The sequence below is a fragment of the Chenopodium album genome, chromosome 1 (genome assembly GCF_948465745.1).
Source record: "Chenopodium album chromosome 1, dcCheAlbu1.1, whole genome shotgun sequence".
Classification (NCBI taxonomy): domain Eukaryota; kingdom Viridiplantae; phylum Streptophyta; class Magnoliopsida; order Caryophyllales; family Amaranthaceae; genus Chenopodium; species Chenopodium album.
Window position 1 is genome coordinate 41,583,418 of NC_137834.1, and position 144,179 is coordinate 41,727,596.

At 37.4% G+C, this 144,179-nt stretch overlaps 2 protein-coding genes and 1 non-coding gene across 7 annotated transcripts; 2 read left to right on the forward strand and 1 right to left on the reverse strand.

The window, feature by feature from the left end:
• The first annotated feature begins 40,683 nt into the window (after positions 1-40,683).
• On the forward strand, positions 40,684-40,789 carry LOC145566118 (small nucleolar RNA R71). The gene has a single exon (XR_014095362.1). It is a non-coding gene; the product is annotated as a small nucleolar RNA R71 (small nucleolar RNA).
• Positions 40,790-44,829: 4,040 nt separating this feature from the next.
• Positions 44,830-100,891, reverse strand: LOC145555594 (DExH-box ATP-dependent RNA helicase DExH7, chloroplastic-like). Of its 5 annotated transcripts, XR_014091519.1 has the most exons (36): positions 100,534-100,891; positions 99,318-99,417; positions 98,591-98,781; positions 96,108-96,161; positions 95,356-95,500; positions 94,926-95,272; positions 94,213-94,431; positions 85,181-85,292; positions 84,928-85,104; positions 84,073-84,152; positions 83,834-83,956; positions 83,602-83,688; positions 82,674-82,774; positions 77,978-78,035; positions 74,182-74,247; positions 72,426-72,508; positions 72,153-72,333; positions 68,020-68,172; positions 67,828-67,929; positions 67,565-67,711; positions 66,632-66,736; positions 66,378-66,518; positions 66,187-66,276; positions 65,952-66,008; positions 64,776-64,859; positions 63,604-63,702; positions 63,369-63,509; positions 62,863-62,933; positions 60,472-60,541; positions 59,772-59,858; positions 54,380-54,592; positions 53,755-53,847; positions 52,493-52,615; positions 50,880-50,973; positions 50,508-50,585; positions 49,255-50,102 (listed from the first exon to the last, which is right to left on the reverse strand). XR_014091519.1 is itself a non-coding variant. In XM_081617364.1 (35 exons), exons 1-34 carry the CDS (start codon positions 100,816-100,818, stop codon positions 50,899-50,901), a joined length of 4,260 nt encoding a protein of 1,419 aa, XP_081473490.1. In that variant the 5' UTR covers positions 100,819-100,891; the 3' UTR covers positions 44,830-44,988; positions 50,880-50,898. The 5 variants fall into 5 exon arrangements, 4 of the variants coding, with proteins under 4 accessions (XP_081473490.1, XP_081473475.1, XP_081473483.1 ...); XM_081617364.1 differs by lacking the exons at positions 49,255-50,102; positions 50,508-50,585 and adding an exon at positions 44,830-44,988; XM_081617349.1 differs by lacking the exon at positions 50,508-50,585 and having other exon boundaries at positions 49,256-50,102.
• Positions 100,892-103,287: 2,396 nt separating this feature from the next.
• Positions 103,288-104,021, forward strand: LOC145631707 (protein FAR1-RELATED SEQUENCE 5-like). The gene is made up of 2 exons (XM_081683867.1): positions 103,288-103,436; positions 103,664-104,021. The coding sequence occupies exons 1-2, from the start codon at positions 103,288-103,290 to the stop codon at positions 104,019-104,021; spliced, it is 507 nt and encodes a 168-aa protein (XP_081539993.1).
• The last annotated feature ends 40,158 nt before the right edge of the window (positions 104,022-144,179 follow it).

The window sequence follows — 144,179 nt, forward strand, 5'->3', positions numbered from 1 at the left end:
TAGTTGAATATTATAACTGCCTGTCCGCCTGGGTAAGGCTCAGACGGACTCTCCGTTTGAATAGCTAAGTTTGATACTTAGTGAATCTAATAATTGCTTGTCCGCCTGGGTAAAGCTCAGACGGACCCCTTTTAATTACGTTCGATACTTGTGTAAATTATCAAATGCTTGTCCGTCTGGGTAATATCCAGACGGATTATTTGTTCAACCAACTAAGTTCGCGTAAAAACTAGGCTCAAAAACGCTTAGTGGCTATACAACCGGTCTCAAACAAGACCAAAGGCCAATATTGCCGGATGGTTGCTTACTTTACAAAACCGCCTGTCCCGACATGGATAAAGGCGTCCGGCGACACCCCTTCGGGTGCAATCGTCGCAGAGAACAGACTATTCGTCGGTTCTATGTACCAACGCAAATGGTGAAAATTGAAAGACCAAATTGGTCAGCTCATAGCCGTCTGACCAGAATAATCTAAAGAACGATTAAGTTACCGAAAACCGGATGCCCCGAGGCATCAGTCGGTCATAGGCTGAAGTTCTTACTTAGGTTATTTATTCCAAAGTTGCACTTACTCCTCCTATTGGGGTTAAAGATTGTGTAATGGCTACGCGTCAACCCCAGACGGAATACAATCGCCTGGGCAAGAAGCTCAAAGCACCCGTTCTAATGGTCGGCTATGCACTTGGTTTGGGGCAATCACCATTGTGATTCATTGGCCTAAAAACACTCCATACTCCTCCTAGTATCAAGTGTTTTCAAGCCAATCAATCAATTTGAAATAAAACCAACCACACAGCCGCCCAGGAGCAAGAGCACCCGGATTGCAAACTGCCGCATGCTTTTTTAAGATAGGCAAAATATTAAAGAATTGCAAACATACGCAAAATTCAAATTGAAAAAAACTCAAACACAAACAAGTATAAAACAACCGACTGAGTCGGAATACTTCATTAATATTAAAAATGGCTCAAAGGCCATAAGTTGTGTTAACCGGAGTTACATCCGGTGAGGAAACAAAAAAAATAAATTTTTAACCCAACCCCATGGTTGGTAAAAATACAACAAAACACGGCATACAAGCCCGTAAGGAAACAACAATGGCATACTGCCGCAGAAAGTGTGGAGGCCCGCCTAAGGCTAAGGTGGTTGATACTGCCCCGACTGAGTTTGGCTTGTCTGGCCCTCGTTATGCTCATCCACCGGCTCCTCAGTATCAGAGACTTCATATCCCTGCTCAGCAGCCCAATCCTTGAAGCCAGGCGGGGGAGCATCACCCAGTAGCTGGGCATCATACACCTCAGTGGCGTAATCATACCTCAGCTTATAGACCTCAAAGTCTATTTCTAGGTAAAGGAGGCTCCAGGTGATCTTCAGCCGGGCCAAGTTGTCCCGCTCATTCTCCTTAGTCAGCCGTTTTTTCTCTTGGGTAAGCTCATCCGACTGCTTGTTTCGCAGATTGACAAGTTCAATCCCCAGGCGGGTAACGTTTGCTCAGAGCTGGGCGTTCTCCTTGTCAGCATCTTCTAATGCCTTGAGATCTGATTTGGCATCCTGCAGCTTTTTATCAAGGTCATTAGCCTGGCTGTTAGCTTCGTCATTTGCAGCCGTCAAATACCAGATCAGCTCCTCCTGTTTCAACTCTACTGCTTAAATCTTTAAATTACACATATAATCAGAATATTCAGCAGATTTGAGGTTTTCAAGGGCCCTCCGTTTGGCGTCATTTAACTCTTCTTGCTTCCGCCTGAAGAGGCCCCGGAGACTGTCCACTCTCAGCATCACCTGAGACAATAACAGCCGGTTTATGAGTTACTTAGGCAAATTAAAGATAAAAGATATCAAGGTGGAGGGGTTTATTACCTCAGCCAGTGGACCCATTATCCGGTCGAAGTCCACGACCTGCAGATCAGGTATGGAGTTCTTCTCAGACCGGGTGAGGGTCCTCACCATCCGTTTTGCAAAACCCGCAAGATCCGGCTCGTCAGAAGTCAGATCTGCATCAAAAGTAATACTCTGTGAGATAGAGGCAGCGTAGTCGGCACTCATCCGTTGCCGGCTGCTGACCGACCCTTTAGAGGGATCAACCATGGTCTTGACTCTCATAAAATCAAGTGGCCAAGGTATTTCAATCCGTTCCTTACCTTGGGCTTCCGGATTGGTCTCCGGCTTCTGCTCCTCCCCAGGCGTTGTCGCACCGCCTGCAACATTAGGTGGCTCGCCACCCTTCGATGCCGTAGAGACATCCGGCGCTTTCTCCTGCGAGCGTTCTGAGCTTTCGCTCAGTTTTCTCAGCACAGCAGGGGATTTTCCCCCGGTCGTTGGACGATCGGATCGGGCAGATGATTGTGTCTGGGGAGGAGGAGGGCCCTTCCTGGCGGCTTTAGCAGCCGGAGTCTTCTCCAGATCGTCTCCTTGCCTTTTGAGCAACTTGGAGAAAGATCGTGGGACCTTCTTGACGGACTCCTGAGAAATAAACAAAGGGTAAGAATACCCAACCGACAAATTGTAAAAGAAAAGGAAATATGCAAACACATAAATTCAGACGGTCTCACCCCGCCTTTCTTGGAATCTTTAGCCTCGACGGCTGCCTTCTTGGCAAGTGCCACCTCTTTACTGCGGACTTAGCCGGTGTCTTCGCCTGGTCTACCATTCTCAAGGCTTCGTCTGCAACAACAAGAATTTATGGTTAGAAGAAATTATGGCAAGTTTGCAATTAAAGTAAAATAACAATCATTCCGAATGAAAAGTATTCTACCCCTGGGAAACATGGTACTTAGCCCGCAGGCGGACAAGAAGCACTCGTCCTTGAAGAAGTCCAAATGGGGAATCCAGTTTTTGGGTACAATGATGTGAGTCCCATCCCCAATGGGCTCAGTTGTTGTTTTAAAGAATCTCGGCTCCATTATTTGCTCCCAGGCCTTAGTAGATAGCGTCGGGAGAGGGCATTTACGTCCAAGAAGATCCGGCTCAGTATTGTACCTGCGTAGTGTCCGGTTGTGTCTTAGGGTGGGGGAGGAGACAAAATAAAACTTGTCCTTCCACCCGGACCATTTGGACACTTTGTCCAAAGTCATCAAGTATTGGGGCAGGGTAGTCAGAGTATACCATGCCCCATGGCCGCCTGGAGCCTTGCTCAAATAGTGCATATGAGCGAAGGCGGAGAAGCTGGGGTTCAAGTTTTGAAACTCGCAGGCGGCGATGTAACTTAGAATATTCACCCACGAATTGGGGGTGAGCTACCAAACCCCTAGGTCGTACCCCTTAAGGATTTTCCTAATCCCGGGGTGGAGGGGGAACCGGAGGCCGTCTTCGATAACCGCCTCGTAGCAGATGAAGTAGTCATTTGCGTGCTCAATATCATCGCTCCAAGCCATTACAGCGTCAGCCGGAGGGACGATAATCTCCCAACCCCTTCCAAAGGGGTGCTTTTCCTTGAAGGCCCTGAATCCGCTATTAAGGAGGGCGATGTTACCCGGCAGCATCCGGGTCCTTTTAGGGTTAGGGTTGTCAGCGACCTTGGGCGGCTGCTGATAGTCAGCCGCAAAATTGTCCTGGTCAGAGCCGGAAGATTCGGCCCTTGACCCTTGGCCGGCCTCAGCATTGCCGGCTTCATCAGAGGAGGCGGCTCCCTCGCCGTCTACCTCTTGTACCCTGGAGCTCCCGGAAGTAGAGGGAGCCTCTTCTTCGGAACCACTCTCCTCCCAATCCCTCTGTTCCCTGCCTGGGAACACCTCATCGGCTAGCACTTCCATAGTGCGCCGGCTCCTAGACCGTCTGGCCGTTTATTTCGTTTTTTCCATTGTGTCCTGCACAGACACAGAGAGGGAGGAATTCGGAGATGACCATTTCGGTTCCGACAGTCCAGCAAAGGAACCCCCTTTTCTAGGCTCAGCCGTTCCTGGGGATCCGCTGAGTGTCCTAGGCAGTGCCGAGTGGGTGGATTGAGAACTCATTTATATTCTCTAATAAACTAGGTATACAGGCGGAGAAAAATTGGTATACAAATTGGAAGGGAGGAAAGCTAAAATGGTACAGGCGGTTACCTCGCTTTTACTCTGAAAAATTTGAAAACCGCTACATCCGGTAAACCGGGTGTTGAACTGCTCGCACTCGGAAACGTGAACTTGCTGTGACGCAGACGGGAGCAGAGAATCTCTCTCTAGAATCTCTCTCTATCTCTCACTAAAAAGTCAAATGTGAACGTAAAGTGTGAAAGGGGGGGGGTTAACTTTCTATTTATAGAAAGTGAAAGTGGGGGGAAATTTTTGATTTGAAATTCAAAAATTTTACCCGTTACTGTTCACCCATGAAAGGGGGACACGTGTCACAGGCCCCACGTGATATGCACGTGCAACCTGTGAGGGGCACATGTTTAGGGTAAAAATACCCTAGACACGTCGACCAATGAGAGGAAGCCACGTGTCGAGCTCAGGATGGCCCACGTGGCCTATCATCCTCTTGACACTTGGCGCCCTCAGATACACCTCTGAAATTGCGGCCTTCAAGGGCCCAAATCCCTAGAAGCGCCGTTTTACGGCGCAGCCCACCAAAAGTAGGTCAAGTGACCTAGATAGGGGCACGCTTTCTAAGGACCCTATAAATAGGGAGATATTTCCCACTTTGGGGGACACATTCAATCATTTATTACACCTGCATTCTCTCACATCAGAGAAAGACCTGAGCTTGGAATCCGAGCAGATACCCACTTAAATTTCCGTTCTCTTTATTCTCGTTCAGGTTACTAACTTGATCGTTGGAGGCGGAGCGCCACCCACCCGGAGTCTCCGTTATATTGCAGGTACAGCTCAGCCGGATCAAACATCGTGACGTAACTCTCCCAAGGGACAAAAACCCCCAAAACAAAAGTGAATCGCGTTTCATTAGGTCTCTATGCTTATCATATCCTATGTTTTAATCAACCTTAGATATCTTAGAACGTGCTCTCCCTTACTTGTTTAGTAAAACTTGCATTCATTTGTGCTTGTACATTTGCAAAAAAAAATCCACTCATGAACATTTGTTTTCTTTCCTTTTCTATTTGTTTCTTTTTCATGCTTTTCCTTGTTTGTTTGGTTAGTGAGAGTTATAGGTCAATCTCTTAGGAAACCCTAACAAGAGCATTACTCGTCCTCTAGGGCGATCTAGGGGTTTAAATGGTTTATCAATTGTTGCTAAAATTGACCATGATTCCTACAAAAGTGAGCTAGTGTATATTCTTGTCTCTTCTATTTTTCTTTTCTTTGTTTGAATAATCTCATGATTTCTCCCTTGGTTTTGTTTTGCTAGAGGACGAGTAAAAGATAAGCTTGGGGGTATTTGATGGGTGTCATAAATGGCACCCATTTGATGAGAATTAAGGTTGTTTTTACCTTCTTTCGCTTTCCTTCTTAATAAAAGTTCAATGCCAATGACATTCCTAATTTCAAGCCAATTGACAATCCTTACTTTAACCTAAGGGCTTTTTAAACAATCATGGACATTAAGGGAACTGATAGGAGATTCTTTTGATGAATAAAATTTATACCGCAAGTGCACGATGTCTGTTGTTAGCATAAACTTAGAAAATACAGGTCGAATCCCACAGGGAGACAGGTTCTATTAGTTTTGCCCAATTATTATAAAATATTTCAATCAACGAAGAATGGTTTGATGATTAATTAACTAAAGTATGACAATAATAAAAATTAGGTTGCTCTTAGATAAATTAAAGTCTAGGGCATACGTTCAGTCCACCATGCTTATACCAATCCAAGAAATGCAAATAATCCATTAATAAACAAACTAGGTAAAATAATTAAAGCACTTGTTAATCCTACGGTCGGGAATTAACACTTATGAATTAACATATGTAGTTCGATCGCTAACATAATCAAATTCGCCAACTGTAATTAAACCTCTAAAAATATGATCTTTCAATTCTAATTTTTATTAGCTAAATAATCAACTCATGATATTGGCCAATTACATGAATCAAACAATAAAGCACATATCAATTGGAATTATTCAAGCCCTAATCCCTAAATTTATAAATAATTAAGCACAATTAATCAAGGTATAAACATGGCTTCCCTCATTTAGCCCTAGAAAACGACTACTTACTCATAATTGAAATAAACAATAAAAAGGAGATAAATAAACTAAAATTCATAATTAAAAAAATAAAGAACAAAAGATTGAATAAAATACCTCAATGATTGAATTAATTGAGAATAATAAACTAGGGTTCAACAATGGAGTGAAAACTAGGAAACGTTTAATCTAGAAAATAAAGCATAAGAGGCAAAATAAAATCCTCTCCAGTATTTATATTTTTGCCTCAACCTAAATAAAATAAATAAATAAATACATAAGCTATAATTCTATTGGATGATAATTGATGACGTGGCACGATACTCGACTTGATTACGTCAAACGACCAAGAAATGCTGGAGCAGCAACGAGCTATAGCTCGTTCATCGAGTGAGCTCTCGCTCACTGATGTCGTGAAAGATAGCAAGGTCGAGCTATAGCTCTCTAATGAGCGAGCTATCACTCCCTCGTCGAATGTAGCTACTGCCTTGGCGAGCTACAGCTCGCATAGGACTTTGCATATGGCAGTGATGAGCTAATATGCGAGCTAGCTAGCGAGCGATAGCTCTCATCTTCCTTGGTTTGCGGCCTTACTGAGCTAGTACTCGAGCAATAGCTCGAGCTTAGCTCGATACAAGAATGCTTGGCAACTCGAATTGTCAATGCACCAAAGGCCTAAAACGATCTCGAACTTGCAATAGGGACTGCGAAACAACTCCGATTTGCTTCAAGGAATCTACATACATATATAACCACAAAGTTAATGATGAGTGTCATTTATGGCACTCATTTAGCTACTTTTAGGATGAATTTCTTACTATTTTATAGCTATTTTCTTTAGTTTTCCTTAGTTTTGTTCTTTATTTCTTTATTTTATGCTTTCCTTAGTTAGTTTTCTTTCTTTGTGCAATTCTTTGTTTATTTGGTCTTTTTCCCTTTTATTTGCTTGTTTTCATTTATTTTCAAGTTATGATCGTGTTCCAAGGATTCCCGAGCTTTCCTCTCATATTTCTCATCATTTTGGATCCCTCTTGCTTGTCATTTGGAGCTCAAGTTTGAAGGAATGCAAAGAGCAAATTCATGAGATCAGTGCATGCATGCGGTGGGGGCATCATCTTTGGCATGAACCCACCACAAGAGCCATTTCAAGACGGGTGCACCACCCTATGGTGCGGGCGCACCACCCCTTGGTGCGGGCGCACCACCCCTTGGTGCGGGCGCACCACCCCTTGGTGCGGGCGCACCACCTTGTGCCCCTATTTTTGTACCCATTTTCTCGCGGCCGCGCCCTTCCCTTGTGCCACCTTTTGGATGATTAGAATAGAATTAGAATTAGTTTTAGATCAAATTAGAGAGATTTTTAGAGAGAGAAACTCTAGGTTTTAGTGAGAGAATTTCATGGTGGATTGTTGATGATTGAAGATTTCTCCATTTCCTTTGAGCTTTGATCAAGTTTGTAAGGATTCCTTTTCTTTAATTCAATCTTTAGTTTGATCTTTAGTTTGATTTCAATTGTTTTGTTGAATGTTCAAGTTTGATTGAAGTTTGATTGATTTTTGATTTGATTTTAGTTTGTTTAATTTGATCATGATGAATTTGTTGTTTAGCTTTGTTTTGATCTTGATTTCTATGGAATGTGAGTAGTTTGATTGCTAGGGTAATGGTGAAGGATATATGAGTAATGGATTGATGTTAATTTGGGGAAATTGATGGAGTTGATGATGAGATTAAATTGGTTAATTGATTATGTGCATGTGTGTGTTTGATTTAGGCTTGATCACCCTAGTTATTCACACTAGATTGCATTGTAGGTTCACATTGATACGGACCATTGATTTGTGGCTTGCATTTAACAATTGAGGTGTCTTGTGACGTTCCTAGCTAGAGTTTATCGTAGTTGACGCTAGTTAGACCTCTAGAAAAATAGCTTGATATGCACTTTTAGTTGCATGATTGGTTTTCCCTCGCATCACTCGACTTAGTCAACTCTTTCCCAATTAGCGGAATCCGTTAAAAGTATATGTGGATCCCAAGCCCTGGTGTTTATTACATTTGTCCCAACCTAGCTTGTTTAGTTGTTTAGCATTCACACCCTTACCTCACCTTTCCGGAATAGCTTGACTTGACAATATAAGATCGCCCTCCATTCCTAAGTGGTTCGACCCTCGACTTACCATTATACTTGTATAAGGGTGTGTCGAGAGATTACAAATTTTGTTTGGCCTAGGGTAGGGTTAGTTTCAACGACCTAGTCCGACCCATGTCAGTTAATGAATCATCGGCCTCAAATCAACATCCCTCCATCTAACGACTATTCGACAAATGTTGAATTCTTTCTAGAGCGTCCAAATAGCTATGAGAACTACCTAAAACATTAAGAAAACACAAACGAAGCATAATATAGCACGATAGTGATAACCTATGCATAATTGACTCTAAACTAATGACTATGAGACTAAGAAGTAACTAAAAAAACAATGAAAAATGCCCAACTATCCTATACAAATATGATTTATCAAATTCCCCCAAGCTAAATCGTTGCTTGTCCCTAAGAAACACTAGACTCAAGATAGAGAAACAAGACAAAAAGACTTCCAGAGAACCAGAATAAGACCGACTCGACTCTCGAACAAACAGTCAAACCAAAGTTAGCGAAACTGAAATCTGGCTCGGATACATAGAGAACCAAGTAGCATTCATAGTCCTGCAATTAACTCTCCAATCTAGAGGCCACAAACAGTCTCTTTCCAAGTTAGTCTCCGCCAATTTCCTATAGATATGCTGAAGTTGAGCACAAGAGGTGCTCTACCAGCTTAGGTCATAACAAATACTCAATCTATACCATGTCGACTTGAAATGCAACAAATACTCTTTAACTTTAACACAAAACTCAGTTCACTCAATCATAACTTATGCACGAAGATCAAGATATCTTTATGAGGGTTGTAATGGGGCTAGGGTGAGAGGTAGGATAAACATTTTGGGAAATGTGAGAGTTGAGCTAGCTGGGAAAGTGGTAATAATAGTATATGATAACAACACAGCCAAATGCATGTCAAAGATAACCTTGCTTAGCATCTAACCTCTCCATACACCATAAAAACCAAAACAAAAATCACTATACACCAAAGTAATTTGATTTCCTCTTCTTCCCTTCTTTCTTTATAGATTTTTTTTTTCTTTTTCATTCCTTCATTCTCTATTTTTTTTTCTTTTTCTTTTATTTCTTTTTTTTTCATACCCCATTTATCCTACTTTTTCTCTTCTTTTTTTTTAATTTTCATATTTTTTAGCAACCTTGAGCTTCCATTCAAAATCTCCTTTATTTCACCACAAAGCATATATTTAGCCAAATAAAAACCACAAATCACAACATAGACCACTTCCCCAAGCTAAGATTGGGAATAGTAACCAATTGAGGCCAAAGGCTTGTAATATGGCTAATTCAATGAAGGGTAAAGCTCAACATGGGTAACAATTAAGGAGCAAATGTAAAAAAAATAACATCTGGAGGCTCAAATAAGAAAAAGAAGACCTTTATCATTTCAATCATGCACTCATCACAACCAAATTACTACGAGTCTCAAGGCAAAATCAAGATAAAAATTGCACCAGGAACTATCACACACACAAAAAATATAGACTGTTATAAATGTGGCAGTCAATCAATCAGGTTCAAAAAACTCACATTGGCTTGGGGTCTACAAAAATATCGACTAGCTAGACTCAAAAAGAGCAAAACATCTTTCCACAAACCAATAAGTCACAGGCTACATTGCTACGTTGTTATCAACATATAAAGCAGACCGACCGAATTTCAAAATCATAACTATGATGAGAAGAAGCTCAAGAGAATCAAATCTAATCCGCACACGATTCGAAGTCAAACAAATGGAAAATAGGCACAAGAATGTATTATTCAAAAACACAACTAAACTAAGAAAACAATACATTTTTTTTCGTTGCACGTAATCTCCCACTCCTAATGAATGGTACAAACCGTACAAAAATCCTAGTAAAGCAAATAAAACTACACTATGAAAGCAATTAAAGATAGACATCCCTCCCCCAAGCTAAATGAAACACAATGTCCTCTCTTTGAAAAATGCATACAGACAAAAGGAAAGGGAAGAAAAATTGCTCACTGATCAGGAGCTGGACCGGGAGCAGCATCACCGGTATTAGGAAGAGGTTCCTCTTGTGCGGTAGTGGTGGCAACTGTAGCGGGTTTGTCTCCTCTAACTGAGCGACGTAGGCTCTTGACCTCCTTACGAAGATTAACTACATGACCCTTGATGATGTTGAATTTCTTAGATGTCTCCTCTTGAAAGGAGGTGAAAGAATTCAAAATAGCTTGTAATGCCTCCTCTACAGTCAATGAAACATCAGTAGTGGCTTGAGAGGAAGATCATGTCTCTCTAGGCTCGACATAAGTAACATGTGGTGGTGCTTGGGTGCCGGTCATCTGTGGTAGAGGTTAGGAACCTGACTGACCAGCATCTGCATGGTTTTGAGCAAATAACCATGAATCATCACTATTTAAATGAGGCTCGACACGTGGGAGGTAAAAGTAGCGCGCTTTCCGTTGTCCTTTCAAATCCCCCTTTAAGCACCAAACATAACGAGTGTCACTCCCCCTTCTCTCCAACACAATCCATTCAAAACGTTTCATTGCATCAATATCCAATGACTTATGTTTTGAAACTGGAGTCTTACCCCTAGTAGATAGTCCCAAGAACTTGGAATTACAAGTAATAAACCCCCCACAGTGGATTTCACTAGACTCATCACGAACATTGAGAAAAGAGCGAATTAAGAAAATCCCATAATCTATATGACCGTGTTGTTCCAGATCATCACTCATTAAGAACCATAGGTGCCGGAGGTCACTAGTGCATACTTGACTCATGCCTTTCTTAGGATAGAAAGCACCCTTAATCAACCAGTGAAGCATTCTCATGGTTGGATTAATAATTGACGATGACTTGCTATGACTACCTCGCCAATCTCCCGTATCAGTAATTTCAGACCAAATTCATCGGCATAAAAAACATCCTCCTCCTTGATGAGACCATCAAGAAAAGTGTCGAAATTGTCCGGATGAATCACTCCTTTTTGTTTCCAACCAAAGACCTCGTTTAACCTATCAACTGACATTTGGTGTTTCTCTCCATCAAGCTGAAATGTTATATGCAATTTATGTTGGGGTTTGGTGAGTCCCACTCACCGCAGAAAAAAAAACCCGAGCCAAGGATCTCGCTCGCAATAAATAATATCACAAATGCACAAATAAACATAAAAGGGCAAAATAGGAAATTTACCTTTGGCGAGTGCTTCGCCCCACAAAATGGGCTCTTACTTGAGAAAATTAGTCCCGAAATTACGAGAGCCTCCAACAGAGATCCACCCGCAAAAACAACTACCAACTTTTAGGTCCGTTACCTCAAGGTTAGCGAGGTCCAACCAAAACCCGAGTATTATGTGAGTTTAAGAGTTTTTGCTAATGCAATTCTCTATTGAACTCCTACTCAAGCACTCTTCCCAAAAACCTAAGATGGGTATTTATAGGAAAGAGGGAGAGTGGGAATATTTATCCCATCAATGTGGGAGGATGAAATTCCACAATTTATTCTAAAGCTAAATTAAAATAAATAAGCAAACTCATAATAAATCTACAAGTGTCACTATTACATGAAAAGGGAAGTGATGACCACTTGGAGAGTAGGGGACCATACTTGCTCCCCACTCCATATTCTCCTTGTGCCACTTGTCCCTCACCCACTTGCTTCCATTTGCTTCCCATGATTTTAGGCCCTACTATCCGTGCCTTAGGCCCAGCTGTAGCCCTACCGAAGCCCAGCCCCGCACTTGGAGTTGCGGGCTGCTGCTATGGCTAGCAAGCCATGCACTCCAAGTGCGGGCTGCTGCAAGCACGCCGCGCACATAGTTGTTGGCTTGGTGTGCTTGCGGCTGCTAGCTGCTGCTAGCACGTACCAGCCAGCCGCCCTTGGCTCGACATGGTACGGTGCGCATGCTAGCCACCTGTGCTAGCATATTATGCCCCTAGCATTTGGATGCTCGGGGAATTCCGATGCTAGGGGTATTTTGGGAATATTATCGATTTATTATTATTTTGCGCGTCTCGTCATTTACTATTTTTTACTCAACTTTCGACGCTCGGTCTCGACGCTCTAAGCTTGAATTTTCGACGTATAAATATTTAATACTCAGGCGACTCATTAATTTCTTCCGAATTAATTCGTCGAGTTGGTTTGTTAATTGCTTGGGTATGACCCGAAGGGTTCAGTCTAGATTAAGCTGTAATATTAATTATACATTAATATTACTGATTGGAAGCGGCCTCCACCTAGGCATTCCGATCACTTGACCTTACTGAATATATTTGCTTCCTAATAATTCTAAACCCACTATCAGAATAATACATTTGTTCGAAGGACACCATTCCTTTCAATTTAGGATAAGTTTTCAAACACCCATGGACTTCAAGAGAAGCCAAAAATTCATATGTCCAGACTTTATAGGTGTACTCCTCAAAGTTTTGGAATTTCTCCCATGAACAAGAGGATAAGGCCCATAGAATGCTCCCATGTAAACCTAACTTTCCAGCACCTTTCTTTGAATAAAATAGTGTAGGGTTTACGAGACGGGTAAGGATATTGTTAAATCGGCACTTATGTGCGGGGTCAGGGAAAGAGGGTTGGCTTTCAGATTGAGGTCGGAGAATAGGAGAGGGAATTATAGTTAGGGAGGCTGATAGTTGAGGGGCTTTGGACAGGGGTTTGTTCTTGGAGATTGGCTTGCTTTGTGGTATTGGTTTAGTGGCGTTTCGTTTGGGATTAGTCCTACTAGCTGCAGTCATGACTAAATAATAATCACATGAACTACTGCACAACCTTCAACACTTCACCAATTAGAAACACAAACCAGAAAATCACAAGATTAATATTCAAATCAAGTTCAACAATGTGCAACAAGAATCGTCAAAAAATCAATCAATAATCAATAATTCAGAGTAACAACCCAAGCTAAGGTATGTGTCCAAACAAATCACAATTCACAAATAAGTTCAAAGATAGAGAAGAAAATTGATCACAAAACCATTATGAACTTGTCGATTAGGCCCAAATCTGATGTCATCCCCTATATAAATGCTAAATAACAAGTCCAAGACTCCAATTTGCTCCAATGTGAATGAAATCAAAAACCCCTATTTCAATTGAAAAAGTTAGGGTTTGCACAAGAGGTGTGATTTGGGGAAAATAGGTGAATTGGTGGTATTAGGGTGGTTATAGGGTGGCTAAAAGTGGTCATCGGCGGCCAGAGGTGACTCGCCGACGGTGGTTGTGAGGTTCGGAGGTGTGGGCTGCTAGGAGAATGATGGAGCGGTAGGAAAGAGTCGTGGGTTTTGAGAAGTAGGGGAGTGAAATTGTGATAGACTTAGAACATGTGGGCTGTTAATGGGTTGTAAAAGAGAAGCTATAGCTCACTCGTCAAGGAGCTCTCGCTCAGGCATCCCGTGGGGTGTAGTAGCAACGAGCTATAGCTCGTTTATTGAGCGAGCTATCGCTTAGAATGCTGATTGCTCTCGATCAATGCGAGCTAATTCGCGAGCTATCGCTGCTTCGCGCTGCAGGTACAACGTCAACTTCACAAGGTGGTAACTTCTGATTCGTAAGTCATATATAAGCGTGTGACCTACCGTTGGAAAGCTGTTCAAGTCTAGTTTCCAACCCAACTTGAATCATATTAATCCGACCTTTATAACTTAAGTTATGGCTGAAAGAGTGGATGAAGGTCTATTTTGACAATTTATTTATTTGCATTCTGGGTTGTTTTTGCACGAAAAATCAGCTTTTGACCTTTGTCACTAAACCTTTGTACTTAACATCCTTAAACCACCTGAAATCATTCAATAAAATTTTGAACACCACTCTAAAAATCATTAGCATCGTTAGTTCAAGAAATCAGTGGAATTATTAAAAATCGAATTCAAGTGAATTCAAAAATAGAAGAAAAAAAAAAAAAAAAAAAAAAAAAAAAAAAAAAAAAAACTACGAAAACAACTAAACTAAGCAAAATATCAGGTTGCCTCTCGATAAGCGCTCATTTAGAGTCGTGAGCTCGACTTCTTACCTCAAATTCAAGCATTATTATGTGGGTCGGAGAGATAAATCGTCTCCAATCCACCAATGAAAGCACGTTCGGTATAGAGTTTTAAATGTTGTCTTTTCACCTTAAATTTGGAACCATTTTCACTAGCAACTTCGAAAGCGCCATGATCTTTAACCTCAGTAATGGTGAAAGGTCCGGACCACCTAGACTTAAGCTTACCTGGGAAGAGTCGAAGTCCTGAATTGTAAAGCAGAACTTTATCACCAACATTCAACTCACGTTTTTGAATCATCTTGTCATGAAACTTTTTCGTTTGCTTCTTATACAACCTATGGTTCTCATAAGCTTCCAATCGAAGCTCATCTAACTCATTCAATTGAAGAAGTCTTGCTTCACCGGCCTTTTTAAGTCTAAATTAATCTCCTTGACAGCCCATTGTTAAAGGTATTCCATTTCGACCGGTAAATGACATATCTTGCCATACACCAACCGATACGGAGTTGTCCCTAACGAAGTCTTGTAGGCCGTTGCAATGCCCACAATGTATCGTCCAACTTCAATGACCAATCTTTGCGGGACTTTTTGACAACCTTTTCAAGGATTCTCTTGATTTGTCGATTGGATAGCTCAACTTGGCCACTCGTTTGAGGATGATAGGCCAAACCAACTTTGTGGGAAACCCCATGTTTCTTGAGAAGAGCCTTAAAAGTTTGTTGATGGAAATGAGAACCACCATCACTAATAACAACTCTTGGGACTCTGAAACGCGGGAAGATGATCTTCTTAAATAACTTCATAACGACCTTTGAATCGTTAGTTGGTGACGCAATAGCTTCGACCCACTTAGTGACATAGTCGACGGCAACCAAAATGTACCAATTCCCACCAGAGGAAGGGAATGGTCCCATAAAATCAATTTCCCATACATCAAAAGGCTCAACCTCAAAAATTCCATTTTGTGGCATCTTTTGCCTCTTCGATATATTCCCTGTTCTTTGACACTCATCACATGCATTGCAAAAGATACGAGCGTCCTTGCATAATGATGGCCAATAGAAACCACATTGAAGTACTCAGCTCGATAAGCAGTCGTAGTAGAACCAAGATGTCCACTGGAAGGTAGATTATGGCAATGATAAAGGATACCATGAGTATTTCAATCTGCTACACATCTTCGAAACATCCCATCAGCACACTAACGATACAAAAATGGATCATCCCAAAAATACCGCTTAGTATCATGGTAAAACTTCTTGTGTTGTTGGTAAGTCAAATATGTGGGATGTGAGCCACCTACACAAAAATTAGCATAGTTAGAATACCATGGAGATATAGAAGAAACAGAGAATAAATGATCATCAGGGAAAGAGTCATTTATAGAGATATTTGAAGTAGACTGCAATCTTAATCGAGAGAGGTGGTCTGCAACATCGTTCTCTACGCCCTTTTTATATTGAATCTCTGAATCGAACTCTTGGAGGAGCAAGATCCATCGAATTAGCCTCGGTTTAGCCTCTTTCTTTGCGAAGAGATACTTCAGAGCGGCATGGTCAGTTCGAAACTTGTCAAGAGCATACACAATAGCTAGGAACTCTTTCTTTGTGGTGGCATAATTCATCTGAGCCTCATCCAAGGTTTTACTATCATAGTAAATGGCATGCAAAACCTTATTATTTCGTTGTCCAAGCACAGCTCCCACATCATAGTCACTCACATCACACATGATCTCGAATGGCAAATCCCAATCTAGAGGTTGTATGATTGGAGAAGTTATCAATGCCTCCGTAATCTTGTTAAAAGACTCCATACAAGCATCAGTAAACTCAAATGTGGCATCCTTAAGCAATAATTGAGTGAGGGGTTTCGCCATTTTCGAAAAATCTTTTATAAATCGGCGATAAACCCTGCATGACCAAGAAAACTTCTCACTCCCTTGACATTTACGGGAGGCGGAAGTTTCTCAATCACCTTAATTTTTGCTTTGTCAACTTGGATGCCATGATCAGAAATAAGATGACCAAGTACCACTCCTTCATTGGCCATGAAGTGGCACTTTTCCCAATTCAAGACTAAATTGACGTTAGTACAACGTTTAAGCACCTTAGAACGATATGCAAGCACATATCAAAGTCAGAACCATAAACACTGAAATCATCCATAAATACCTCCATGATGTTCTCCATGAAATCAGAGAAAATGGCCATCATACACCTATGAAATGTCGCTGGGGCGTTACACAACCCAAATGGCATTCTGTGATAGGCAAAAATACCATAGGGGCATGTGAATGTTGTTTCCTCTTGATCTTCCGGATGAATGGGAATCTGAAAGAAACCTGAATATCCATCTAAATAACAGAAAAAACTATGTTTTATTAATCTTTCAAGCATTTGATCTATAAAAGGTAAGGGGAGTGATCTTTCAAGGTGGTCGTATTCAAACTGCGATAATTGATACACATACGCCAACCTGTGACAACATGAGTAGGAATTAGTTTATTCTTATCAATTTTAACAGCGGTTGTCCCCCCCTTTCTTAGGAACGACTTGTACCGAGCTCACCCACTTAGAATTTGAGATGGGCTAGATGATGCCCGCGTCAAGAAGTTTCATTACCTCTTTCTTCACCACCTCTTGCATATTCGGATTCAATCGACGTTGTGGTTGGATGCAAGGGCGATGATTCTCTCCCAAATTGATTCTATGCATATAAAAATTAGGACTTATCTCTGTAAGATCATCGTGAAAGGAATGGTGTCCTTTGAACAAGTGTATTATTCTGATAGCGGGTTCAGAATTATTAGAAAGCTAATATATTCAATACGGTCAAGTGATCAGAATGCCTGGGTGGAGGCCGCTTCCGATCAGTAATATTAATATAATTAATATTACAGCTTAATCTTGACTGAGCCCTTCGGGTCACACCCAAGCAAAATATACGAACCAACTCGACGAATTAATTCGGAAGAAATTAATTAGTCGCCCGAGTGTTAAATATTTAGACGTCGGTAATTCGAGCTTGGAGCGTCGAAATTGATCGTCGGAAGCCGAGTCAAAAATAATAAAAAGACGAGACGCGCAAAATAATAATAAATCGACCATATTCCCAAAATACCCGTAGCATCGGAATGCCCCGAGCATCCGAATGCTAGGGGCAAAAATGTCCAAGCATAGGTGGCTAGCAAGCGCACCAAGCCAAGCCTAGCATGGCTGGCTAGGTGCGTGCTAGCGCACCGTGCTAGCAGCCACGCACATCAGCAGCTAGCAGCCGCGTGCACGTGGTGCGTGCAGCAGCTAGCTGCCGCAAGCTAGGCGTGCTAGCAGGGCACGCACTAGCAGCCACACACAGCAGCAAGCCCGCACCAAGTGCGTAGCTTGCGTGCACAGCAGCAGCCCGCATCTTGGTGCGGGGCTGGGCTCGTGGCTGGGCCATAGGGCCGGTCACTATGGGGAAGCTTGAGGAATATGGGAGCAAGTGGGTAAGGACATGTGGCACAAGGAGAGTATTGAGTGGGGAGCAAGTATGGTCCCCTACTCTCCATGTGGTTCTCACCAACCCATTTCACATGGTAATGCCACTTGTAGATTTATTATTAGTTTGCAATTTTAATTTAATTTAGCTTTAAATTAATTTGTGGAATTACATGATCCCACATTGATGGGATAAAAATTCCCACTCATACTTTCCTCTATAAATACCAACCTTGGGATTTGGAGTAAAGTGCTTGAGTGGGAGTTAGAAAGAGCATTCCATATTTTGGAAAAACTCTTAAACTCCATTAACACTTGGGTTTTGGTCGGACCTTGCTAACTCCAAGGTAGCGGACCTAAAAAGTCGTGTTCGTCCTTTGTGGGTGGATACCGTTGGAGGCACGACATCTGCGGTGCTCAAGGCTTTCAAGTAAGAGCCCGTTTTGAGAGGGCGAAGCTCACTTCAAGGGTATGATTCGTTCTTCCTTTTCTTGTGTTTATTTATTTATGCTTTATAGTTTTATTTATTACGAGTGGTACCTTGGGTCGGGGTTGTTTCCGCGGTGAGTCGGACTCACCAAACCCCAAAAGCGGTATCGGAGCCCCGCTCGTTTATTTTTATAATCATGTTTTTCAAGGTTTATTTTGGCTTATTTTTCTTGTTTAAGTTGCTAATTAGATTAGTAGCTCGATTTTATTTATTTTAATCCCGTTTTTAATGTCGAATTTGGCCCAGAACCCAGATTTTCGCCCAAAAATGGTGAATTTTGGGTGGAAAAGGTGTTCTGGAAAGGTTTTTACCCCTTTGGGGCTGTGATTTTAGCCAAATTCTGACCTGAAATGCCTTTTTCGAGGGATATTTCGTTTTTGACGAAAAATTTTAAGTCTTTTCTAACCTTGAAATTAATGGCATAACTTGTTGATTATGTGGTTGATTATTTGCATTATTTTCTGCATTTTTAAGTCTTCTTAAAGCACACTTACTTGGTAGTACTTGATGCTTAAAGGTTGATTTATTTTCACATAATTGCAAACTAATTGCTTTTTAGTGTCAAAATTTTTGTTTTGAGGCTTCCTAAGTGTTAAAGATTCAATCTTTATTTGTGATAAGTGATTGAAACTTTAAAAACCACTAAATTCCATGTTATTTTGTGTTAAACTTTGTTGTTTTAATCATTTAGAGTTGATTGGAAACATAAAGTTTCAATTTTTGTGATAGAAATTTGGTTATCTTCATGTTGGAAGATATAATTTTCAAGGATTCACAAAATTTAGATGTTGGAATTTTCATTTGAACATTAAAGTTCATATTTTTCCAACTTCTTCTTACTTTGTCAAATTCTCAAGTTTAATTTAAATTGATTAAATTAAAAGTGAGAAATTGCCTCAACTTTGTTATTGCACCAAGCTAAACCAATTTAATTAAGAATGGTTCTTGGAATTATTTTGGTTATTTGAACTTTGAAATTTTATTAAGTTAGACTTGTTTAAAATTTTTATTTTTTGCTCATTAAGTTAGTTCTAAAATTAATTTAGAATTAATTAATTATGTCTCGCGAAATGGGATCAAATCCCGAGGCCATGACATGCAAAACGAGGCAAAGAACCACCCTTGGCTAGCCGGGCTGCATAGCAGCCCGCATGTGGCTGCCAAGGTGGCTGCCCCGCCTTGCGTGCAGCCACACGCGCGGCAGCAGCACACGGCCGCAGAAGCCACGCACCAGCAGCCATGGTTGTGCGTGCGCGTGCGTGCGGCAGTGGCAGCAGCCCATGGCTGCTTGCCGCGAGCCGTGTGTGCGGAGTTTTTTGTGTGTGCATATGCTTGGTGCGGTGAGGTGAATAGCCGTAGTATGCTTGGTTTGCATGAGCCGCGATTATTCGAGTTTCCTTGGCAAAACGCTTAAAGCGAAAGCCACTTAAAATGAGGTTGGCTTAATATTGCTTATTTTGCCGTTTTATTTATTTTAATTAATTTTGTTTATTTTAATTAAAATTTTGGGAGGCTAGGCCTCGGTTTTGAGCGGCATTGGCAAAATTTTATTTTGACAAGTTTGGGTGCTACCGACTTAATTAATTGGATTAATTAAGGGAAATGCGGAATTTAGTGGGAGCTTCAATTATTAATGACATCAATTACATAATCGATTAAACAACTTTGCCTAGTTTTAATTAGGCGCGTTAATCGGATTAACCACCTAGATTAGTTAATAGTGCGCGCGTTGTTTAAATGCATTTTACTTGTTTGATATTGTAAATTGCATGGGCCATTCACAAATAGTGAATGGATGAATGGAATATATATTCTCTCTCACAGGTTTTATGAAATGACAACTAGTGGGACCCGATTAGGATAGAAAATACGGACTACGTGCCGTTATGTATTTTTGTAAATCTAAATATAGTCTACGCACCGTTAAGTATTTTTGTACCTTAATATTTAGATTATTCCTAGTCGTAGACACTAGTATTTGCATAGTTTGGTTAAGTCTTGAAGACGGCGTATCTTGGAAGACAAAGCCTTGAATTTCAAATGAAAACCTTTTGAAGATTTGAAGAATTCAAGGGGTCATGTTAGTTGCCAATATGCATCTATAATTTCGCTTTATATTTTATGCTTATATACATGTGAATTATTCGTTAGATGCATGTTTAGGTTTTCTTTATGTTGCGATAATTAGTTAAGTTCACTTAAATCAACCAACATAGAAATCCTAGGTCCCTAATAATATTGAGTCAAACTTGCCTTTCCAAAACAACACTTACCAACCGAACGAGGGTGATGGTAGGCTACGCCAAAGCGAGGTGCCATCACTTCTCCAAGGCTCATAAGGCACACCGAGTGTGCACGTTGGTTTTGGTTTAACTTGTTCATCGGTATGAGTGAGGAGTCCTCACATACCGTGGCAAAAGAGATACATCATCAAAGATGCATTAGATGCGACGATTGTCTAACCAAGAGTGGCTTAGAGCCATTAGCAAGGCAATGCTTACCCTAGAAGATTGAGTGTTAAGACAAGCCAAAGCATGCTTAACCACTCTTTGTTTCTTCGGATCTTGGAATCGCCTTATTTTCACAAAATAGGGACAATTTTACGTGTAAATAAGATGTTAAATAAGTATTGAAAATTTGCGTGAATAAAATTCAATCTTATTTAAGTTATTTTGAATGGTTTTTCATTAAAATTCTTTCAATTGTAGAATCATGTCTTCAACCTCAAACAACCAGTTTTCATTACGCTCAATTCTCGACAAGGAGAAGTTGAGTGGTACAAATTTCCTTGATTGGCAAAGGAATTTGCGCATCGTTCTTATGCAAGAACAGAAAGAGCATGTCCTTGATGAGGAAATGCCCGAGGCTCCCAATGAGGAGGTAACTCAAGCAGCCCTTAACCGATGGCAAGTAGCCGATCGGGATGTCAAGTGCGTAATTCTAGCCACTATGTCTCCTGAAGTTCAGAAAACCTTCTTCGAGAAGGAATCGGCCTATGAGATTATTTCTGAGTTACAGAATGTGTTTCAAGAACAGGCTCGAACTGAAAGGTTTGAAACCCACTGGCAGATCCTTGAGACTAAGCTCAATAAAGGAGAGCCAGTCAGCCCACATGTGCTCAAAATGATCGGATTATTTGAGAACATGGGAAGTCTTGATGCGGGGTATTCAACTGAAATGGCTATTGACATCATTCTCCATTCCCTTCACAAAGGCTATGACCAGTTCATGATGAACTACAACATGCATAGCATGGAGAAAACCCTCACCGAGCTTCATGGGATGTTGAAGCAAGCTGAGCAGACGCTCAAGGATGAGGGAAGGCATGATATGCTCATGATTAAGAAGGGCAAGCCATTCAAAAGGGCGGGCAAAAAGAAGAAGGGCTTCAAGGGGAAAGGAAAGAAGAACTTTCCGCCTAAGCCGAAAGCTACCAAAGACAACAAGGAGAAAAAAGTAGCATCTTCTAAGTCTGATTCCGAATGCTTCTATTGTAAGAAGAAGGGACATTGGAAGAGAGACTGCCTCAAATTCAAGGAAGATAAGAAGAACGGAACCGTTGCTTCTACATCAGGTATTTACGTTATAGACTTTAACTTCACTAGCTCGGCTTCATGGGTATTAGATACCGGATGTGGCTCACACCTTTGTTCCGATTCACAAGCACTAAGGAACACTAGGAGGCTAGCGAAGGGAGAGATCGAGCTCCGGGTAGGAAATGGAGCAAGGATTGGTGCTATATCCGTAGGATCTCTTAGTTTGTCTTTGCCCACGGGGCTAGTTTTGGAACTTGACAATGTTTATTGTGTTCCCAACATTACCAAAAACATCATTTCAATTTCGGCGTTGGACGCCAAAGGTTTTGAATTTGGAGTTAAGGACCAATCATGTTCATTTTATCTCGATAATGTTTTATATGGTACGGCACATTCAGAAAATGGTCTTTATGTGTTATCTCTAGACAAAGAAATTTATAACGTTAATAATCCTGCAAAGAAAGCTAAGACTACACCGTCTAGTCAAACTTACTTGTGGCATTGTCGTCTTGGCCACATTAACATCAAACGCATCAAGAAGCTTCTTCAACAAGGTATTCTTGACTCATTTGATTTAGAATCCTTTGAGAATTGCGAAGGATGTTTATTAGGCAAGATAATAAAGCAACCATTCTCCAAGTTGGGAGAAAGGGCCGGTGACTTGTTGGGACTAATACACACCTATGTATGTGGGCCAATGAGTACACCCGCAAGGAGTGGTTATCGGTATTTCATAACCTTCACGGACGACTATAGTAGATATGGTTATGTCTATCTAATGTCGCACAAATCTGAATCGTTTGATAAATTCAAGGAATTTCATAACGAAGTTGAAAACCAACTCGGCAAGAAAATCAAAGCGCTTCAATCGGATCAAGGTGGCGAATATTTGAGCCAAGAATTCGATGACCATCTGAAAGAACATGGAATACTTTCAGAGTTGACACCTCCGGGAACTCCTCAATTGAATAGAGTATCTAAAAGGAGGAATCGAACCCTGTTAGACATGGTCCGATCGACTATGGGTCTTAGTGAACTTCCAATCTCTTTCTGGGGACATGCACTTTTAACTGCGGCACTGACACTGAATCGTGCTCCGTCAAAGGCAGTGGAAAAGACTCCATATGAATTATGAACAAATAAACCTCCAAGGTTGTCTTTTCTCAAGATTTGGGGATGCGAAGCATATGTCAAGAAACTCATTTCTGACAAACTTCATCCGAAATCTGACAAGGTTTACTTTGTGGATAATCCAAAAGAAACCAAAGGGTATTACTTCTACAACAAATCCGAGAACAAAGTGTTTGTTGCTCGTGATGGTGTCTTTTTGGAGAAGGAGCATCTCTCCAAAATGATAAGTGGGAGGAAAATCGAACTCGACGAAGTTCGAGAGGACAAGAAACAAGGACAAGTTGACAATCAAAGTGCTCACGAAGCATCTGTTGACATTGGTCAAATTCAAAATATGCAAAGTCAAACCGACAATGCAAATGCTCAGTCCATCACCCTACGTAGGTCAACTCGGCCAAGATCTCAACCTGACAGATATCTCGGTGTTGTATTAACCGAAGATCAGGACATCCTAGTAGTGGATGGAGATGATCCAGCAACCTACAAGCAAGCTATGACGAGCCCCGACTCTGCAAAATGGCAAAAGGCCATGAAATCCGAAATGGACTCCATGTTTGAAAATCAAGTATGGGACTTGGTTGATTTACCCGTAGGTTACACACCTATCGGATGTAAATGGATTTTCAAGATGAAAACTGACAAAGATGGAAATGTATTCATTTACAAAGCAAGGCTGGTAGCAAAAGGTTACAGGCAAATTCACGGCGTTGATTATGATGAAACCTTTTCTCCAGTAGCTATGCTTAAGTCCGTTCAAATTTTTCTAGCGATTGCTGCATATTACTATTATGAAATATGGTAGATGGACGTCAAAACCGCCTTCCTCAATGGAATTTTGGAAGAAACTGTGTACATGACACAGCCTGAAGGTTTTGTCGACCAGAACAATCCTAAGAAGGTATGCAAGCTTAAGAAGTCCATTTATGGATTAAAGCAAGCAAGCAGAAGTTGGAATCTGTGATTTGATGAAGCCATCAGTAAGTTTGGTTTTATCAAGAATCTAGATGAGTCTTGTGTTTACAAGAAGGTCAGTGGGAATGACATCGCCTTCCTAGTCTTATATGTCGATGACATTTTGCTCATTGGAAATAGCATTCCGTTGTTAGAGTCTATAAAGGCTTGGCTCGGGAAATGTTTTTCAATGAAAGACTTGGGAGAGGCTCAGTACATACTAGGCATCAAGACTTATAGGGATAGATTAAAGAGGATGATAGGAATGAGTCAAAGTACTTACATCGATAAGGTACTAGCTCGATTCCAAATGGAAGGAGCCAAGAGAGGGCACCTACCCATGTCACATGGCATAACCTTAAGCAAGAAGCAGTGTCCAAAGACACCTGATGAGCGAGAAAGGATGAGTCGTATTCCATATGCTTCGCTTATTGGATCGATCATGTATGCCATGATATGTACTAGGCCGGATGTATCGTATGCCTTGAGTGCTACGAGCCGATACCAATTAGACCCAGGAGAGGCGCATTGGACTGCGGCCAAGAATATTCTGAAGTACTTGAAAAGGAACAAGGATAAATTCCTGGTCTATGGCGGTAAAGATGAATTCATTGTTGAGGGATATACCGACGCAAGCTTCCAGACAGACAGAGACGACTCCAAGTCACAATCCGGATACATATTCTATCTCAATGGAGGAGCGTTTAGTTGGAAGAGTGCAAAGCAAAGCACAACCGCTGATTCTACAACTGAAGCCGAGTACTTGGCAGCGTCTGAGGCAGCCAAGGAGGCAGTTTGGATTCGCAAGTTCATTGATGAACTTGGTGTTGTACCCTCCATCAAGGGTCCAATAGACCTCCATTGTGACAACAATGGAGCTATTTCTCATGCTAGAGAGCCACGAGAACATTAGAAGGTCAAACATGTCAAGAGGCGATTTCACATGATTCGAGAATGGAAGACAGAGGGTGAAATCAGAATTTGCAAAGTGGGAACGGATGACAATGTAGCCGATCCACTTACTAAACCCTTGTCTCAAGTGAAGCACAACAAACACATTGAGGCAATGGGAATCAAGCATGTCGCGAACTGGCTTTGATTTCCATATTATAGTGTTTTAATTAAATTTTGGACAATGTTAATGTAAAGCACTATGATGAACCATTCAGTTTTTGGAGTAATTAAAATTTTTCATGCAATTTAATTCACTCTGTCTCTATTTAATTGTGGTTTAGAATTAAATAATGAGTCCATTCAATTTTAATAAATATTCAAAATAGGGTATCAAGTCAATGGCTTGGATAAAGAAACACCTATTAAGTGCACATTGAATATTTTAATCGAAAATTATCCCTAATCAAGGTCATATTTTTTGTGGACGATTAATGACCATTAGAGATTAGTGTGTAGTATGATTTATAGCACCGTTTCTTGTGCTATGAGGATATAAATCATTTTCACAGGTATTGGTTTAGAACCATACTGGATCGACCTATGAGAATACTTTAAGAGATTTAAAATCGTCATAAGTATTTTTCTCATTATTACTATCGGAACTCTTTTCCTTGACCATGAGTAGTGGGAGGTCTCTTGTTTGAGTACTAGTCCGCTTTGGTATCCGCCAAACGTCTGCCGTAACTGGGGATTATAACGACAGATATCGGGCGGCTAGGTCCTCTTAGTAAGAGAAGCTTCATTACAAGACTGGAAATGTCCCCCTACTAACAATAGGGAACATGTCTTGTTGTTTACAAGGCCTCTCGAAGAGCGAGACTGTGAAAATGCATGGCCGTGCTCAGATGGATTTCGGAAATCATCTGCTTATTGACAATCAAACTCGGATTTCGAGAAACACTTCTAGACGTAACAGAGATGACGAGTAATCTTACTCTGTAGTTCATGAAGAGACATGAAGAGACATAGGAAAGGGGTTATACACTAAATGCACACTTGTCCGGAAGGACAAGTGGGAGATTGAAAGGAATGGTGTCCTTTGAACAAGTGTATTATTCTGATAGCGGGTTTAGAATTATTAGAAAGCTAATATATTCAGTAAGGTCAAGTGATCGGAATGCCTGGGTGGGGCCGCTTCCGATTAGTAATATTAATATAATTAATATTACAGCTTAATCTTGACTGAACCCTTCGGGTCACACCCAAGCAAAATATACGAACCGACTCGACGAATTAATTCGGAAGAAATTAATTCGTCGCCCGAGTGTTAAATATTTAGACGTCGGTAATTCGAGCTTGGAGCGTCGAAACTAACCGTCGAAAGTCGAGTCAAAAATAATAAAAAGACGAGACGCGTTAAATAATAATAAATCGAGCATGTTCCCAAAATACCCCTAGCATCGGAATGCCCCGAGCATCCGAATGCTAGGGGAAAAAATGTCCAAGCATAGGTGGCTAGCAAGCGCACCAAGCCGAGCCTAGCATGGCTGGCTAGGTGCGTGCTAGCGCACCGTGCTAGCAGCCACGCATAGCAACAGCTAGCAGCCGCGTGCACGTTGTGCGTGCAGCAGCTAGCTGCCGCAAGCTAGGCGTGCTAGCAGCGCACGCACTAGCAGCCACGCACAGCAGCAAGCCCGCACCAAGTGCGTGGCTTGCGCACACAGCAGCAGCCCGCATCTTGGTGCGGGGCTGGGCTCGGGCTGGGCTCGTGGCTGGGCCATAGGGCCAGTCACTACGGGGAAGCTTGAGGAATATGGGAGCAAGTGGGTAAGGACATGTGGCACAAGGAGAGTATTGAGTGGGGAGCAAGTATGGTCCCCTACTCTCCATGTGGTCCTCACCAACCCATTTCACATGGTAATGCCACTTGTAGATTTATTATTAGTTTGCAATTTTAATTTAATTTAGCTTTAAATTAATTTGTGGAATTTCATGATCCCACATTGATGGGATAGAAATTCCCACTCATACTTTCCTCTATAAATACCAACCTTGGGATTTGGAGTAAAGTGCTTGAGTGGGAGTTAGAAAGAGCATTCCATATTTTGGAAAAACTCTTAAACTCCATTAACACTTGGGTTTTGGTCAGACCTTGCTAACTCCAAGGTAGCGGACCTAAAAAGTCGTGTTCGTCCTTTGTGGGTGGATACCGTTGGAGGGACGGCATTTGCGGTGCTCAAGGCTTTCAAGTAAGAGCCCGTTTTGAGAGGGCGAAACTCGCTTCAAGGGTATGATTCGTTCTTCCTTTTCTTGTGTTTATTTATTTATGCTTTATGGTTTTAATAATTACGAGTGGTTCCTTGGGTCGGGGTTGTTTCCGCGGTGAGTCGGACTCACCAAACCCCAACACATCGATGCTTTACCCGATTGCCTTTTAATGCATGCGAAGCACAGTCAAAAGCTTAGAAACTTGAATATCATCGAGTCTAGCACTAACAATTACGGGGAATTCCTCATTATCATCAAGAAATGCATATTTAAGATGAGAAGGCAAAGGTTTTATCTCTCTTCTTTACTTGTGACTCAGAAGTAGAACAAATAGTTTCCATTACCTTAAACCCCTCAGTGTTAGGGGCATCAAAGTCACGAATCAAGGAGTCAATCTCTGCATCTCCTTCTCCTTCAGAAACCTCCAGGGTACGAACAACTTCTAATATATCATTAGCTAACTCACGAGGTGTATCATCTCTCACAAGCTCATCAAGCATATCAATCCTGCAACAAGTATTCTCAAGCATAGGCGACTTCATCACATTGGTTGGATTAAAAGTCACTGTATCATCACCAACAGACAAAGTAAGAGACCTAGACTTGACATCAATAACAGTACCTGCAGTACACAAGAAAGGTCTGCCTAAAATGATCGGGATATTTCTATCCTCCTCCATATCCAGAACTACAAAGTTAACAGGAATGAAAAATTTTCCAACCCAAACGGGGACATCCTCCAAAACACCTAAAGGGTATTTTATAGAACGATCCGCCATTTGCAAGGTGATTTGTGTGCATTTTAAAGCTCCCATATTCAACCTGTTACAAACAGAGAGAGGCATAACAGACACACTAGCACCTAAGTCACATAAAGCTTTATCAATGAATTATGCACCTACATGAAATGGGATGGAAAAACTACCAGGGTCCTTAAGCTTAGGTGGGGATTTATTTTGCAATATAGCACTACACTCTGCAGTTAGAGTAACTGTTTCTACACCACCGAAGTCTTTCTTCTTAGCAATCATTTCCTTTAAAAACTTTGCATACATCGGTACTTAAGATACTAAATAAGTAAAAGGAATGATTACCTCAAGGTTCTTGACCAAATTCAAGAACTTACCAAATTGTTGATCTATCTTGGTCTTTTGCATTCGATGTGGTAATGGCAGCTTTGGTTCGATGGATGGAGGCCCGGAACCTTTCTTTTTCTCTTTCTCAGCATCACTTGTTTTAGCCTTCCCATCCTTCGAGGTGGGAACATCATCCAAGGCCTTCTCTACAACCTCACTCTTCTCCTCTCAAGATTTGCATCATTAATAGGTGTAGGGAATAATTTCAAGTCTTTAAATCCCACTAGCTTGAACCCCACTGTGATCATACACTAAAGTACGGTGGCGTCCAAAAGGGAAGAAGATAGAGCAAAAGAGTCGCCAACAAGTTTTTAAGGAAATTGTAAACCGTTCATAGTGAAGGTTACACCCCTTAACGATCCAAGAGATCATCAACTCCATAAGGTCATGAACCAAATAAGGGTTCGGGGATGATGGTACAAATCCAACCTAAAAGAGATTGAACCTGCCCTAATAATAGGCCTCTACTTTATTCTGATCGTATTCATGTGCGCTTTCTGACTAACATGCAATCAATAGGATTACCCTAAACCTGTTTAATCTATGTTGGTTGAATATTAATGCACAAATAAATCTATTATTGGCGATCACTTGAATTATAATCACAATTAACCCTAAACAAGATTATTAATTATCTTATTGTGCGTGATTACAAGTACCAATTCCCTTTAAGCATACATCAAAGGTGATCAAGCAATAAATAATATAATAAAGCAACATAAAAAAAAAAAATCAACATCATGAATTAAAGTACTTACTTTGATGCCTCGTACCTCTTTCTAATAACAAAATACACACGTTAGTAACTTCAAGGAAAATAATAATCAAAGCAATTAAATTAAATAATTAAAATAGTGATTTGGGACCAAACCCTCATAAATTAAACCTTTCACGTCTAGGGCGAAGGCAACTTCGAATATGGCTAGGTGTTTCTAGATCTTGCGAATGCGGAATTTTGTATGAAAAAGCAAGAAAGAAAAGAATGAAAAGAATGCTAAAGAACTAATGTTTGTTGAGAATTGATGAACGAGAGATGATGAATGATTGTAGATGAATGAAAGCTTGCGAATGAAGAGAATTCGTGAGAATTGGTGAATGAAAACGGAGTTTTTGATACGATATTTATAGAGAAAATCAGCCAAAAAAGATAATTTAACAAAACAGAGTCTGACGATCGCAAAACAGGATTGGCGCCAACCCTAGCTAGCTGGCGCCAGGCACCGGTGGCTAGCGCCAGGCGCCAATGGCTAGCGCCTGGCGCCAAGCCTGGTTCCAGGCGCCAAGGCCTGGGGTTGGATGCCAAACTGGATTTCAACGCGTTTTCGAAAATCTGATAAATTTCCCGTACTGGAAGATAAAATAATATAATTCCTTCGAAAATGCTATTTGATCTTAATTAAAACTCTGAAAAGTCAACAAAGTCAACTTATCAATGCTAATTGAATTAGGAATGAAAAGAACCTTCTAGAAGATTCTAGAAGACTAAAACCATTCCTAATTGCATTAGGAATGATAAATCATATTAGGCCCTCCCCTAGATCATTGGGCCGTACATAAAGCTCAAACCGGGCCCAGTTTAGTAAATTGGCCATAACTTCCTCAATATTCATCGGAATTGAGCTTATAATATATCGTTGGAAAGGTCTTTGCAAGCCCCATCCAACTACACCACTATTGGACCCATATCATGGACCAACCAAACTGGATTGGCTGTTTTCTTAAAATAAAGTTTTCCAAAACAGGGAGAAAAGAAAAGAAATAAAACTTTCCGCTACACTAGACCTTTCCACACTTCGTTTCATTCGATTATGATTCGACGTGAAAGGTACTCATCACCGGGTTTGGTTTTGGGGAGACACAAATGGGTGTCTACAGAAGCCCCCACTTTGACTGAGTTTGGAGAAACGCAAGTTTCGAAAACGAAAGTCAAAGTATCGATAGGGACGGAGAATGATTCAGAACGTTCTGCGATCCTAAATAAATCTTATAACGCCGATACCTGCAAAACTAGCGTTAGCTAAACAGATAAAAGAGTTAAGAAACGCGTATCTTGCACCGTCGAGCACACGTCTCTGAAAGTAACCGATTGTTTTGATGACCTCCTGCAAGCTAGAGAATGCCATCCCGCTTGAAAACCGCTATGCCTGTAACTGCTTCCAAATTAGAAAATTGCTTCGCCTGAAAAAATCCTCTCCGCAATGATAATATTCCACATCCTAGGGAACATTTATCGAAGATTATTTCTCTTGAAACAATCCTCATCCGCATTGATAATATTCCACATCCTAGGGAATACCATCGAAGATTGCTTCTCTTGAAACAATCCTCAGTTGTTTGTGACAACTCTCCGTAAGCTAGGGAATGCCACCTTGCTGCTTTGACGTTCTGAACAAAGAGCTTCTTTTTCCCGCTGTGATAGTCTTCGAAAAGATCACTGCTTTTTAATATTTGCTATGCCAGTACGTCGGTACTTTGCTGCTTGTGAACCAGTATGTCGGTGCTTTTGCTGTGATGACAATCCTCTTTTCTTTGGGAATAGTTGCCAACACAACTCTTGTATGATGTATGACAATCCGATTTAGGGAAAGTTGCCAATGCTTCGTAACAATCCATCCTTGGAAATGTTGCCACGATGAAGCGACAATCCGTATCTCGGAAAATTTGCCAAAATCCAATTTTTGGAAAAGTTGCCAATGCTTCGTAACAATCTTTCATAAGAACTTTGCTACGATCGAAAATCCACATCTTGGAATATAACTCTTGAAAGCAATCCACCTTGGAAATTTGCCAACGCTATGCGACAATCCTTTTGGGAAAATATTGCCACTATTGACAATCCGCGTCTTGGAACATTTGCAAAAAAGAGTCGACCGACAATCCACTTCGGGAAAATTTGCCACTTACTGAAATGAATGACAATCCACGTTGAGGAACTTTTGCCGATATTTATGATGAATAGAAACCTACAACAATCATTTGGGAAATTTTGCTATAGGGAACTGGGTGTATGACAATCCAATTTCGAAAAACTTGCCAGTGATGACAATGCGAACTTGGAAAAAATTGCCAAACAAAGAAGGAGCACGACAATCCACGCTTGGAAACTTTGCCAGAGATGACAATCCAATCTTGGAAAAATTGTCGTTGAAGAAGATGCACGACAATCCATTTTTGGAAATATTGTCAGTTGGGGATGACAATCCAATTTTTGGAAAACTTTGTCGTTTAATAAGAATGCGCGACAATCCATATTTGGAAATATTGTCGTTTAAGTGCTTGCTTTTGAACCGATTGTAATGAGCCAGTGTTTTAGGCGCTTAAGCTAAGTGAGACGAATTTTTTGTCAGGTCAATCTATCACTTACTATGATTGTAATCGAGCCGACTACTAATCATGTCAAATTGCTTATAGGGGCTAACTGGCGTACCAAGGAACCCGAAATTGCTGCATGAGGTCGAAATCACCTTTCTTAGAGGCTTCGTGCTCTGTCGTTGCTGAGATATTTCTGGAGCCAGGCGCTGGAGTAGGGTCTTCCCTGTTCTGCTGCACCTGTATCTATTTCGACTGTAGAACTTTGCCAATCTCTTTAATCATCTTAGGGTTGACCTAAGGTTTAGCATTGCTTGGCTCATCGACTTGACACGACTCAAGGCATAAACTTGACTCGCTGTGATTGACTCGAGGTTGACTCGACTCAAAGTGTTTGACACATGTATTAGACTCAAATCAAAGTGATATGACACGACATGACTTGTGTGTGCATTGTAATGTGATCGTGCGACTCGAAAATGCAAAAAGGCAAAAATTTTCCGTCATTTTGTGGAGGGTACCGACTTTCTCTCGAAAAAGAAAGACGTGAAAAAGAAAATCAAAAGTTTGAAGATGCATGTTGAATGAGCTTAGTCAAATGTTGTTTGATACTATCTCTCAAGGTTCAAGGATTAATTCATCCAAGGCTATTCAACTGTTGACTCCATGATGAAAGTATTTGGGTAACTTAGGCACGGAGGCTAAGCACTTCATACTTCGTGATGCAATGACAATTATGAGTGATTTTGACGAAGCATGCTTCAGCGTTAAGATTTCATGACAAAGGGTTCCTAAGGGAAATATATTTGGTCATGTATGCGTGATGTGTGTGATAGTGACACTAAAGTTAGGCCGCAAGAGCTAAGTGTGTGGAAAAATATATTATTGAAAAGAGTCAAATGGTGGTGACTCTTAGGCTAGGTAAGCTAATGATGTAGGGATCAGGCCCCCAAGTCTAGCTCTAAATGAATAGGGATGAGCACAGGGGATCCCTTGATATGATCATGGTGTAAGTGTGTGAATGTGAATATGAATGCATTTTTATTACGGCCGCACCTCGATGTGAGGTTGCCTACGTATCCGTTAGGAATCAGGCCGAACGTAGCTCTAGCCGAACCTCGCACAAGTGTGTATACCTCAAAAAAGGTCTTTTTAAGGGTTGTAACGTGGTTAGGCTAAAGGTTTAAAGAAGAAGGGGATAAAGGCTCAAGACCCTAGATAAACCCCCAAGGTGTGCAACCTCGCTTTTAAATCTTTATAATTTTATGCTTGAGTTTCTACTGCTCTTTTTTTTTTATCTTTTGCTTTAGCATCTATTTTATTTTTATAAGCGTGGGAAATTGACAGGGTAAAGTCGTATCCCCTAATCAAAAATAATTACCTAAATCACTAACTAAGGTAGATAGGGAAGTAGGGTCGATCTCCACAGGGAAACAAGTCTTTTTATTCCTAATTAATTATTATAATCTAAATTATCTAAGTAACCAATATTTATAATTAAGTATGAAACTAAACTACAAAGAATAAGAGTAGAGAGAAAACGATATATAAAGGGATCTAGGGTATAGGTTCACCAATAAATAATACTCCAGGGTAAAACATAGTAATCAATCATTGACATTGCATAAATAACATGATTAACAGGCTCTCGCAATTTACTAGATCTAAGCTCTTATTGAAAATAGCCTTTAATATCAAATTAACATCTGCTCGATTCATCAATTTAATGTTGCTATACTTTTACAAGCCGCAATTGTAAAACATTAAAACAATCCAATAAGAAATTATCATGCAATACCAATAATCAATAATAGTCAATCATCAATGCATCAATTAACCAGATTGTAAAGGGCTCTCGCTACTTATTAGAATCACACAATTAATTTATCGGTATTAAATCTCATCTCTCGAATCTTGACTTAACCATTTATAAATTAACTTGCCTATTGAAACTAGACCTAAACATTAATTCTCATCTCTCGATTCTTGAATCAATATTGTCAAACTCATGCATAAGAGATAGGCCTAATCTAATCACAGAGCATTAAATCAATCAATAGGAAATTAATCTAGCATTGATAATCAACAACAATAATTTACCCCTTCATATTATTTATTAGATTCCCATAAACCCTAGAAATTAAACTACTCACACATATTAAAAACAAAACTAATCAAAGTAATAAAATAAATCATGATGAAAGGAATAAAATAAATAACTAAGATTAAGGGAAGAGAAATCGTTACCAAAATAAATCTGGAATTAATGAAAGAATTAAGAACAAAAGTTTAGAGAGAGATTAAGAGAGAGAAAACTAAGTAGAGAGAGAAAGTCTAAGAGAGAAGACAAGTCCCCTTAATAGACCTCAAAAACGTACTTAAAACCTAACTAAAACAACTCCTAATTAGAAACTAATTGCTCGTCAAAAGAGCCTTTTTAGAAACACGCGCCCGATCGGGCTAGAGGCCGCCCGATCGGGCACGCCTTTTTGCTAGCACACTCTTCTCAGCAGCACCGCCCGATCGTGCTAAGCCTCGCACGATCGGGCGCGCCTTGGGCCACACATCCTTGGCTTGCTGCGCATCTTGCCCGATCGAGCTAAGCTTGCCCGATCGGGCCCTTGTGGCTCCTCGAGGCTTTGGACTTCCGATTGGGCTCGACTCCTCGGCCCAATCCGGATCTCCTCTTCGGGTCTTGAATACTCGGTCCAAACCTCGGTATTCCAAATACCGAGCCCTTAATCACCGGCTCGATGGCTCTAGCCGGCCTTGGGCTTCAACGACGGTCGTGCTCCTCCAATGCTCGTAGTCGCTTCATAAAAATCCCGGGAAAATGCTCCAAAGGTGCAATTCCCTGCAAAACTCAACCAAAACTACGAAAACACTAGAAAACACATATTAGTAATAAAAGTGGCTCTAAAGAGCCAAAAACACTACTAATTATGACCAAGGAACGGGGGTAAAATACTATCTAAAATGGACACATCAGCAATCTCGATCATGCGGTCTATCACTCACTTGGCATTCATGTTTCTCAGGCACGGTACCGAGCACTCGATAAGAGACGCAATCTGAGACGTGTTCTTATCAAAGATATTTTCACATCAAAAACATTGGAACACTTACCCTTTTGTACACTTTTATTTATTTTTTACTTATTTTTTTGCTATTTTAATCTTTTGAATTCGCTCAAGCCTTTGAGATTGCATAAGTTCACACCATCCCATCCCAAGGTTAGGTAGATGTAGGTTGAAAAAGAGAGGTCTATCGTTAGACGAGGCTCAAAGTGGCTTATGAGAAAAGGATGTATATTTGAAAGGTGAAAGGAGATATGATGTGGCTACAAGGGGTGCCTCAAATCATTAGTATACCTTGTGTTTAGCTCGACATGGATTTTTTTTTTTTAAAATTTTTTTTTATTATATTTGATGCAATATAATGAAATGATCATATATAAGGAAATAAATGCTCATTTTATTAAAAAGGGAAAAGAAAAGAAAAACTACAAAAATAATCTAAAGGAAAAGAAAAGGTGCCTATGCTAGACTTATTGGGGAAAGGAAAAAATGAAAAAGAAATAGAAAAAGAGGTCATGAAATCTTGTCATTGAAGCTCGCCTCTTGTCTTGTGTTGCTTACTCCGACATCATCCAGTCTTCTCGCTAGCTAGAGGCGATGGGATCTTATTTGCCTCTATGAGATCTTGAATGAGGTTTTGAAACCTGTAGCATTCATCAGTAGTATGACCGCGCCCTCGATGGTACTTGCAATAGGAGTTTGGATTCCATCTCGAAGATCGATTTTCTGATGTTGGATCCTCGGTAGGGCCAATAGGTTTGATTAATCCTCGATCATAGAGACGATCGAAAGCAGCATCGTAGGTCATTCCAATGGATGTGAACTCTCGCCTGGGTTTCTTTCTAGATCCTTGATTGTCCATGGCTAAGACATCATTATGGTCAAAGGTACTAACATTATTACTAGAGTGGGCGTTTTCGGAAAAAGAAGGATTGTCGCTCTTCTTTCCTTTCCAGCCACCGTAGTTGCTATTGTTAGTAGCTTTTTGCTTTGCGAGGTCATCTTCGATTTCAATACCTATGTCACAGACGGCTTTGAAGGTATTCAAGTTGTGTTGATATTTTAAGTGCTTTAAATACTTTTCTTGGAGATTCTTGACAAACATCCTCACGGATTCTTTTTCAGTGGGGACCTCAATCATCTTGGCGGAAGTTTCCCTCCACTTATTAAAGAAAGAAGTAAAGCCTTCATTTTCTTTATGTCTTAGCATCTCAAGTTGTCTATGGTCGGTTTCAACTTGGATATTGCACTTGTACCTATCAACGAAAGCGTTCACTATTGATTCCCAGGTAGAGGTTTTTTCCTTGTCAAGGGAGAAAAACCATTGTTGGCAAACGGTTTCAAGAGATAGTGGGAACAGAGAGGGGAAAACCTTCTTATCGATACCCTTAATGCTCATTATAGTTTCAAAAGCTCTTAGATGGAAGTAAGGGTTATCTGTTGCCTTGAATTTAGGGATGTCAGTGGCGTTGTACTTATGCGGAAGAAGTTCCTTGTCCAGCGAGACCCCTTGTGAACTCATGCCCTGAAATTTATAATCACTAGATAGCTTGCTTAGACTTTCTTGCATGAGACTCATTTGTTGTTGCTTCACGGGATCATCGACCCTAAGTGCGAGAAGCTTCAGTGTCTCAGTCACAGTAGCCAATTGGTTCTTAAGATCATTGACTTCTTCTTGAGTTGCCATTATCTTCTTAGCCTTCCTCTTTTGACGAATTGGTTTATCAAAAAGTGAGACTTGAATAAAGAGGTTGTCCTTGATTAATCGCCCTTCTCTCCTCGACCAAGTACTGTGGAAAAGGAATTTGGGGATACTTATTATTAATTATTTGACTCAAACTTTATTCAACATGCAATGGATGGAGGAAGTGAAGAAATATGGAAGAATGTGAAGAAGATTTAGGTGGAGGGATATGAAGAATTAGGAATAGAATGTACTCCCCCAACTCAAATGACGGAAAGACCAACTCATGCATGGACCTAAGACATGGCCATGGTGATGTACTCAACGTGTGTGCTAAGACTAGTGAGTGTAGGTGACATGTTAAGACTCGTGTCATGACCATGTGGCTAGACTATGTAACTAGACTCAAGCAAAGACTAAGTTAAGACTTCACGTATATGCATTAAACTGGACAGACTGTGGTATTTTAGTCATAACTTTTGATCTGCGACTCTGATTGGGATGAAACCAACTCCAAATTAAAGAAAGAACTCCAGCTATGACCAAAACAAGTTGACGTTTGTGCAGTATACGGGAATAAAAATCCGGGTTGACTTAAAGGAACTATGACTCTATGTTTATTTATTAGCTCAAATTAATTAATTAATTAATTAAACAAAGTCCTTTAGTCATTAATCAGTTTATTTAGTCTTAACACAAGTCAAACAAACGGTTAGGAAAAATCACATAGAGTATGCACAACACATAATGCACAATTAGTCAAGTAGGCACAATATATATGATGCAATGAGTTTGCAACCTAACCATGGCTCTAGTTCTCTAAAGTTCGGGATATGGTTTAGTCAATAGAGGGTCCATGGTTAATTGTCCGGATGCACCGCGCGGAAGCCTAACCGTGAAGGGTTGGCGCGAGTGTATGGGACACCGCGAGTTTTAGAAAAAAACTCGCTTCCATGGTTTGGTGAATTCAACATTCTCGGATGTACCCTTTGTTGCACAGAGCGTTCAATCGGGTAGATGGAGCATGAATTCCCAGAGGGTTATGTCCATATGTAGAACACATATGGGTTTCAGAAAAGTGAGAAAAAATTCAATCAGGAAGTAGGATCGAGCAAACAATACGAAAAACCGGTTGAAATTAGAACGCATATTTCTGGCTCGGTATTGGGGGAAATTGGCGCCAGCAAACAGAGACTGGCGCCAACTTATAACTGTAGCGCCTGGCGCCAATACTGGCGTCTGGCACTACGGCTAAAAGTTTGGCGCCAAGCTCTAGCCCCTGACGCTACTTCCCACATGCCTCAGCAGCTTTCTGTGCTCGATAAAATCTTCCAGTTTCGCGCGGTGTTAATTCACTCAAATCTCCTACGTGTAAAATCCTATATTTTTGACTCATTACGGATGGTCTTTCCAATGAGATCTTTTTTATGCATATGACAATAATGTTAATCAAAATTACGCACATGAAATACTTAGAACTTTTCGAGTCTCATCCACTCATTCTAAATCATTGCCGAAACAAATTCAGGAATTAAAATAGAAATCCTCCCCAGCGGAGTCGCCAAAAACTGTAGGGAATAATTTCAAGCCTTTAAATCCCACTAGCTTGAACCCCACTGTGATCATACACTAAAGTACGGTGGCGTCCAAAAGGGAAGAAGATAGAGCAAAAGAGTCGCCAACAAGTTTTTAAGGAACTTGTAAACCGTTCATAGGATGAAGGTTACACCCTTTAACGATCCAAGAGATCGTCAACTCCATAAGGTCATGAACCAGATAAGGGTTCGGGGATGATGGTACAAATCCAACCTAAAAGAGATTGAACCTGCCCTAATAATAGGCCTCTACTTTATTCTGATCGTATTCATGTGCGCTTTCTGACTAACATGCAATCAATAGGATTACCCTAAACCTGTTTAATCTATGTTGGTTGAATATTAATGCACAAATAAATCTATTATTGGCGATCACTTGAATTATAATCACAATTAACCCTAAACAAGATTATTAATTATCTTATTATGCGTGATTACAATTACCAATTCCCTTTAAGCATACATCAAAGGTGATCAAGCAATAAATAATATAATCAAGCAACATAAAAAAAAATAATCAACATCATGAAGAAAAATAATATCATCAAAATAATAATAACAATAATATTCGCAATCATCATAAATTATAACAATCATAGTCATAATCATGTTCATGTTAATATTAAAGAATAATAAAAATATCAAGATCCTAGGCATGATACTAACAAGATTAATAACAAACCCTAGCATGTCACTAAGCAATAAAAATCAAATCTTTAACCCTAACATGATACTAACAATCATAAATATTAGGAATAACATAGGAAGCATCGTAACAATCATATTCAATATTAAAAATACCCTAGACATGATACTAGGAATATCATAATAACAATGTAAACATGATATCTACATCATAAATCAATTAATTAATTAAAGTACTTACTTTGATGCCTCGTACCTCTTTCTAATAACAAAATACACACGTTAGTAACTTCAAGGAAAATAATAATCAAAGCAATTAAATTAAATAATTAAAATAGAGATTTGGGACCAAACCCTCAGAAATTAAACCTTTCACGTCTAGGGCGAAGGCAACTTCGAATATGGCTAGGTGTTTCTAGATCTTGCGAATGCGGAATTTTGTATGAAAAAGCAAGAAAGAAAAGAATGAAAAGAATGCTAAAGAACTAATGTTTGTTGAGAATTGATGAACGAGAGATGATGAATGATTGTAGATGAATGAAAGCTTGCGAATGAAGAGAATTCGTGAGAATTGGTGAATGAAAACGGAGTTTTTGATACGATATTTATAGAGAAAATCAGCCAAAAAAGATAATTTAACAAAACAGAGTCTGACGATCGCAAAACAGGATTGGCGCCAACCCTGGCTAGCTGGCGCCAGGCACCGGTGGCTAGCGCCAGGCGCCAATGGCTAGCGCCTGGCGCCAAGCCTGGTTCCAGGCGCCAAGGCCTGGGGTTGGACGCCAAACTGGATTTCAACGCGTTTTCGAAAATCTGATAAATTTCCCGTACTGGAAGATAAAATAATATAATTCCTTCAAAAATGCTATTTGATCTTAATTAAAACTCTGAAAAGTCAACAAAGTCAACTTATCAATGCTAATTGAATTAGGAATGAAAAGAACCTTCTAGAAGATTCTAGAAGACTAAAACCATTCCTAATTGCATTAGGAATGATAAATCATATTAGGCCCTCCCCTAGATCATTGGGCCGTACATAAAGCTCAAACCGGGCCCAGTTTAGTAAATTGGCCATAACTTCCTCAATATTCATCGGAATTGGGCTTATAATATATCGTTGGAAAGGTCTTTGCAAGCCCCATCCAACTACACCACTATTGGACCCATATCATGGACCAACCAAACTGGATTGGCTGTTTTCTTAAAATAAAGTTTTCCAAAACAGGGAGAAAAGAAAAGAAATAAAACTTTCCGCTACACTAGACCTTTCCACACTTCGTTTCATTCGATTATGATTCGACGTGAAAGGTACTCATCACCGGGTTTGGTTTTGGGGAGACACAAATGGGTGTCTACAATAGGCATTTGGGGCCCTTCATAGCTAACACCACTACGAGTAGTGACAGCATTGGCAGTCTCCTTGGGGACAGGTTGTCCCTGTAAGTGGCCAATTTGCCTTTGGATATTGGTACCTGCGACTTGTGCGAGTTGGTTCTCCAAATTCTTTGTTGTATTTTTCAACTCCTTGATGCTATCTTCAGTATTTTGTTTCATGGATGTCATCAATCTCATAAGGTCAGACATAGTCAGCTCTTGAGTGCTAGCATTTCCATGAGTAGGTTGTTGAGGTTGTCTATCTCTTGAGTGCTAGCATTTCCATGAGTAGGTTGTTGAGGTGGTCTATTGAAACCCGGAGCAGCATGATGACAGGCTCCTCGTTGATGGAGTGGAGGCCTTGCAACATATTATTAAGGCTGAGGACACTATTGCTGAGGTTGAGGATTTTGAACATTATTACTTTTATATGAAAAGTAGGGATGATTCCTCCAACCTAGATTAAATGTGTAAGAATATGGGTCATTTGGTTGCCTTTGTTGAAAGGCATTCACCTGCTCCATCAGATTGGTATCTTGAGAATTCTGAGCACATTGATATCCAAAGTGACCCTGTATACCGCACAATTCACAAAAAAAAAAAAAGTTAGTTTGTAGAGGTTGAGAAGACATAGCATTAACAGATACAAGAGAGGAGTACTAAGTGGCCTGTAATGCATCAATCTTTGCAGTTAATTGAGCCATCAGAGAAGTCAAGATTGAATAGGCTTCAACTTCCATCTTCCCTTTCTTTGCTCGCGTTCTTGGAGAAGAGAAATGATTGGCTGCAAGATTTGCAAGAAAATCATACCCTTCTTGTATCATCTTGTCAAGGAACACACCACATGTGGCAGAGTCAACAATACATTTAGTCTCGGGTTCTAGTCCGTTATAGAAAATATGTATAAGATTCCACTTCTCAAAATTGTGATGCGGGCATGATCGTTGAAGATCTAAGAATCTATCCCATGCTTCCCTAAGAGATTCCCCCGACTCTTAAGAAAATGTTGATATTTGATGTCGAATCTTTTCAGTTTTTTCAGGAGGGAAATACTCTTTGAGGAATGCTTGAGAAATTTTTCTCCACTCCGTCTCCTTGACGGTATTCAACCATTTTAGAGCTCTATCTCGAAGGAAAAATATGAACAATATCACTCTAAATTAATTTTGAGTGACCCCTTTGTGATGAACAGTGGAGCACAATTGTTGAAATCGCTGCAAGTGATTAATTGGCTCGTCATTAAGATGGCCGCTAAACTGATTTTGTTGGACCATACTGAGCAATGCGGGTTTAAATTCAAAGTTCTCTGCAGTGATTGCTGGCATTTTAATGGAATGCCATCTTGGGATGGTTCCCCGTAAGAATTAAGAGACCTATTATCAGTCATCTCTTTTTGTGTGTCAGATTGTGTTGTAGAGCTCTACTACGAAGTCAACTCTTTGTTTTTTTATTTGCCTAAAAGTCTTGTCCAAGTCCAAATTTGTATGGATCAAATCACCTGTTCGTTTTTGACCTGGCAATAAACAAAAAGAAAAGAAAGCAACGAGAATGTCCCAATTGAAACTAGAAGTTCCAATGCGACATTGGAAACATTTCAAACAATCAAACTAAAACTAATAGAATCTAGCCGTCTCCCCGGCAACGGTGCCAAAAACTTGATGAATAAAAGTTATACCGCAAGGGCACGGTGTCTGTTGTTAGCATAGACTTAGCAAATACGGGTCGAATCCCACAGGGAGACAGGTTCTATTAGTTTTTGCTCAATTATTATAAACTATTTCAATAAACGAAGAGTGGTTTGATAATTAATTAACTATTTTATGACAATAATAAAAATAAGGTTGCTCTCTGATAAATTATAGTCTAGGGCATACGTTCAGTCTACCATGCTTATACCAAATCCAAGAAATGCAAATAATCCATTAATAAACAAACTAGGTCAAATAATTAAAGCACTTGTTAATCCTATGGTCAGGAATTAACGCTTACAAATTAACATATGTAGTTCGGTCGCTAACATAATCAAATTCGCCAATTGTAATTAAACCTCTAAAAAAATGATCTTTCAATTCTAATTTTTATTAGCTAAATAATCAACTCATGATATTAGCCAATTACATGAATCAAACAATAAAGCACAAATCAATTAGAATTATTCAAGCTCTAATCCATAAATTTATAAATAATTAAGCACAATTAATCAAGGTAAAAATTTATAAATATTCAAGCCCTAGAAAACGACTACTCACTCATAATTGAAATAAACAATAAAAAGGAGATAAATAAACTAGAATGCATAATTTACAAAATAAAGAACGAAAGATTGAATAAAATACCTCAATGATTAAATTAATGGAGAATAATAAAATAGGGTTCAACAATGGAGAGAAAACTATAAACGTTTAATCTAGAAAATAAAGCATAAGAGGCAAAATAAAATCCTCTCCAGTATTTATATTTTTGCCTCAACCTAAATAAAATAAATAAATAAATACATCAACTATAATTTTATTGGATGATAATTGATGACGTGGCACGATACTCGACTTGATGACGTCAAACAACCAAGAAACGCTGGAGCAGCAACGAGCTATAGCTCGTTCATCGAGTGAGCTCTCGCTCACTAATGTCGTGAAAGATAGCAGGGCCGAGCTATAGCTCTCTAACGAGCTAGCTATTGTTTCCTCGTCGAATGTAGCTACTGCCTTGGCGAGCTAGCTCGCGAGCTATAGCTCGCATAGGACTTTGCATGTGGCAGTGATGAGCTAATATTCGAGCTAGCTGGCGAGCGATAGCTCGCAGCTTCCTTGGCTTGCGGCCATACTGAGCTAGTACTCGAGCTATAGCTCGAGCTTAGCTCGATACAAGAATGCTTAGCAACTCGAATTGTCAATGCACCAAAGGCCTAAAACGATCTCGAACATGCAATGGGGACTACAAAACAACTCCGATTTCCTTCAAGGAATCTACATACATATATAAGCACAAGGTTAATGAATCATCGACCTCAAATCAACATCCCTCCATCCAACGACTATTCGACAAATGTTGAAGTCTTCCGATAGTGTCCAAATAGCTATGAGAACTACCTGAAACATTAAGAAAACACAAACAGAGCATAATACAGCACGATAGTGATAACCTATGCATAATTGACACTTAACTAACGACTAGGAGACTAAGAAGTAACTAAAAACAACAATGAAAAATGTCCAACAATCCTATACAAATATGATTTATCATCTTCCCTATACTCTTCTCGCTTTCGCTTGATACAGTATGTCAACAATGGTTTTTCTCTTTAGATAAAGAAAAAATCGCTAGTTGGGATGCTATAACACATGCTTTCATTAATAGATACAAATGCAATATTCATGTAAAAACTTATCATAGGGAACTTGAAATTCTCAATAGAAAGAAAACGAAGGATTTACTGCCTTCTTCAATAAATGGAAGGAAACTTCCGCTAGGATGGTTGAGGTTCCAAATGAGAAAGAGTCTATAAGGATGTTCATCAAAAACCTTTAAGAAAAGTATACAAAGCACTTAAAATACCAAAACAACTCGAATACTTTCAAGGTCGTCTATAACATCGCTATTGACATTAAAGATGACCTTGCAAAACATAAAGCTACTAATCATAGTAACAATAGTGGCCAGAAAGGAAAGAAGAATGATAGTCCTTCTTCTTCCGAAAACACCTACTCTAGTAACAATGTTAGTACCTTTAATCTTAATGATGTCTTAGCCATAGATAATCAAAGACCTAAAAAGCAACTAAGGAAAGAGTTAACCCCTATTGGGATGAACTATGATACTTCTTTCGATTAACTCCATGCCAAGGGACTTATCTCTCCTTAGAAAATGTAAAACTTAGCAAAAACTACAAGATTATAGCGGCACAAGGCGGGCTTCGACGAAAAGTTTTTTCTTTGAAGTAGAGAATGTAAAACTTAGCAAAAGCTACAAGATTATAGCCAGGTAACAAAGAAACACTTAGGGCATGCTTGGATTGAGAGTACGTATTACATTGCTAAGGTAATATAAATTAAATCAACAAAATGAAAATATATGTAAGGGATGAAGAGATAATGATGGTTTGTAATTATAATGAGTTTTATATTATGTAGTGATGGCACGGTGATTAGGGGTGAAAGTTCGGTTTGTGGTGTGATTTATAGCCCAAATCAAAATCAAACCATATTATTTCGATTTGGGATTCTTCAAACTACACCGCACCACATTACTACTAGGTCCAAACCAAACCGCATCGTTTTTAACCTGGTTTTAAAAAAATAAAAATAAATAAAAAATAAAAATAAAAATAAAAAAAAACCGTTGTTTTTTAGCCTAGCGTTTTAGGCTTTGATTTGTAACTTTTTTGGGGCTTGATTCTCAAGCATGAAGTATTAGGCATGAAATTAATACACATATTTTGAAATTTAAGGATATTAGACCTGCACAACTAAGGGGTAAAGAAAGTGCCAAAATATATAAGTGAACTAATCCACTTTCATGTTAAGGGGCTTTGAGTACAAATTTTTACCTACACCCCCTGGTCTGCACCCCCCTCGCCTTCACGCATGCCCCGCCCTTGCCTCTTTTCATCCTGTAAATTTTTATAACATGTTCATTTCCGTATTGGTAACTGTTCATTTTTGTATAATTAAATGTTCATTTTAATAACAAGGTATTTTTGTTCAAATTAATATATTTTCTGAATTGAATTTTAAGAATTTTCTATAAATTAAATATGAGAAAAAATTTATTTATAAGTAGTAATCGTTTTTATTGTAAAAAGTATTGCATCATCCAATGTTCAGTTTTTATTTATTCGTGTTTCAATATATGTTCATTTTTATATTAACAAATGTTCATTTAAAGAGCTACGTGTAAGTTTCATAATAAGACGTAGGTAAATATATATGTCTTAGATTTCTGCTTATTTAAATAAAACGATGCTTAAAAATAATTTCCAATACAAAATAAATTTAGTTTAATAACAATAATAACAAATTTAATTATTTCATAAACATGAAAGTGAACCAAATATACATATGTGTCTTGTTAAATGAACATTATTTATTACATTTGGTATAATAAAATGTGTTTATATGTATCCTCCTTGTTCGTGTTCACCTCTAATAATATATTTGTGTGTTTTCCATGAAAAATATAATATGAGCACAATATATATGTCGCCTTCAACTTCCTTACTTGTTCATTCTGTACAATAAGATATCGATCAAGTTTTTTCAAAAAAATAATAATAATAATAAAAACAACACATTCCAAACAAAAGTACGTGAAATCTAAGGATTCAAAATTGAACATTTATGCATGAATACCAAAAATAATAATAACAACAATACATTTCAAACAAAAGTACGTGAAATCTAAGGATTCAAAATTGAACATTTACGCATAAATACTAATTACAGATTCAAAAATGGACACACTATAAACATATATAAATCTTTTGATTTGAGAATGAAAATGTATAAAACCTAAATGAACATGTATTAAATTTTAAATGATCATTTATTGATATGAAAAAGAACATATAAATCCAAGTGTTTGGGGTAAAAATACCCTCAATATATGGACCAATGCCACAACGACACGTGTCCGCCAGCTCAGCGCTCAATGAGCCAATTAGAGCATGACACGTGTCATTCTATGATAGAAGAGTAAAAATGGGCTCCAAGCCCATAACTCTAGAAACCGTAAAACGGTGGGAAGCCAATCTATTTAGGTTAAATAACCTAAAAGGCACATGTCCCAATGCTCTATAAATACTGATCATTATTAGGGCTGAGCAAAACTACCCGAAAAACCGAAACCCCGAAAAACCGATCCGTAACCGTTCTGAAAATTAAGGTACCCGATCCGATACCCATAACGGTTCGGGTACCCGTTCCAATAATTTGTTATCGATTATGGTGATGGGTATCATTTTAAAATTAACGGTTACCCGATCTGATCCAATAAGCATTTTTTTGCTTTTTTTTCCCTACTTTAATCTATTAATATAAATCTAAAGTTTTACTTTACTTCATAATCACTTTATAATATCAATGATTAGTAATATTATTAATAATTTGGTCAAGATCATATGGTATTGTTTTTAATTAGTTGTAAATTATATCAGAATAACTACATAATTAAGTTTAATCATCATTATTGGATATCATATTGGGTACCCGATAACCGATCCAAAAATCCGGGTACTCGAACTTATTGGTTCCGGTTATGAATATCACTTTTAGTGATTTTGGTTATCGAGTACCCGAACCGTTAGTACTAACGATACGGGTACCCGTCCCATGCTCACCCCTAATCATTACATCAATTTCAGGGGATCCAATTCTCTCTCCAAGGGCAATGCCCCCCCCCCCCAATTACTCTATCTTCTTTCTACTTTCTCTCTCTAAAATACATTATTTCGGTCACTAACTTCATCGTCAGAGGCGGACCACCGCCCCCCGGAGGTCCATTGTTTTGCAGGTGACCAAGTCGTTCAAGTGTTGCATTATGGATCTGTCTCCCGCGGGACGTACACGCCCTCCACTCGGGTACGTACAAAAAACCCCAAAACACCAAGTAAATATTTATTATGAATATGTAAATGACCATTGATAATAATTCAATATGTCAAAATACAACTTAGCATGCATTGAGATAACACATGGATGAAATACCATAAGATTATATTATATTTTAAAATAGAATTATCAAAGGTCTGTCATGAATGAACAACAATATGTGAATTTTTTTTTAACATTTTTTCAACATGTGAATGAACAAGAATTAATATATGTATGAATATACTTATATCCAAATTAACATCTATGTATCAAATTGGAATAAACATCTATCAATATTAGGGTTAAAATATATGTAATATAATACTTAAATGACGCTTATGAGCATATAGAAGTATATATCAAGTTAATATGAAATTAAACCTGTATTATTTTTATTTATGTGGATATCTTCAATATAAGAATGAACATGTATGTATTTAAATTCAAATGATGAACATTTGTTTAAATCTTAGTAAACACTCATTAATACGTGAATTATATAAACAAAACTAGGGTAATTTTCTCTCAATTAAGACTGAACATTAATAGACGTAAGGTAAGAATGTAAATGATCATATACTAATATCATAATGAACATTTACTGAAAAGTCAGTTTTAATATAAACTAATTTAAATCTCAGTAAATTAACGAAAAATCACTAATTCAGAAAATTAGCGCAATTATACTCTATACTTAATTTTCAAAGTTAGATAATTTTATAGTTCTTACATATGTAACAGGTTCAACTTCTAGGGTCTACCTTTCAACACTGTAGTATTTACAAAGCAGACAGGAAGTGTGTTCACAGGGCACACCAAATTGTAGGAGAGGCTACCACCCATTTCATTTGCTTTAATAGTAATATGTATTAGTTTTCTTTCCTTTATCCTTTGTCAAAAAAATAAAAAAAATAATAAAAAAAAAAACACAAAATTTGCAAATTTCTTGATAAAGTTAACTACAAATTAAAAAATAGACAAAATATAGTAGATTTTAATCATTTTTGCATAAAAGTAAGTGTAATCATAGCATATTATTTGTCATAACTTATAATCTCAAATTTAATTTGAAAAACTAGGGTTTGTACACAAAAATGAACAAATTACTTACTCTTTCTTGAAATAATGTTGTGATTGAAGAATTTCTTTAGACATTTATTGTATTTTAAAGTAATTTGGAGTAATTTTGGAGTGATATTGTTTGGATTTTTTTTGTTTTGATGAGAGAGAAAGTCTAGAGATATTGATGAAGAAGAACACTATAGAGAGTGAAAATGATTTGAAATGATTTTTTTTTGGTAATGTATTTATATGTGGGGTATGAGTGGTCCATTAAAGATACCATGGTTAGTGAACAACTAATGTGTGGTTAGTTAGAAAGGGTTTTAGTTTGACTTTTAGTAAGGAAATAAGGGATGTATGGTAATTTAGTGGAGGGGTATAAGTAATTTTTCCTAAAAGAGGGTGTAGGCTACTAGGCATTAAGAATTAGGCTTTGAGGATTTGGGTTGTATTAGATATTGGGCCTAAATTTCGGTTTACAATTTAGTTTTCAGTTTTTCTAAATCCAAATCTAAAACCAAACCACAAAACGTACTTTTATATTTATCCAAATCAAACCGCATCGTATTGAAAAAACACCGAACCATATTGCTTTTTTCGATTTGGTTTGGTTTTAAACCGAATTACTTTCACCCCCTACTGGTGATAAGTGAAGAAAGGTGAACTATTACCCTACTTTTGAGGGTAATATTTACACTAAGGGAAGGGGTGGCCGGGTGGGTAACTTTTACCTTCATTATAAGGGTAATAATTCCTTCACCAGTTCACCGTCTCCTTTCCTCATGTCACTATTACATTATTTTATTTATACACTTTATATCCCTCCAACACCACCTCTAATCACTTATATTTTTTCTTGTTTGGCTTTCATTACCACCTTAATTTATTAGTAAATTTTTTTCAAAAAAAACCTTTTAAAGCGAACATTATGTTCGAAAAAACCTTTTAATTTTTTTTTTTTTTTTGCTAGGAGAAACTATTTTTAATTTTTATTTTGTTCAAGACAACCAAGTGAGACATTCCGACATTGACTCTTATTTTTTGGCGTTGACCATCGTTTTTCCCACATGTGCGTGTCACGTGATTACTAATTTTCTAATCACACCCTCTTTTTCCTAACTCCACTCTCTTTTCCCTCCAATTAAACCTCCGATTAAACTCTCTCTCTCTCTCTCTCCTATTTCTCTGCTTTGTGTTCACACGCCATTGTTGGACTTTAGTTAATTTGAAGCAATTGAATGCTTTCCCAACAAGTTTCGACTAGAGGTAAGTGTTTAATTTGTCCATCTCTTAGTTTTTTGAAACTATGATTAGAAATTAGGGTCCTCCCTCCCTTTAAGCTTTCTCAATTATGCAGCAATTATGGTTCAAGGAGGTGTTTTGAGGTGTGAGTGTGGCTTTCCGCTCCCTTGATGATGACGCAGTGCGCTTCGCTTTGTCCTTAGCTATGATATAGTAGAAGAGTAAAGTATCAATGATATGTTTCCCGTTACAAAAGAAAAAATCGATTTTAAAATAAAATTTACTATTTTTTGTTGTTGTAAATTGAATGCAGCTTCAGTTCTTCATTGATGATGTTGCAACCATGGCAGAGAGGGGATTAATTGCCTCGATGCATGTTCAAAGAGAGGAGAGAGAGAGGGGAGGAGAGAGAGTGTGTAATTGGAGGGAAAAGGGGAATTAGGAAAGGGGGGTGTGATTAGTGATTTAAGTGCCACGTGAGTCGCACCGGGGGAAAAGGGTGATCAACACCGAAAAAGTGGGAGTCAACACCAGCAAGTCTCACTTGTCTGTCTTTAACCACACAAAAAAAATATATAAAAAAAAAAATTAAAAACGGGTTTCTCTTGGCCAAAAAAAATTTAAAGGTTTTTTTGAACAAAATGTTCACTTTAAAAGGTTTTTCTAAACAAAATTTCCACTTTATTATCCCTGGTCCAAGAATGACCTCATAAGAAGTGAAAGGTGGAGGAAAGAAAGAGAAAATTTTAGTATTAGAGTATTAGATGATATAAAAAGCTACCCACAATTATTTCAAATGGGATTCATCGTAGTCCATGACAAATCATCATGAAGAACAATAAGGTGGAGTTGAGAATACAGAGCAATACAATTACAGAATGCATTGTATATATTAGGAAAATTTACAAATTACAGTCATTTAAAGTTTGTATTTTGTAAATTGCAGTCATTTAAAAAAAAAATTGCAATCCAAAAGTTCTTAGGCCATTTTAGCTCTTGAGGGTCAGAATTTAGCTTGAAATTGACAAAAAAAAATAACATAAGTGTCTTGTTTTTACAACAAAAAAATAGTTGCCCACAAACTCATACATTTTTGTTACACAAAACAAGGTTTTTTGTTTTTTTTTTCGAGCTCAATTCGGACCCTTAAGTGCTAAAATGGCCCATAAAAACCTTAATCAAATATTTTTCGACACATGAACCAATAAAAAAAGTTGAATCGAATTGCAATAAATTTATAAGAATGTTTTGGGGTGCAATTTGTAATTTATTTTTTAAATGGCTGCAATTTACAAAATACAAACTTTAAATGAATGCAATTGACAAATTTTTCTATATGTTAGAAGGCGTTCCTAAAGAAGTTTAGGTGTCACGCGACGCTCTTCTCATTTAATCCAATTTTCAATCCATGATTAAAAATATGGCTCTTACAAGATTTGATCCTGCAAACTGAAGTTTAAATGCCAATGTGTTAACCACTAAGCTAATACCATATTACATGTCATTCAATAAAATTTAAATACTACCTCCGTTTCATACTATTTGCAAATAATATGAAACGGATGTAGTATTAATAAAGATTAGTATCATGGAAATAATGTGGTAACACAAGGCGTCGTCTGGGCCTAAAACTAGTTAATATATGATATATTGTCTTCCCATAAAGCAATTTTAGTTTGAATTCGTATGTTAACACCTTGACAAATATAGTAAATAACACCACCATCTATCCTACAATCATGTGTCAAGGATAACACCAAATGTAAGGAATCCTATGTCACATGGGATCAGTCCCCACCTAGGGATTTCCCATACCCCACCCCCTAAAATTCCCAAAAGGCCTTGCATGCTTACTCGGGCTGGGTTGACTTGTGAGAGGCTCCACTCCGATAAGGTGCCTTCTCTATAATAAAATGCATCCAGGTGATTGCTCTAGAAAATAAGAGAAAAACAACAAAAAGGATTCCTATCACATAGTGAATTAGTGACCATATGGTGGCTTTCTATCCTTAGGAATTATAAACTTTTTGCCAATGTAAGATCCCATTTATTTTATTTATCTTTATGCATGTTTACATAAAGGTCACTATTTTCAGGGGTAGTTCACTCACAAATTAAAAAAACCTAACACTTTATAAAAAATATTGCTTATCACAAGAGGGGGGGTGGGGGTGGGGGGTTGTTTTCCATATATACGCCAAAGACACAGTATCATAATGTGCTAACCTGTATTGCTGATTATATGTTAAGCCTGAGGCTTGGTTTCCGCCACCAAGAAGTGAACAATAGATTGCACAACTTCATTCTCAACTGTTGCTCTCTGCAAATTTATAAAACAAAAACAAATAAAAGAAAAAGAAGTTCGAGAAATTAAATTCTAGTTTATTGAGGAAAATAAAATAAACAATAAATCAGGACTATTGCCTGAATTACGATGAGAGAATGTTTAATCCTTTAATATAGTCACAAAAGTGGATAACCAATTAATTTACTCCACATCAAACATTACACTATGTTCCTCTTTATCCGCATCTAATTTTAAGTTTTTTCAAGATCTTTCAACATCTGATATAAGTTTGGAATGGAAGAAATGCAATTATCACCCTTTCCCCCCCCCCCCCCCCCACCAGAAAGAAAGAAAAAAAAAAAAAAAAAAAAAAACAGTGGTGAGCTTATCTATGAGCTGACTTTTTCAATTTACATTTTGGGTGCATGAATTAACATTTATCAATGTACATCTGTACTTGATGTCTAATACAATAAGTAATTTAATTAAGAAATTACAAAACCAAAAGAGAAAAGCCCTTTGAGCATTTGTCTTTGCCAGATGACTGAACAACACAAGCATGAATGAGGACGAGACTAGCTTTTACATAAATTTCATATCCTCCACAACAAATCAAATAGCAATAAGCCAACAAATTATGTAAAAATCATCCACAAATACTCCATCCAAATTAGAAAAAGGAAGGCTTTATAGAAGATGATGTAAGATTAACCTAAAACCCAAACCACAAGGCAAGGAAAAATAACTTTGGAAAAGTTATGTAAGTTCTGAGTCTTCTGACAAATTAATAATTTCTTACAAATCAAAGGTTTTTTTTTTTTTTTTTCTTTTTTCAGACAAAATTAATTCTAAATTTTTCTAAAAAGTTTCATGCACATATAAGGCAATTGAAACAACATAAGTTAAGATATATTCAGATTCAGATAAGTTTCTTTAAAAAAAATAAAATAATATTCAGATAACACAATATAAGATAAATGTAGATACTACCTCCGTTTCTTATTTTGTGCAAAAAAGGGCAACAAAGGGGTATTATTTGTGAGACATAAAATATTCCTTTGTTGCACATAATAAGAAACAGAGGTAGTATATTAAGTTGAGCCTAAAACTGAGAGTGATATTTCCATACAAAGTAACATGACTATTATTGTGGACATATATTAAAACTGTACAAGTTTATTTGTGGACGAAGGCAGTATTAATCTTTTTCATGCTTCCATTGGTCACTGATAACAGAAACTTCTAATACATCCTCCGGACCAATTTGCCAAAAGATATTAGCTTATCTTGCTTTGAACCTCTTCAAACATTATATGTCTCACATGACTAGTAACAGCCAAATGCTTCAATTTATATTCTTCTATTTGGCTTCTTTTTTTTTTTTTCCAGAGATATGGCTGTCCATACCACTATGAGTTTATGTCCTCTGTTCTCAACCATGCTTAAGTAATCACAACAACCAAAAAAAAAATGTCTGTTCAAGAACATCTATTTCATTTGCTATTTTTTTTGTAATAAAGTGACAACCTGGTGACATGATCAAGGGGATAACCTGTGGATTACGGATCAATCCGTCGAGAACAGACTGTAGAGTTGATCGAAGTTCCTTGAATAGCACAGCGGTTTGTGCTGGTGCAGTTACCTTTAACCAACCATCTACCGTTACAAGTCCCAACTGCAATTAAAAACCAATATTTTACAATTGTACTTCTCAAAGAGAATTTTCTAGTTAATCTTAGTAGGGATTATGGGAGAAAAAGGGGCAACATAAACATGAATCAATTAACTATTTTGTCATAGATCATTCCACTTCATGAGAATAAGAAGACCACCGGCCATGGTGGTCAACACTCCCTACCAAGAGAGATGCATGAAAGTGAGCCGAAGAACATGCCATTATTGGAAAATATACTTCTTCCGTTCTTTTTTAATTGCAACGTTGTAAAATGTTACACTATCCATAAATACTGCTTTGACCTTTTGTGACACACGTTATAAAAAATATAGTCATGTGGGGTCTTCTTAAATTTGCCTCAATATATACTTTCAACATTTTAACTTTTACGAGTGTATAATTAGGGATATTGATAGCAAAAAATGTGCATGGGCAAGTGTGAAAAACCTAACCTAGCAACTAAAATAAGAAAGCAGAACTTTTCTAAGAATTGGTGAATGTCTTAAACTTTATTTTCTAGAAGGTTGAAACATCAAATCACCAGTTGAAAAGAGCGCAGGGGAGAGGGGGGGGGGGGGTGAGGATGCCAAACCCATGCAGCTTTGCCCAATATCAGACCATGTCCTGCCCTATACTCAACTCTATAGGCAACTTAGCTCTCTCCCTGATGATGGAAAAGGTTCTACATGTATGAAGCAAGCAACAAATATCTTTTTTTTTCTTTTCTTTTTTTTTTTTTTTTTCTTTTTGACACAGCAACAAATATCTTTAACATAGTCAAGGTGCACAAAGGGTATGAGAATAATATATATACTTCAAGAGATTAAGTGAATACGGAGTACAAAATAGTATAGCAAGAACTTCAAACATGGAAATTACATTGGTATTCAAATCAAATCACCCAAACTTAATGCACAGTTTGGGAAGATTGCACCATGCTGCAATTAGAATATCACCTAGAGGAATAAGGTTAATTCCAAATAAAACAATTTCATACTAGACCCTATCGATAACACAAGTTTTAAAGCAAATTAAACACATATATGTCCAAAAACGGCCAAATAATTACAAGTAAAAAAGGATCGTCATTTATCAAAGTTGATATTTATTTATAATCGGTATCTGGCAAAGTAACTCACCTGATGATGAACTTGCATGGAACCACCAAAAAGTAGAAGAGAATATGGAGAGATGATTGTAGTGTCTCGTAGAAAAACCTTGTGGGTTTCAACCTAGACAGGAGGAGTATAGAACTAGTCATCACTCTCATAGATTGAATTTTAAACAATCTAGAATTAAATCTCATATGGGATTCATATTGAAAGGAACAAAAGCTTAGGGCACCATGTCAAGGTGCTTGTACTGGTCGAAGGTCATTACACCTTTCATTTCCATGATATGCATCAATGAATATTGACAGACCAGCAGTGAGTACTGCCCATGCTGCATTATATAACCTCTTTCAGACATATCTGGGATATATGACTAGTAATCATATCACCAGATTTAATGAGCTTGATATGATGAAATGATTCAGATATATGCTCACACAGACAAGAATGCAATATGATCAAATAGAGTGTACATAATTTGAAGTTTACTGGATTAACCGAAAAAAAAAAAAAAAAAAAAAAAATTCAAATTCAACAGATCCAACCACTTTGTCACATGTATACAGAAATATTTCCCACCAATTATTGCAAAATGACAATGACAAAACAAGAATTGACTATATGGAGGAAACAAAATCTCAATCATACTGACCTTTTCAAGGAACACAAGGAAGGGATGTTGGAAGATCTTTGAATCACCATTGACAGAAGAAGGGTGTATATGAACTTCTCTTTTTCCATCATACCAGGCAGGTCTGCCCTTAGATATAGATTTAAGTGATTGCCTTAGATTTCCAAGAGCTGGAGCATGAATACCCTCCACTGTTGCAGCCACATTGGGATAGAGACCTGCACATAATATTGCCTGCAAACAAATATTTGCCTTAGTTGCCAATAACTATAAGATCTTGATAAAGCATTTAATTTAATTAGGAGGATAAGATACTTTTGAATCAATTTAATGACACATCTTGGTGAAAATGAAATCATTAATTGAATTACAAGACCCATTTACTAGAATGATTTACATGTTTACTGGAATATATACGGGAAACACCCAAACCCCAATGAGAACCCCTCATTTATGTGATAACTCTTTCCTTGTGAGAACATTCTCTATATTCTAAATTTTTACTTATATGTTCTAAATATTAAATAAGGCGTTCTAAATTTTTACTCACATGTTCTAAATCTTAATTGAGTTAAATAAGATTATCTAAATTATTAGTCACATGTTGAAAATCTTAAATTAATTGTTCTAAATTTTAGCTTATATGTTCTACATTTTAAATTGTGTATTCAAAGATTTTTAACCATATGTTTTAGATTGTAAATCATATGTTCTAAGTTATTACTTGTATGTTCCAAACGTTTACTACGTGTTCTAAATTATAAATTAGGATATCTTCTTTCCTCAAAAAATAAAAAATAAATTAAAATAGGATTTCTTAATTTTACTCGCATGTTCTAAATCTCAAATTAAATGCTCGAAATTTTAGTCACATGTTCTATATTTCAAATAGGGTTTTAAAAATTCACTCACGCATTCTAAATTTAAAATTAGATGTTCTAAATTTAGAACATGCCAGTAAAAATTAAGGAGACCTAACTTAAAATTGGAAAATTTGTAAAAAGAAACCTTTTAAAAGATTTATTGTAAAAGAAAACCCGAAGTTAGCCCCCGACAACTCAGTTCCACTGCCGACCGAGACCTCCATTTCCAAAAAATCAGAGACCTTAAATACAATCAACAATGGCGTCACTTCCATCAATATTTTATCTCTCCTCTTTTGCCTCTCTTTCTCTCTCCTCATTCCTCAACTCACCTCCACCGACGAAAACATTAACAATGCCGGCAAAATCCTCTCAAACTCAGCTTCAATTCCATGTTTCTCACCCTCCCTTTCGTCTCTGAACCCCTCATCTCCTCCAATTCCATTTTTTCCCTCGCTTCTACATAACTGTTTCATCTCCTTCAACCAAACATAAACTGAGGTCAGGCAGCAGGAACAAAACCGCTGTTTTAATATAAGGTCTGTGATAAGAACATTAGTTTCATATATAGCTTAATTCATCATCTTCAGCTTGCCATTTAACAATAGCCAAACTATGTCGACCACCACAAGCTATAAGGTTAGCTCACCAACAGGTTTCAGCTTTCTCTACTCTCCTCGCTAACAATTCTCTCTTCATTAATTCCTTCAATTTGGATGACAACGTCACCATTAATGGCGTCAAGCTCAACAACTCCCCTGTTTTTAATAATTTGAAAGGGAGGTGGGTCGCCGGGGGTACGTGGTTTAAAACTACTGCTCGGTTGGGGATAGCGCCGACTGCCATGGGAGAAAGAAAGGGAGGGGGTGGCTGCCTGGTTTGTGTTTTTTGTTTTTATTTATAAATTGATTTAATTATTAAATGGTTAAATTAGAGTTAGAAGTTAATTAAAAGAAATTAGAGATAATCAAGATAGTTAGAGGTATTAGGTTGTCTTGAACAAAAAAAATTTACTAACGGGTTTTCTTTTGCCAAAATACTAAAAATCGGGTTTTCTTTTGCCAAAAAGCTTTTAAAAGGGTTTTTTTCGCAAAATGGTGCATTTAAAAGATTTTCTTTGACAAATTGTCCTTTAAAATATAGAATGTATGAGTAAAAATTAGAACATATGAGTAAGAGTTTGGAACATATGAGAAATAATCTTTAAAAAAAATATGATTTAAAGTTGAAAACATATGATTAAAAATCTTAAAGCATACGATTTAAAATTTAGAACATGTGAGTAAAAGTTTGGATCATACAAGTAAAAAATTTGAAAATATGATGTAAAACATATGATTAAAAATCTTAGAACATACGATTTAAAATTTAGAACTTATAAGTAAATGTAGAACAAATAATTTAAAATTTAGAACATGTGAGTAATAATTTAAAACATCTTATTTAACTCATTCAATATTTAGACCATGTGAGCAAAAATTTAGAACGCCTGATCCAATATTTAAAACATAGTAGTAAAAATTTAGAACACAAAGAGTGTTTTCACATATGAAAGAGTTCTCACATATATATAAGTTATAATAGGTGCAATCTAAAAATGATATTTTAACACCAAGAATGGGCATGGTAACTATTAGCTTGTTATCTGATATACATGAGAGGGTATAGTGCCGTGCATTTGAAAAAAAAATGGAGCATACTCTGTAATGTCATATATTTTCAAATTTTTCATCAAATGATTTATGTTTGGATTCTAATATCAAAATTGCATTTCCTTATTAATATCTTTCACAACTACTAAGGGGCCGTTTGGTTTGAACGGGGTAAACGGAATGGAATGAACAAAGGGAAAGAAAGAGAATGGAATGAAAAACCATTCCATAAACAATGTTGTTTGTTTTACAAAAAACAGAAAGAAACAAACCACCAATCGAACCACCATACCACCACCATAGAACCAACCATTTCATTCACTTTGAAACCTTTCCCGGCCAACCCACCACCCAACCACCTCCCAACCTCACTCGCCACCCTTCGCCGAACATCCCCCACCCTTCGCCGCCCATCTTCTCTGCCCGAAAAGCCTTCCCTCTCACCTGAAAAAATTCACCACCCGCGAAAAACCTAGAAACCCCTTCCCTGACGGTTTTACGAGGGCTTTTCGAGGGGAAGGGGCAGCGATTCCCCTGGCGGTTTCACAAGGGGGGCTTTTCGAGGAGAGAGGAAGGCAGCGATTCATGGTGGTCGGCGGAAACGTGCGCATGTAGGGAGTGGTAGTGGTGGTCGGAAAAGTGAAATTGACGGAGGGTTTGGTCTGAAGGAGGCTAATCGGAGTTCCTGCCAGAGCCGGTGGCCTTTAATGGTCACTGCCGGTGGCCTTTAGTGGTTGCTGCCGGTGGTTCTGGTTTTCTAGGGTTGAGGAGAGAGAGTGAAGGTGATGGCCATGGAAAGGGAATGGAAAAGGCTAGGAGGGGGTGGGGAATCAAATTGGGTAAACTCAAAAATAAAAATGGGTAATGGGAATGAAAAAAAGTGACAAACAAACAACTACAAAGGGAATGAATCATATTCATTCCCTTTCCCTTTGATTATTACCCCCAACCAAACGGCCCCTAAGTATTTTCATTTATATGCGTTCAGAAGTTTTTCATTATAGTAATTATTAAATTCAGCAGATTTCACTTTTGGGAGGCCAGGATTGTTCTTTTCAGGCAACTTTACCGCAGTGCTAAAATTTCCTTTTTTTTCTTGTTAGGCGGTTCACTTAAACATGTAGAATAAGCTCCAACTCGCCATGGAGTTTCTGTAGAGTTTGTTATTTTCCTTTGGTCATGTGACTTTGGATTGAGTGTGATTGAAAAGAGTCAGTAATAAGGTCTTATTCACTTCACTTGCATTTTCCTGGATTGAAATTATATACTGATTGAAGTGAAACTCATTTTTACTTATTGAAACTGATTTTAACTAATTCACTACTGTTTTTGTCGCATAAGTGCTACAAGTTTCACTAATCAAAACTTCTTTTTACAGAATAAAACTTAAATTTACTGAATCAAACCAATTTTTACACTTTAAAACTATTTTTACTGTTTCAGACCCACTTTATATTTACCTTTTTAAGTTGGAAAAAAAGGTCCTAGTGGTAGTTGAAATGAGAGGAAAGAAATCAGTAAAGGAAAAGAAATTAATCAGAACACTCCCATTGCCAATTCTGTTTGGTTGGGTCATTAATACAGGTCTTGATTTTCCTAAAAAATACCTTAATTAACTTTCAATAATTTTCTCTCCATCCTCCCAGAAACCTTAATATATTTCAAACACCACGCCCCGCCACCAACACTCTTTCCTTTGCAGTTGCCACCACCAACGTTCTTTGTTTCCTAATTTAGTTGAACAGTTTTCATCATTTACATGTCTCAAATTAGTCCTTTGGTAGTTAAATCAGTCCATAAAATAAGGATCTCAGCCACAAAGCTGAAGATCTAGGCTGGCCATTGTGGGAAACAAAGTGCGGCTTTTAACAAATGAGCTTCAGGTGAACAAATGGCCATTTTCTCCCCTTTCTGATGGCAAGCGTTGATGCAGATAAGATAATGGTGGAGATATAAGTGATCACAGATGAAGAGGGAGGAGAGGAGAGAATGATGTAGTTGTGTGGCAAACAAAGGCTATGGATTTTAGACTTGAGCAGTTGTGAAATTGTGCTGAGGGTAGACGCGGAATATTTGTTGTTGAAGGAGTGTTGGGTGACAAAGGGGGTAAGTTGAGGTAGTACCGGTAGATGGAAGAGGTGATGAATGGTATTAAATGATGCATGAGACTAGGTAGTGCAAATGGCAATGGGGGATTTACAAAATCAAAATCTGAGGAGGTGAAAACAACACTAACCCCTTACATGATGATTTTACACAAAAGAAATGGGTAGAGAGAATTTTAAATAAAAAAAATAAAAAATTGAACCAAACGCAACAAAGGGAAAAAGCAAGAAAATGGATACCTTTCCTTTTCTATAAATCCCACACAACACACCCTATTAATAATAGTTAGGACTTAGAAGATGAGGCAACATCATCAATTCATTTTCTGATGTGTGATTTTTTCATATTGTAAGCTAGCTAGAGTAGACCATTTCTGATTGGCAATTGAATAATTTTCTTGTCTACTAGGTCTGCTGGATCAACAAGTTAATATGTAAGAGTTGTGAGAGAGAGCGTAGAATTGCTTTTTTGAAAAGAAATAAAATAAAATAAAATCCTCATATTTGATTGTTATTTGAGTTTTTGGTGATGGAGGGATGAGCCGGATGACAGGATCTTCCAGAACAGAAATCTTGATCATGAGCCTTGACATTAAATAATAAATATTTACCACCACTTTTTTCTTTAAGAGGCTCCTTGCAAATTTTCTGCTTGTCATTCTTAACCAATAAAATTTTTCTTCAAAAAGTTCTTTTAAAACGATTTCAAAGAGAAGATGCAGGAATCAACAGCATTAATACTAATGAATTTCACTTCAAAAAATAATTCAGCACAAAAATGACGTATAATTACCTTCACCACTGCACAATGATTAGCATGCTTGTTAAAAGGTTGTGATGCATTAGAAAACCAGCCATCCAGATTTCCTTTTCTCTTACCCTGAATCCAATCCAACACACAAGAAGCAAGAAAACAAATAATCACGAGGAAAGAGAAGTCAATTATTGATAAAGATGGAAATATACACCAATCTAGCAAGCTTAGCTAAAGAGAGATACAAACTAGATTAGGTTAGACCAAAATTGTGATTGCCAAAAAGGTTTACTTTGCAAAAAAAGAAATTTCTATTGTTCCTAAACTGCTTTATTGGATCAGAGAGCTCAGCATGGTATACATAAGTTATCAATCAGAAAGTTTTCAATTTGTGGCAAGAAAACTCCTAAGAATTACATTACCCACATTGTTATCAAACAGCTAACTGAATTTCAATTTTATATGAAATAAAACATACTCATTTTTCTTATGTCAATCAAATGACATCTATACAAATCCTAATTTAATTCATTCATGACTGTAATCAAGCTTCAACTTCCATTGTCTCACGCCTAAACACCTCATTTGGTATATTGGTCTTCAAATGAACAAAGTATCGCCTTTATTCATGATGATATGATAGAAATTGTAAAGTTAATCTTTTTTTTTTTTTTTTTTTGCGATTGTAAATAATGCACAAGCACTGACAAAAATGCAAATTATTTGTGGAAAAGGCAACCTGATAATCGTCAGGGAGATGGATGAGACCAATATCTGCCAATAGTGTTCCAAGTTGCACTCGCATATCTCTACACACACACAAAAAAAAAAAAAAAAAAATAAATAAATAAAAATAAAACAACCTTGCAATGTCAGCACAGTGAAAGCTATTTTGGTGGGGTTGGCTTCGGTGGGTGGGGGAAAGGGAAGAGGGGTTGGCTTCATGGATGGGGGAAAGGGAGGGGGGTTGGCTTTGTGGGTGGGGAAAAGGGAGGGGGTGGGGTCGACGTCGCCGATCGAAGCTTTGGGCGTTGTCCGCCAGCAGGGGGGAGGGGGAGGGGTGGCTGGATTTTTTTTTTTTAATAAACTTAACGTCCCGTTAAGTGGTAGTAATTTCTAACAAACTCTGATTTAGGTAGTAGCAAAGTCAAAAAAAAATTAATTAATTAATTAATTAAAACGGAAGCAAATGTGAATCGAGGTATTTTTTCTTGTAACAAATATCAAAATTTCCATTTTTTTAATAGTTAAGTCCGATCACAATAGAGATAATTTTATATTCATGCTTCTAGTTTGATTTCAAACTTTAAAGTCTATATTACATTTTTTATGAAATGCTCATTCAATATAAACTAAAAAGGCATTCAACAACAAGAATCTTCCACAAAAGACCTCACCAGTTTTTTATACATATAATCCCTCCATCCCTTTTTGATGAGCCTATTTCTTAAAAAAAAACACGGTAATCAAGGAGAATGGATGGAATAAAGGAATAATGTATAGGAAAGATAAAAAATATGTAATGATTTTTTGGGCATGTGTGCATTTTGTATGAGAAAGATAAAAAAAAAAAGTAATTACGTGCTTTCCTTTTCTATATTCTATTTTAATTGAGACTAGATGTAATTTTTAAATATTTCATTTTGTATATTTTTTTTGTAATTTCTTAATATTTTTTCTTTTTTTTTTCTATTCTATAATTTAACATTAATTTAAGGTAAAATATTTTGTTAAGTTTTAAATTATTTTTATTCAAATTTTACGTATATAGAACTTGAATTTATAAATTGAAATAAATATTACTCATTCATCGGATAGTTAGATAAAATCATTAAATCAAAATATATTTTTTTAATTTCTAATTATTTGTTAAAATAATATAAATTCTAATGTAAAAGATAATATAAAAGATATTTTTTTTATTCATAATTTAAATCTTAAATTACTATTTTTTCTTAAAAGATATTAAAAGATATTTCAATTCTCAAATTTCATTTGTTAATTTTTTCTTAAATAGCGACTGAAAATTAAAATTCTAAATTAATATATAAATCTAATTTTTCATTGGTCGAAATATTACTTTTGCTTATACGGTGTGCGATGCACGAATTTTTATATACATTTTGTATATAAATATTTTTTTTGGTGATCTCTTAATTTTTTTCTTGCATTATAAGTTTTAAAATTTTGTATGAAAGTATCATATCATCAGATATTTACATAAAACCATTAACATCAAATGATAATTTATATTTTTTAAATATCAAAATATAATTTTTAGTTTTTTAAATAACATAAATCCTAATATCTAAAGATAATTTTTAGTTTTGTAACAAATAAAAATGACAAAATTTAGTGTTTTTAAATAATTAAAATCCTAATAAATTACTATTCATCGTTTTTACCTACGTGGTAAAAATTTAAAATTTCATTCGTCACTTTTGTTTAGGTGGCGAGTGATTTTTTTAATTCTAAAATAAAATAGAAATCTAATTTTTAATTGGTCGAAAATATGCCTTTTCTTATGTGGCGCTCCCAATGCTCTCCAAAAATGCCTACTTTATTTATATATATTAGATTCATGTATAACTGATTTAGTTCTCCAAAGGCTCTCTACCATTCACTGGAAACACACTACACTCCAAAAATGGTTCACTCACATTAGTTCTAATCTATTCACTCTGTTCCTAAATAAATCACTTGCCTTATTTAGCTGTTACAAATTTAATGCATCACATCTATCTGTAATAATTTTCCACCTATATTATTTCTCTCGCTTCCCATAATTCCCATTCAAAATATTTTATTTTATTATTTCTCTCTTACACAGTTCCCACTTAAATAATTAAAAAAAAACATACTCCCTCTCTCATTCTCTCTCTTTCATGATCCCCATATTTTTTTTTTATAATCACTCACTTACCCTGCTTGCAATACAAATAAACTCTCATAAAACTCATGGCAATCCCAAGTGATGGATTCATATAGGAACAGAGGGAGCATTTAATACCATCTATTCTCACCAAAATAACTAATTTACATGCCACAACATACTCAACAGTTTGACAAAAAAATGCACGAATTGAACAATAAATATCAAGCAGGAGAAAAGCTGAAGATGAATAAGTACCGTATTGTGTGCATAACTGAGCTGCTGAGAGAGTGTTTTTTACAATAATTTTGAGCAGCCTTAACCCCTTTCTGGGAATTAAAAAAGTGAAATAAAAAAAGATATAATTCAGATCCCAAGATAACATGCTAAACTCATGAATGTGACATGCATTCTAAGATTTAATTAAAATCTAAGAGCATTATTGATGTGGAAGACTGCAATTGCTTATAATTTCACATTATAAACACAAACTGTTTCAAGAATACAAGTTTAGGAGAAAAAGTAGGGGGGGCATATGAAGAGTATTGTAAGGAAATTACATGAATTTAGGCAAGTTGAAAAAGGTTCCTTTGTGAAAATTAAGGGTATATAGGCCAGTCTAGATAAAAAAACAAAATTGTACCTAATAAGAAAATGTTGCAACTATTATGAAATTTTCATTTTAGGGAGATGGTGCAACGAAGAAGAAACAGAAGAAGTATTAGATTGAAAGACATGTATTGTTGTAAAAATGCCAGTCTTACGTCACTGAGAATCGTCTCCCATTTCTCATAGGCAATCATCATTATGATGTGATCAGATTGACTAGCATTATAGTATGAATTGCTAGATCCATCAGTCTTATCTGACAAAATTGCCAGTTTTGATCGTTCAACAATTTCTCTCTGAAAGACAAACAGAAAGAAACTCATCACTGAACTAGGTTTTTTAAATCATAAAGGTTATGCTTGAGTATCAAGTATTACAAATACAAGAAACCTCATCTTTCAGGTGAACAAATGGTGATTTGTAACTCAAAAATGCAGCAATTGACAGGATAGGCGATAAACATCCGAATATTGCACCATATAGCATCATCTGCAAAAGGAAAAAAAATACAATGGTATTCAAAAGCAACTTCATGCGGCTACTGGCACTATTTCAGCCCTCATGATCATTGGATTAGCATAGAACTAACGATCAAGATTTGCTGAACCTAAATTATTTAAATGGAAATGAAATTATTTTACTTACCGAGTTAAACTTGTACAGATTTATTATATTTGTTCAATACAGTTACTAAAATAAATAAAACTTATTTTTCCTGAAATTAATTTACTTTTACTAACTTAGCTTATTCTTCCTATACTTTACAATATTATTGATTTTAGGTGATGACAACGGAGCCTTAGAAGGAATTTTTATAAGGAGAGAGCACAAATATCCTTAAGGTAAGAATATTGGACTTCTAAAACACACACACACACAAATGAATCACTAAATATATGATTTGAGTTGTTGAAATTTAATATAAATTAATTAACTTAGAGCTTGAATGCTTCAACGGAGTCTAAATGAGAAGAGAAAATGAGTATTTTTATCAATAGACCCATTGAATTCTCACCTATTGGACTCACTCTTAACAGTTTGAGAATCAATTAGCTTTAAGGATATAATTAGGGAAAAGGAGCAAAAAACTAAGAATGGAGGATTGTAAGAGTTAAATGCCATAACTCACCAAATTGCTCTAAGCGGTTTAATGAATCAAGATCTGCGTACCACATGTGTTCTCACTCCACACACACACACACACACACACACACACACCAAATATTACCCCAAAAGAGATGTACGCATCAAAATGCACATTATTAACCTTATGTCTAAGAGAAAGTACATGAAAGGATCATATTAACAAAGTCCTTACATGACTATATTCACGATACATAAAAAATCAAAATATGTGGTTAAAGAGAAGTGTGTGAATAGCGTCAAAATTGCAAATGGTGATATATACGATGTGTGTGTATGTGTGTGTGTGTGTGTGTGTTTGTGTGTGCGTGTGTTAATGCGCACGCACTAGCAAGGTACTTTTCATAACACAGTTGACATTCAATTATGATTTCTAGAGGGGGAAATGGCAACAAAAAAAAAAGGTATGGTGTTTATACCTTGCCAAGCAGCAAATCAACTGGCAGTTTGGCCAAATGATGCCCAAGGGGAGTTAGCTCTTCATTTTCATCGACAGCACCAACCTGAAGAATAGAAAACATTTTACCAACAGAATATGAACCACTGAAATTAAAAGGGAGAGAAAGAGAGAGCAGGAACAGTTGCATTTAAAGCAGGATTTTAGGATGCTGAAAATAAGGTTATTAACAATAATGGGTGTCAGCATTTACAAGTCTATCATCTTTAAGAGAAATAGACAATTAGATGGTTGTTTGTAAATTCAGCTGGCTTGGAGATTCTTAGGATGGTTATAAAGAAATGACATGGGACATCGAAGTATTACCACTGACAGTATCTGAAATAGAGTTTCAGTCTAGCTTCCTTTACCGGAAACTGCCTCTTAGGTGATGAGATAGATAATGCTGAGAAACTTAAATTGATTATTTCAGTGCCTTTATGACAGAACTATGGGAACTTGGGAAGCATGACTGGCAAGCTATGCCCTTACTATCGCTTCCTAGAAGACTTGTCCTCAATTGTGTTGTAACTAATTCCTTTTTTATGATGCATTCTTTTTACTCAAAGTTAAAAATGTATGCTCTGGGCCTATCTTAAATAGTGAGCCTCAGCAATGGCCACTGTGTCTAAGAGTAAAAAAAATAACACCTCCTAAATTATTGTGGATACAGAGCTTATTCATACTAACAAGACATATCATACATAAATTATTGACTGTATGACACATCTAACAATTTCATGGCAGAAGAATGAATAGAGATAATTTTTCTAAAAAAGTACTGAAATTTTTGCTCAATTGCAAGGTAAGTAGGACAAAATTCAGTAGAATTTAAAAGCTCAAAGCACAAGAAGCATAGGCTTGCAGCTTGCGGCCTTGGCAGTTATTTCAGGTATTCTGTTACAGGCGAATGGCAAGAATTTCACGTTCAAGCTACAATCTTGTAATCTTAGAAGCATGATAATTTTTTCTGCTGCCGCCTTGGTCTTCAGAACGAGGATGCTAAGAGGGAAACTCTTAAGATAATCTAGTAGAAATGGAGGATGCCATAAATTTGATTCTCATACACAGATTTATGTTCTACAATATCGAAGGGCTCTTTCAAAATCACAGCAGGAAACACTACAAAACCAGAATATTGGAAGCCAAGCAACACTACCTCTTTTAATGATGAGACTGCTGAATCTATAGCTTCATTCTTCGGCATTTCAATAGCCTGATAACAAAATCAAAATCTTAAAATCATATAACCATACCCAAAATAAACGCTACCCTACATCTCAATGGTCAAATGTCCCAGAGTGCAGTCTATTGGTCACATATATAGTAAAAAACAACTACAGTACATAAGTATCATGCCTAGAATTTTATTCTGATAATCTTCGAGGTCATACCTTGGACAAAAAGAGTTTTATGTCACCAAGGGAAAGCAGCTTAATCTGCAGACACAATTCTACCAGTGGCATTCTAAGCATCTCAGGAACCTTCAGAATCAAGCAAGTTAGGGACATATTAGATGAATTATCAGAGTAGGGCATACAAATGGACATGGACTACAAATATTAGTTCTGGCACTATGGTATACCTGGAAGGATCGCATCATTTTTTCAAATCTATGGCGCGTATACAAGCAAAAGCAAGTACCAGGTTTTACTCGTCCAGCTCTTCCTCGTCGTTGTTTTGCATTTGCTTGGGACATCCAATCTTCAACCATCATTGAGAGTTTCTAGAAGTAACCATGAGCAACTTAGACAATAATACCATTGACAAGTAACAATAACTTAATCAATACATCAAACAGCCTTCACATTTCATAAAGCTAAGAAGATTGATAGAAACCTTTCGTGGGTCATAGCGGTACTCCTTGTGTTTACCAGAATCAACCACATACACCACGTCATCTATTGTCAAGCTTGTCTCTGCAATATTGGTTGCCATTATAATCTGCAAGAATCACAACATAGTGCAGATGATATCAATTTAATCCATATCCAAGAATAATCAAATAGTTCATCTTCTAAAAGGCTGGGGTGAAGGACTGAGGAGGGGGGGGGGGGGGGGGGGGGGGGGGGGGGGGTTGCTGTTTCTCAACTTGGATGTTATCAAGCAGTAACTGAAGTCAACACTAATGAGTCAGTTTCATTATATTCTTGCAATGTATATAAAAGATCTTGGCTTCCTAAAGCGAGAGGGATTCTGCTGCGCCTAGGTGCACCACTTTCAACTTTGGCACACTGTATAAACATTTAAAAAATTTTGAGTCTTCAAAAGCGTCTTTTAGAATGTGCCTTGCCTAGAGCAAAAGGCACTCTATACTAACTTCCTAGTGCCTCAATGCCTTAGGTGAAATTTTTAAAGCACATTAACGAAGCATAACAAGTCTTGCAAAGAAGGAAAAGGAAAGCAGCTATACTTAATTCATATGATATGACCTCTGCACATCACTTTTAAAATACAATGGCTCAAGAGATAAAATTACATCCGATTTCTCAATGAGATCTTCTCATAATTTTCATGTTAACCATAAAGACCATGCCATAATTTTCATATTAATTAGGGATGTCACATCCATATCTATTAAGAAGTTACCCTTCCTTACATACACATCTCAAAACATAATTATTCATCTGCAGTGGTAGAATTCTATAAACAAACGCTTAAATTCTTTGTTGTTCCTGTTATACAGCCATGGACCTTATACACCAAAAGGAAAAACGTACAAAGCTGACATCTGATCCTAAAAAGAAATCATCGTTTAAAATACTAGCATACCTTACGCATGTTATTGGGTGGCTTCCGAAACACCTTTTTTTGGTCTGCTGCAGCAACAGATGAATGCAAAGGCAAAAGCCATTCCCCTCCACCAAAGCGGTAAGAAGCAGCCAGCTTATCACGTAACCTGTAAATTTCTGAAATTCCCTACAATAACTCCAACCAAACTTTCTATCAGTAACAACTAACTAACATAATACACAATAATCTTTGGATGCCTGAAAAGAAGGAAAAAAAAAAGAGAGAGAAAGAAAAAACCTTACAGGCAAGAAAACAAGAATTGCTCCATCACCACAGTTTTCATCAATATGACACACCAAATCTTCAAGAAGATCATAATCAATTACACCTTCATTCAATTTTTTCTGCACAGAAACATAGTTGATTGAAATAAGAACAAAGAAGCATGACAAGCATGTAATTGACACCCCTGACAACAGGATCAAATATTATACCAGATTCATTCTTGTTTGCTCACTGTATGACTGATATGCACTGGGGTCATAGTGTGGGTTCATGCATTCTTCTAATAGAAGAGTTTCGTCGCCCATCGATGATAAGACAAGACTTTTCATCCCTCTACGGTTGTCAATAGAACCTCCAACAATCTAAAGAAGCAAACAAAAATTATGTTATGACTTACACTTCTAAAAGATTCAGTATTTGGAATTGTTAACATTTTTTTTTTTTCAGTTCAGCACCTTATCACATAAAACGGAAAAAAACATCCAGACTAACTCAGGTAAATTTTCAAATGTATAAAGTTGACAATTAAATTTTAAGTCAAAAAAAAGTCATTAAAACAAATTCCTGTTCTAACAAAAAGAATAAATATTCATATATCACAAATAGACATTGAATCTAGTATACAATAAAAGAATGTGGGAGACCTCCATGAAAATTATTAGATAGAATAATTGGGCATCATGCTATGCATAACTAAGAAGCAACTTCGAAAATATCCCCATAGGGTGCATTAAAGGGACACAAGTTACACAGCTCTATCCACATATCCACCTGACACACTAACTGTATTCTGGAAATAAAAAAGTTGTCATTCTTTTTAGCTGCAACACTTAAAATGACTAAAACCAATCCCCAATAGTACAACATCTCTTTAACTCACCCAAAACTCACATTACATGACTCAAGATGTTAAAAAATAGACCTAATTATGTTTTTTTTTCTTATACATCAATGGGAATTCATGGTCAAAGTTGATAAGCTCTAACTTCAAAAATGGTTGAGTGGACAACTAGGGATGAAGGGATGACCAATGTCCTAATCCTAAAACGGCACTATCTACAATATAATAATACAACTCGGACTATGGTGCTTTTCTCAATACAATAAACAGCCATTATGAATAGGAGTTTGTAACTTATTAGCAAACATAAGATTATTTGACCACATCCCACTCCACCAGCCAAATAATTTTTCTATCTATCAAGCTACAAACAAATCTTTGCTTCTTTAAGTTGAACCAAAATCCATAGATGCAATGGCCCCACAGAATTTTGAAGGTTTAACCTAGAACAAAACAAAACACATTTAAAGACCTTTATTTAGTTTCCCTAATTGCTCAAAACCTTATAAGAGTCCGGGATATGACATCGATTTTCTTTCCATTTGTTGGTATCTTATTATATTTCATTGTGATTTTGTTTCACTAACAGAGATCTGCTACAATTTAGACCAATTGTACAGCTCTATAAGCTCCAGCGGTCCACCACCACTAAGGCACTAATTTCCAGCAAATTGACAGAAAGGCCTAAACTCAAACTACTGTTGTCAAATTCGACCTGATGTTTCAGTTCTGAAACTTCAAAGACAAAAATTCAACCACTAAGCTAGATCTAAATTCAACCACCTACTTCAAAGCGGTTGAATTATTCTTAGTTAATTCTGTCTCCTCTTATTGGTGTTAATAGTGGACTCTTGATTTTTATTTAATTTTTTTTCTCCTCTCATTTTTGGATTTATGCTCCTGTCTAGCTAGATCAGTGCAACGGTTGTAAAGGAGGAAAGGATTTTTTTTTTAAGTTAATTTGAAGCTGATGGTGGAGGCAATGGTGGATGTGGCCATGGCTTTGGATTCTATATTAGTGGAGGATATGGTTTTGGAAGTTGATGGGGTGGATTTATTAATTAACAGGGATGAGTTTATGGGGAGTTTATGGGTGATTAGAAAAATTAATCAATGAGTTAGTCATGTGGGGACTAGTTAACAGTGTTTTTCATAATTTTGTGATAAAGTTTGTGTTGCACCTAAATAATAACAGGGTATACATTATGTAGATGAAAAAAAAAAAAAAAAAAAAAAAAAAAAAAAAAACTGGCATATACGAGTTAGATTCAACATTCAAGTGCACAAGACTATAGACTAAATGAATTTCTAATTGTATTGGCTACAATCAATTAGAAAGAAAAACAAGACAAAGATTCCAATAAAGCAAGCCAGCTAAATCCATCAAACATAAACATAAAGGAAGCTTTCCTTTCATGTAACCAGCACATAAACTCATCAATTTCAGGTTCACCCCAAATCAATGAATCTCCGTCCTGCTGAATAGGTAGTCCACAAAAAAAGTGATAATAAATGTATAATGTATCACATGCACTTATTTTTCTCAATAATATATATATTGGAAATTTTAGAAAATAACACCATAAATTTCTCAAATTTTTATTATAACACCACAAAAAACCCAAAAATTTAGATTATACCAACACTTAACGGATTTTTTGATGGAATCCGTTAGTGAAACTTACTCTGGACACGGATCAATAAGCAATTTGTTTAAAAAAAATGACAAATAAAAATAAAAACAAAAAATAAATAAAAAAGGAAAAAAAAAAACCTCCCTAACCCAACCACCAGCCAACATCGGTGGTCGTGACCCCCACCGCCGAGAAACCAACCACGGCCATCGGATCCCCCGCATCGTCGAAACCAGCCGAACCACCGCCCTTACAAACGGCGACTCCACCCTTCCCAGTTCCACTCCCCGAAAACCAGCCAACCCCTTCACACAACCGCAAAAACCACTTATGCGCTTATCCTCCTCTCCGAAAACACCCTGGCCTTACCCTTCACCCTCAAAATGGCTGAAATCAACCTTTGAAGCCCCCAGAATGTTCGATTTCACGGTGAGGTGAAGGGCAAGGGTGGTTTTCGCCTTCGCCGGCTACTCGGCTTAGGGTTCGTGGTGGGGGTTTCCACCGATTAGTGGGATTTGCGTGGGTGTTGTGGTTGGTAGGGGTGATAGCCGGTGCTTTCGATATTAAGGAGGGGGTTTCGGTGGCTGGAGTTGGGTTGTCGGCGGTGGGGTCACAGCAGTAGGTGGTGGGGGCGGGGGCTGGTTGTTGGATTAGTGTTTAGGGTTTTTTTCTTTTTTTTTTCTGATTTTTGTTTTTATTTTTATTTATCTTATTTTTAAACCAATATTTTATTGACATGCGTTCAGAGTGGGGCCCACAAACGGATTTCATCCAAAAATCCATTAAATGGTGGCAAAATCAAACTTTTGGATTTTTTTGTGGTATTATGATAAAAATTTGAGATTTTGTGGTGTTATAATCCAATTTTTGAGAAATTTGTGGTGTTATTTTCTAAAATTTCCAATATATTTGATATTTGAGCTTTGCACTTTCTCAAAGATGATTCTTTACTTAGCATATTAGTCTAAGAAAATAAAAAATAAAATAGCAAAGTTTTTGCGGAAACGGTCGCGTTGTCGTGGAAACGGCTTGTAATGGTTAAATAAAACGGATCGCAGGTTTCGCGGCGTGAATTTTTTTAAAAAAATTCACAAAAGCAGAATTTTTAGTTTGTAGACCCATATTCTTTGTTTTTATACCATATTATAACCAAAACTATACTCCATAATAAATACTAAAGACATTATAATGTCGACCATGTTCTAATCTAAAGATGTACTGCTTAATTAAAAACTTAAAATACTTGTACGTGTACTTTTAAAATTATTAAATCATTTTATTATAAAAAAGGGATAATGGAGGGTGGGTCCAAAAATATTAAAAATAGAAAGAAAAGGAAGTTAATTGAAATTGGGGTCCAACTGTCTAATCTTTTAGCCACTCATTTTTAATTTCTCTCTCCTCTCTCCTCTCTCCTCTCTCCTCTATAATATTGTCTGTTGTTGTCTGTTGAATAGTCTGAATGTTTGACCTTGACCCATCTTCAACCTCCTTCTTCGCCATTTATGAAACTCCAGAAGCTTGAAGCCGTGAAATCGCAAAAGCATAAAAAGGATAGTAGGAATTTCTGAAATTTAGCGGCCATTAAATGCCTATAACGGTTCCAGAACGCCGTTCCACCGTTATGGAACAGGAGATGCGCTGCGTTAGGTGCAATTTTTGACTCGCCGTTATATAACGGGGTTTTCGGTTCGGTCTCTCTGAAAACCGTTACAAAGCGCCCGTTCCATAACGGAACGGCCGAGTTTTGTTTCCATGGTTACAAGAACAACAAAAGGAAAAACGAATAATAGAATTTAAGTAAAAGATCAACCAGCTTAAATATTGGCAGGAACCCGAAACAGATAAATTTATAAATAAAAATTACCTCATGGCCAGATGTCTTAAAACCTAAACAGGCTGGGGAATCCGACAGAAGATGGTAGTCGGTTTTTTCATATACGTCTTCGAGAAAAAAAGTTGACACAGGATAAGTTCGACCTTCAGCAGTAATCACTGGGCAGTCCCCAAAATATCTTGAAAACAAACTTGAATCAACTGTTGCAGACCTGAATGTTGTGCACTTGTAAATTAGACAAAAAAAAGTAATAGAAAAGGAAGAGTCCATGAGTCCAAAACATGTTCAGAATGATCCCCTTACATGAGTATAACTTTAAATGTTTGGGTGCCACATGCAGCTTGCTTTTCCAGTAAGTTTTTCAAGACAATAATTAGGAAATCACCCTGTTTATGTCACAAGTCACAATGATAAATGATCAGCATGACCAAATATCACTTCAATTATTGCAGAGTGCAGACAGCCAAAAGCTAAAAAGTATGTAGAGATACAAATCAAAAAAATTCATCAACCTTTGAAAATGCAGTATTATTTAAATGACTTGAGGGACCTAAGGGAGACAGAGAGCTACTTGTGACGATTCATGTTAGCTGAACCCAAATCATTTTGGGACTAAGACTTTGTTGTTGTTGAGGGACCTAAGGAAGACATGGTGGTTTCAAAAAGTTCGTTTCACAGGTGCTACCTATTGAGGTTTAAGGTAGGAGATGGCCCAAGAATTCTTTTTCTGCGAGGATGTTTGAAAAGTGGAGCAGTCTTTCTGTGCCAATTCTCTTGATCAGGTGATCAATGTCCATGATCACTTGTTCTAAATGTGCTAACGTTTGGGATTTACAGTTTTAAAAATCACCACTGCCACCATGTGACAGGCAATTGTAAAGGAGCTCACTTCTTTACTAGAGGTACTGAAGTTTTAGTTGCTTCAGGATCGGTTTCTTGTAAATCTATGTAAGTTGCTTGATTTAACCCCCTCAGTTTCTAGTAGCAAATATCATTTGGATAGGGTTCCTCTCAAGGTGAGGACATTTGTGTGGACTTTGGCATTGGGGATGATCAATACTAATGAAATGCTCCAAATGCATGGGCTAGGTTTAATTTCTCAATGGATAACTACTTGCTTTGCTATGCTAATAGGAAGCATTGTTTACAAGTTTTTCACTCTGAAGTGGCAAGAAGCCTATGGAGGAGGTTGTTGAACAAGCACGAGGAATCTTGGGTTTTTCGTTTAAAGGTTATTGATTGGTTGCAAATTTATAATAGGGGGTTTGGTAAAGTAAGGAGAAAAGGTGATGGAGCAGTGCTTTCATGGTGATTTTATGTGGTGTGTGATTGGAGGCTTGGAGCAAAACTCCCGGGTCTTCTTTCATGTTTTATATTCTTCTGATTTGTTCCAGGACAATGTCACTTATTTTGTGACTGCATTCTGAAATTATCACGATGATGCTCCGAATTCATGATATAACTGCTTGTGTTCTAGTTTTTAGAAAATTGGAGAATTTGCCTATACGAAGGGGTCATTTCGTTAAACAAACAGGTAGAAAATAGATTGGGAGCCCATACCGGTGGTATGGATTGGGAAACCCATAACTTGCTAAATTAGTTTGGTCTGAAACTGGAATGGATTAGCACTTTGTCAGGGTTTGAATATAAGTTTGAATGGATTAAGAATCTTGAGGGGGAGATTTGTATGATATTGTAGAGAGTTGGAAATCGGAATGGATTTAGATACCGCTGGTCTGAGGTTCCAAAGAAAAAAAAATACCAGCTAAACGTTGCAATGCATTCTACTCCCTTGCAATACCTTCCAAAAGGTCCAACCAAAACTCTCAAGTTGATTGTGACAATCTTTAAAATATTTCTAATGATGTGTGAAAGGAATAGGTTTTGCAACATACAGCAGAAATACATAGAACTCTTGTATTAGGAAGCTAATAAAACGCAGGTAGGGTAAATAAAAATATTCCGTATAAATAATAGAAAATAAACAATATCATGGAAACTGCTATGTTAACTGAACCAAACTCTCCATGAATCATAATTATCAAAATTGATGACTCACCAATAATGAGCGCTCATGCACCTCATCAACTATAACATGAGTAACACCATGAAAGCTCTTGTTCCCCTATAAAAGAAATAAACATGTATATATTATATAAATAATAAAACAATTAAGCAATCATATCCACAAGCTTGTACAGATAAATGTCTAAAACATTCAAGAAGCAATGCCAAGTATCAGCTACACAGTACAGAAACTTCCAATTTTGAACTGAGTATCAGTTTGACACTTCATAGAAGTTGAAGAGATGAAAAAGGAAAGATAAAAACAAATATACAACAAATAATACATGGATTTACATGAATATGATATGACACTCAAGATATCAAAATATATTAAAGAGAGAGCAAGCTTTGTCATTGAATGATAATGCAGTTCCATTTAAGACAAGAAACCAAACCCCAAGGCAATTAATATGTAGTGTGGAATAACTGCAAGAACACATTCACTCAAAACAACCTTCTTGATTTTCAAGCAAAGATTTTTAACCAAGGATCATGGTTATCAACTCTTTTTTGGCTGAATAACTGCAAGAACGCATTTACTCATAACAGCCTAATTGGCTTTGAAGCAAAGACTTTCAACCAAGGATCATGGTAAGCTTTGGCATAACTATTGCTTGTAATGGCGATTTATTTTAAACAGCTTCAGAGGTTCAGTTGCAAAACTTTTTGGCTGCTTCAACTCTAAGGTGCTGCTGCGAAATGTGCAAAGTTTGTAGGTAGCTTACCCTGATATTAGGCAAGTAGAAAAGACCACATGACAATGATAAATAATAGACAGTTTGCCTATACTACTGCTTACTCCTACATAAATCACTTGTGGAGGAAGAAGACTGTTTGCATTTCCAGCACACATGAAGACTTGCTCAGCAGATTGAGCCATTATATTAGACATTTAGACCATAATGCTAAATGAGGCATACAAAAAGGTGTTTATCTCACTTGTTTGCCATGCCATAGGCAGTTTGACTCACCCTGGATATGTGAGGAAGTGTTGGAAATAATTTTGCCTTGGTGCTATGTGATGGATCACCCTATGAGGGTCAACAGTCAAGAAGCGGCACCCAATACGAAAGGGACAACAGAAGCAAAGAAAAGGAAAACAAACAACAAAGCATTAACAATGTCTAATTATGGTTTTGCCATTTTAGCTAAGGAGTCACATGTATCCATCTTTAGTCTTAGATGTCTTGAGTATATAGGGTAGTAAACTTATTAGTTAGATAGGCAGAAATTGAGTGAACCTCTTGAGAGACTTGTAGCCTCAAGCTACTAGAGAGATTTGTAGCCTCAAGCTACTGAGAGATTCATAACCTCAAGTTATGACTATCCTTATGTAATCCAACCTTTAATCAATCAAATGTTCAAGCTTTTAGCCTTAAATTATTATTAATCGCGCTTAATTAAATCAGTAGAATTCAGTCTATAACAAATTGGTATCAGAGCAGTTCGATCATGGAGGCCAATACGGAACAGCGACTGAGCACCATAGAAGAGATGCTCACTGGTCTGAAAACTCAACTAAAAACCATTGAAGAGAAGCTGCAGCTGCGAAACGACAACCTGATAAAGGTTGCGACAGCAGCAGTGAAAGCCGCCATGGAGGAGGAACGGGAAAAGAGGGAGGCAGAGAGGAAGAAGCGTGAAGAGGAGTCCCTTAGGGCGGTGGTGAAGGCCGCGGTCGTCAAAGCTATGGCGGCGGACAGAAAGAGGGCTGAGGAAATTCAAGAAACCGAGAAGAAGAGTGAGGAAGACGCCGAGGACGACCCCACTCAACTTATCGGCCGAGAAGGGAGCAACGCCGTGATGGCCAGAAAACAAGTTGGCTCCAAAAACTTTGGCGCCGACCTAGGTTGTGGAGTTGTAGGTGTCGCCAGAAATTTTAAATTCGGTGGAAGACATGGGGATTTTGCTAGTGGTTATACCGGCGGAGGTGGTTATGATGGTGGATCTGAAGGTTTTGCAGGGGGTGCTATCAACAAATTTGAGGATTTATTCGAGCGTGTTGATGCTTATGGCTACGGCTCCGATGGCGATTTTGGCGGTGGACCTGGTGAAATTGGGGGTGTTCTCAATACTATACGAGGGAGCAAGGATGGTATCTTTTGTGGTGGTCGGTCAGGAGTATATTTTGAGAAAGGTGGTGCCGATGGTAGTGGGTCCGGGGGTGGTCCAGGACTCTTTGCCGGAAAAGCTGAGCATGATAGTAAGACCACCACTAGTAATGGCCGGCGCAGAGGAGGTGTCTTCGTGAGGGGCAGATCTGGTGCATGTGGGTCAGGTGGTGGCCTGGGCTGTGGGGTGCATGGACAAAGGACCGCAGGTGGTCTAGGTTGTTGGGTCGCCGGAGAGAAGGGTAGAGTGAATGGCGAATTTGGGGGCGGAGCTCATGAAGTTGGGATGGATTTATGTACTGTGCAAGGAGCTGAAATTGATGTGTTTGTTGAAGGTGGGATAGGAGGAATTTTTGAGAAGGGTGGTGCGGATTGCAGCAGATCCGGTGGTGGTTCTAGATCTATGGGCGGAGAAGATAAAAATAGTAGTAAGACCGCCATTAAAGTTGGCCGGAGCAGGGAAGGAGGGGGCTTTGCAAAGGGTGGTTCGGGTGCATGCGGGTCAGGTGGCGGACCCGGTGGTGGCTGCTGTTACTTTGCCGGCAGCCAACCTTATGGTGAGGTAGGGTGGAAGTCACGGTGTGACCTACAAAAGGTAACTCCAGAAGTTGAAGTTGAGTATGAGGAAAGGAGCATGACTGAGAATGGGAATGGCTTGCAGAAGAAGCTAAAGATGAAAGATTCTAGTAAGGGCACTATGGTAATAAGCCTTGAAGCAATTACAAATGAATTTAATCATCTAAAGCTAAGGACACGTGCTACAGAATGGAGGCAATGTCAGCCAGCCAACCCAAGTACTAATGGGCCAATGAGACTGATTGGGCTTGCTTACTCAAAGGCCTTTTTTAATTACAAATATGGGCATAGTAATTACAAACCCAATTTTCTTTCTTCAATCCACATTCCCTCATCTGTCAACTATTCCTATCATTTTGTAACCTCTCAGCCCACCACTCCAATCTCCATGCAGCGCTCTCTTTGCTATCTTGAAAATCAATCCTTCCTTTCTCAATTGTTCGAGATCATTGCCGTCACCGAGAATCGGGTGCCGACTAACACCCACCTTGAGGACAAGGTGAATCTTGAGCCGGTGGGTAATGTGATGGATCACCCTATGAGGGTCAACAGTCAAGAAGCGGCACCCAATACGAAAGGGACAACAGAAGCAAAGAAAAGGAAAACAAACAACAAAGCATTAACAATGTCTAATTATGGTTTTGCCATTTTAGCTAAGGAGTCACATGTATCCATCTTTAGTCTTAGATGTCTTGAGTATATAAAGGGTAGTAAACTTATTAGTTAGATAGGCAGAAATTGAGTGAACCTCTTGAGAGACTTGTAGCCTTAAGCTACAAGAGAGATTTGTAGCCTCAAGCTACTGAGAGATTCATAACCTCAAGTTATGACTATCCTTATGTAATCCAACCTTTAACCAATCAAATGTTCAAGCTTTTAGCCTTAAATTATTATTAATCGCGCTTAATTAAATCAGTAGAATTCAGTCTATAACATGCTAATGGTACATTCTCAAAAGCACTTAATACCCAGTCATAATATGAAATAGAGGAATCAACTAAAAATGTGAGACAAACAAAAATATTTTTAAATTCACCATAAGTTCATGCTATAAAATTATAAGTTTTATGCAGATAACATGTCTATTAGTAACCCCCATACCGCAATTTGCCGTAAAAGAATACCAGTTGTACAGAAAAGGAGTTTGGTATGATCATTCCTGCAGGAAATGAACAATAAAATAAAATTAAAAAAATAGGATTGACAATATATGGAATTAAAAATAAATAAATAAATAAAAATAAAAATTTAAACAATTATAACCAATAAATTACTCTAGAACACAAATTACTGCAAATGTGTTGTCCAGTAAAAGCAGGGGATGATAGATACATCCATTCTAAAATATTGTAGTGTTGACCTTTATAAGAATTTTCAAATATATTGCAACATACCATTTTTAAGAAATTTCATGCAGTAATTACCTAATATACACTTACTAATATTCCCAAGTTTTAATCTCGCTTGGGTTTTCTATGTAATTCATGTGATTAATGTGGTCCTCTCTTTCACCCTCATCTCACTTTGTTAATTATTGTGCATCCCTCCACACCTCTCCTTTCTCTCAATGTTGCAATATTTTGAACATGGGAAATTTATATATATAAACATGAAAATGAAAGTTGGAGGACTCAAGAAGATAGAATAGACCTATGCAAATTTTTTATATCTACTGGGAACAGAAGAGCAGCTGCACAAACTAGTATATTGTTACATCTTTACATGACGAACATACTAACTCTTAAGTGAATGACATTACTAAAATTTGTTCCCTAAAAAGAAACTTTTGAACAGCATTCAGATCAATAGAACTGCCGCCTTATGACAATTATTTTCTTTTAAATCTGTACTTAGCAAATAAGAAAGGAAAGGAAGGGGAGGGAAAGAGGAGGAAGGGAAGGGAAAAGAAAGGGAGGGGGAGGTGAACTCCATCGTCCCTCCCTCTCTCCAATTATGGAGGGATTATGCTTATTAAAGAAAGAGGGAAAATGGATCCCTCCTCTTCTTCCCCTTACTTCCCCCAAACAAGAGAGTTTGTCCCCCTCAGCCCCTCCCTTTATTTTACCTTCTTTTCCTTCCATCTTCTTTTATCCAAACAAAGTATTCTAAGATCAACTCTATTTTACAACACAAAAGATCATTTCTGTGAAAGAAAACCCTCATCAAACTTTCATACATCCTCTACATGTGACCTTAAGAACCAGTGTAAGATCCTCAGCACTTTAATGTAAGTAGGAATAATTGACCGATAATTTTAGACTATAAACCCAGAATTTTTGAAACACTTTCAGACTTTTAAAAGAGTTGAGGTGCAAAAGAAATCAATGATTTCTGAATTTCTAACATACTCCTATTGGAAAAAAAGGGTGCACATCATATGGACAAAGTTGTCTGAATACAAAAAAAAAATTAAAAAAAAAGGGTTAAGAACAGGTTAAAAAAAGTTTTTAAAAAAAAAAAGTTTTCTAATGACTGCAAAGTCAAGTGACTCCTACAAATCCACCTACCCTAGTCATAAGAGGATTAAACATACTCTGAAGTGGACTGCAAAGAGCTTACTAATCTGGTTCTAATTAAATCCGCCACATAATTTCTATAAAAGCCTTGTGCCACAAACTAATACTAGGCCCCATCACAGCAGCTTCAAAACAATGAAGGGCCAATTGGCCAATCAAAAGTTCTATTACATAAGCAATGAACTTTGTCCAATAGTTATTACCCAACGCAAGATCATACAAAGTACATATCACAGAAAAAAATCTTGCCTGACATGGTCCACAATAATATTATTGTGAACCCGAGGTTTATACGCACGCAACTAACATTATATGGAACATAGTGACTCTAATTTTAACATAGTAACCTTATTTTTAACATAGTAACCTTTATTAAAACTTGTGTGACATTTTATTCCTGGTAAGCATATAGGAGACAATATTCTCTTAGCTACTGAGCTTATTAAGGGATATGGTCAAAAGTTTATCACTCCTAGGTGCATGTTGAAAATTGATTTGAAAAAGGCATATGATTCTATGGAACTTCCTTCGGAAGGTGATGGCTGAACTTGGTTTCCCTTCTCAGTTTATTGCCTGGTTCCCGCAAAGAAAGGGCTTAGACAGGGAGATCCTATGTCTCCCTTCCTCTTTGCAATTGGAATGGAGTATCTATCAAGGTGTCTTTATGAGTTGAAGCTGAATCCTGATTTCAATTACCATCCAAGATGTGAAAAGCTTCTCTTGACTCACCTTATGTTTGCCGATGATCTTTTGATGTTTTCTAGAGCTGATGCTATTTCTGCTTTTTCAAGCTTTCACTAAGTTCTCTGTCTGCTAATTTGGACAAGAGTGAAGTTTTCTTTGGTGGCATTGATTAGGTGTTGCTCAAGGCTCTATTCCTTTTAGATACCTTGGTGTGCCTTTATCCTCTAAGAAGCTAACTATTGCTCAATGTAGGCCCCTTACTGAAAGGATCACAGACACAATCAATGGATGGGCGGCTAAACTGTTGTCTTATGCTTCCAGTTAATTAAAAGTGTTAAAAGTGTTCTGTTTGGAATTCAAACTTATTGGGCTCAAATCTTTGTTTTGCCCAAGAAGATTCTAAAAGAAATAGAGGCTAAATTCAGAGCTTTCTTATGGACATGGAAAGCTAATCCTTCAAAGAAGTCTCTTGTTGCTTGGTCCCAGGTTTGTCTTGCTAAAGTCAGTGGTGGTTGGGATCTTATCTCTTTGCCTTAGTGGAATAAGGCTGCTGTCACGGCTCCTGGGTTTTAAAGAAAATTCTGGATTGCAGGGAGATCATTGACTCTATTGGAAGCTGGGATGCTTTTCCGCATAATGGGAATTTTAAAATCAAGAAAGCTTACCATCAGCTTATGGTTTCCGTGCCTAAGGTTGATAGGAGAAGAGTTATTTGTAATAACTTGGCTTCTCCTAAGAGCCTTTTTATTTTGTTGCTTACAATAAGAAACAAGAAACAGGCTGATCACTAAAGATAGATTGCAAACTTGGGGTATAACTTGTGACCCCACCTGTCTCTTTGTTCTCAGAATATGAAAACTACTCAGCATCTATTGACTGTTAGTTCTCTAAGGATGTTTGGAGCAGAATTTTGTCTCTTTTGGGCTGTAACAGGACTATTCTTCCATTTGTTGATGAGATGAAATGGGTTAATAGCATTGGCAAGGCCTAAAAATAGACTCCTTGGCATGTGTTTTGCACTATCACATTTGGCTCCAAAGGAACTCTTTGATCTTTACCGGGATTTTTAGAGATGTAACCTTTTGTGTAGCTTGTAGATGTAATCTTTTGGGCTATAGCTCATTTTGTAATCTGCTGTATCTTGGCTGCTTTTGGATTGTTGTGTTTTGGTTCTTCTTCTGAACCCTGTCTGGGTATGTCTGCTGGTTTTTAGCAGGTTCCACTTCTGGCTGTTCTGTTGTAGGTTGATGCAGGTTGCAGGTTTGTCTGCCGTGCTGCTTTGTGCTTTTGGTGTCTGTCTGGTCCTGTTTCCAGAACCCTTCCTAGAAGATGGCTGAGTCCGTCTTTGTTCCTGGTTCTTTCTAGAAACCTTCCTAGAAGGTGGCTAGGTTAGAATCTGGAACTGTTTGTGGTTGTGTGGCTTGTTTTCAGGTCTTGTGGTGTTTTGTGTTGGTTATAGCTTATCTTTTGTAAGTTGTAACTCCTCTTTGGTAATAAAATTCCTTATTTACCAAAAAAAAAAAAAAAAAAAAAAAACTTGTGTGACATTTAATATTATTGTGAACCTGAAGTAGGACTTTATGTTAAACATACTTATCCTAATTTTAACATAGTAACCATTATTATTAATATTGACTAATATATAAAAAAAAATTCAAAAAAAAATAAAATAAAATAAAATAAAATAAAAAATAAAATAAATAAATAAATAAAAATAAATAAATAAATAAACACCTTCTTATAGCCTTTATAATATCACAATACTTTTATTTTAACATAATAACCTTTATTTTAATATAGTGGCCTTTTTTTTAAAATAAATAAAATAACCATAGTGTCTCTAATATTAGTTGTCCACAATACATTAGTGCAGACCAAGTGCATTTTAGAGTTTGTACATATAGCAGGATAATGGGAAAAGATTACTCTGCTGTCCATACAACCTCCAAGCATTATCCTTAGATGGCAACTAATAACATGAATTCAACCTTCATTGTATATAATTAGATACTTCAATTTGAACATAGTCATTATTCATAAGCTTAGTTCACGGCCATATAGTTCACCTCATAAGTTATAAGATGGCTCTACGTTATTTGTACACTTCATAGCACTTCTACCAGGTCAAACAGTCAAACATCGGTTTAGGATCTCAACAATTTATTTTGTACCAAATATACTCAATTAATCAGAAATTAGTAGAACACTTGGACTAGTATCTTCATTTTCCTATGTTAAAACATGCAAGGTAGAAGAATAATTATAATTACTCCCTCATGATGTTTCTGTTTGGAATATTTGACTTTTAAAAATAAGAGGAAATCTTCTAAATTTCTCTCAATCTATAAGAACAAATATAGTCATGTGGGATCTAGTTTGATTCGTCTCAATGAGTAAATTATTAATATCTAACTTTTATAACGTTTGTTAATGTGAGATTAAACATATTTGCGGTCATAGATGGGTAAAAACTTGCATCGATTCACGTAAACAGGAACATCATTCTGAAACTTGCACCGATTACTTTGAAAAATCGAAAGAAACATTTATAGGTATTAGCCCTGAGAAACCTATGCGAAAGAAAGGGAAACGGGAACCTTGCACTATCTAGCCGAACTTGGTAACCAACTAATGATCCATTTACACCAGGTGCAGGTTCACATCTCTCATCGGCCACCCTTTCAGCAACAGAAATAGCCTGAAAGAAAACACAAACAACAAATTTCATAAACAGCAATGATGCATCATACGTTACCCCACACTAGTTACAAAAGGTTATAATAAAGTAATAAATCTAATCCTAAACAAACTTTAGTATCCCAATCAAAATCAAGATTTTTGAGTTAAACAAGGCTAGAGAAAATCTGTGCTCTCGATAGGGCTGTTTGGTTGGAAGTAATTCAGAAAGGTAAATTAACCATTAATTCTGTAAGTGTGTGTTTGGTCAGTGTTTTTCCATTTTCCATTACACTCATTTTAATCTTTGGAGTTCCCACAACTATAAAACTCTTCATTCCCACCTCCCCTCCGGAATTTGAACACCAACCACCACTCCTAACAGCCGAGTGCCACTAGTCATCATGAAACACCACCTTATCCATCAAAATTCCCATAAACACCTACAAGAGAAGTCTCCCAACAATTAACACCACTATATATCAACCCAACCACAAATTTAGGCCCTACTTACATTCCATAACATTATAAGTTTCGTTTATACGTTAAAAGTTACCAGTTATCCGCAACGGATTATACATTATAAGAAGGGTGACCAAAATTAAAATTTTATTCAAAAGTCTAATGTTGTTTGGTCAGATTGTCTGACCCAAGAATTTTTTTTCTTAGGGAACACAGATTTTATTAAAGGAGGCACTTGGGGGTGCTATAAAAACACACACAATTGTTTCCCATCATGGTAAAGAACTTCCCAAGAAAAGGGTACCAACCAAAAATGCAAGAAAATATGGCTTAGATTCTCCTCAGCACCACAATACAAGACACTCATCATAGGAGACAGGCACTTACGGCTATTCTCCGTGGCTGTGTACATACAATGTTGCAATGCCCACCACGACCAGCCACAATCATGTCATCCAGTATATATTGTGGAACCTACAATTATACCAGATAGGTTAAAATTATCATGCTGATAAGACATAAAATAACCAGCAGATTCATACATCAAGATGTGACAGCTTATGAGAGAAGGATATGAGGATTCACTGAAATTCTTAAACAATACGCCAGCTTCAGTTACCTGAGTTGTCTTCCCAGATCCTGTTTCCCCACAAACAACGACGACATTGTTTTGCTTCAACGATCGCAATATCTCACCTTTTGTTTTAGCTATAGGAAGTGCTGTTCTGGCTTCCAACATGCTCTGCAAGAAAAGAACAAAGAGCTTATCATGCTAAATATCCTGAGGACGCAATATAATTACAAGCTCATATAGCACATAATTAAATTAGTCATAAGTATATATATATACACACAAACCTTGTATCTTGGTGACTTCTGTTTGTTTTCTAGTTCTTGTCTTAAGAAGAAACTTTCCTTTTCTTTCAAAGGGTTATTGCCTGCAAAATGCATTAACCAACCCAATAACTGTAAATAGAAATCATTGCAGACTGCTTAAGATACAAAATGAGGTAATATTGACCTTCACAAATAAATGAAATATAAAAGAATTTTCTGAGGAAGGGGAATACATATTCAATCCATTATTTGGGGTTAGAGTGTTAGACTGTTTATAGTCCTTAGAGATGTACACATGTTAAATCTCAAAAAGTACTTTTGGATATAGTTATGATGGAATTCAATTTTTTAGTTTACTACACAACAGTCTGACATCCCAGCTAGTTCAAATATGAATTTGACATAAACAGAAGTTGGATCTTCCCTGCTGGTTGAAAATCACATTATAATGTAATGTTTCAGTTTCACAATGTTACCTTAAGACTGCTATCAACCACACAAGCATATAAGTGGAATTCAGTCCAAGAACCTTTACCCAATATGAGTTAAATTTGGATTTAGTTGTTTATGCTTTCTCAAAGCACCTTTTAAACATAAATTCTTGTATTTCATTAACTCAAGATGATTTGTAAAATTGACTTTTACCATGGGATATACAAGACGCTGCTTCTAGTAGACTCCCTACAGCTTCTATAGACCTACACTATACATTTTCTTTCTCATGGCTTGCGTTTGTAGAGTTTTGAGAATGGCTTGGGTTCTGCTGCTTAAATTTTTAAATACATCATCTGAAGCTATTTTTAATCTTGTAATGAGCATCAACAATAATGCAAATTAATCAGAGTGGCTACCAATTAAACATAAAAGTTCACATACTCTGAAGACTTGCAGCAGCAAATTGTTCATCAAACATATCAGAAACCTTGTTCTGATTGGAATTATCACAAACATCGGCTGAACTAATTCCTACTGAAGAATCCGCATTTAACAATGATTCCACAAAACCAGCCCTTCGATCTTCCATAGAGTCTTCAATCACGTCTGACAAATCCCCTGATAGCACAAGCTTTTGAGAAATATAATGACGCATAGAACTATCATCAGTGCATTCCAAATTCACAACACTTACCTTCCTCCCATTTTACAACCAGCGAAGCATATGGCTCTGTAATCAGAAACCGAACAGGTATATCAGGAAACAAGCGGCAAAGGGAAAAAGCAGCTACTCTATTCTGCGCTTCCTGGAACAATAAAACAATAAAAGAGACACTGCTCAAGTCATACACTAGTTGAGTTCTCTGATGATTGAATCCGAATTTTGTTTACTACTTTACTACAAAGATTAGGCATAAAACACAATAAATCTAATGTCAAGAATGCAAGTACATATAGGAGACTTTTTCAAAAAGCTCAAGGTGTGCCATGTAAAGTATCTAGTCCAAAACTATAAACCCTTTATGATGAAATATTGCTTTACAGGTAATAACGATTAATATACATACTATGTACTTTTAATAAGATTATTGTCATCCAAATCTTTAGCAAATTACTTGTAGATGAACATATCTTCACTCTTCACAAAACACTTATGATAAATGTAAAACCCCCACGGCCCCACACCCCCCCCCCCCCCTGGCACGATAAATTTGAACCCCTCCTGGCCTTATTGTTTGGTTGCTTATTACTTATATAGGTTTGTGATAACTCACTATACTTATAGATCCATTGAAGACTGATTCATATTTAAACAGACCAAGCAGTAGTAACACAAAGTCATGTCGTTAAGAAAATTCAAGGGCGAGTTGTATCTTATCGTCAGCTTGACATTTCCAACATTTGTCCTTTCAGTAAATCCCATGTTTAAGCACAATAGCACTTGTTTCTCAGTTTCCCTTCTACTCTGATCTCTGGAACTCTACTTATGCTACTGATTGGGTAGGTTTCAATAACCTCCACCACTCTTTAACTGAGTTTTTTGGCACTTTGAAAATTAGTTCAGTTTGCAATATTTCTAATATAGTACTCTTTTTATGGAGTACATGGAAAACTAGAATTAATATCATATTTAAAAATAGTAACATCAATTTAATTAATAGACGCATCAGAAGTTTTTCTGCATGTAAGAAATGGCAACCTATGTCGGTATGTCCCTTCTCAATTCTATGGATTCTAGATCTACTTTGACTCCTATTTTCCCCACACAAACTCTTAAAAAATTGGGTGTAAATATTGTACACCAAAGGTACAATTACCCTAATATGCTCAACAGTAACCATGATATAAGATAAAAGTTAGCTATGTCTTACATATAATATTACTCTCTTTGCAAGAAATTTGCACAGTAAAAATTATTTCTAATGCATCAAAATAACCATATTACCTATTATAAATTTTATCCTTAAGAAAAAACCTTCCAAGTTATAATACGGAGTAAAAGATTATAACATATTATAGTTACCCTAAACCAGGTTTAAAGTTATCCCAAACTGGTTAAAAGTTACCCTCAACTGACTGATGTAAAGTACAATTAATGTAACCTGGTGTACCCTACAGTTCTCCCCCCCCCCCCCCCCCTCCTCTCCCCCCCAAGGCTATACATTCAAGTTTTGTCAGCTAGTCTCCCCCTCCTACTGGTTATTGTAAACTTAATTTTGACAAATTTTTTGTTCATAATGCTGCAAGAATAGTTATTAGGGATCATTTGGGGAACCATATAGCCAATGGAGCTTATATCTTTTTACTGAAAAGATCATCACACTTCGTCATGGTCTTCTGTTAGCCCATTCTCGTACTATTCCAATTTTTTTTAGAAAAAATTGAAAAGACTAAAACTAATCCCACCTTTAGCAATTTTGCTCAAAACAATCCCACCTTTAGCAATTTTGCTCAAAACAATCCCACTTTTACCCCTATCTACTTTGCAATGTGTCACATTCTAATTGGTCTTTTTTACAATTGAAAAACAATAAAAATAAATAATTAACATTCCCCTTCCCCGATCTTGGGGTGGTGATGTGATGGTCATCAAGGTTGTTATTAAGGAGAGGTGTGTTGCCATGGAAGAGGGTGCTGAGGTGGGACGAGAGAAATTAAAGGAAAAAAAAAAAAAAAATGAGAAATGGGTGTGTAGACACCCAAATGTGTCTCCCCAAAACCAAACCCAGTGATGCATACCTTTCATGTCATTTGATTATCGAACGAGGTGAAAGTGTGAAAAGTCTAGTGTTGCGGTTGGTTTTTACTAAAAATCTCTCTTTCTGTTTTCGAAAATCTACTCTATTTTATGAAAATAGTCAATCCAGTTGAATTTGGTCCATAACAAGGGTCCAATAATAGTGTAGTTGGATTGGACTCGAAAAGAGCTTTCCAACGATATATTATAAGCCCAATTCCGATGAATAATGTGGAAGTTATGGCCAAGTTACTAAACTGGGCCCGGTTTGACCTTTATATGCGGCCCAATGATCTAGAGGAGGGCCTATTATGAATTATCATTCCTAATGCAATTAGGATTGATTATAGTCTTCTAGAATCTTCTACAAGGTTCTTTTGAATCCTAATGGGATTAGGATTGATAATTAAGTTTTTTTAGTTTTATTTGGAATAAAAGAAGTGTTTTATGTAAAATTACGATTTTATCCCTCGTACGGACTTTTACGACTTAATTTTATCAAAAAATAGAAAACGTGTGGAAAAATATAGCTGTTGTTGGCGACAGAGGCGTGTTTTATTCCTTTTCGAACTCTGATTCTTTTTGTCAAATCCGGACTATTTCATTATAAATAGCGTCCTTAGACTTCCGTTTTTATTCACCAACTCTCATCCAGAATTTCTTGATTCTCTCTCTCTCTTTCTAAATTAGCTTTTTACAAACAACATTCCGCATTCACAAGATCTAGACACACACCTAGCCAAATTCGAAGTTGCCTTCGCCCTAGACGTGAAAGGTTTGATATTTCTGAGGTTTGGTCCTAAATCTCTATTTCAATTATTTAAGGGGTTCGTTTGGCATTGTTACGGTTTTCAGTTTTTTGGTTTTTTGTATTTTAAAAGTGTATGATATATGTCATATAATGAATAAAAAATTAGTCAAACTTATTAAAATCATGCTAATTTTGAAAACTGACAACAGAAAAGTGAAAATACATTTTTCTTGTTTCTTGTTTTTGGTTTTTTGTTTTCAAAAAAACTGAAAACTGAAAACAAAAAACAATGTCAAACAAGCCCTAATTTAATTGTTTGATTTTATATTTTCCTTGAAGTTACTAACGGGTGTATTTTGTAATTAGAAAGAGATACGAGGCATCCGAGTAAGTGATTTAATTGTTTTATTGACATTATGATATAGAAATCATGTTTATGTTGTTATTTAGATTCCTAGTACCATGTTAGGATGTTTTTCCTCGTATCATGTTAGGATGCTTTTCTTAGTATGATGTTTAGGGTAAAGAATAAGTTCCTTATATCAATTGTGATTTCTGTGATGCTTCCTATTTTTTTTTCCTAATAGCATGTTAGTGTCATGTTAAGGCTAAAGCTTTGATTTTTATTGTTTAGTGACATGCTAGGTTTTGTTATTAATCTTGTTAGTATCATGCCTAGGATCTTGCTATTATTACGCTTTGTTTTTAACATGATTGTTATTATCATTTTGATGATTATTATTATGATTATTATTTTTATGATTATTATGTTGCATGAGTTTATTTACTATTATTGCTTGATCACACCTTTTATGCATGTTTAAAGGGAATTTGTATTTGTAATAACGCTTAATAAGATAATTAATAATCTTGTTTATGGCTAATATGATTATAATTCAAGTGATCGCCAATAATAGATTTGTTTGTGCGCTAATATTTAACCAACATAGATAAAAGGGTAAACCTAATGATTGCATGTTAGTCAGAAAGCGCACATGAATACGAGAATATTAAAGTAGAGGTCTATTATTATGGCGGGTTCTTTCTCTTTTAGATTGGATTTGTATATTCATCTCTGAACTTCCACTCTTGGTTCCAAACCTATTTGAGTTAACGATCTGGGGTGTAACTTTCACTCTGTGAACAGTTTACAAGTTCCTAAAACTTGTTGGCACTCTTTTGCTCTAGCTTCCTTCCCATAAAAAGCAACCATGCTTAAGTGTATGATCAGAATGGGGTTTAAGTTTGGGGTAATGCTTGAAATATTCCGGTGTAAAGGATGTGATTATTTTGAGCTGAACTATCAAAAGTGAGACATATTGGTATAAAAGTTGGTGAGTGGCGACATTTAACCCTTTACACTATCTATCCGGAATAAGCGCATATTGTACACATCATTATTCTTAAATGTTTTTCTTTACTCTTCTTTAAATATTTATTGAATATTTCTTGGACTCTATTGAAAAAACAAAAGGCCAAAGAATTAAAAAAAAGGAAGGAAAAAAAAAACAAAGAATAATAGAGGAAAATTCAAGATCATGCATACGAATTATAAGTTTGGAATTACATCGAGCTAATAGTGTATAAATAAAATTGCTTCCATTTTCTTAAAAAATTAGAAAATACACGTCATTTTCAACATGATTTGAGACATTAAATCCAAGGAATTTCTCTTTCCTACCAATTTTGAGATTTTAAAACGTTTACTCGTATAATTTTTTTTTGTTATTATATTTCGATAATCTTAGGTGTATGGACATGGACAAATGAAGTATTTCACACAATATTGAAAAAGTTAAACTAAAATAAAATTAAAGTGATGCGTTAAGAAAAAAATGGTTTAAAAGTTAACTTTTAAGAAAAATTGTCACCATTAATCCCAACTTTGCCTCATCCGCCAATATAAATCCCAACTTCAGTTTAATCCCTATCACTCTCAACTTTATACCCTATTAAATTTTATCACCTCTAACCGGTCATCCAACCTAATATTACAGTTTACAAGACACATGTCAGCGTATGATTGGCTTAAAAAATAAAAATTAAAATTAAAATAAATAAATAAAGTTAAAAAAATAAATTAAATTAAATTAATAAAATAAAAAAAAACCTTTTCTCTCCTCCCTCCTCCCCCTTCCCTCTCTGCCCTCTATGGTTCCCACCACGGCCACCTGCAACCAACCAGTCATCCATGACGCCGGCAGCACTACCTCCCCTTCTCCCACCTCCGTATTGTCGCGTCCCTGCCACCTCCTCTTCCCTACGCACTTCGCGTACTCAATAAACCGGCTACAATTCTATCAACAATACCCGTTACCACCACGACCAGCCCAACCCTGTAATCCCCCATATTTTTAAATATTTTATAAATGAAAATTTATTTTATTTATAATATTTATTTGTTATTTTTCATAATTTAATTTCAAAAGTTTCAAATTATTAATCTGGGTCGAAATTTATTTGAACAAATTATTTTATGCACCTTTATTCTACAATTTATGTCCAATCACACAAGCCTAACCCATTTGTTTACTTAATCGACCCATTATTTTTATGAGGCTCAATCTTCTTATTTACCCTACAATTCTCTCCTATAAATACCCCATGAATCCCCAAAAAAAAATTCCCCACACAAAAGGTTAGTCTTATTTTCTTTCTCCTTTGTTTTATTAATTTATGTAATTATAATTATTGATTTATGGGTTTTGATTTTATTGTTTGAAATTAATTTAATTAGTATCAAATTGTATTTTGATGATTAAACTTTATAATTTCAGATTTTATAAGTGTCATAATTTTCAGATTTTGTAAATTTTATAACCTATGGTTTTTAATTATTGAAAATCATGATTTTAGGGTTTTTATGAACAATTGATTTAGGGCTTTTATAGTAATGATGTTTTGAAATTTTGGTGATTATAAGTACTAATTAGTTTAACTTAATTCCAGATTGTTTTGAACACTTAAATTCGTGTTTTAATTTTAAGATTTCCGTTCATTAATATTAATCCCGTTTTAATCCCGATCAGGTTCTGAACTCATCCGATTCTGAAAAAAGTAGTGTTTTCCATGTGGAAACAATCTGTTAAGAAAGACTCACTACCTTTGGTAGTGAACACCACCCTCTCGTGGCCAAATTCAGCCTCTAAATATGATTTTCGGGCAGTTTTTGATTTTAACGAAGTTTTTTTATACTTAAAATATTATCTTTGAGTTTGATTAATAAAATTAATTATGTTTAAATTTAATTAAGCATAAATATATTTTTTTATTGAAGTTTTAAGTGCGGGAAAAAGTTCCTAAGTACTACTTTTGATGTTTTATAAAGAGGGTTTAATCACCCATTAAAAATGGAGATTATTAGAGGTTTTTAAATAATTTTAAGATTTTTATTAAACTTTAAACTTGTTGTAATTTCATTTATAAGAGTGTATTTTAAGGTTTTTATGAAGAAAATTTAAAGAACTATATATAAGCCTTTAATTTTAACTAAAGGGAGGGTTTTAAAGTGTTGTTTGATTTGTTTTAAAGTAAGTTAGTGTTGCTGTAAATTTGATTGATTGGGTATTGATTGAGATGTTATTGTTTGGTTTAGGAGAGGAGTTTATTGAAGGTGATTTCTAGTTTTTAAGTGGCCAACCGAATTGTTTACACGAGGTACGTACATGTCTACTTCGTTGTAAGTAGTATCATGTTTAGGTACCAAAGAAAAGAACTTAGTTTCATGATTAGAGAACACTTGGATGAAAATTGTTTGGTTATACATTTAATTAATTCATTTGCTTATGTTTATGAAACATGTTTTGGTGAATTGATTATGTTTGTATGGAATTATGGATGCAAACATGTTGAATTATATTGGATTAATTATTTGTATGGAATGTTGATACAAGCATATTTTTATTGGATCGGTTTGTTAACCACATTTGGATTATTAAAGGATTGAAACTGAATGGTTTAAGTGGAATGAATTTATTAATTATTCCACAAGGTTGTTATTTATTTTATTACTCAATCATGAATTGTTAGTATGTTGAGTAAAGGTGGATTAAGCCGAAATGGCTAGGTGGGTTGACTATGTTCAACAATTTTGAATAATTTGGAAGTTTAATGGAATTAAAGGTCAACTTGTGATGTGATCACCATTGTCCTAAAAAAGATTAAAAGTAAATTGATGTATGATTTTTATGTATGGTCTATTTGATTGAGTCGACTATTAATTAAAATTGTAATCACGTAAAGTGAAACATGGATGAGCAATAAAACTCTGGAAAGCGTGCACTTCTAGAGTATTGACAATTATGGGTTGGGGTACACGGTGGTAGCCCGTGGCTTTCCGAGGCTTGTTTGATCAACATGTCCTCTTCTCTTTTGGTATTTACATTTTTATTTTACAATGAAAGTTAGATGGGATCCTAGACTAACTTTGTGAGAATGGAGTCGCGCCCATTCTTGCATCGCACTAAACTTTTATTTTAAATGGTCATTTGGGACCAAAATGATTTGGTGGATTGGACAACCTCGTCTATTGCTTACTCCAAATTAAATTAATTAAATTAAATATAAAGAGTCAAGTGTTTGGAATTGATTAGCAAGTATGTTGAGTCGATTGAATTGTTTAAGTGTGGAGTCTTGATTAATGAATTCGTGTTGTATGTTTATTTACTTTAATAAGTTGAGCATGCTAGGTTTGGTACGTTGTAGCTTGTATGTACTCAGCTTTGCTGATTGCGTGCTTTTGTGTGTTTCTTTTGGTCATGGCCTTCGCCTTTCAATGACCCTGTGATGATCCAATTATTACACTTGTATTATTGGGGAGCAGTATTGCACCTTGATGATGTGAAGTTCGGGGATTTGACATACGCATTGTCAAGGGATTGGTGTGATTGAGAGTATTCGTTCTTTGTGTTAAACTTATTTATGTTTTACTATTCTAATTATGTTTTGGGATTTTGATTATTGGTTTTTAAATAAGGGTCTTTATGGTTCCAATTTGTAAGCTTTGACTTATTGGTTTTCTAAATTATATTATTTTAAGATTTAAGTTGGATTTCCGCTGCAATACTTTGATAAAGCCTTAACGTTTTAACACGTGGCGGTAACATGCCAATGGTTCTCCTCTATTTTTATTTAAAGTAAGTGGTTTAAAAAGGGAGAATTATTGGGGTGTTACAAACCCCTTTCCCCCCGAGCGCCGGTGCCGGTGCTTCCGACCACTTCCCCTTTCCTCTTCGATTACTACGTAAACCAGCCAAAATCCCCCAAATCCTAACCCCTAAATTCCAAACCATAACCCTAACATTCGAAACCATTGGCAAACCGCAACGAAATCGGCCGGTTTAGGGTTGAAATCAACCATTCAGCCCGCGATTTAAGCCGTTTGTGGCCAATTTAGTGGCCGTTTTTGAGGGAAGCGGTTGTTTTGGGTGGGAAAACTACCGTTTAAGGCTGGGTAAGTTTTGCAAATAGTCATACGTGCATGGGCGGTGGCCGGGGCAGCAACGACACATGGCCAAGCAGTGCGGTGGCCGGCGCTCCGAGAGGATGTTGGCTAGGTGTGATTTTTTTTTTTTTTTTTACTTTTTAACCAATCAGGTTGCGACATGTGTGCAAGTAATCCTAAGTCAGCGAGGATTAAGTCTTCAACTGGTTTCAAGTCAATTGGGGTGATAAAATTAATAGGGTATAAAGTTGGGAGTGATAGGGAATAAATTGAAGTTGGGATTAATATTGGCAAATGAGGTAAATTTGGGATTAATGGTGACAATTTTTCCTAACTTTTATACCAACAACTTGATAACTTTTTTACCAATTTATGGTCGGTAATAATTTTTATATCAATGTGTCGCTAACTTGCTAACTTTTATACCAATGTGGTCAATTTACCCAAAAGAGTCAACAAGCCACTTTTAAGAGTCTTCCTCCCCTTTATTTCCTATGGCCAACATAAGTCAATCTAGAGGTACACCAATATGGAAGAAAACACCCAAAACTACTTAAGGATAAGAAAAATGCAAAGTCCAAAACATCCTGCTTTATCAAATTCTCAATGCCAAAGTAGGTAGCAAGTATATGATCCTAACAAGAAGGTCCACACTCAAAAGTGCATTGAAGAAAACTGAATAAAGATGATGGTCTATAAAACACATATCATACAATAATAAGGAGCTTGCTCTTCATTGTGATCGTCAAATATATTATGCAGTCACAGACTTGAAAAAGGGACTAAAGTCAGTACCTCAGCAGATTCAAAAGTTTCATTTTGTCCAGGGAGCTGCAGTGTGATCAAACCACCAGCTTTTCGGCTCTTACCCCTCCCAGTAGATTTACGCAAAACACTAACACTATAATTAAAACCACTTCCTTTTTTACCCAATTTGTCAAATTTTGGAGGGTCCCAACCTGATCTTTGGCACAATTGATGAAGAACAGCTTTAGGAATCCTAGGTGGATCACCCTGTAATATGTAGATTATATAGTCATATAACAATCATACAGGTGATACAGCTGTAATGAAAAACACAAGATTTAGAGGACGCACTGAAATATAACGAAGATAAATATTTTATTATGCATTGAAATTTATAAGTGAATCAAAGATTAACACTACAAGTAAATGTTTCCTACTCTTTCTTTCTCCTATATCTTGCTGTACAATGTACTTAGCAGAAAAATCAGCACTGTATTAATCTGTACTTTACTTGATTTTCCTTTTCACTTTCTTAAGTCAGGAAGTAGATTAAATTAATACTGTGATAACCTCTGTTACATTATTAATGTTAGACAAAAGAACATTTACTATCAGAAGAAAGGCAGATACAAATGGAATTGCAGTCCAGCAAAGTCATACTTGAAGAAGAAAAAAAGCATTACATCAAAAGTAACAAACCAGGAAATAACCATGAGCATGATGAGCTGAAGCCTAAAGAACAATATCTGTTGTCAAAGTACCTTTTTCCAGATGCCCTCCAATTTTTCCAAGTCTTTACTAGTTGGTAATCCTCTTGTTCTTGCTTTGTTTTGTTTCATCACGACTTCAGGAGTTAAGGCCGCATTACTTGAGTCACCTTCCATGAAAATGTTGCAAAGCTCAATATCTTCTGATTCCTCTTGTAGAGGTACCACCTCGTCAAAAGGAACGTTTTGTACCGTTGCCTCATCCTTGGAGCAATGCTCCATCCCCACTTTATCAATTAATGAATCAGCCATTGCTTCTATATTAGAATTGCCCTCCATGTTGTATACAGAACAAGGTGCCTCCATTTTAGCAATATCAGACATAAACATATTCAATTCCCCTGGTTCAAAAATACAAGTCTTCTTAGATTGAATCATACTTGTCTAAAAACCCTGACAGGAATTTCATATAATCAAGATCAACCTAAATCAGAAATCTCCTGCTTCAGCAGGCGGATTTTATTGCTAGCTGCTTCTTGGCTTTTTTTGTCCTTTTTCTCCTTAGCAACAAAAGCTTCCAAATGTGCGGATTGGTACTCCTCAATAATTGTATCATATGACCTAGGTTCCTGTAACAGACATTGTTGTCATCATTTTTGAAAGCATTAGTAAGTACAACGTTATTGCCATCATTTTACAAAGCATTAGTAAGTTAGTAACTACTGCTAATGCTAGTCAGAAATAAATTTTAATCATATTCAAATGCATCACACTTCACAACTAGATATCTAAACAAAAAGAGTTATAATTCTCTTCCATTGCATGGGATGTTTAATTTCTGTATTTAAAATAAAAATAAAAAAAAAAATAACAACAATGACATAACAACAATCCTAGACATTTCCTCGGTTCTTATAATATTGCAACATTTACCCCTATAGGAAGTTTCACAAAATTGCAACATACATTTAGGAGAACGAGTATCTATTTTTGCACTGCAAACACCCAGGTCACCCTTGCTAGTTGTTACTTTAATTAATGCTTGCAATCACATAAACAAGTTTGTAATTTGCCTTTATCTTTCTTCCTTTTTTCCCACTACCTAAAATCTTATGCACTTCCACTATGTTACGATACTAGAGGAACAAAGGCCGTATAAAAGATAATGAAGCTCTCCTTATCAGCCTTAACTACTAAAGTATAGAACTTTAGATGATGGCAAAACAATGTTAATACCTTTTTGCAAGAATCTTCATCTGACAGCATATCTTCCCAATTCTCGGTTTCTATCTGCAAAAGCAATTAAAAACATTCAGATGCAAGAAAAAAAAATGGATAACTATTGATCCTTAACTCATTACTAATATATTAAAAGTTTTTTGCCCAGCTAAACCTGCAACGTGAGGCCATTTACGTTTTACTGGCCCATCTTCTACATAGATTACCACATGATATTCATAAAATTACCTTACATTCATCGACAAATAACAAGGGGTGCCTACCAAAGCTTGAATCCTCCAAATATTTAGGCATCTACCAATAGCCCAACTACAAAAGGGAATTAAAAAGGAAGTGTTTTCCTGATTTTTATTAGGAAATGGTAAAACCAAAATAGTTTGTGCTCCCAACACCACCAACATCTTCCCAGCTAAACCTGCAACGTGAGGCCATTTACGTTTTACTGGCCCATCTTCTACATAGATTACCACATGATATTCATAAAATTACCTTACATTCATCGACAAATAACAAGGGGTGCCTACCAAAGCTTGAATCCTCCAAATATTTAGGCATCTACCAATAGCCCAACTACAAAAGGGAATTAAAAAGGAAGTGTTTTCCTGATTTTTATTAGGAAATGGTAAAACCAAAATAGTTTGTGCTCCCAACACCACCAACATCTTCCCATCTTCCTTGAAATCCACTCTCTTAGTACTCTTTAAGCACTCCCTAATCTGTCATCTTTATCACCATTTCTCATCTTGTCAACAATTATTCCCTCCAACTTTGAACCCCAATCAATATAATGCTCATAAACGTCCACATACAATATATATATATATATATATATATATATATATATATATATATATATATATATATATACATAACAAGAATAACAGAAAGTTTTACCTTAGGCAAGAAAAAGTACCAATCACAAGAAAGATGAAGCAAGCAATAGACCAGAAGTTGACCAAAATTAAAGAAAATAAAGGGACGGAACTAAATATGTCAAAGATTGACCCAACCCAAAAAGCCGAACCATTTTTTGGATTTTGAACACATCTTATCAACCTGAAACCCATTTTAACCTGAACACATTTAACCTGCACAAAAGCAAATCAAAACGAGTTGGGGCTAGGTTACCCGTTGGGTTACAAGGCTTTTTTTTGTATAAATATAAAGTAAGCAGTAACTTAAACAGGAAAATGCAAATCTTATTTTATACTATTGAAGTTAATCGCCTCCCATTTCTTTCAGTCTTACTCATCTCTAACTGGACTTCCTCGGTTGCCAGAAATGACTCCAAAATGAAGAGTTGCACAACCGGCGTTAATCCAAGAAAAGTTGCTTAAAAGTTGGAAATTGACAGCCTTTGTTGCTTAACAATTGAAATAATAAGGCGCAAACAATGTTTGAAATGTCTAAATTTTATAATATCAGGCGAAAAAATTAAATAATATGAACCCAATGGATTAACTCGAACCAAAACTTTGGGTTAGGGTCTTTTATGTTTCAACGCATAACCCGGCCCAAAATAACCCGTAACCCGAGATAACTTTACCCTAACTCAACTGACCAACCAATTGACAGGCCAGACACAACACTTAATACTCCATTAGCATGAAAGAAAGCTAAATACACCACTCGCTTTGACAAAGTAGCTGAAGAAAATTCTCAACCATGAACATTCTTACCATTTGTCTTCAACGGAAACCTTTCACCTTTCTAACCGATATATATTGTAAATGACCTCAAATATAGGAGGGTTCATGAAATGTATACCAACCAAACCAAATAAACTATATCAAAACAAACAAATATTTTGATACGAAAAATGTTATACTTTAACTACAAATAAACTAACCACAAAGTACAAGAGGACAAAGAGTCCCCACCAAGAGACAAATAAATAGAATTACAAAGTAATTTGGGAATAGTGTTATTTGGAAAGCCCTTGGTGCCTGTTCCCCAAACTAGTAACTAAGACAAAAGCTTTTACCCACTTCAGAACCTTAGCCTAGCAAATAAATGTTTTAAGAGAGCAAAAACGGGAAGGGAATTAAAAAAATACAGAAAAATCAAACTAAAATTGCTCTTTTAGTAAAGAAACTTCAATTTGTGGAGAAGAAAAAGTAAGGCATTGCAAAATCAGGTTGCATACACTTGACTTCCTCAATCAAGGGAAATTAGGAGATCATTACAGTTGTGATTATGTGAAAAATATACAGGTACAATTGGTTCAGAGAGAGAGAATGTTAACAATTGTATAAACTCCAAAGAATTCACAAGCACAATAATAATTTTTAAAACAAAAACATATAAAAATTTCCGGTTTTTTATGCTATTTTAGAAAACCTATTATGTTTCAAGCCAAGTGGAGCTTATCATATTAAAATAAAGAGTTGAATTAGGGGCAGCGTGGTCTTTTCACTACATTTCTTTATACTCCCAGATTTTAAAATGACAAATATACAAAAAGGATGGCAACAATATACCTCTTCCTCTTTTTCCATGTATTGACGAATCCAATCAGCTTGAGATGGCTCATATAAAGCTAAGGAGTCATCATCGTGACGGCCTCTAGTTATGACAGAAAATCTATGCACTTCATCATCAGACCTTGTTGTTGTATCAGCTGGGGGATTCCAATTTTCTTGTGCAGTAGACACCACACCTATCGACCCTCCTAAAACAAGGTAGACAAAGATATTATATATATTTCAAATTCGAGAAAATTTTATCAAGAACTACCAATTAAAGCGCGTGTTTTGAAAACAACTACCTATTAAAAATTTCTTTTAAAAGAACTACTACAAAATTGTAAAAAGTTAAAGTAGCACTACCACTCTAATAATTTCATTTAGAATATTTGGCATGTAGGTTCCACTTTTTACCTTTACCCCGTAAAATCACCATCTAAATTGACTAAATTACCCTTCATAAAGATAAAACGTGATAAAAAGTGAGACTCAAATGCGGAAAATTTTAGCCAAAATTGTTAGAGTAGTAGTGCAACGTAAACTTTTTACAACTTTGTGGTAATTCTTTTAAAAAAATTTAATAGGTAGTTGTTTTCAAAACACATGCTTTAATTGGTAGTTGTTGACAAAATTTCCCAAATTCGAACACTAATTCAGGGTTTCCACACTATAAACATGTTATACGGTATTTAGAACAGTATTTTGTAAACATCATGATGTGAATGTTGTTTAAGTTAGCCACCTGCATGCATGGATAATCCATCACGGAATTTTACAGGTAGTTCAGTCCGGGATAAATTTAAGCATAACCAGTCCAACGCAACTTCAAAAGTTGCACCATCCTACAAAGGTCAAAATCAAAGCAGAACAAACTTAATTGGCAACTTTAAAAGGAACACTTTTTAATACAGCATTTGAAAGGGAAGTATAAGCAAAGTTAGCACTAGCAAGTGCATGCATTAAACAACTACATCAAACATACTATAATGCCTCCTATACATTCTTCATATTGTCCACACGTAGTTCACAATCATTTGAAATGGATAAGGTCATATTCATCATATTCCACGCTTATGACGTACATGTAGCAAAGGGTAATATTAACAGAGAAAGCAAGGCAACATAAAACTCATTGGTAACATTGTGGTCTAAAGACTTCAAATTTATTAACAGCAAGGTCACAGATTTGGTCTTGCCTCACAGAGGAAAAAAAAATGATTGCAGTAATTTTGTGATTCTCCAAGCTATAAAAAAAATTATAATCATGTTAAATACTGAAAAAAACGGCTTTTAGCCAAATGAAGTTCACTAGGCTTCGTTTGCTTGAAGGGAAAAAAATTTCAGAAAAATGATACATATCCTTCATATTTAGCTCAGTTTCTCCACCTCACAATGAATTTTTTTCAAACAATATCATACAAATATTAATCATTAAAACACGAATCCAAAAAATAATAATAATAAGTAATCTTCCATGAAGTTATATTATTAAATAATAATAATAATAATAATAATAATAATAATAATAATAATAATAATAATAATAATAATAATTTAATTAATTGCCTCAAAAAAAATAAAATTAAAATAAAAAAAAAATAAAATTAAAAAAATAAAAAATAAAAAATAAATAAATAACCCTTTAATTCGAGTATGCTGACTAATTTTTTACTTCAAAGTAGTTCTTAAATAAAGCATTGTAAGTTGTTTCCTTCATCACTATGATAAATTAACAATCAATAACAATGTAATATGTACTCCATCTCAGCCTCTCAAGATCAAACAATCAAATACAATTTACATCAAAATCCAATTCATCATAGATACAAAACTAATTAAAAACCAAACAATTACACTAATTCGACTTCTAAACAAAAATTGGCATGCTAAATCAAATTGAACAACTAAAATAATAGTGATAAAAAAATAAATAATAAAAAAAAAATTAAATAAACTACCTTAAGCGAAGAGAGAACAAGTTCAATCTGATCATCAAAGAATCCTTCGCAAGAGAGATTCTCGTAAATTGATTTGAGCTTCTTGGTTTTCTGTGCTTTGGAGAGAGAAGACGACTGTGATTCTTCGAACGTCGGGCGGACGGTGGCAGCGTCGCTGCTATTGTTGAGCAACAAGCGGCGCAACCTCTGCTCATTCTCCGCCGATAACTGCAGCTTTGGGCCTCCTGCTGATGTTGAAGAATCATTCTTTTGCTGCTGCTGCTGTTGTTTCTTCTTTGGAGCCATTTTCCCCTTCGCAAGGGAGGGGGCTGGCTGCGTATTTTGTTCAAAACAACTAAAGCTCACATTCCGTCTTTCACTTGATTTTTTCCTGTGTTGACCCTACATCACATGTCATTCTCTTAATAAAAAATTTTCCGCCTAAATGCAATGATGATGTTATTTTTTTTTTTTTTTTTTTTTGGTAGTGTTATCCTATTTACTACGTATCATTTTTGAAATTTAAATATTAGAAGCTTCTATCTTACAACTAAAACCTATGAGTATCAATTTATCGTAGGAAGTTGAAACAATTTTTAATAACACACTAATAAATAATCTCCTACATTTAAATATGAATTAGATGACGTCGAACAGATACTATATCATAGTTTTGATGAAAATAAAAGATTTTAAGTAACAAAATGTACGTAATTCTTATTTATGTTCATATATAATAGCGATTATTATTAAAATGTACAAATTAAAAATAGGTTTTATTTAAATCATACATCACACGGGTTCTAACCTAGTGATATTTATAAATAAATTAATTAATGACATCATATTTTTATATTTATATTATTTTTTACCTTAAATTATTACAATAGTTTTTTTTTTAGGGAGCCCCGGTTACTCAAAGTGATAAACAATTTTCATAAATCAAATGGCAGCATCGTAAACAGTTTACCTTGAAATGCGCAAACAATTGATTAAAAAAGCCCATGTGCAAATATGCCTTCTGGAGTTTTGGCTTGGACGCGGAGTTAACGACCTTTGAAACGGAAAAAAAAGGATCGTCAAAATGAGCGTTAACTTTTTACCATGACAAAGAAAGTAAATTGAGTAACTTTTGTCAGAAGAGAGAAGAGAGAGAATAATGGATAGAGCTCGAAATTGATCAATGAAGGAGAAAGCAAATGAAAATCAACATTAACAGGTAGATCGATCGAGTAGGCCATTAAAATTCCGGAATCAAATTGAGGTAATTTATCTCGTCGATTCGTGCAATGGGTGTTCTTCATTGTTGGTACTTGTTATGTTGCTGTTTAAAACTAGTTTATTATAGTAATGTTTTAGACCTTAAGGTTTGTGGGATTTGATTTTGACGATTTAGCTTTACTCGGACTAGTGAACTTCCGGGTGTGAGGGAAGTCAAGCTAAATTATTCTGTGTACTGGCTTAACTGTGCGAAAATGAGGTGGATAATGTTAATTTAAATGGTTTAATTCTGTGATTTGTTGTGGACATATTAGCTTCAATTGAGGGGAGTGATGTTCAATAGTGCGAAATCCATCGATTGTTTAAATGTTTAAAAATAGCTTTTGTAAGATCACGCCTTAGGCCGATTTCATTTAAGAATGGATCAATTTAAGTTAGCATATTGTAGTTAATGTGATTTCAATAATAGTTGGAAAATGGATTACTATTTATATTCTGTAAATGTAATGTAATTTTAAAATCGTTGGTTTACTAGGTATATTCAGCAGTATTAATTAATGTATAATATTAATGTTGTGCTACATGTAATGTTATAACTAGGTATTAACTGGTGACCATTTTTTATATTATGGATGGCGATTGTGATGCTATGGTTTCTGAATGTGATAACGTGGGTGGTGAGGGGTGTTGGTCTGACTATGCAGATGACATGGATGGTATTGATCTTTTGCCTCCAATGTCCCCAATCCGCGAAGAACAATATGCTAAAGTTGTTGAATACCGTTCTCCCATTCATACAATGCAGACTATAGAGACAGTAGTATCAACTAATAAGAGTAGTCTAGGCCCTGTAGTTGAATACCCTAAAGTTGGCATGGTCTTCAGAACATGGGAGGATATAGAGATTTATTACAAAAAGTATGGTGAGCAGGAGGGGTTTGGGGTTACGAGGGTGCAAGGGACGAAATCTAAAGTTACCAATGAGCGTAAGTGCATAACATGGAGGTGTGAGTGTTGGGGTGCCCCTAACATGAGGGCTCAAAGGGAGGCGAAAAAGAGGGCAAAGGCGATGGATGTTGAAGGGTGTGGAGGAAATGTTAATGGAGTCATAGGAGTGCAAGAGCATGCCCAAGGCAAGAGGAAGTCAAAGAAATGTTACTGCCCCGTTATGATATATGCCGGGGTGAATGAAGATGGGGAGTGGGAGTTAAGGAAGGTTTTTAATGAGCACAGTCATGACCAAAAGCCCAGTAATGCAGTGTTAGTTAAAGAATATAGGATGAAGAACTACACCTCAAATGTGAGAAAGACTTTGATAAATTTTTATGAAGAGGGTGTACCTGTTTCCAAAGTTCGTAATGGTCTGTCACATACGAGTACTTTGGGGATGTAGTCTGCTTTGACGCTACCTATTTAACAAATCGATACGAACTTCCATTTGCGAATTTCGTGGGTGTGAATCATCACGGGCAATCCATCCTGTTGGGTTGCGCACTAGTTTCACGAGAAGATGCGGAGACATACGCTTAGGTTTTCCGACAGTGGCTTGCTTCCATGGGCAACAGACCTCCACTCGCTATTCTGACTGATCAAGCAGCCTCCATGAGAAAGGCCTTGGTAGAAACAATTCCCAGCTCCAGGTATCGTTGGTGTATATGGCATATTGTCAGGAAGTTTGGTGACAAACTAGGAAAGTGCGACAAGTAAGTGCCCCGGTTAATACTTTAATGTCATTGTTTGTGGTTGTTTTGAGTTTTGATTTACTTTATTCTTATATATGTTTCCGATGATGCATGTAACTCTGTGTGTGGTTGTGAGTCTTGTATTCATTTTGTATTTGAAGTGCTTTACATATGTATATGTTGCAATTACCACACTATCAAATTTTTTTATTGAAAACTTCATGTTTGAGTGTATTATGTCACAATAGGTACAAAGAGTTCAAGAGCCCCTTGAAGGCCATAATATATGAGAGTTTTACTGTTGAGGAGTTTGAAAGAAGGTGGCACGAGTGCATTAAAAATTACAAGTTGGAGAAGAATGAGTGGTTGGATGGCTTGTTTAAGGAGAGACATATGTGGATTCCGGCCTTTATGCGAGAGTATTTCTGGGCGGGGATGAAAACCACGCAACGAGTGGAGAGCATAAACAATTTCTTTGATGGGTTTGTTAATCGGAAAACTAGGTTGTGTGAATTCCCTCTACGTTACACAAGGGCAATGAAGAAGAGGGTTACAGATGAGAATGAAGCAGATGCGAAGGCTACCAATTCATCAGACGCCTTGTGAGGGGTTTCAAACATGAAAAATTGTTTCAGAAGTTATACACCGATGCTAAGTTTTAGGAAATTCAAAGAGAACTTACCCGAATGATGTACTGTTATGATGGCGAGGTTAGTGTCATTGATGATAATACGATTCATTATGTAATTGATGATAGGGTTTGGATTGTACCAGAAGGTGAAAGCGAGGAAGTGATCATTTTTAAGGCCTGCATTGGAGGACTCTCCCATGGTGGTTTTTCCTTCAGATTCATCTTCATTGCAGCTGGAGGAGTTACTGTCGGAGGATTCATTATTCCCCTTGCCAAAAAAGTCCTCAGATGAGCCAGCACCTTTCTTTCCACACAAGGATTCATCTTATGTTTTCGATAGTAAGGATGCACCCCAGCAGACATGCTTAAAGAAGCATTCTTCGACTCCAACTTTCTTTTCTTTCGGGCTGACGTTCTCACCTTTTTGGCTGGCATTACCCCTTTTCCTTTCTTATGGTTGCAGATCCCTTCTTCAACCTTTCCCTTGCCCTTATCTCCTTTAAAGGCAAGCGACTTGCGTTTTCCCTTACCAACAACTGGGGGTAAGGCATCAAAAGGGGGGAGGGCAACCGCCTTTCCCTTGTCTACACTCTCAGTTAACCCTTTTTTCATTTTGCCCTTATCTTCCTGACTGGGAGAAAGACCATTTGTCTTCTCCTTTGGTTTGGTCGGAGATGCAGCGTCGTCACTCATGTTCTCACTATCACCTTGGGAAATGACATCAGCTTTCGAGGAGGAAGGCATTTTGTTACTAGTTTGTTTAGATGGCTGGTGGTGAGGGAGCCTGTACAACACTCCTTTATATAGGAGCATTGATTGAGGGATAAAAGTTACGCTTAATTATAGGCCCACTAGGTTTGTGAGAAAGCCATTTATATAACTAGGTTAAACATTTGGTGACATTGTTAACATTAAAATATATATATATATATATATATATATATATATATATATATGTTATGATATTTAATTATTATATATATATATATATATATATATATATAATAATAATTAAATATCATAACATCATTGTTAGAGAGATAATGGATAAAATTTGGAAATGAATACTAATGATGAAAAATTTGAGCATGCAACCAAATTTGTGCATTTCCCTAATTGCGTTGATCGATAAACTGACATTGTTTCATATAAACTTATAAGTATAAAACTAATACCCAATTTTAGTCGTCCTGAGTATTTTAAAACCAAATTTCTCATAACTGTGTGGAATAAAACCAGATAATATTATATGCGTTGTCACTAATTATGGAATTAAAAAACCTATTATTTAAGAACCAAAATTGGTATTCAAATTTATATAAATTTACTGGTTTTGAACTGCAAGTGATCTGATTTATCCCGCTTTGTAACCAAACTAACCTTAACTACTACAGAGTACTGAATCAATTTAACCAAAATGGTTTTAATCAAACTTATATTATCAAAATGTTGTTGACCCCGAACTTATTTTTTTTTAAGATTTGACCGTTTCCCCCATCATAAATTAACCCTATTGTAACTCTACTTTTACAATAACATTTCATGGTCTTAATTCAATTTAAAATTTTGCCAAACATGGATATGAAGTGTATTGGAATTGGCCAGTTAGTTAAGGTTAGTTAATGAAATAACGTATTGTTCGTCTCTAATTATGTTAGTTAATGTTAGTTAATGACTTAGCGTATACTTCGTGTTTACCTTGTTAATCCTTGACCGACTTGAAGTACATCTTACCCCCACATTTCAAAGTGCCAAATAAACAAAATAGTCATACTTTAATTACACTAATCACATTCGCTGGTGTTCAATTTTATTTCAACACAATTCTATGATTCTATCATTAAGTTATTTTTAATACAGAGTAGTAATAAACTAGACGCCTGGTAACTTGTAGGGTCATTGCAACTTCTGTTTCACTTTCGGGTCGAGTACGACTTCACATGGGCATGTTACAAATTAGCAGAGGTGGTTTCCTTTTTCATGCCATCCGTCGTTTTTTACTGTACTCCAGTTGTTCTTACAAAACTACTACGGAGTATTTTAAAAGATCTTCTACTTTAATTTGTTCCAAAATATTTATTGGTTTTCACGCAAATTATGGAGTACAACTTTTGCCTTTTTAGTTTTTATACTATATCCCTAGTATTTTATGACAATACAAATGCAATAACCCTATTAGCTTTGAGTTGTCTTGTCAACCATCACACTCCCCCATTTTACTCTCTCCGTTTGGTCTAATTTCATATTTTTACTATACTCTATCTTTTTTTGCTCTACTCCCACCCCCCATATATATATTTTTGGTATTTTTTGTATAATAAAGCCAAATGAGTACGGATATCCCTTCTAACCCCCTCTTAACCTTTCTTAACCCTAAACCGCAACGATTCCATACCCTTGTAAATATATCTCTATGCCAGATTTATCTCTAATCTTGTTCCACTTAAACTGGTAAATCTGTGTGCTATCTCCTCTATATACTCTAACATCTTCTCTACTCCTTCGAAAGAGTTTACTTATTCGTTCTGAAACAAACTGGTATAAGATTTTAAAGTATATGTTAAAATTTAAGTTTTACAACAGGACTTGTTATGATTATACTTTAGTTGTGTTAATTTAATGACATTGCTTACCAATTCATACTGCTTCTCATAGTTAATCATGACAGTGAACCATGTTTGACCTTCCTCCGGCATTATCTATAAATTTAATTAAAGATTGTATTTTGTAAAATAGTTAATTAGTCATTAGTCAATCTAACACGTGCAAGATTCTATAAATTCTAGATAAAAAGGAAAGGGACTCAACATTTACATCATACACAACAATTTATACAAATTATATCCCATTTATAGTAACCAGGTCTCAATTTTTGTAAATATTCGTATATAAAATTATATAAGCGGCTAAAATTTAGAGGGTTACTTATTTAATAAAAACAAATGTATTTAGAACATGAGCAAATTTAATGATTAAAAAACAATAATTTGGAAACATTGGGCAGATCTAAAGACATAAGACAATAATACGGAGTTTCAAAAAAACAACACAATAATTTATTTTTTCAAAATCCAACATTTACATCATACACAACAATTTATACAAATTATATTCCATTTATAGTAACCAGGTCTCAATTTTTGTAAATATTCGTATATAAAATTATATAAGCGGCTAAAATTTAGAGGGTTACTTATTTAATAAAAACAAATGTATTTAGAACATGAGCAAATTTAATGATTAAAAAACAATAATTTGGAAACATTGGGCAGATCTAAAGACATAAGACAATAATACGGAGTTTCAAAAAAACAATACAATAATTTATTTTTTCAAAATCACCGATTCACAACAACGAATGTTTAATTAAGCAGATCTAAAGACATAACATAAGTAGTTGGAATCTTGAGTACATGCAACACCACATCTGAATGCTTTTTCAAACAAAGAACACTCTAAATATTAAAAAAACACTCAAGTTCTATAATTAAAAACATCATTACAGGTAGATATATCTACTTAAAAGGCGTATAAGGAAATTACGTTGTGGGTGAGAGTTATCGTATTCTGATAGTAATCAGCGCAACCAAATTCTTCTACAGTGGTGTTGGAAAGAATCAATTTTTTTGATTGATTTACCCTTTGGTGGTGATGTTGCCGGAGTTGAGAAAATGGATTTTAGATGAATGTTAGGGTTTGATCTTTATCACCAGAGTACTTTAAACAAAAGGATAGTTACTCTTTTTAATGTTTCCTCTTAAAAAATATAATATGGGTGGGGTTAAGAAGTCAGAGGGACAAAGAATTAGCAAGCGAAAAACACAATTTTTAAATTTTAAAAAAGATTTTCTTGATCGTTTGCTTTTAAACAAATTATGGATAATTAATGTTTCTCTCTTAATTTAATGCAATTTTTATTATTTAAAATATATTTGTAACGTTAATTTACTAATACAATCTAGACCCAAAAATTTCAGTTAATTAAACGTCTTATAAATATTTAAAAAAACTAAGAGAGTGAGGGATAGCTTTAGTGGTTAGATCTCCCCTCCCGGTTGCAAGAGATCTTGGAATCGATTCTCATCACCCGCCCTTGTGGATCTTTAAGAAAAAAAAATTATTAAAAAAATTAAAATGCATTACAAAGTTACAAATAAAAGATTTCATTACTACCATTATTGAAACACCAAATGTAATAGTCTATGGGCCATCTGCAGGATGATTTACAAAAATATAGCTTTTAAGAAACTTATGAATCATTGGTTTACCGCGCATCACTTTCACGGTCTCTGCTGGTTGATTCAATAATGGACTCCACTCTACTACATTCAAGGAAACAATCCCAACTACTAAAGACATTGTTGTCCCATAATTAAAGGCAATTAACACACCATGGTGCGGTTTAAAAGGGGGTTAATTAGATAATGTAAAGGAATATTATATGAACAAGATAAGAAGAGAATTTTGTAAGGAAAATTTATAAAGTAATAATTATAAGAGTTAAGCCAATCAAATGGACCATAACTTTGGCATTTTTCACCTTTAAGGACCTTATGTCTATTTTCCCACCTTTAAGGACCCGGCCTAAGTTTTTTGGTCACTTAACTCACCTATAACCACGAGTTTACTTTTCAAATGTTAATGTATAGTAATATTTTTTATAGGGAAAAAAAATAAACAGATTAAATTCAAAAGTAAACATTGCACCGAACTATAATTGTAGGTCCTAAACGGTGAAAAACCAAAAACTTCTGGTCATTCATGTATATTATACTTTAATTTTTTAGGGTGTGTGTGTGTATCTATCTATACCGTATATTAAAAGGCGTTACTAAAACAGTCTACGTGTCACGAGGATTCCTCCATTGCGCCACAACATCCAATTAACGTCTTATTACGCCATGTCATCACCTACTCAGCGCCATGAGGATCTCCGTTGTATATGTTTCTCAATTAATGTCATGCACTTATAACTTGCAACCTCTTATTCTATAGATAAGCATCTTACCACCAAGCTGTGTGATATACTGCATGTATGCTAAATTTTTTACCTAATATTTATTATGTGTAGCAAAGTTAAATTCAAGAAAATAATTTCATTCAACATGTTTAATGTGTGTAACAAAGTTACGTACTTACGTATAAGAAAGTATCCAAAAAATTGCGACACCTTTTTCTTGGTTCCTATTTTTGGTTATCGCTTTTTAAAAAATCTCAAAGCTTAAAAAAAAAAAAAACGATGCCAAACATCATCTTAAATTTTGTTTTTATTTTTAATTTTTTTATAAAAAGTTCCACCACAATTAGTGGGAGACAAAAAAAAAATATTGGTAAAAAAAATGAGGTTATGGGGGTGGGGTTTATGAGAAATCAAACTCATGATGTGCGGGTAGCTAGACAGTATGTGTGTGTAGTGTGTGGACCATTGGGACGGTACCTCGAACGTAGTACTTACCGTAATAAGAAATGATTTAAGGTACTTTTTTTGTTGTTGGGCGCATAGTAAACGCAACTAGTGTTATTAAACCTTTATTTATTTATTTATTTATTTCTTTTCAAAATTTTTTTCCCATTCCATTATTATTATCCTAATACATTTCCAATTAAGGTTATTTTCAACCTGTATTTATTTTTATAAAATTTTATTATTTGTTTTTCCGAGGAATTTTTAAGTTAAGCGCAATTCATGGGAAACATAATTAGAAAAAAAATGTTAGGGGTTGGGAGGGGGGTTGTGAGGAATCGAACTCATGATGCGCGAGTAGGTAGATAGTATGTGTGTGTAGTATTTGAACCATTGGGACGGTACCACGACCGTGTTACATATTGTTAAAAAAATTCATTTATACGTACCGTCTTGGTAATGGGGAAGTACTGTATGCAAGTACTCCGTAGTGCACCACTATTTATTTAATTTAATTTGTTTATAATTTTTTTTTTCGAAGCTTCATTCATTATTATGATATATTTATATTTTTCATCCTCTAGTTACTTTTCCCCCCTTTTTATTTTAAATGGGAAACGTTCACTTTTTTTTTTTTTTTTTTTTTTTTTTTTTTTTTTTTATTGGGTATAGAGTATTAATAACCATAAAATTGGGAAACAATCAAGTCAATTACTATATCTTTTATGGATCATCTTATCATAATAAACCAAATCAACTCAATTCAAGATTAATTATATTCGACTGAACATTGGGTCAATCTATGGTCAGATACAAACTGAGTTCAAAAACAGTTTGTTTTCAGGTAAACCTTTGGAGTCGGATAATAAGTTATTCCAACACAGCGACACATAAGTGTTAATAAGTATTTGACGTAATAATTAAGTTTAATATTTAACATGAATTCACATTTTGGTTTTAAATTAAATTGATTACTACATCACGGTAGATAAATTTAAAAATTACTCCGTACAAATTTGGGACTCATCCTATTAGTCCTTAATTCCTTAAGTGTAACATGTAACCGAAATATTTCCTCGTACTACGTGAATTGTACTTATGAAACAGTACAACTATTCTTATTCTCTGCATGTTATGTTAGTAAATCGAAAAGACACGGTCTAAATAAATGAAGGGATGTTTTCCAATAAAATCCAAGAAATCGATCTTAGTTACACATCCCTCTAAAATTGCTCTATATAATTCTGAGTAAATTGAAGTGTCTTTCCATATCCTTTTCTGTGTAAATTGAAGTGTCTTTACATATCCTTTTCATCATCTATCCTCTCTCCACACAATCTTAGCAGCATAAACCATAAACGATCAACTATGGCCGGAAATGATGACAATTCTCCATTCAATGATGAGTGGTATCACAAATTTCTGGAAAAGCGGAAAGACAAACGCCGTGGTCAGTTTCTGGCAACCGCTGAACTCCGTTCGCAAGCGATAAAGAAACTTGAGTCCATCATGGAGGATATGAAAGATGTTGACTATCAGTTAGCAAAGTGGGATGCGGTTGCTAAGTGCAAAGGCAAAGGACATGAACCTAATCCTGGAAGAACCTTTCATACCCTTATTGAGGTTGCCATTGATGCTGATGAGGAAACGATGAGGATGACAAGATATATAGGCTTACAGGGTGAGTCATCTAAAAGTGGGGGACACTGTAGTAGTGGTAATCAGGTTTTGGGGTTTGGGGTTGAAGGAGGGGAGGCTGATATGGACATCAGCAATGATGAAGGTCAAATGAAACAGGAGATTGATTTAAATGTAACTGTCCAGGATGAACAAGTACAGGAGCAACCTGCAATAGGGGTAGATGATGCCGGGTTGGTGCAGAAAGGGCAGCAACCACAACAATGAAATCAGAGGGGCATCAGAGAAGGAGCAGTTGGGCGAAGAAGAGGAGTCTCGAGGTCAGGACGAATCGAGGGACGATAACTCGGAGGAGGAAGTTGGGTACCCATACCATTACTGTAGGGAATATTTCAAGCGTTACCCCAAACTTGAACCCCACTGTGATCATACACTAAAGTACGGTGGCGTCCAAAGGGAAAGAAGATAGAGCAAAAGAGTCGCCAACAAGTTTTAGGAACTTGTAAATCGTTCATAGGGTAAAGGTTACACCCCTTAACGATCCAGGAGATCGCCAACTCCAATAAGTCTGGAACCGTGACTGGTAGTTCGGGGATGAAGGTACAAATCCAACCTAAAAGAGATTGAACCTGCCCTAGTAACAGGCCTCTACTTTATTCTGATCGTATTCATGTGCGTTTTCTGACTAACATGCAATCAATAGGTTTACCCCTAAACCTGTTTATCTATGTTGGTTGAATATTAATGCACAAATAAAACTATTATTGGCGATCACTTGAATTATAATCAAATTAACCCTAAACAAGATTATTAATTATCTTATTAAGCGTGATTACAAGTACAAATTCCCTTTATGCATAAAAGGCGTGATCAAGCAATAACAATAAATATACTCAAGCAACATAATAATAATCATCATAATAATTAAAATAATTATAATCATCATGTTAAAGCATAATAATAATAGCAAGATCCTAGGCATAATACTAACAAGATTAATAACAAACCCTAGTATGTCACTAAACAATAAAAAAATCAAAGCTTTAACCCTAACATGATACTAACAATCATAAATATTAGGAAGAACATAAAAGGCATCATACTTTTAATCGTACTTGATATTAAAGTTACCCTAGACATGATACTAGGAATTTATTGTTGTCACCCTAAACATCAAATTAAGGAAAACATCCTAACATGATACTAGGAATCATAATAACAACCTAAGCATGGTTTCTACATAATAACATCATTAAAAACCATTAAAGTACTTACTTGGATGCCTCGTACCTCTTTCTAATAACAAAATACACACGTTAGTAACTTCAAGGAAAATAATAAACAAAACAATTAAATTAAATAATTGAAAGAGAGATTTGGGACCAAACCCTCAGAAATTAAAACCTTTCACGTCTAGGGCGAAGGCAACTTCGAATATGGCTAGGTGTATCTAGGTCTTGTGAGTGCGGAATTTTGTATTTTGAGAAATGGCTAGTTTAGAAAAGAGAGAGAGAGAGAGAGTAATCAAGAATTTCTTAATGAGAGTTGTTGAATGAAAACGGAGTTTTTAGAAGGCTATTTATAGAGAAAATCAGCCAAAAAGATAGAAAATCAAAACAGAGTTCTGACGTGCAAAACGAGGTTAGCGCCAGACGCTGACATTAGCGCCAGGCGCTAATGCAGGCGTTTGGCACTAATTAAATATCTGACGTGTTTTCTAAAATCAGATAGAAATTTACCGTACAGGAGGATAAAATCGTATTTTCCTCAAAAACATTCTTTTATTTTGATTAAACTCTAAAAAGTCAACAAAAGTCAATTTATCAATGCTAATTGAATTAGGAATGAAAAGAACCTTCTAGAAGACTAAAACCATTCCTAATTGCATTAGGAATGATAAATCATCTTGGGCCCTCTTCTTGATCATTGGGCCGCATATAAGGCTCAAACCAAGCCCAGTTTAGTAATTTGGCCATAACTTCCTCAATATTCATCGGAATTGGGCTTATAATATATCGTTGGAAAGCTCTTTTCAAGCCGTATCCAACTACACTACTATTGGACCCATATCACGGACCAACCAAACTGGATTGGCTGTTTTCTTAAAATAGGTTTTCAAAACCAGAGAGAAAAGAAGAGAAATTAAAACTATCCGCAACACTAGACTTTCCACACTTTCACTTCATTCGATTATGATTCGACGTGAAAGGTACTCATCACCGGGTTTGTTTTTAGGGAGACACAAATGGGTGTCTACAGAAGCCCCCACATTGACTAAGTTTGGAGAAACGCAAGTTTCGAAAACAAAAGTCAAAGTATCGATAGGGACGGAGAATGATTCAGAACGTTCTGCGATCCTAAATCACTCTTGTAGCGCCGATACCTGCAAACTAGCGTTAGTTAAACAGATAAAAGAGTTAAGAAACGCGTATCTTGCACCGTCGAGCACACGTCTCTGAAAGTAACCGATTTGCTGCCGTATTTCCGTATTTCTGTATTTTTGATGACCTCCTACAAGCTAGAGAATGCCATCCCGCTTGAAGACTTCTACGCTTGTAACTGCCTCCAATTTCCGCCTTGATAATCTTCCGCAAGCCAGGGAACACTATCGAAGATTGCTTTGCTTGAAACGATCCTCTTCCGCTTTATGACCATCTTCCACATCTTAGGGAACACGATCGAAGACAACTTCGCTTGAAATCACCTCCAGTTGTTTTTGACAACTCTCCGCAAGCTAGGGAATGCTGCCGAAGATATCCTCGCTTGAAGCTACCTTCATTTATTGCGATAATATTTCCAAAGAAAATTACCGAAGACCTACGCTTGTCGATCTTTAAAAGCTCGCTTGAACTTTGCTTCCGCTATGCCTGTATGTCGGCGCTTCTTCTGCTTTTGAACCTGTATGTCGGTGCCTTTCGCTGAATGAACCAGTATGTCAGTGCCTTTCTGAATGAACCAGTATGTCGGTGCCTTTTGCGATGAGCCATTGCTTAGGCGCTTTAAGCTAAGTGAGACGATCTTTCATCAGGTCAATCACTTTATGTAATTGTAATCAAGCCGATTACAAAAAATCCTGTCAAATTGCTTAGAGGGGCTAACTGGCGTACCAAGGAACCCAAAATATATTGCACAAGGTTGGAACAACCGTACTGAATGGCTGAACGTTCTGACGCTGCTGAAATAACGCTGGCGCCGCTTATCTGGCTGTAGCGCCGGACGCTGGTACTAGCGCCAGGCGCTAAGCCTTATCGACTGATTCCAAGGTCTGACGCTTAGCGCTAGAGTTAGGTTTTCCTTAAATACCCTTCTCTTCTTCATTTCTGCTGCTGTTGTTCGCGTTTCTTGCTCGAAAATTTTCAGAACTTCAATTCACTCGTTCTTGCTCGTTTCTCAACCAAATTCGCTCAAATTTGTTGCAAATCAAAGCTTACTCCATCCATTTTCCCGATCTATGTAAGTTTCCTCCAAACTCGCGCCGGTTTCAATGAATTTCGCATGCATTTATCCACAAATTTCTTAAAAATTCGAAATTAGAATTGCTAAATTCTCTTTGTTTATCAAGTTTTATGCCATGAAATTGCTTGATCATGTTTAAATATTTCCTTGTGAGTAATTTGAGACTTATTTGACTCAATTTGATGAAGAAACGAACAAATCACGATTGTTGAACCTCTTAAGGTCGGGAAGACAATGTGGCTTGTTCTTAATGTTTTTGCTAGCAATTCTTGTCCAATTTGTCACAATAATTACAATAGTATTGCAAGAAATTATTTGATTGCTTGAAAATGTCGTGTATGCTCAATTTGAATTTGTGCTCTGTTTTAGTACTACGTACTCTGTTTTTTGCGAACGTAGTATCATGCGGATAGGAGAACCTTAGATACCATAGAACCTTAATTTATAATGATTCTGCACAATGTAGCATGGCTAGACAGCGAGGCTCTGGTTCACGGTCCCGAGACGTTCGATGGGAGCATTAGCCTATAGAGGACGACGCTGATCCGTCCACTTCGCTCGGCCGACTCCCTGAGTGGGATGAGCGGACCTTGTACTTCTCTCCCATCCATCATATCTCTGAGAGGGTGAGACGGGGCGTCACAGTTAGGAGGACACGCTGCCACGGTTCCGGTTGCGACGGTTTGGGCGACCTGTACAAGATGTACATCGCCAAAGACGACGAGACGAGACTTCTATGGGAGTCTTGCGGACTGACTGCACTGTTTGAGACCTCAGAGGCCATGATTGCCTCTAGCGGAGGTCACCATGTAGTTCGTGCTCTGGTGGAGTTCTTTTGGGACACCACCAACACTTTCCACTTCCCTTTGGGTGAGATGATGGTCACTCCGACCGACTTCACACTCATTACGGGACTGGAGCTTAGCTATGTGGCGCTGCCGTTCGACAGCAATATTACTGTCTTTTCTCTAGAGGTCGAGGAGCTGTTGGGTCCGATTGCTGTTCGGGCTCGAGCTGAGGCGGAGTCGACTCAGTTCAGTGCTAGGGGGATTCGCCGCTCGACTCTAGCAGCGGCTTTTGATGATGGTGCGACTACTCGAGAGCAGCGGGTGCGCATCTTTGCACTTATCTTGATGTCAGGGACGTTTTCCCCTGACAAGGGTAGTAGGGCGCTGCTTTACTACCTTCTTGCTGTCCGTGATCTACACCGGATCGGGACTTACGACTGTGCCAGCTTGGCCTGAGCTGATTTCATCCGAGCGTCGCGGGACTCGTGTTGACATCGGTCCTTCGCGGGGAACGTTGCTCTATCCGGCTTTTGGAGGGTCGTAGAGGTATACTTTATTTCCTGTAAAGTTTAGCTCTAAGCTTTAGTTAGCACTCGCTGATAATTTTTGCCTTTTGTAGATCTGGTTCTACGAGTACTTCCCCTCAGCTGCGCCGGCGAGACCGCCGCCGCGCTGGTTTCCAGTTAGTGCTTCCTAGGGAAGCCGCCGTATGGGGATGTCCACTGCCTATGTCCGAGATTAGATCATCTTGGTATGATTCTTTTCTTATTTGACATTTTGTGATGCCTTAGATAAATTCTTGTCTGACAGATGCTCTTTGTAGGAGCCTGATGTGCTGTACCGACCGTGGGTCGACTTGGCAGTCCCTGGGCTAGCCGCGCAGTATTCTGCTGAGCGTCGCTATTTCTTGGGGACCTATAGAGCGGTCGCATATCTTGGGGAGAGGGTTGCCATTCAACATTCCTCAGATATCTTTGTCGTTCCTGCTCCTCCACCGCGTCACATGTTTAATGCCGCGAGGTTCGTGAGCATGTCAGAGGGAGCTGGCACCCCTTGGCAATCTTACACGATCCCCGGGCGATGCTATGAGGAGGAGCTACTGTCGTTGTTAGCTCCAGTTCCTTTACCTGCTGAGGATGTGGCGGTATGATTTTCAGCTCTTACCTTAAGTTAAGTAGCCCCCAAGTAATGCTTCACTGATTTTGTTTTGCTTTGTCAGGGTGATCCTGCTGAGTTCGTGCCACCCCGTATGTCCATCCACTATCAGGGGACATACGGGCCGATTGAGGAGATGATTCCCCCGGCTCCTAAGGGAGAGCGCTTTGTGGAGCGGTCGATTCCTCGTCACCAGACTCGGGTAAGCTTATTTATTTGCAACTTTTTGTCCATATATGATACGCATGTTTACTGACTTATTTCTTTGACAGTTTTCACGCGAGGTGGTTTCGGCGATGGCACGATGTATAGATGCCTTCCGTAGCCGGCTCGTCCGGATGAGGAACGTGGCTACATGTCGTCGAGACGACGCCGTTCAGGAGGTAGCTTTCCTTCTTATGTTTTTGCATTACCGCTTCTACTTTGCATGTTTCTGATCTTAGATTCTTTTGCAGGGTCAGCCCATTCCTTCTCGTACCCGCACGAGACCTGAGGTGCGGAGGGATCCGGCGAGGTCTAGCTCGAGACATCGCCGCACTACTTCGGGTGGTCGGGGCGGTCGTTCTGAGGCTGCCCATACCGAGGCGGTAGAGGGCTCAAGCTCTTCATCTGAGGGTGCACATGCTGCGCCGGTAGGCCAGGGAGAGGCTACCTCGGCTCTTAGAGGTGGTGGGATGTACGAGGTCGGCTTGTCATCGTAGCAGCCTCCGCAGCCTCAGCCTCAGGTTGATCTTGGGTGGACGGGTTCGTGCTGAGTTTTCCTCCTCCTGAGGAGACTGGAGCTGGAGCCGGAGCTGGTGAAGAGGTTACTCCTCGAACGACGCAGTTTTATGAGATGATGGGTGTACGTCCCCCGGCGCCGTAGTTTGTTCCTGTACTTTTTATTATTTTATTTCAACTTTGTATAGAACTTTGCCTTTAATTAGACTCATTATTTAGACATGTTTTGTATATACATACTTTTATGAGTTTATTCATCATTTACGTGTTTTTTCATTTTTATTATTGTTATGTGCATGTTTGTGTGTGCAAAGAATTGTGAAAAATAATTTTGCGCAAAAAATTCTGTCATTTTTATTATTGATGGAGGGTATCCGAATTTCTCCCCCAAAAAAGAAAAATGAAAAATAAGTCACATAAAAAATATTGGATTTATAAAAACTTGGAAGTTAGTCTAAATAAAATCCGAAAAATAATATAATTAATATAATAGTTATATTAATTAAGAGGAAGGAATAAATGTATTTTTAGAAAAAAATATAAAAGAAGAATAAGAAAACCGTAAAGTCATTAGCAGACTCGAATCAGGTCAAAAACGTGGTTTTTTGGAAAGCTCGTACGAGAAGATATATTAGCGCCAGCTGGTGCCACGCGTTTTGGTGTAGCGCCAGGCGCTACACTTAGCGTTTTGCGCCAAGCTCTGGCGTTAGGCGCCAATATTTGGCGTCTGGCGCTAATGAACGCTAACTCCGAATCCTTCCTGGATTAAAACTACGCCGATTTTGTGTATAAATAGCCCCCTGCCCAGCCGATTTTCTTCATAATTTCAGCAAATAAAATTTTTCTTAGCTTTTAGAAAAATAACATCATGTCTCTAGTCTCCAAAAGTTTTACCAACTACACTCATGAATGGTGTCGGTCTCTTAATGGCAAGGAGAGAAAAGAATTAGATGTGTTTCACTTGGGGGGTATTTATGGTGTCAAAGGGGTAGATCTTGTTTCAGATTTTATTCATACCGCTCTAGAATATTGGGATGTAGATACTCATTGCTTTAGAATAGGGTATGATGAAATTAGCCCTTTGTCGGAAGAATTCGGTGCTATTTTAGGCTTCCCTGCGCTAGATCTTGTAGTAATCCCAATAAACGAATATTATTGTAAGGATTTTGAACGTTTCTTCAATTTAAAAGATAGAGATCTATAAAAATAGTAGATGGTAGCATAGTTAATTTGAAAGAATTTGCTCGCCATTATTTTGATAGACCTTATTCTGAATCTTTCCATGTTTATAGAAGAAGGGCTTTCCTCTTTTGCATGCTTGATCAATTTTTTCTCACTAGTGGTAAAAATAATGAGGGTCAATCAATTATATCCAATGTTTTAGAACAAATTGAATCTGGGAGAAATCCAATGCCCTTAATAGTTGGAGAGACTATGCTTAGTCTTGATGAATTAAAGAAAAATCCAAAAGCACCTTTTCGGGGCTCTCTAATTTTATTACAGGTAGAAAAATAATATTTTTAATTACAGAAATCAAAAATATATTTTTGTATAGTAATAATAATTTATTTACATTGCAATTTTTACAGATGTGGCTAATGGAAAGACTGGAATTAATTAGCCCTCCGGACAACATTGAGAAGTATACGCCAAATTGCTTCGTGAGAAGGAAGAAACGCTTCTCTAAGATGGGGCGCCATGAATGGAAGAAGGTCTTCGAGTCTTGTAATTTTGCCATCAAGTGGGTCATCCCTTGGTGGAAAATAGAAAAGATGGTTGGTGTCAACAAGCAGCCTCTCTGTCGTCTTCCAAGCTTGTCCCGCATGACTTTTTATTATCCCTTCAGGGTAAAAAGACAGTACGACCTACTTCAGACTATTCCTTCCGGTGATCTTCGTCGTCCCTACGAGTTCCCTGTCTCCCAGGAAGTAGACAAATTTTATGCTTATTGGAGCGCTAGATCTTTATGGGAAGTAATTACCCAAAAGGTTCCTCCTTCTTTGCCCAATGATGTGAAAAAATGGCTTCTGAAGAAACCCTCAAAGGACGTGAAGAAAAATCAGAGTAAAACTGATGTGAAGAGTCGTCTAGGTGACAAGGTGATTCCTGTTAAGGAACGCTTGGGTGAAAGAATTGAGTTCAAAACACCTATAATGCCTAAGAAGAAGAGTACTGCAAAAGATAAAGGAAAAAGGAAAGCTGACACCACAGAAAAGAAAGCTTGGGTAGAAAAGAAGCATGGGGTCCTAGCTAAGGGGGAAACTATTTACTCCAAGATTGAATGTAGGTCCTCTAAAGGATGCCTACTAGCTAAGGTTATGGATGAGGAAGAAGATGCGGACAAGAATTGGAAAAGGGCTAAGAAAGAGAAAAAAGATTAAGAGCATTGCTTAATTTCCAATTATTAGACTTAGTTTTTAAATTTAAAGTTAATTTATTTAAGCTTTATTTAAATTCCATCAATAATGTAATTTATTTTATTAATGAAATTCCAGCTTTTTAATTAAATTATTTACTTTAAATTAACTTTATTAAAGCAATGAAAACCAAAGAATTAATTTTCCAGAATTTTTTTCGAGTACGAAAGTCGAAAATTTTCCGAAAAACACCGAAATATTCCTAGACATTTTACTGTAAATTGGCGCCACGATTCTGCGACTGACGCCAGCTAAGGCAGCCTGGCGTCAGGCGACGGAAGCTTTCGTCTGGCGCTGATGTTCATCGGCTGGCGCCAGAATTTTTTCTGTGACGCCGATGTTTCGTTGATCTCTGTTGAATTTCTTATTAAGTCTGGGATGCGAGATTTGAAAAAAATAAAGTGGCCGCACCTGTAAAGGGTTACCTACGTATCCTTTCTTAAGGAATCAGGCCAAACGTAGCTCTCTTGAGTATCCTACTCAAGTAATTATGGGTAGTATTTTTAAGTTGGTCAAGATTTGTCATGTTCGAGAACTCATTGCCATCCATATCAGTTAATTTTACTGCACCACCTGACAGGATTGTTTTGACAATGTAGGGTCCAGACCAATTAGGTCTTAATTTTCCTCTTGGATATAACACATTTTTCCTTAATGCTTTTAACACCAAGTCTCCTACTTTGATGTTTCGTGTCTTGACCTTCTTATTAAAATGCCTAGCCATACGAGTTTGGTAACATTGAGTGTGATGTAGAGCTTCTAGTCGTTTTTCATCGAGTAGAATTAGCTCTGCATATCTTGCCCTAGTCCATTCAACTTCATCGAGTTTGCTTTCTAATGCGATGCGTAGAGATGGAATCTCTAGTTCGACAGGTTGTACGACATCCATTCCATAAGCCAAGGAAAATGGCGTATTTCCTGTTGATGTGCGAATTGACGTGCGGTAACCCCACAATGCGAAGTGAAGTTTGTCAAGCCAATCCTTGTAATTTTCCGTCATTTTCTCGATGATAGTTTTTAGATTTTTATTTGCTTCTTCGACTGCTCCATTTGCCCAAGGTCTATAAGGGGAAGAATGATGATTTTGAATGCCATATTTTTGTAGCAATTCTTCACATTCGGCTTGAAAGTGAGTTCCATTGTCACTTATCATTTCATGTGGGACTCCGTATCGACAAATAATATTTCTTTCGATAAAGAGTGCTATATGTTTTGCAGTGAGTTTAGCGTATGATTGTGCTTCGACCCAATTTGTGAAGTAATCAATTGCCACTAGGATATATTCGTGACCTCCTGCTCCTGGGAGAGTGATTTTGCCGATGATGTCAATTCCCCATGTAGAGAACGGCCATGGCGACGTGTAGAGCAAGGATGGAGGTACGTGTTGTAAATTGGCATTGATTTGGCACTTAGGGCATCTTTTTACGTATTGATGGCAATCCCTATTCATTGTAGTCCAATAGTATCCTTCTCGCATTATCTTTTGGACTAACATTTTGCCATTTACGTGAGTTCCACAAATTCCTTCGTGGACTATCCTCATTGCTCTTTGGGCATCCTTTTTCCCTACACATAAAAGAGCTCGACCCTTAGGTACCCTTTTATGTAGCTCGTTGTCTATGAGTACGTATTGGGAAGCCAAGAATTTTAATGCTCGTTTTGCTCTTTTGTCAGCATGGGGAGGGTATTCTCCTTTGGTGACATAATTGAGTATATCTGTATACCACGGTTCTTCTTCTTCTTCTTCTTCTTCTTCTTCTTCTTCTTCTTCTTCTTCTTCTTCTTCTTCTTCTTCGCCCTGGATTACTTCATCATCTTCTATAGCTTGAATATATGCTGGTTTGTGCCTTTTTTCTATAGTTAGAGGCATTTGCTCGATTTCCGTAGGAATCCTAACCATTGAGGATAGTCTTGCCAAGGCATCAGCAAATTGATTTTCTTCTCTAGGTAGATATGTGTATTCTACCTTCTCTAACTGATTAGTAAGGGTTTCCAGATAGGTTTGGTAAGGGGCCAGACTTTCGCTCCTTACTTTCCACCTCTTGGAAATTTGATTGATGATTAATGAAGAGTCTCCGAATATCCGTAACTTTTTTACTCCCAATGCTAAAGCTGTTTCAAGACTTACCACGCATGCTTCGTATGGCAACGTTGTTGGTAACGTCGAAATCAAGCTTTATGGAGATTGGAACATGCTCTTCTTTAGGTGATACTAGTAATACTTCAACGCCACATCCCTTTTGGTTTGAGGCTCCGTCGAAGTACCAGGTCCAGGTATCATCTTCAGTGACCATTAAGTCTTCATCTGGAAACTCATTGTCGTGTATTGGCGTCGAGTCTTCTATAGGAAAGTCCACTAGAAAATCTAACACCACTGATCCTGTAATCCCCCGTATTTTATAAATATTTTATAAATGAAAATTTATTTTATTTATAATATTTATTTGTTATTTTTCATAATTTAATTTCAAAAGTTTCAAATTATTAATCTGGGTCGAAATTTATTTGAACAAATCATTTTATGCACCTTTATTCTACAATTTATGTCCAATCAAACAAGCCTAACCCATTTGTTTACTTAATTGACCCATTATTTTTATGAGGCCCAATCTTCCTATTTACCCTACAATTCTCTCGTATAAATACTCCATGAATCCCCAAAAATTTTCCACACAAAAAGGTTAGTCTTATTTTCTTTCTCCTTAGTTTTATTAATTTGTGTAATTATAATTATTGATTTATGGGTTTTGATTTTATTGTTAAAATTAATTTAATTAGTATCAAATTGTATTTTGATGATTAAACTTTATAATTTCAGATTTTATAAGTGTCATAATTTTCAGATTTTGTAAATTTTATAACCTAGGGTTTTTAATTATTGAAAATCATGATTTTAGGGTTTTTATGAACAATTGATTTAGGGCTTTTATAGTAATGATGTTTTGAAATTTTGGTGATTATTACTAATGATTATTTTAACTTAATTCCAGATTATTTTGAACACTTAAATTCGGGTTTTAATTTTTAGATTTCCGTTCGTTAATATTAATCTCGTTTTAATCCCGATCAGATTCTGAACTCATCCGATTTTGACGAAAAAGTAGTGTTTTCCATGTGGAAACATCATTTTTGGGCATGGAAAACATATGGCCCAGTTTTTGGAAAACATTGTGAATTTCGGGCATGGAAAACATATGGCCAAATTCAGCCTCTAAATATGATTTTCGGGCAGTTTTTGATTTTAACGAAGTTTTTTTATACTTAAAATATTATCCTTGAGTTTGATTGATAAAATTTATTATTCTTAAAGTTAATTAAGCATAAACATATGTTTTTATTGAAGTTTAAGTGCTGGAAATAGTTTCTAAGTACTACTTTTGATGTTTTATAAAGAGGGTTTAATCACCCATTAAAAAGGGAGATTATTAGGGGTTTTTAAATAATTTTCAGATTTTTATTAAACTTTAAACTTTATGTAATTTAATGTATAAGAGTGTATTTTAAGGTTTTTATGAAGAAAATTTAAAGAACTATATATAAGCCTTTAATTTTAACTAAAGGGAGGTTTTAAAGTGTTGTTTGATTTGGATTTTGAAGGTTTTAAAGTAAGTTAGTATTGCTGTAAATTTGATTGATTGGGTATTGATTGAGATGTTATTGTTTGGTTTAGGAGAGGAGTTTATTGAAGGTGATTTCTAGTTAGTAAAGTGGCATACCAATTCGTTTATTCAAGGTACGTACAAGTTACGAAACCTTGCTTGTAGGTGCATGTTTAAGGACGGATCGAGAACTTAGTATCATGTATAGGATTGACTGGGTTAAATTGTTTGGTTATACATTGTGAATTTCAAATGATGTGTACTATTTTATATTGCAAGTATTATTTGTGCTCTAATTATGCAAGATGCGTTTAGAGGCAAAGGTATGTGATTGGTGTAAAGATTAATTTATAACTCATTCATGATTGTGCAAACAGGATGAGTAAAGGAAGGATTTAAGTCTTATAAGACGAGGTTAAGGTTTTTGGGGTGCCTTATGCACTCAAGGTGTTTATACACCGAGGTAGAAAAGGAATAAATAATAAATGTTGTTTGTCACTAATTAATCAAGAATTGAAATTGGAAACTTGCCTTGTTTGATCGAATTGTGTTTGGAATGTTTGTATTGTTATGTATATGAGTCATCACTAAGTCTAAACTTGTAAATCACGTAAAGTGCAAGATGGATGAGCAATAAAACTCTTGATTGGTGCACATCTGGAGTAATGACAATTAGGGGTTGGGGTACACGGGGTATTAGCCGTGTACTTTTATCTAGACCGTCTGATCTACGAGTCTCCTATTTCAAATATTTTTTTAAAACTAGGATTTAGGTGAGATCTCATACTAACTACGGTCACGGAGTCGCGCCCGTGGTCGTTGGATGTTTATTGATGTTTTCGAAAGGAGGCATAAGGTTTTTCTTTTATTGATGTTCCAAATGGAGCATGGGTTGGACAACCTTGTCTATTGCGTAATCCAATGAATAAAAATAATGATTAACCTATTATTAATCTTAGTAATATAAATAGTTGAGTCGTGTGTTGAGTCTATAATTTAATGATGCTATATGATTGATTATTAGTAGCATGTTATGGATTTCTTATTTGTTTCACAGCTTGTATGTACTCAGCTTTGCTGATCTCGTGCTTTTGTGTGTGTCTTTTTTTGGTCATGGCCTTCTCCTTTCAATGACCCTGTGACGATCCAATTTTTACACTTGTTGAATCTATAATTTAATATTGGGGAGCAGATTAACCACAGGTTCTTACACCTGCAGCATTCACACTAGGGTTGTGAGATTTTGAGTGGAGAGTTGGTTATTGTTCGCAGTTTATTTCTTTTCATAAGTTTGAATTTATTTAAACTCTGGTTTTATTTATTTACTACTTTTGTGGGGGTTTTGAATAAGGGCCTTAATGGTTCCAGCTTGTATCATTTAATTTGGTTTTGGTTATTGGTTTTGAAACTTATTTATAACTGAGTTAGTTTTTCCGCTGCTATTTTCTGATAAAGCCTTAGCGTTTGAACATGTTGCGGTAGCACGCCAATAATTCTCTTGGATTTTGTTCATGTCATCACAAGTTTAAAGAGAGAATTATTGGGGTGTTACAGATCCTTTGATAGCTTTTTATGGCATGAACCTTACATCAAACCGGGCTAAATTGACTATCCATCTCGATATGCGCCCATTGAGTGTAGATTCTCGAATAGATACTTGAGTGGATCTAATCGGGAAACTACAAAGACTGTATGCACGAGCATGTAATGTCTTAACTTGGTTGTGGCCCACACCAAGGCGAGTCACAATTTCTCAAGTGGTGTATAACGTGCTTCATATTCGAGCATTTTCTTGCTTAGATAGTAGATCGCATTTTCTTTGCCTTCTACTTCTTGTGCTAGCATAGCTCCCATTGTCTCTTTGGTAACTGTTAAGTACAACGTAAGAGGTATTCCCGGAAGTGCTGGTGCTAATACGGGAGGATTTGCGAGATAGGCTTTGATCTTTTCAAAGGCTTTTTGACACTCGTCATCCCATATTACTGGTACATTTTTCTTAAGCTTTTTAAATATTGGTTCACATATTGTCGTCAATTTTGATATGAACCTACTTATGTATTGCAACCGGCCAATAAATCCTCGAATCTGCTTCTCGGTTTTTGGCGGTGGCATTGACATGATTGCTTTGATCTTGGTTGGGTCTATCTCTATTCCTCTAGAGCTTATGACATAACCCAAAAGCTTGCCTGAGGTGACTCCAAAAGCACACTTAGATGGGTTCAACCTCATATTGTATTTTCTTAGCCTTTCGAAAAATTTTCTTAAGGCTACTTGATGGCCTGGACGATCTTTTGAATTTACAATCATGTCGTCCACATATACTTTGACTTCTTTATGCATCATGTCATGGAGTAAGGCAGTCGCTGCACGTTGGTAAGTAGCACCCGCGTTTTTCAACTCGATTGGAATTACCGTGTAGCAGTAAGTACCCCATGGTGTTATGAAGGTTGTTTTCTCCATGTCTTCTTCTGCCATGAGAATCAGATTATAGCCTGCGTATCCATCCATGAACGAGAGGAGTGCGTGATTTGCTGTGTTATCCACCAGAATATCGATGTGTGGTAAAGGGAAGTCGTCCTTTGGACTTGGCTTATTTAGATCTCGATAGTCGACACACATTCTTACCCTTCCATCCTTTTTCGGAACTGGGACGACGTTGGAGACCCATTCAGGGTATTTGGATACCTTGATGAAACCTGCAGTGATTTGTTTTTGAACTTCCTCTTTTATTTTAAGAGCTACGTCGGGTTTCATTCGACGTAACTTTTGTTTTACAGGTTTCATTCCCGGAATTAGTGGTATAGTGTGTTGAGCTATTTCTCTATTAATGCCTGGCATATCTTCGTATGACCAAGCAAATACATCGATGAATTCTTTAAGCAAGTTAATTAAATCGGTTCTTTCTTGTTCATTAAGTGTTAGTCTGATTTTAACTTCTCTTTTATTGGTTGAATCATTTGAGATATCAACCGTCTCAGTTTCTTCAATTATCAATGTCTTCTTTTCAAGTGTTTCCATTGCTTTAATAAGTTCTTTGTCTTTTTCATTGTTAGTTAAGCAATGCTCGTCATCTTGGGTTAAAGCAGAACACAAGGAGTAAGGAGAAGAAGTCCTATTATTATACTCTGAGATCATTACATCAAAGAGTGATATGTCCTCAGGGACTTGATCACTAACTATTCTAGGGGAAGGGATAGAAGGAGGAGGTGCTACAACTAAAGACTTAGATGACTCTATAGGGAGAGACTCTGACTCTGACGACTCTTCGAACATCGGTCCTTGCCCTGTCGTGATGGAGATCTTCCTTCCACTTGGAGTAGTCACCTTGACGGTATTGCGCCACCCTTGTAGTGATCCTTCCACTGGAGTGATTAGCTTCGAGGGATCGAAGCTTTCGCTTTGTAGGACTGTCTGAATGAGCGAGGAGTCATCCCCTTTGTATGTTGGCTCATCCTTTTCTCGCCCAAATAATAATCCCATGACATTAAAGTCAAAGCATGGGGGTGCTTTCTCCTTATGGACAGGAGTTGGGATTTCGTCTGTGAAATAGCAATCTAAGAAAATTTCGAATCCCGATTGCCTTATGCCATTTACAAAAAATGGTTTGGGAAATCGTAGCATGGATAGTCCTCTCCTTCTTTTATGAATTGCCCATTAAGGGTAAGAGGGTACTGATCCATTGGGATTGCTTTCTTTTGGATGCGAGCGTCCCTATGTGCCTTCGACTTTTCCTGGGCTTGCTTGAGATCTTTTTGAGTCAGGTCGAAACCAAGTCCGAAAATATCTAATTTAGGGAGGCCAGGTGATTCCAGCGGTTTTGCTATTACTTTCTTCTTTCTTAAGGTCATCCCAAGAAAATGTCCTTGTTTCTTCAGAATAGCATTCACGATCATGTTGGAATGGGGGTCGTGGTAGAGAGAGGTCCTTTCATCCTCCTGGATTAAGGAGACCTCTTCATTAAAGCCCCACATGTTTCGGGCGTTTTTTGGATTTCCTCAAATGCTGGTCACGCTCTCCTGGCAACGAGACGGTCCGACCTGCAAAACAACGAATATTCCGGTTGTCGGAATATTCGCCTCCGACGATCAAGTTAGTGATCGGAAACGGAAAAGGCTAGAGAGAGAAAGTAGAGAGAAGTTGGAGCTATTAATGCTCTTTTTGTTGTAATGCCTTAATCCACCCCTCCCATCATAAATGATTGGGGTATTTATAGGGGTGGGACTCGTGCCCCATTCTAGGGTTTGTACCCTAGAATTGCGTGACGTGATTGGCTGCGCAATCAGTGAATGCCACGTGTTACTTTGGGGGCGCCGCTTTGCGGCTTTCAATGATATCTCTCGAGATTTGGGCCCTGACGTTATTAGGCCTTTTTTGCGTGCTGATTTCAGGGGAACACATGCCCTAAACACGTGGCATCTTCCTGTAACGACACGTGGCCCAGTTACCGGGCTTAACAAACTCAGGAAGGAGTTTGAGAGCAATGGAGCCTCTACCTCTAGGCAGCCGCCCAGGAGAGAGGAATAGAGGGCTCCAAAGAAAGCACATATCAAAGCAGTCCATGCAATGTACGCTGGAAACACTCTCTTTCGTAGGCCGACTGGAAGGTCCCCAAGGGTGCCACAGACAAATTTTTCTAATTTGTTGGCGAAAACACAGTCGGCTGGGGGGAGGGGTAGGCAGCCTTGAAGAGAGGAGCCTGAGCCGTCTAGACGATGGAAGGACGCAAGGGATTACCTTCGGCTTAAGCAGCGGGAACGTGCCGCCTACTCGGACACGGCCTCAACCCCAACTATGCTGGATGATTTTTCAAATCATTCTCTCTCCCAACATACCAACACGGCCATCTCCAGTAGAAGTCAGGCGGTCCGCACCCCAACTCCTATTCCAGTTGTCCATACTCCAACTCCTATTCTAGCCCAATCACTTCAATATCAACCTCCTCAGGGGTTCAATGGCTTAATGCAGCCGAATCCCCAAGTCTTCGGACAATATGGGCCTTACGGACAGGCGTACGGACAGGCTCCCTACCTGCCTGGACTGTCCGTGCAGCCACAACCTATCGATTGGCAGATGCGCCTACTGACTTTGGGAGATAAGCCGCCTCCGTTTTCACAAGATGTTCTAACTGCCCCTCAGTCGCCAAAGGTGAAGAGTGTACTTGTGGGAGCCTATGATGGTAGGGGCAACCCAGAAGAACACATCACCTCGTACAGAAACCTGATGTACTTGAAAAGTGTAGATGATGCTACTTGGTGCAAATGCTTTCCGGCCACTTTGGAAGGTATGGCGCAGGATTGGTTCAACAGCCTGCCGGCTAGATGTACCAATTGTTTTACTACCCTTAGTTTGCTGTTTGTGGGAAATTTTTCATACAACATACCGCCTCGAAAGACTATCCTTAATTTGGCGACAATCGTCCAGGGGAAGAATGAGGGTCTACGCTCGTACGTCCAGCGATTTAACCAAGAAAAAGCCCAAATTCATAATCTGCCGGATGAAATGGCTTACTCTGAATTTCTCCGGGGATTAAGGCACAATGGTTTTATATTTGACCTGGTAAGGAAAAAGATTCGGACATACGCAGGTGTTATCCGGGAAGCCGAAGCCTATATTGAAGCGGCGAACTTTTGTTCGCTCACAAAATCAGAAGCGCCGGCCAAGGGGGTTGAGAAGACACTTTCTCAGCAAGACTCGGCCGACCAAAAGAAAGAAGGAAAAAAGAGAAAAGAAGTCTGGGTGGCTGATGCCCAGTCGCAGAAGTCCAAGAAGGTCAAGACGTACGAGCCTCAGTATGAATTCAACAAGGCCTGCTATTTTATCTTGATGGAAATCAAGGATAAATTTGAGTTTGAAAAGCCACAGCCGCTGAGAGGCCCGGCCCAATATAGGAACAAGAACAAATATTGTGGGAATAACACTGACTCAGGCTTTGTGGCCGTGATATCAGGGGGATTTACCTCAGGCGGCCCAACTATGAAGGGGATCAAGCAGGACGCCCGGAACTTGGGAAAGGTGATGCAAGCGGATTTAGTGAAGGCCGAACCCTTTCCCGAAGTAATCATCAGTGAGGCCGACCGGGGGGAGGTCAAAGCTCTGCACAATGATCCCATGGTATTCATTATGAAGATAGCCAATTTGAAGGTCGGACGAATATTGATTGATACGGGTAGTGCGGCTGATATCATCAGCCTGGCCGCCTTGAAGAATCTAAGCTTCCCCGAGGATGCTCTTCAGGACATAACTCACCTGTTGGTCGGATTTGGGGGGAATGTTATCCGCCCGGTTGGGCGGATAGATTTACCCGTTCGCTTCGGGCAAAAAGGGGAAGGAAGAGATATGGTTGTCCGCTTCCTAGTTGTGAAAGAGCTGATTGGATATAATGTCATACTCGGCCGTCCTACATTGAATGCAGCCAAAGCAGTCATTGTACCTCACTTAATGCTGCTAAAGTTCGAGAGGACGGACGGAAAAATAGGGACAATCCAAGGGAGTCAGAAGATGGCAAAGGAATGTAATCAGTTGGCCGTTAAGCCTACTGCGCGCGGACCAAAGACGTCCGAGCCAAAAGAAGAAGGAACCTCACTCCCAGCACACCAGGTCGGCCAGAAGCGTAAGGCCGCCAAGATAGAGCAAGCATAGCAGCTAATGACTGTCGGTCGGCTAGAAGAGTTACGACCCCAGCCGGCCGGCAGTCACCAAGATATAGTGCTTGACCCCGATCAACCAGGTCGGACGGTTAGTGTGGGCACTATAGCTTTGGGTGTGCTTAGGGATGAGTTAATTCAACTGCTGAGAGAGTTCAAGGATGTATTTGAATTTGATGTTAGTGAGATGCCAAGAATAAGCCCTGACCTAGCCGTGCACAAGCTGGATGTAAATCTAGCCATTAAGCAGGTCTGCCAGAAGAAAAGGAATCATGGAGAAGAGAAGAATCAGGCGGCCGTAGCTGAAGTAAAAAAGCTGCTGGACGCCGGTTTCATTCGACAATGTTATTACCCAGACTGGGTAGCCAATGTGGTTCTCGTGAAGAAGCCGAATGGAACTTGGAGAATGTGTGTGGATTACACCGACCTGAACAATTCATGCCCTAAGGATAGCTTTCCCTTGCCCAAAATCGACCGCCTGGTTGATTCAACGGCCGGGCATGCCCTGATGAGTTTTATGGACGCATACTCCGGATTCCATCAAATTCCATTATGGGAAGATGACAAGGGGAAAATGTATGTCGTTATCTACCCTTCCCCCAAGTCAAACAAAATTTGTAAACACCTAACCAACCTTATATGAATATAGGGCAAGTTAAGGGTCGATCCCTAGGGAATGCAATGATGAAAACTAGAGTCTAAGTTAAGCTACCTCGAAGATGGAGTTGATATTATGGTTGGCACTATGGTAAAATAAAGCAAGTCTAATCAAGTAAAACAAAGGTCTAAACACTAGGGATATGGGTTCCACATGCAAGTTCAATGATAATGCTAGTTTAGAGCTCAATCAATTAATTCAAGTATTGCAATGGACAAACAATAGTAGCAATCAAGAGAGTTCAAATGCTATCTCCTATAGGCCAATCTAGGTGTCACTATGAAAGGCACATCAAGAAGAATCACAAGCAAATCCAATCAATTAGAGCAACTTTCAATTCAATTGTTCATGTCATTAAGAGTTGCAATGCAATCTAGATTAATCTTATAGGTTGATCACTCCTAGTCTAATCAATCACATGCAAAACTATGTCAACCAATTAATTGCAACAAATCAATCAATCAAAGAGCATCAGCTAGCAATTTCATTAATCAAACATGACAGGTGGAAGGGGTACTTCGATGAATTATTTAATGGAAGTAATGGAGTTGTGATAGGAGATACCTCTATGAGTGATGAAGAAATCAACATGGAGTATGTGCGAAGGATTAGGAGAGTAGAGGTGGAGATTGCACTGAGGAAGATGAAACCTAAGAAGGCGGTTGGCCCTGATGGGGTACCGATAGAGGTGTGGAGGTGTTTGGGTAAGATTGGTATTGATTGGTTAACAAACCTTTTCAACAAGATATGGACGGCTACAAGGATCCCACAAGATTGGAGGAAGAGCACCTTGGTCCCGGTTTATAAAAACAAAGGAGACGCTCAAGATTGTTCTAACTATCGAGGAATTAAGCTTATGAGCCATACTATGAAGTTGTGGGAAAGGGTGATTGAACAAAGGTTGAGGGCATGCACAAGCATTTCAGATAACCAATTTGGTTTTATGCCTGGGAGATCTACTATGGAGGCAATCCATTTGATAAGACAAATGATGGAGTTTTATAGGGTAAAGAAGAAAGATCTTCATATGGTCTTTATTGATTTAGAGAAGGCATATGACAAGGTGCCAAGAGAGATACTTTGGTGGGCAATGTTGAAGAAAGGTATCCCACGAAGGTATGTAGACCTAGTTAAGGATATGTATCGGGATGTGTCAACAAATGTGAGGACATGCGGAGGGTTGACAAAAGATTTCCCTATTACAATCGGATTGCATCAAGGGTCTGCATTAAGCCCTTTTCTTTTTGCAACGGTTCTAGATGAATTAACTAGACCAATTCAAGATGAGGTTCCATGGTGTATGCTGTTCGCAGATGATATCGTTTTGGTGGATGAGACTAAGGATGGGGTTAATGTCAAGTTGGAGCAATGGAGGCAAAGGTTGGAATCTAGAGGGTTTAAGCTAAGTCGGAGTAAGACTGAATATTTGGTATGTCGTTTTGGCACTCAGAGGGGGACACGCAATGAAGTGGTGAGTTTGGATGGAAAGGATTTGACCATGAGTGAATGTTTTAAGTACCTAGGGTCGATCATCCAGAAGAATGGTGACATTGATCAAGACGTGACCCACAGGATTAAGTCAGGGTGGCTTAAATGGAGAGCGGCCACGGGAGTGTTATGCGACCGCAGCATTCCCTTAAAGTTGAAGGGAAAATTCTACAGGACTGCCATACGACCAGTGTTGCTCTATGGTACAGAATGTTGGGCTTCTAAGAAAGAGCATATTAAAAAGATGGAGGTTACGGAAATGCGCATGTTAAGGTGGATGTGTGGAAACACTTTAAGAGATAGAATCAGAAATGAGGTTATTCGCAAGAAAGTAGGTGTGGCGGGCATTGTAGATAAACTAAGGGAAAATCGTCTGCGTTGGTTTGGACATGTAAGACGGAGACCCGAGGGTGCACCGGTGCGAAGAGTGGAAGAGTGGGACCATGGAGGGATTAAACGAGGAAGAGGGAGACCAAAGATGACTTGGTTGGAAGGAGTGAGGAAGGATATGAAGTGCATGGATTTACGTGAGGATGAAGTTTTGGATCGTAAGGGATGGAGGAGAAAGATTTATGTTGATGACTACACGGAATAATCAAACTTGGTTCATGTTAGCCGACCCCACTTTTGGGATTAAGGCTTTGATTGATTGATTGATTGAAACATGCTTCCCCCTTTCCCTAGCAACTAATCTACTCACTAATCATGGTGAAATTTAAGAACAAACAACTAGATATTGCTTTAATCTTCATTTCTATATCAAAATCTAAGAGAAATCTAAATAATCAACAATATCAAATTCAAATCCAAAGAAGAACAAGCAACAAGCAAAAATCAAATAGCGAGTAAGTAAAAGATGAAAGAAGGAAGAGATTCTCACTAATATTGTAATCCCCCGTATTTTTAAATATATTAGTAATGAAATTATATTTTATTCATAATATTTATTTGTATTTTTTTTCGGATTTAATTTCAAAAGTTTCAAATTATTTTTGGGTTTGATGAACGATTTTATTACAAAGAACTTTTTATGAACCTTTCTTCACTAATTTATATCCAGCAAACAAACCAAACCCACTTTCTTTTCTTAATTGACCCATTAATTTTATGAGGCCCAATCTTAAAACTAACCCTACACCACTCTCTCTCCTATAAATACCCCATACATCCCCAAAATTTCCCACACAAAAAGGTTAGTCTTATTTTCATCCTCCTTTGTTTCATTATTTTGCTTAATGTTATTTTAATTGTTTTGGGTTTTGATTTTAGTATAAAGATTATATTTTTAGTATTAAATTATATTTTAATGGTATAAAGATTATAAATTTCAGATTATATTTATGTTATAAATTTCATATTTTATGAATTATAAACCTAGGGTTTCAATTTATTGAAAATCATGATTTTAGGGTTTTTATGAACAATTGATTTAGGGCTTTTATAGTAATGATGTTTTGAAATTTTGGTGATTATATTACTAATTAGTTTCCAGATTATTTTGAACACGTAAATTCGTATTTTAATGTTTAGATTTCGGTTCGTTAATATTAATCCCGTTTTAATCCCGATCAGGTTCTGAACTCATCCGATTTTGACAAAAAAGTAGTATTTTCCATGTGGAAACGATGTTTTAAGAAAGACTCACTACCTTTGGTAGTGAGCACCACCCTCTCGTGGCCAAATTCTTCCTCTAAATATGATTTTCGGGCAGTTTTTCATTTTTAACGAAGTTTTTTATGCTTAAAATTTTATCCTTGATTTTGATTAATAAAATTAATTATTTTTAAAGTTAATTAAGCATATAAATATATGTTTTATTTATTTTAATAAGTTTTTCATCATATTATATTGTTGGAAATTACTTGGGATAGTAATATTAATTGTTGGTTGTTTTCTAGGAAGTGATTATTCCCTAGGAGAATTTTAAGTGATTAAAAGTGGCTCAAAAGGATTGTTTGTATGAGGTACGTACATGTCTACTTCGTTATAAGTAGTATCATGTTTAGGTACCAAAAGGAAAGAACTTAGTTTCATGATTAGGGAACACTTGGATGGAAATTGTTTGGTTACACATTGATTTAATTCATGTGCTTATGTTTATGAAACATGTTTTGGTGAATTGATTATGTTTGTATGGAATTATGGATGCAAACATGTTGAATTATATTGGATAAAATGTTTGTATGGAATGTTGATACAAGCATAATTTTATTGGATTGGTTTGTTAACCACATTTGGTTTATTAAAGGATTGGAATTGAATGGTTTAAGTGGAATGAATTTATTAATTATTCCACAAGGTTATTATTATTTATTTATTACTCAATCATAACTTGTTAGTATGTTGAGTAAAGGTGGATTAAGCCGAAATGGCTAGGTGAGTTGACTATGTTCAACAATTTTGGATAATTTGGAAGTTTAATGGAATTAAAGGTTAATTTGTGATGTGATCACCATTGTCTTAAATAAGATTAAAAACGAATTGATGTATGATTGTTATGTATGGTCTTCTTGATTGAGTCGGCTATTAATTAAAATTGTAATCACGTAAAGTGAAACATGGATGAGCAATAAAACTCTGGAAAGAGTGCACTTCTAGAGTATTGACAATTATGGGTTGGGGTACACGGTGGTAGCCCGTGGCTTTTCGAGGCTTGTTTGATCAACATGTCCTCTTCTCTTTTGGTATTTACATTTTATTTTATAATGAAAGTTAGATGGGATCCTAGACTAACTTTGTGAGAATGGAGTCGCGCCCATTCTTGCATCGCGCTAAACTTTTATTTCAAATGGTCATTTGAGACCTGGATTGGACAACCTGGTCTATTGCTTACTCCAAACTAAATTAAATTTATTAAATTGAATATGATGAGTCAAGTGTTTGGAATTGGTTAGTAAGTATGTTGAGTCAATTAAATTGTCTAAGTGTGGAGACTTGATTAATGAATTCGTGTTGTATATTTAATTACTTTAATTAATTGAGCATGCTAGGTTTGGTACGTTGTAGCTTGTATGTACTCAGCTTTGCTGATTGCGTGCTTTTGTGTGTGTTTTCTTTTGGTCATGGCCTTCGCCTTTCAATGACCCTGTGATGATCCAATTATTACACTTGTATTATTGGGGAGCAGTATTGCACAGGTTAGCTTGATGATGTGCAGTTCGGGATTTGACAATCGCATTGTCAAGGGATGGTGTGATTGAGTGTATTCGTTCTTTGTGTTGAAATTATTTATGCTTTGCAATTTCATTTATGTTTTGGATTTTTAATATTGGTTTGGTTTTAAATAAGGGCCTTATATGGTTCCAATTTGTTAGCTTTGACTTATTCGTTTTCTAAACTGTGTTATTTTAAAGACTCATGTTTGATTTTCCGCTGCAATACTTTGATAAAGCCTTAACGTTTTAACACGTGGCGGTAACATGTCAATGGTTCTCCACTATTTTATTTAAAGTAAGTGGTTTGGAAAAGGGAGAATTATTGGGGTGTTACAAATATTGATGATTGAAAATGAAGAAATCCAAACTTGATTGATCAAATGTTGAGTTGCAAATCCAAAACCAAGAACTTCTCTCTAACTTCTCTCTAGATTCTCTCTCTAAAACTAAGCTAATGAAAATTATCAAAAAGTTCGTCTCAAAAAGGAAATACAATTCTATTTACAAGCAAAGAAGAAATCGGCACCTCCCGCGCCCTCTCCCGATAGACCCGCGCCCGCGGAGAAATGGGTACGGAACCCTTCGCGGGCTATCTGGGCAGACCCCGCGCCCGCGGCAATAGAGACCCTCGCCCGCGGCAGTGAAACCCGCGCCCGCGGCTAATCCCCTGCTCCCAAAGCCTGATCAGGGGGCCGCGGTCTCTCTGAATGGAGCGGCCTCTCCATTTTACCCGCGCCCGCGGAGAGCCCGCGGGGCAACCGCGGCAAGTTCCTTCCTAGTTTTGGCAATTTTGAGTAACATAGGCCCGCGCCCGCGGCAAGATGACCCGCGCCCGCGGCCTGCTGGATTTGCCTTGGAAACCTCTCCGAGGCCTCTCCAAGGCCTCTCTAAGCCCTCTCTAGCCAAATGCTTCTTCCTTGCTTGATCATTAAGGTCCCAAATTGAATCCTTTGCCAAAGTGATTCTCACAATACCTACACAAGTAAACAAAGAAAGGAAATAAAAGGGAAAAAGAGCCAAATAAAAAAAACACGATAAAAAACACGAGAATCATAAAGAAAAGAGGAAAAAGAGAAACTAAAGGAAAAAGGACCAAAAATAAGAGAAGAAAGCATGAAAAGGGGAAAGAAATAACCCTAAAAGACTACCCTATGAGTGCCATAAATGACACTCATCAAATTCCCCCAAGCTAGACTTTTGCTCGTCCCAAGCAAAACAAAGGCTAAAAAGGAATAAGAAGGGCTTATTCGAAGCAAAAAGAAAAAGAGGGGCGAGAATTTACACTAAGATTCACTGTCGTAGGAATCACGGTTGTTTTTAGCTACAACAAGCCATTTAAACCCCTAGATCGCTCTAGAGGACGAGTGATGCTCTCGTAAGGGTATCCTAAGAGTTTACCCATAACTCTCCACCAAACCCCCAAGAGGCAAACCAGAGAAGGAAAAGAAAGAGGAAAAAGGAAACAAAATCTTTATGAAATGGACTTTACAAAGAGACTATAATTCAAATGAATAACAACCTTTCTAAAGAGAATTATGGTATGCACGTTATAAGATACCTAAGGTTGATTGAAACATAAATATGCTAAGCATAGGAACTAGTTATCACATTCCACTTTCATCCCAAACGGTCTTACCGCGTTCCCCCTACTAATCTCATGTCTCCCCTTAGTGAGCATCTCATAGATTCCGCGAAGGAACCGGAAAAGGATCAAATTTTTGGGCTACTCGACATCTTGATTTCGCATCCCCTTTCCTTAGTCTACAACCTATGATTCCCTCCACCGATGAAAGACTCAACTCCTAGGTCCAAAGGTCTTCCCCAAGGTTGTAACGTAAGGCAAGAAGGGTTAAGGTAGGCTTAAAATTTAAAATTTGGTGGTTACCCTAAATTGTGAAGCAAAGACCGGCCAAATCTCAACACCAAACTTAAGTAATCACCAAACAAAAACGTATTAACACCCCCAAGCTTATTCAAAGCAACAATCTACAATCACTAGAACAAAAAGCGCAAGCGCTTTCCCCCCAAGCTAAAAGAAACATTGTCCTCAATGCATAGAGAGGAGAAAGACACTTCAATTTTTTTTTTTATTTTTTTTTATTTTTTTTTTATTTTTATTTTTTTTTTGAATTTTCTCATTAATAAAATTGTTTGAATTTCCTTGAACTCCTTAAAAGCATTAGTCCTTGCCCTTTTTTTTTTTTTTTTACTAAGGACAGGTTTTACATAAGCATTTGCCATTATTTACCAAATATAAACGACTCAATTATGTGTACCAATTCGAACCAAACCCCAACCTCATAGACCACAATCACCAAACATTGACCCTTGCTTCACAAAAACCAAAAAGAAGGAGAACGAAACAAAAGGCTCAAGATATCTAATTATGCGGCTTGAAAAGAGGGAAAAGGGTTCAAAGGAGTAACAAGTAGGCAAATGTATCCCAAACCAAAAAGTGACTATCCTAGAAAGAGAAAAATACCTCCCCGAAAAATTTGCCTTTGTCCTCCCTAGGTAGTTCGGTCACGGTCTTAGGAATCATACGCTAAGATTCTAGATTAGGTTTGCGAAAATCAAGGATCCATGCCGCTCATGCAAGAGTATGATGAAAGCTTGAACAAATATAAATCTCACATGGTTGTAGCAGAGACTCACTAAGGGTGTCAAATCAAAGATAGGGAGCAACTACCAACATGCCACAAACGAGTAGAATCCGGTTTCATGATCCCCCTAGTTCTAGACAACTATCTTAGCATGCTTTATCCTAGAATCAACCAAACGTAATCTCAAACCGTGCATACCATTATTACCTAAGAAGACCATTATTCAAAAGCAAAATTCCAGTGCATACAAGTCCAATTTTCAAAAAGAGAAAGAGTGAAAATAAAGCCTCAAAAAGTTATGCACACAAACAAGATTAAAAGAAAAGGAAAGAAAAGAAAAGAAAAGAATGGAAAACTTAGACAAGGACAAGAAAGGGAAAGAGGAAAAGAGCAAAGATGCAATCATAACACGTTTATCCCAATCGACATACAAGCGGTCTAATGGCCACATCGCCAAAGACCCCAAACACACTAGGTGTTAAAATCATACATCCTCGAACCGTTCAACTTCTCCTAAATTTAATCTTAATCTAAGGAACCAAGAAAATGAAGAAGTGAAAATAAAAAGGTAAAATAAGAAAGGCCTCACCAAGCATCCGCTCTAAATTAAAGTACCCAAGGAGTAGGAATGTGCATCTCCAAAAGGTTCCGCAATCCAAAGCATAGGCTACGAGCAAGGTGAGTTAAAGAAAAAGGCTATATATACAAAATGAAATTGTTAGTAACTTCCAAACAAAAGCAACCAATAAAACACTTAGATACAAATTATATACAAAGACCTAGAGAAACCATCATCATCAAAATTTCTATTTATTTGTTTTTTTTTTCTTCTCAAGAAACTCCCAAAAACATCAAGAAATGAACCAAAACAACAAGCAACAGACCAACGAGACCATTAGCAAAAATCCACCAAAAGCCTTATCAAAGACTTCCCACCGAGCCCCAAGTGCTTCCCCAAACCAACATAAAACATCCTTTTTGACCCTCCCCCTTCACAAAATGAAGGCATCGACCGTGATGCCTATAATCATGCAAAATAGGGAAAGGGGAGAACAAAAAGGGGAACAAGCATGCATAAGGGGACTATTGGCCACTAGGGCCGGCACCATCATCACCCGTATCCCAACCTCTGGTGTAACCGGGAGGAAAACCATAGTGACCCTGGAATAGTTCAAGTTGGGATCGGGTTAATTGGTCATAGGGCTCAGGCTGAACAAGGGGCTCGGGGTGATGGGGGTGAACATAGTAATATGCGGGATCACCCCGATAATCACTCCCCCCCGAGACCCTATAATCATAAGGTGGGAAATCGCGCCGTGGCACATCGGGGTCCTCCACCCCAGGCCAATATGGGTACGTAGGGAGGTTGTCACCACCCCATGAAGGTACCAGCCCTTGTTGGGGCGGCACATAAGGGTAGTTGACCGGAGGTGTGACCTCCCCCCTACGCACACTAGCGTCATACAATGCGCTAGTTTGATAAGACAAAGTTTGGTGGTCCGAGTACATACCTTGCATGCTCAATTGCATGCGCTCTATTTGGTCTCTCATGGCCTCCATCTCTCGGAGATAAGCATCCCCTTGGAAACCTTGTTGTTGTTGTTGTTGTTGTTGTTGTTGTTGTTGTTGTCGTCTTCTTTCTCTTCTTCTTCCTTGAGCATCATCATGAAGATGCTCATGTTGTTGTTGTAGTGGCGGTTGTTGTTGCTCTTCATCATATTCATCTCCTCCTCCTTCCTCCTCTTCCTCATCATTCTCATCACCCCCATCAATCTCATCATCCTCCTCCATCTCATCCTCAATCCTCCCATTGTCCCTAGGGACCATCCAAATGTTCCTAGCCTCACGAAGGATGGAGGTGGCGGCCGGGTTAGGGAGAAGGCAATGGTGGGTATTTCTCACTAGCCAAGAGTAGGTGCCGGTTCTCCTAGTGCTAGTTATGAAACATAAAGTGTTAACTTGCTTCAAACTAATCCACACGTCTTCACTCCTTCCAACCGGAGTGAAAGACTTCAAGAACCCCTCTTGCTTAAAATACGACACAAGACGTGTCACCATGCCCCCACAATGAATTTCCCCCGTTTTGACCCCATGCATTATATCCTTGCAACAATTCATGAAGATATAGCCAAAATTAATCCTTGACCCTAACTCCGGCTTGGTAGCCATCCATAACACCATAATCTCCTCCCTAGACAACTTCCCCAAATCTTGCTTATTAAAAACCGAATACCCAAGAATTCTATGAAGGATCCTAAGGGCCGGATGGATAATCTCACTAGCAAGAGACTTTTTCGAATCAAACTCCCTCTTGTTGGCTATGGTTCTCCACCAAGAAACCTCATTATACTTAGATTGGACAAGGGAGATAAGGGGCTCGAAGATATCACCATTGGGGTTGAAACCAAGGGCGACATTGAACTCGACTAGGTTCATGGTGTGTTTGACATTGAAGAGTTGGAAGGAAATAATAAAATCGGTTTCCCCCACCTTATTGAACTCAAATGTGGAGAAAAATTCAATGGAAGGCTCCAAATAGGTTATAGGGGCCGATTTTAGAAACTCACCCAAGCTAAGGTTATCTAGGAGGATGTCAAGGTCATTTTCAATTCCTAACTTGGCCATATCCTCACGAAAGTAATGCCGGGAGGGTCTAAACTTCCGGTCTTTCATTTTGTTATAGATGGGGGTTTGTTTAGACCGGTTCCAAAATTTGAGAGGGGGTAAAGGAGGAGGAGGAGCACCATCTTGAGTTGTGGAATGCGGTTGGGGTTGAGGGTTTGAGGATTGGCCTTGAGAAGATTGGCCGGGGGATTGGTTTGAGCGCTTCTTGCTACTTTTGACTCTTCTTATCAAATCCATTTTAACAAAATTCACACAAGTCACAAGAACACAACAAACTCTCTCAAACAAATCAACTTCCTCCAAAAATTACTCACAAACCTCCTTACAAATCCAACCAAACCACCACAAACTACAAGGTACCTGTTCCAATCAACACAACAACCAAAATCCAACAACAAACAACAATATCAACAATCATTCAACAATATAATCATGAATCTTTAAGAAAAAGTAACAATCACCCAAATATACCAATTTTCCCATAAATCAACCATAAAACACAAAAATCATGCTCAAATTCAAGGTAAACAAACCAATGTAAAGAAATCAATTTAAATTGACAAAAATATTACAAAGGTTAGAAGTATACCAAGATTGGAGACTCAAATTAAACTCAAAGCACTTCAAAGACCCGAAATTTCCCAAAGAAGCACGAGAAAGAAGAGGAGGAGTGTTGAAAATGGAGGAAAATGGAAGAAATTGTGAAAAATTTGGGCAAAAGGTGAAGAAATTTGTGGGAAATTGATGTTTTGGGGTTAGGGTTTGAGAGGAGGTAGAGAGAGAAAGGGGAAAAATAAGGAGAAGAGGAGAAAATAAGAGAGGAGAGAGGGAGAAGAGAGGCGTGCCCCGGGTTAAAACCCAGTTCGCCGCGCCCTCTCCCGAAAATGCCGCGCCCGCGGAAAATCTCCCGCGCCCGCGGAGAGACCGCGGGGCAACCGCAGGGACTTCCTGGAATTTCAGAATTTTAGTACCTGATGGGGGGCCGCGCCCTCTCCTGATTTGCCGCGCCCTCTCCAAAACCTCCCGCGCCCGCGGAGAGACCGCGGGGATTTCCTGGAATGAAGCTTCAAATTTGGTCGAATTGAGGCCCGCGCCCTCTCCAACAGGGGGCGCCCTCTCCAGAACCTCCCGCGCCCGCGGAGAGACCGCGGGAAGTCCCTGGAAATGACATTATAAATTTGCCTCAAGAGGAGAAATTGTCCCCGAGATCTCTCCTTGCCCTCGGGGAGCCCTCTCCCCAGCACTCTTAACTTTTCTTGAAACCCCTTTTTTTTTCAACAAGCGATGATAATGCCCGACCTACAAGACAAACACAAAACTAACTCAAAAATAAAATAAAAAACCAATCAAGGAAAAATAAAAGAAAAGAAAGGAAAAAGAAATGAGATGAGAATCCGGGTTGCCTCCCGTAAGCGCTTTTGGTTAACGTCGTTAGCTCGACGTGCACCACCATCTCAAGGTGGCTTGAAAAGAATCATTTTGTGAACAAGTCCAACAAACACTCCCTCATAGTACTTCTTGAGCCGATGACCATTAACTTTGAATGAAGATGAGGAGTTCAAAGGAGAAATCTCCACGGCACCATTATCAAAAACATCTTTCACCAAGAATGGTCCACTCCATCTTGACATGAGCTTTCCGGGAAACAACTTCATCCTTGAATTGTAGAGGAGGACTTTGTCACCTACACAAAACTCCTTTTTCTCAATCAACTTGTCATGAACCTCTTTGGAGCGAGCCTTGTAGGTGCTAGCACAATCGTAAGCATCAAGTCGAAGTTCCTCTAGCTCATGAAGATCCAACCACCTCTTCTCCCCCACACTAGCTAAGTCAAAATTTATCTTCTTGATAGCCCATAAGGCACGATGTTCAAGCTCTACCGGGAGATGGCACGATTTGCCATAGACAAGGCGATATGGAGTGGTACCAATAGGCGTCTTAAAAGCCGTTCTATAAGCCCAAAGAGCATCATCTAACTTGTTCGACCAATCCTTTCTATTCCTTGCAACCGTCTTCTCAAGAATGAGCTTTATTTGACGATTGGAGACCTCGACTTGGCCACTCGATTGAGGATGATATGGAAGGCCGAACCGTTGATGCACTCCATGTTTCCTCAACATCTTTTGGAAAGCGTTGTGAACAAAATGAGATCCGTTATCGCTTATCACAACCTTAGGCACGCCAAACCTTGGGAAGATGATTTTTTTGAACAACTTCAACACTACTTTGTGGTCATTAGTAGGAGAGGCAATGGCCTTAGAAACATAGTCCACAGCCACAAGTATGAATTGATTACCATATGAAGATGGGAACGGTCCCATGAAGTCAATCCCCCAAACATCGAACACCTCTAACTCAAGAATGGGCTGTTGAGGCATCTCATTCCTCTTGGAGATATTCCCAACCCTTTGACATCGGTCACATGACTTCACAAAGCCTCATGAGTCCTTGAAGAGATGCGGCCACCACAAACCACATTGAAGAACCTTGGTAGCGGTCTTGGAAACACCCATATGCCCACCACTAGGGTCCGAGTGGCACATCCTTAAAACACTAGGCACCTCTTCATTTGGAACACAACGCCTAAGTAAGCCATCAACCCCTCGTTTGTATAGGATGGGATCATCCCACAAGTAATGTCTTGCCTCCCTCTTGATTTTCTTCCTTTGGTTCTTTGAGAAAGAGGGTGGAAACTCCCCACATGCTAGAAAATTCACCAAGTCGGCATACCATGGGAGTTCCTTCACCTCTATGGCATATAAGAAGTTATCAAGCATTCTATCCTCAATTGGTGAACCATCATCATGAATGTGATCACCCTCAAGGCGAGAAAGATGGTCCGCCATAACATTCTCCGCACCCTTCTTATCCCTAATCTCAATCTCAAAAGTTTGCAATTCAAGCACCCATCGAATCAACCTAGGCTTGGACTCTTTCTTGGCAAAGAGATACTTGAGGGCCGCGTGATCCGTGAAGACTATGGTCTTGGAACCCAACAAGTAACAACGGAATTTCTCAAAAGAGTGCACAATTGCTAAAAATTCTTTTTCCGTTGTTGTGTAGTTCTTTTGAGCCCCATTGAGTGTCTTGGACATATAATAGATCACATGAAGCTTCTTTTCTACACGTTGTCCCAAAACACCTCCAATAGCCCAATCACTTGCATCACACATCAATTCAAAAGGAAGATCCCACCTTGGGGCTTGAACAATAGGAGTGGAGATAAGGGCCTTCTTCAATTTATCAAATGCCTTCAAGCATTTGTCATAAAAAATGAACTCAACATCCTTTTGAATAAGGTCATTTAGGGGCTTAGCAATAAGTGAAAAATCCTTGATGAATCTTCTATAGAAACCCGCATGACCAAGGAACGATCTCACACCCTTGACATTCACCGGAGGTGGAAGTTTCTCAATAACTTCTATTTTTGCCTTATCCACCTCAATGCCTCTATTTGAAATCTTGTGCCCAAGCACTATACCTTCTTCCACCATGAAGTGGCATTTCTCCCAATTCAAAACAAGATTGACCTTAACACATCTTTCCAAACACTTCTCAAGGTTCACAAGGCACTCCTCAAATGAGACACCCCCCACCGAAAAGTCATCCATGAAGACCTCCATTTCCTCCTCCAACATATCCCCAAAGATACTCATCATGCACCTTTGGAATGTAGCGGGTGCATTGCATAACCCAAAGGGCATTTTTCGATAGGCAAAGGTCCCATAAGGACATGTGAAGGTAGTTTTCTCTTGATCATCGGGGTGAATGGGGATTTGGAAG

What these genes read in the sequence shown, in the direction of transcription:
- LOC145555594 (XM_081617364.1), bottom strand. Translation starts at nt 100,818, where the DNA reads ATGGCTCCAAAGAAGAAACAACAGCAGCAGCAGCAAAAGAATGATTCT. An exon ending in GCAGGAGATTTCTGATTTAG is followed by an intron (nt 95,273 to 95,355) that starts GTTGATCTTGAT and finishes TTTTTGAACCAG; the next exon opens with GGGAATTGAATATGTTTATG. An exon ending in CACAGCCACGGAGAATAGCC is followed by an intron (nt 82,775 to 83,601) that starts GTAAGTGCCTGT and finishes GTTTTCTTTCAG; the next exon opens with GCTATTTCTGTTGCTGAAAG.
- LOC145631707 (XM_081683867.1), top strand. Translation starts at nt 103,288, where the DNA reads ATGGGCAACAGACCTCCACTCGCTATTCTGACTGATCAAGCAGCCTCC. An exon ending in AAACTAGGAAAGTGCGACAA is followed by an intron (nt 103,437 to 103,663) that starts GTAAGTGCCCCG and finishes ATGTCACAATAG; the next exon opens with GTACAAAGAGTTCAAGAGCC.